We start from the raw sequence: 144,179 nt of genomic DNA, 5'->3' as shown, positions 1-144,179 counted from the left end.
GAAAGAGCCTTGAGAGAAGAGGGGAGAGTCCTGAAAAGAAAGGGGAAAGAAAGGCAGATTTCCTCTGGGTTCTCAGTGTTCATGTGAGTGCTCTGTGTATCTGTGATCTGTGTGTCTGGGCATGTATATGTGCATATATGTCATATATATGTGCTCTATGTGCACATGCCTACTAGGAATACATCTTCAGCCTCACTGCTGGTTGGACCTGGGGACATGGAGCTGCTGCAGCCTCGCTTCTTTTGGCCTGTTAGATCCAGCATGATAGATTGTCTTCTAACAGTGATACTTAGCCTACAGACACTAATACTTTCAAATGATAGAGCTGGTCTGTACTCAGTGAAATATATTGAAGACTGGATATTTTGCAGCACTGCCTTAGCACTCTGAAAGACTTCTAAGCATAAACAACCTCAATTTAGATAGATGTTTAATTTCCTAAGTGAAGGAAAACAGTAGGGTGTTTATGGTTTCCCAAAGAAAGACTAGCCGTTATTAAAGGAGCATTTATAAAAGGTATATTCTGACTGTGAAGGCATATTTCCTAGGAAAAAATATTGAACACTACCAAAACACAACACCTCTACATTTTGTGTAATAGCATTATTTGGTCTTTGATGTAGACAGACACCATCTGATACACCTCCCACATTCCAGAAAGCCTGACTTCTCTGGGGGAGTGGGCAGAGGTGATGCTGACAGGCAAGCAAGCACCAGGGAAAAACAGCTCTTGCTTCTGACTTGGGCTTCAGCTTACTCCCAGGGCCTTGCTACCAGAGATACAGGATTTTAAAAAATTTTTAGAACTGTTTTCTTTACAGATCCGTGAGATTAATGGCAAGTGTCAGCTGATGTAGAAATGAGTCTGTCCAGGATCATCTGAAACTGTGCCATAGCCTAAAAATAAAAGGAGTTTCTCTTTTTTTATTCTTTTTTTTTTTTTTTTTTTTTTTTTTTCCAGAAAGCAGTCATGCTATATTAAATTCAGCCCAGCAGGACTTGTCTGTATGCAAGTGAGGGGACTGAGAAATGCAGATGATGCAGGAACATGAAGTGCGTCTGACCCTGGCAGGTGCCAAGAACACAGAACTGAGTGAGTGTTCTTGGGAAGCAGCATTTCTGCCACAAGGTCAGTGTAAATCTGAGGGAACTGTTTTTCTTTCTGTATACTGGACTAGGGCTTTTCTGCAGGAACCATGGCTTCTGTGGACACTCTTGAGTAAGCATAAAACCACCTTGCTGGTGCACTTCTGGCAGCAAAGCATAGTAGTCTGAAAACACAAGGTTTTGTTAAAGTCAGGTCAGTCATGTTCCCTAGAGTCATACTGCAGCATTGCATGGGCTGATGGGTTATGCTCTCGGGAACTGCACAAGAAAACACAGCCTTTTGGATTGCATTGAAGATGCATTCTTTGGCTGCTCTGAATGAAGCAGAAGAAAGCTGTGCAATGACAGCCACTGGTTCTTGTTTAGCAATGAAGGAAGTATGAGTGTTTAACTGTGTTACCACGACATTTTGTTCTGGCAAGCCAGAATCTCTACAGCAAATTAGATAGAGTTTATAGAAAGAAATCCCGTTGGTTAATTTCATTCATTCCTGCAAAGAAAGGAGCCCCCATGACGACTTCTCTTGCATCTTTCTGGAAACAGCCAGGGTGCATGGCTCGAGTGGAGGTATTTACTAAATCCCTTCCCTTAGCTGCAGAAATGAGTGAAGAAGATTGCCGGTACTTCAGATCTGGCAAAATTAATGTACTGCATCCTTATATGAATCAACATCAAACCAGCAGCATCATAGAACCAAAAGGAAAAACAGTCCTTTTCAGGAACCATTTAATGTTACATAAAAATGTGTGGCATAAGGATTATTTTGTGAATAAAAATTAACAACATGAAACTAAGGATGTAGTTTCATGTGCTGCCAAAATACTGTTCTGCTAGTGCTGTCTGTAGATCAAGGAGCCTTAATAAATTAATGAAAGAAAGAGTCCTGAAAAATTAACAAGAGCATAATGGGGTTGTCACAGTTTTAGGAAAAGCTATCCAAAGGTGAATTAAGAAATTGACTGTTAAAACGAAGAATGTCTGCTTTGTGTCTCAATACATTTTCTTTGAAAATTTTGATGTCTGATAGATTACGCCTGTTAGGCGGATGATAAATAACATAAGATTTTTCTTACAAGTGGTGCAGCAGTCTTGGAGAACAATAGCTTCTGGTGACGTCTGATTTATGAAAATCCTAATCCTTTAAAAGATAGCTAAAAACTGCAGATGGCAGCCTTCAACCTCTGAAAACACTCCTAGAGGTTTAACTGAGCATTCCAATGATTTTGGCTATCTGTCTGTGTCATCGTTGTGATGAGAAGCCCTAACTGAGATCAGCTGCTTTAGATACTGCACGCATTGATAGTGAGAGGCAAAGAATTTGCAGCCACAATAGACAGAGACAAAGGTGGAAAAAAGGAGTCTTATTCCTGTTTCACAGAGAGAGGGATAAAAGCACAGGGAAAGTAAGGAGTTGTGGCACTCTCTTTCTGTGCTAGCAAAAGGGAGCTTGCTTCCTCTCGTGTGCCAGGCTATCCAGAAGCTAAGGCAGCTGCACTAGCATGGAGCCGAGTTTCAGCACAGCTTGTGAATTTGAACGCTGTTGTCGTCAGGCTGAACAAGTCCAGCTCCCTCAGCTCCAGCTGAGAGCAGGTGCTCCAGCTCTGGACCATCTTGGTGACCCTCCTTTTGGCTACCTCATCTGTCTTTCTGGTAGTAGGTGGCCCAAAACTGGATGCAATAAAATCTTTTTCAGATTCTTTGGATTCAGAAGTGCACCACTTTCAGTTAAACTCCTTCTACTGAAGCATTCTTCAAAAAGTGGGTGAGAACTGCAAGACGAAACTGAGTTTTAATGCTTTACAGTGTACAAAATCTAGTTAATAAAATATTGGATTTAACTTGTTTTTAAGAATCATTAAATACCTCAGGAGAGTTTTATGACCAGGGTTTTCGAAAGATTTGAATATGAATATAAATATAAATATAAAATCTCTGTATTGGAGCAAACTCCAACATGTAATTCTTGAGGATTTGATGGAAATACTTCCCAGAGATCAGAAATTTTCTGATCATCAAGAGCACCACTATTTTTCTACCTTCTTAATAAAACTTTGTTAGTGACCAGATACTGGGCTAGTTGGATGCTCTGCTAATTTAATATGGTGTTTTTTCCTCTCGTAAACATGTTACTCCACCTCCCAACTGTGTAGGATTGTTTCCTATTTTTAATTCACGAGCATTTTTTGTGGTGCAACCTTAACACACTATTTCTACCCCACCCCCCCGCAGCTGCATCTGGGTCAGTATGAGAGAGAACAGAGGAATTTTCTTTGCACCTCGCGGGAGGATGATAAATCTTTAACCTGCATGTGAACGAAGCAGGGACCAATGAAATGCTGCTACGACTGAAGAAGGTCCTTCATCACTCAGAAAAATGTGAGGCATGCTGAGTGTGAAGAGGATGCTGCCCCGTGGCTCCCCTCCAACAGTGTGTGTGAACCTGGAACAGCTGGAAGCCCTTCCAGCTTTCCTGCCAGCAATGTGCACAGACGGAGATATCTATCGACGTCTATCTTTTTATATACAGACATAACGCAGGGGCAGAGTTGTAGACATGTGACATCCCTGCTGGGTGTTGGAGACTTTCCAAAGGAATCAGGGCTTCTCCATAGCCTCTCTTCCAGACTGATCCTCTCTGTTCAGGCATGTGTCTGAAATTATAGTACTAAAAACAGGCTGAAGAAAAGGGCAAGTGTATTTACAGCACCATATCAAAAGGTTTATATTCCTAAATATTGCAAATGCCAGCAAGGCACTAAAGCAGCCCTGCAGCAGGAGCCAGCTGTCCCCCCGGGAGACGCGGTGGCAACGACATCTAGTGTCAAGAGCTGAAATAGGAGGTTTCAAACCAGGATCTGCTCCACTGGGTCTTTCTGCATGAAATCTATTTTATTTAGTCCTGTTTTCTTCCCAGTATCACACTTTCTCCCCGCTCCCCTCCCCCCCTGTAATCTTTTAAAAACTCATCCTTCTAACAGATACTGGATTTGAGGTTGCAGCCTCCATAGTACCTAGCAAGGGCCTGTACTTGTGATTCAGTAATATTGTCCTAACAGCCTGCATGGATGTGCTTCGTAGATGGATGGGACACGCAGTGCATCTGCAGCTGACGTTCCAATGACAATAGTTAGCCAGGTTCAGTAGCCTTTTTGTTGATCACTATTTTCTCTTTCACAATCTTGATGGTCTCTGCCCGCTATGTTGTTGTTGGTGGTCCTAAGTGTTTTTATCCATTTAATCTGTCCCAAGATGGGGAAACAAAACTAAAAATATTTCATCTATCAGGATCGTTCCTCATGTTCCCAAACAGTGTCAGGGTTGAGTGCATCCAGGATGAGGAGGGAGAGCTTTGTCTTTAGAAGCCGAGAAAGGGATTTTCCAGTGGCAGAACTACCACACAAGATTAGAGTGTGCGAAGCTATTACCTCTGCAACCTGATGTATCTACCTTATAATGTCTAAACAATAAAGTATTTTTACTGTGTGCTCAGCAGAAACGTAAGGTTTTCTATGGAGTTCTATGATTCTATGAACTATTTCCCCTGCACACCAGGGCAAGTGTCTCTGGCACTAGATTTTCTGCTTGCAGTATCATACCTCTTCCCACTCCTGTCCTGGAGCTGGACAGTCCATACAGATTGACTTGATCTGGTGACATAAAAGTATGTGGATTTCCTGGGAGTTTTACTTTTTAAGGATTATGAGTAAAAAGAGTAAAGCCTAAAGTGAAAACAGCAATTACAAAGCTGGTGTTAGTATACTCCTGCTTATATCTACTTGCCACAAATTTAAAGGAAGTGTAAGCTTGGACATCAGCTTGAGCATTTTCTGGGTCTCTTTGCTGGATGCCCTAATTTCCAGTGCTCAAACCTAGCAGTGGCCTTGAAGGCTTTTTGCAGTGATCAGGATTCCAGGGCTCACTGTCACCTGTGCTTTAGGTCTGGTTAAATAAGTGAGGACGTGGAAGGAATTCTTCAGCCGCTTATAAATGTTCCCAGACAATGAAGATGCTCCAGCTGTGAGAATCTCCCTCTAAAAGAAGTCAAAGGCTGGCTTATCGTCTTGATGAGAATATATTTTAGTCTCATTAGTAGAGTACCACTGCAACACAGAGATCATGAGGTCAGGTGAAAAATGTGAACTGCAAATAGCTTAAAAGTGTAAATATCAATGACAAAGACATACAGTTTTCCAGCATGCATAAATTTTTTCTTTATATACAATCAGAGTGACCACTGCCACCTTATAAAATTTCCTGCTCAAAAATACAACTTTTTTCAAATGTTATGTCAATGCGCAGTGAGGAAACATGAAAAATAGCAGCCAGTTACAGTCTACAGTCTTCTCTTGCAAGTAAATGTGACACAACAAAACAGTGAGTTCAGTGAACTGGGAAGGACACATAAATTCAGTTTAAAACGTTCTTGAAGTCTGAAGGACTCTGTGGCTCAGATTTCTGAGGATGGTATCATTAATCAGTGCCTGTCTGTAGGGAGAGTCCTTGTTCAGAATGACAAGATTCAGAATTTACCCTTCCCCACTGCAATCACTATTAAATGTAGAGCCAATTACATATAAAATATTTATAGTCTCTGTCTGCATCCCTTTTTACTGAGACATGGAGACGTTCAGTGGGTTTGATGTTTTTGAACTGGTGCTCATTCATTTGCCAATCTCATCCCTGCTTATGGTGTCTCCTGGGATCTTAGGCTGAGTTTTAGGAATTTCTGCCCTTCTTACCAGGCAAAGCTGGTGAGTTTGTATGTTCTGTGACACTGTTCCCAGGGGTATTCCTGATACCCCCAGGAGTGTACACCTGGCTTCCTGGAGGCAAGAAGTAGCAGAGATTTCCTCTGTGAAACAATTGCTCAATAACTCCTGTTAACTGTTATTCCTTAGGGACCGTACCAACAATACAGAATTTTTGCCATGTCTGTAAGTAGTTAGCCTTCTCTGCCAAGCTGACTGTATCTTTTCGCTTCTATTATTAGAATGAGATTATGTTCTGTTATTGGTTAGTGGGCTTTCTGCACCCTTTGTGGAAATGGCAGCCTCAAGTTTGCTTGAAGAGCTTTTTGTTGCAGCTGCTAATCTAAATGCAAAGTGTGAGACTGCCTGCTCCATGTTGGGTAGGGGTTACTGCCCAAGAGTTGGCATTCCACTCTTTCTAGTAGGGCAGAAGATATATGGGTATTATTCTGACCCTATTCTCCTTGTCTGGCACTACCCTCACTTTCAACCCATCTCTCTTCCAGGTACGAGAATTTAAATCTGCTCTATTTTGATATAAATTGTAAACATAAACTTGTTGGTTCCTACTACCATCAGAATGTGATGAGAACCCTGGAGTTGGCTGCCATTTGCAGGTAGGTATGAGATTTCTCCCCTAAACTGTGCTACAGCTGTTGCTGCCAGCCATAAACTTCTGGGTGGTTGATATTTGGGTAGTTGAAAGGGAGAAGTGTCTGTTTAGCCTTGGTCCATAGGGAATAAATTATTGACAGCCTTGTTAAATGTAATATTACTTGTTAATTCTAAATGAATTCAGGTTTTCAAGTTATCCTGAAAAGCATGGCACAGTGCTATCTTTTAAGTTGTATTGCAGGGCGAAATGTCAGGATTACATTCACTAATGCCTAGTTATATGCTGCATGTCTTAAAAGCACCCCTCCAGAAGGCAGATTAACATAGAAACATTACTAAACGTATTTCACTGAATGAGGAACAAGTTTGCTTTATTTTCTTTTTGAGTATTTGCTTCTGTTCTTTTATTAATTTTTTACAAATTATTTTTATCTTAAAAAATAAGGCAGCAATATTTATTAGCTAATAAACCCTGCCTTCTAGGAATGGACTAAAATACAGTTTCCTACTATACATACATGCATTCTGATTTCTTTAATATGTCCATGAATTTTCTTGTAACTGACACTCTCTCATTATTTCATATATAAGATGTGGTACTGGTAACTTGTTTTCCTATTTATCTGTTGAGTGCCTGATTCATTTTCAATTATAAGGCAAAATAGAAGACTCATGTTAAGAAAGAAAATCAATCTTGCTTATATTAGCCTAAGTGAAAATAAACCAGAAATAGTTGGAGTTGGATCACAGCAGAATTACTAACATTATTCTCAGTATAGTTTTTGAAGAAAAGTTCTTATATTTTTTAGACTGAAATTCTAGGAATACAAAAACTCAGGTCAGGAAAGTAAAGACTTAAGGAGAAAAGATTCCTGCTAATTTGGCAAAATAAACAAATGTAAGAGAAGAAAATGGCAGATCAAAAATACCAAAGCTCTAAGAAGTGACAAAGCTTTAAAGACTCAAAAAGCTGAGGTGCAGGTGTCTAACATGAAGCAAGCACCTTCTTCCTGGTCATTAGTGAAGACCTTACAGACATGTGCGTGCTTTAAATATGAACTGCAGAAACTGTTTTACCCTGTAGAAAAGGATGCTTGCAAGAGGCAATGGAAAACTGAAGGTACCTGGGAAGGCATCCAGGCAGCCCTCAGAGCTGGTACACAGCTTGGGCCATGGACAGCAAATGTTCTGGAGGAAAGAGAGGAGTTTGTGGTATGGCGCTCAACGCACTGTTGTACGTGTTAAACCTGAACAACTTCTTGGACTATTTCAGTTATTAGTTTTTCACTGGTGAAGCATGAATCCGCACCTATCCTTGCATCATGTGTCCAGTGGTGTGATGCAGACTGTCCCTGCCATGGTAGTGCATGACTCCCCAGCAGCTCAAGCTTAACAATGGTGACACTGAGCTTCTTATTTCTTGTCCTTAATCCTCTCACTGCTGCCTTTCTCCATTGCTGCTGACAACAGCTGCATCCTGTCACTCAGGCTCATAACGTGAAGTAAGGACTCCTCCCTCCTCTACATCCTGACTTGGCTGTGAATGTCTTTCTGCTCCTTCCCTCCATTCAGTTAAATACAGGTCCTTTATTGAAAGGTTAACCATACCTGCTGTCCTTCAGGTATCTTTCCTCCCTTACTATAATTTCTTTCTTTGCAGCCTCACTGGGAACTGTCTCTCTCCACTCCCCATCACTCAAAATACAACCCCCCGCTACACCTGCCACTGTTTCTCCTTTTTGCTCATTTTCACCAGCTGGTTTAAACGTCCCATCTTCATCTTGAAGGCCCTTGTAGCTCCATCTTATTCAGCAGTCTGATCTTCTCTCTTACCTTGCTTCCCTTGCTCCAGTAATGGCTCCAGTCTTTCCTCTGGGTTGTTTCCTTTCTTTATTCCTCTCTGCAGGACTTCTTCCACATTGTATTTTTAGAGCTAGACCTGCCATCAGAGGCTCAAAGCTTCCATAAAGAGTATTATACTTTCATAAAGTATTTCTGGGAAGCTGACAGACCCTGTATGAAACTTCACACACTACCAGTTCTTTAACAAGGTGCAAGTATGACGTCTTGGATCCCTGATTGGCATCTCCCTGTCTTAAACTATGTCCGTCTGTAGGACTGCAAGCTTTTCAGACAAGGGCTGGCTCTGACCGTTGTCTCTTTTATGTGCCTAACTGCCATGCCTTGCAAGTAGCTTTGTGAGAAAACTGGTAACATTGCTATAGATTTTAAGATACAAGTTGTATTTTTTTATTATATCGCATATATGAGCAACCTTTTCCATAATACTGGGTGACATATCTTGTTGTGTTGAAATGGCAACTGGGAATGCAAGTGCAGACAACAGAAACATATTTCAGAATCAGTGTCTTACTGTCCAGTTGTTGCTTTGGCAATATCTCTTAATCCCAGGGCTTTTTTTCTGTAAGTATTCCAGAAAAGGAGCTGAGAGATCTCTCTCTCTCCTGTATTTAAAATATCTTTAAATTTGGGTGAAGTCCTCTGATATTTCTTCCCCATTGATTTTGTTGTACATGCATCTCATAGCTGATGATACCTCCTCATTAAGGAAGATATGTTGGTCTCATGTGCAGCATGAATGCCATAATTATAACTTATTAAAATATTACCTTTCATTGCTTTGTCTACCAACTGAACATGAGATGATATATGCATGGTAGAGCCTGGTGACAACTGAAGTACAATATCCAGTTGTGTTCTGCAGTCTAGGAAAGCATTACAGTTTCCCCATCTGTTCTGACTTCCATTGTAGCATTTGGTCTGCCTCATAATATTAAAATGCTAACTATATCTCAAGCAAAACATGGACTGAATGTTTGTTCCTGTTCTTATCATGCTCAAACATACTTGCATGTGGTTCTTATTTCACCATTGCAGATTGAAGTAATATACACTGATTTAGCTGCATCATTCCCATGTTACTACGCTTGTACCTGTAATGTACGTAGTAAACCAGTATTTAATGAAAATTAAACTGGATTAAAAGTATTTTATTTATATGTTTTGTTTAGAAACAAATAGGTATTTTATCAACAGCGACATTATACACAGCTACGGATGGAGAATATATATATGTAATGTGTATTACATAAAATACATTCATTATATAAATAGAGAGATTTCTAATATTTTATTAGTGTTATGTCTATTCAAGCAGTAAATAATCAATGAAATATTTTCTCTACTAGCTGCTGTAATTTAATTATAAAATCCTGGCTTTCCCATCCTGGTGAGTTGCATTCCCAGAGCAGTATGTGCTGTTCGCTAGAGGCCAGTCAGTAATTGTGAGCAGTAGGTCCATCCTTTACAATGCGTAAAATGTGGAGCTCACTCTCAGTTAAGAATGTGCACTTTCAGTTCAAAACAATTTTGTGGATCTGGATGTATTTCATATCTTCACTTTTCCTTAGTTCTGGAGTTGTTTTTTAAACTTTGTATTCCTCAGTATAAAAATGCAGCAAGCATAAGGTACTTGATATATGCTGTTACTGCTGTGAAAAAGCAAACAATCTGAAAACAAAATTAAATTCTGTGTGTATGAGAGAATATATATGTATTGTGCTTATCATACCAGCCCTGTGTGTCATCATATTGGCCTGATCAGACAGTGTTATGCGTGGGATTATAGTGCTGGCTTGTGAGTGAAAGTGGGACAGAAGGACAGAGTAGTGTAAGGAATGTGAGCTCATTTATTATTCAAACAAGCATATCTACTTGTTCTAGATGGATTTTCCTTATGGACAGGTGGTGGCATAGCCTTTCTTTTGGACAGATAGGGTAAGCAGGCTGATCTGGATTTAGAAAAGATGAGAACTGGGTTTGTAATCTTGCCTTCTCGCTGCACGCAAGCTGTCATTACCTGCAGGGCCAAGCATAGGTGATACACCTTAAACATAACAGTGCTTTAATGGGTCAAACGTGGAGTCACTGGCTTAAAGAAAATGGGTTCAAAAGCCAGGTGTTGTAGGTAGGCTCCACTCTTTCACACACTGTATACTAACTGCTCACTTTAGACCAAACCAGCCGTTTTTACCTGAAGATATTTTGCTGTTAATGGTGATGTACAGCGTCACACAGCAATGGCATCATAGAGCAATGGCACCATGTACTTCAAATCATGGGTTTTTTTCACCTAAGATTAACTCTCCTTGAGGTACACACCATATTTCCCCATTCTTCCGCACTTGTTTGGGGTGAAGTCCCACACCCTCAGAGGTGAAAACCATTCTAGGTACCTGCCCATATTCTCCCACGCACCTTGCTACCCATGACCACGCTGCGTCAGGGTATATCCCTGTGTGATATTCGTAAATCGTCAGTTAACCTTAAGAAAAGCCAGAAACAGATTCTTGAGACACAGTAATATGGGCATTCTGATTACCCAAGGACGCTGAAGGGGCTGAAGAGCCATTGTAACAAGGCAGAAATCATCTCCCCACAGAAGAAGGGGAAGGTACGATGCTTTGTTTCCTCTATAAATTGGCTCTCGGAGAAGAGGAAAAAGGTGTAATTATTAACTGTCTCCACGAGGTGGTTCCCGAGGTTCTGGGATGGCTTCGATGCAGGGCCCAAATATTACATTAGGCTGGAGGCTAGTGACCTTTTAGCATAGTTCTCCCAGGCAAAACACAATCAAGTGCTACACAGCACATCAAACTGCAAAAGCCAAAACCAGCCTTTAACAAACTCTTGAACTTGACGTACAGCAGGAGATGGAGCGTGGCACAGAGCAGGTAGAGGAACAAGCAAAACAGTGTCAAGATCAAAAAGGTAAACATTGCAACCAGCAACTGCTAAACAGGTATAATAACTAGCTCTCCCAGCACGCTCCGATCAAATCTGTCATCTCAAACGCTTCCTGCACCATATTTGGTGCCAAAAAGGACTGTGGGCTCACCCGGTGGCAGCTCAGCCTCACACAGCTGCTTGCTCACTGCCCTTAGTGGGGTGGGGGAGAGAATTGGAAGGGCAGAAGTCAGAAAAGTAATGGGTTAGATAAAATAGAGTTTAGTAAGTAAAGGCATAAAAAAAAATAAAAGGAAAGCCAAACCAAATCAAAAAAACCCCAAGTGATGCAAAAGGCATAACTTCCCACCAACTGACCAATGCCCAGCCAGCCCCTGAGCAACAGCCCCCTCAGAAAACTCCCCCCCCCAGTTATTTTATTGCTGCAGGTGACATATGGTATGGAATATCCCTTGGGTCAGTTGGGGTCAGCTCTCCCAGCTGTGTCCCCTCCCGGCTTCTTGGCCACTCCCAGCCTGCTCGCTGGAGGAAGCAGAGGGGGAAACAAAGAAGGCCTTGATGTTGTACAAGGAGTGACTCAGCAACAGCTAAGTCACTGGTATGTTATCAATGCTGTTCTGGTCACAAATCCAAAACATGGCCCCGTAAAGGCCATTCTGAAGAAAATTAAATCCATCCCATCCAGACCCCGTACAATACCGTAACTCCATGCTTGTGGTGTCTTTTAGATTTAAATTTGGGTTTCCCCTTGGCCGCAGAATGAGGAGAGTCTTTGATGATATCAGGAGAAAAATGTCAGAGACCTTCCTGAAATACGACCTGACTGGATCCTGCAGTGAGGAACAGAGGATCAGCTCAGAGCCCCACAGCCTGGAATCATCCTTGGGTCTGTATCCCATGTTGGGAAGCAGAGAGGCAGGTTTGGGCATGGTCAAAGGGGAAAAGATACTCAAATGCCTGCCTTGTTGCCTGCCAACACTCTTATCTGTACAATGGATCTTCTGGGTTTTTTTTTTACGTTGCATTCAATACTGCTTCCCCTCACAACTGGCAGGTAGCGTGCACTAGCCACGATGACTGTTGATCAAAAGAAATTCTTTCAAGCCTAATCAGTTTTATTCTTTAATTCACTGAAGTATGCTAAAACACAAATAAAACAAAATATAGCTGATCATTTTTGTTTGCCTGCTTTGCTTGTGTTGAGGGGATTCTTCTTGTTAAAAGTCTCCAAATTCAGAGAACTGTCCTCACTTTGAAGCCTGACAAAACATGTGAATTAGGACAATTACAGCAACAAGAATAAGTGCATAAATTCTGAAGCACATGGAGCATGTAAATCTTTTGTACAGATAGATTTTAAAGGAAAGAATAATTAAAGACATGAAGCTGTCTGAAAAGTAGGGTAAAGATTTATGAGGATAGATGGCATCAGGCTGTCTTGATAGGTCTTTCTAGTTTTCTAGAGAAAGGAAATGATAAAGATCTCATTTGACTTTCTGTAAACACTGTGTTATCGACTAATTTCTTTTGTGAAATGCGCTTGACATTTCTGTTCAAGTTGTTAAATTTTACACGGATGGATGCTGTCAGGCCTTATTAATCAAGAACTTTCCTAGTAGCCTTCGTATAGCCCAAAGGCTCTATATGGGAAAGTGCTAACTAAGGTATGGAAGATGGGAATTATTACAAGAATGGATAGAGAACTGGTGAAAAAGGAGGCAACAGTGGGCTGTACTGCAAAGGAATGTATCAGGTCATGGAGCAGTGAGCAAGATAGCTCCTTGAGCATCAGTCCTAGGACTTCTCTTGTTTGAAGTCTTCTCTGATGATGATGTGACTCAGTAAGTGCTTAAAAATGAAAATTTCTGGACTTGGATGCATTGCCAAAACAGAAGAGGGCCAGAATTTCATAATGGAAGAACTAAACAACCTTTGCTACTGTAGAGATAAAATTGGCATGAAATTCAGAGCACAAATGAAAGTGCAAGGTCTTGTACTTGGGGCCTGACAGGTACAAGTCCTCCTAGAAGCTCAGCACTCCATTAGGAAGCACAGAAAAAGAAGCTCAGAAGAAGGAGCTGGATAGATGAGCTGATCACAGGATAGGTGTGGCTCACTCATTTTATGTTGCCATGAAAATGGCGAATGTAATTCCGTAATGTACCAGGAAAAGCATTTCCACCAGTGCTGGTACAAGCGTGAGAGGGCCTGGTGAGACTGCTGGAAAACTGTACAGGCAGGATCACTGACATTTCAAAAGGACTGGGAAAGAGAGAGGCTACTAAGATAGCTAGGGAAGGGAAGGCTTAAAGGAGATCTGGTTTCTGCCTATGTATGTGTGTTGCAGAAACTTCACAGGTGAAGAGAGGAACTATTTAAGGTAAGAATAAAGTTGGCACAAAAGCAGAGATATATACCCTTGTCCTGAAGATACTTAAGAAAGAGTCTCTCTAGCTTCTGTGGTGGGTCCCTCTATGCCCTGCGTGCAATGAGACCCCAAGGAAGCAGGTTCTTAGCTGTTTGACAGGATGCTTGGGCCGGGGAGTCCACCCAGAGCGAACAGTGGCTTTTGAAGGAATGCTTGTATCACCCTAGCCCCTTTAGCTGTCACTAATTGGTTAGGGTGGAAAAGAAGATCCAACCAATAGGCTTTCGAAGTGTCATAAAACAATTCTGATTTTTGAAAATACTACCAATAATAGAGAGTTGGCTGGATAGAAAAGAAAATAAAGATTTTGTACTGAATATAGATTTCCAATCAAAATAATATAATTTATTTCACAGATATGACTGCTAATTTTGATCACTGGACATACAGTTGCAACTATTTCTCTCCTTAAAGTAATATAATAGTATTAAAAGAATATTTTAAATTTTTTTTGGCTAGTTATACAAGCATGAACAAAATTAAATGCCTAAATCTTATGGTAACACACCTTCAGATGTACTCTCATCCTTGCAACAGATTATTATATTTTTCTGACAGTTAAATTATGAGTTCTCTGAACTGTGTAAACAGTCATTGGCTACTTGGAAGAAGAAAAATGATGTTTTGTGAAAAGGACATACAAATGGTCTCCTAGCGCCAAACCTTCCCAGAACTAAGCAAGGAAGAAAGACATAATCCTCTGTTCTTTACCCTTTCTGAGCATTTTTCTTTATTGACATTGAAGATTTGCCAGACTATATAAATTGGTACATTTTGTGAAATGAAAAATAGTCTATCTTTGTGGCTTTGAAATGAGCATTTGAATCTTGCTTATTGGTGGGGACAAATAGTGGAGGGGTGCAAAAACAGTCCACAAAATTGTCAGGTAAGAGAGCTTTCCTCCGATGTAATTGCAATTTCCCTAGTGTGTTAGTCACGGTATTTGCAGATGGGCTTACATTGAAACAACAGCACTTTATGATCACTTGATAGAAATACTTCTGGCAGAGATGTCTTTGCTCTGTAGACAAATTAAACCTGCCTTCTGTTATACAGTAATTAGTTTTTGAAGCCCTGTATTATCTGGAAAAAAAATATACCTTTGAATTCCAGTCACTGGAACTTTTTATATCTTTGTCTGCTGACCTCAGGAATTAATTATAAATGCCTTCTCATCTTGCATGGATTGAGAAAAATGTAAAATTTTCAAACAAAATAAGGAATGGTAGGCCCAGTAACGACCAGAATTTTCATTATGTTCTTTCTTCATTACACATCTTTTTTTCTTAGAAGTAACAAAGGAAGCAGCCTAGTTTGCAAGAAATGCACCTAGAAAAGCGAGAAATAATGTTATTATATCTCACTTCCCCATCCCTCCTTTCCTGTTACAGCTGTCTTCTCATAGTGTTCTCATAGTGTTCTCATAGTGTTCCTAGTGATGCTCCTTCTCTGCAGATACATGCTGCCTTTCCACAGTCCTGTGGAAGTTTGTCAGGGAGCAGCACGAGCGGGGCCACTCCATGAGGAACAAGAGCCAGGAGCCTAGGGAGATGGGCTGTGCTCTCACCAACGGGGCGCAGTCCCCTGGGGGCTGAACGTGAGGAGCAGAGCCAGGGACCGGTAACAAGGTCCACTGACAGTCCCAGAAGCAGCAACCAATGAACCAGGGCCAGCGTCCAGCCTGGGTGTCTGGTGAGCAGCAAAAGGAGATGGAACCAGAGACAGGCACACCTAACAAGGTAGCTTTGTCAAGGATGGGGTGCCCAGGTCTGAGCTGAATTGGAGATCCTGGGTGTGGGGGCTGGGGTCCCTGGCAATGCTGGGCTGGGGTCTGTTAGGCCTGTTAGTGCTCTCAGGGCTCTCTCAGTTTTCTGCTTTGTTTTTTTTAATTCACCATTTCTCTTTTCCTTTATTCTCAACCTTCTCCTTGATGCCTTAAAGTTCTCTTTAATCTCACCCAGCAGTGTCAGCTAGCTTGTGTTCAGGTCTCACAAAATACCAGTTTGCTTGTTACACCTCATCTGGGGATGTTGGAGGGAAATTAGCCATACAGAGACCATTGCTGTAGCAGACTAGTGGCTGATAACAAGAAGGCCTGAAATCTTGCAAGTCAATGGATTACAGTGACAATTTCCATGTATCTTATAGTCAGTCACAGTTCCTGAGGGTCCTTTTACCTTCTGCAAGCAGCAGCACTCTACTGACAAGCAGAATCCTCATATCTCAATCCCTCCCTGCTTCATGGGGGATGAAATCTTGATGCTGAGGCCAGTCTGCTAGAGGAGGAAGGAGGTGGATGAGAATAATTCCTCCCTGATGCTGAAAATAATAAAATAAGTGAGCCTGATGCTTAGCAAAGGTGTGGTTGGCCAGTCACAAACACTGTTCTTCATTTGTGCCCTTCCTTAGCGTGTGCCAAGAAGCCCACTGGTAGGACTGACATTATGATTTATTCACTATAAAATCAGTGATCAACACTCTCCCATTGTTTTAAAACACTTTTGTTTTACATGGGGAAATGGTTATGTGGTAAAGAGCCTGTATCCTGACCCTCTGGGAGAGGGGATTTGCATTGCCATACGAAATGGGAATGACATTAATTAGAGCTTTGGGCATTAGTTATATTAGGGTTGATAATTCTAAGGTTAAAGCTGCACAAGAATTATGTGTATATTTTCACTGGAGAGTATTCAGTAACTCAGATATGTAAGCCACTGCTACTTCTTTCTTACATAGATTTCTGAAACACGTCCAACACATTGAAGGATAATATTATATATTACAAATTATTTGAAAAATAGTTGAAGAAATATCCTTTGGACTCCATTCACAGAATCACAGAATGGTAGGGATTGGCAGGGACCTCCGGAGATCATCTTGTCCAACCCCCCTGCTTGAGCAGGCACACCCAGAGCAGGGGGCACAGGAACGCATCCAGGTGGGTTTTGAATGTCTCCAGGGAAGGAGACTCCACAGCCTCCCTGGGCAGCCTGTGCCCCTGCTCTGGCACCTGCACAGGAAAGAAGATCTTTTTCTCATATTGAGGTGGCACTTCCTGTGTTCCACCTTGGGCCCATTGCCCCTTGGCCTGTCACTGGGCACTACTGAAAAGAGTCCAGTCCCATCATCCTGACACCCACCCTTCAGATATAAGTATTGATGAAATCCCCCTCAGTCTTCTCTTCTCCAGGCTGAACAAACCCAGGTCTCTCAGCCTTTCCTCGTAAGGGAGATGCTCCGCTCCCATGATCATCTTGGTAGCTCTCCGCTGGACTTATTCAAGACATTCCCTGTCCTTCTTAAACTGGGGGGCCCAGAACTGGACACAGTACTCCAGGTGTGGTCTCACTAGGGCAGAGCAGAGGGGGAGGATAACCTCCCCTGACCTGCTGGCCACGCTCCTTTTAATGCACCCCAGGATACCATTGGCCTTCTTGGCCACAAGGGCACGGTGCTGGCTCAGGGTCAGCTTGCTGCCCACCAGCACTCCCAGGTCCTTCTCAGCAGAGCTGCTTTCCAGTAGTTCAGCCCCCAGCCTGTACTGGTGCATGGGGTTGTTCCTCCCCAGGTGCAGGACCCTGTGCTGGCTCTTGTTGAATTTCATCAGGTTCCCCTCGACCCAGCTCTCCAGCCTGTCCTAGCAATTCTTCACCCTTGTTGCCTCTTATAGTATGGAAATGTGTAAATATCCATAGTCATCTGTGGTACATTTAATGGTACCTCACTCAAAATGATAGTAGTCCTATTCCTGTATATAATACATTACGCTGGTACTTTGGTAATAATTTAACTTCTCCTGTTCACTTCTTTTGAAGCACTGCACCTCCACAGGTGTGCCATCTTGATGAATATTCTGAATGCTTTTAGAGAAAGCTATCTATATTGAAATCCATTGTAGCATTGCTTACTAGTATCGTAAAACCAGAGAAACTACTCATAAATGATGTTTAGAGGATAAACCTGTGTTAGTACAGCACTGGATGTTTCTGTACTGGTTGCTGTTTTTTGTAAATGATGCATTATACTTAACATGTATTGTCTTGATAAAACATTAATTAATTAATTTATCCAGTTTTTTGATACCCTAGAGTGCTGGAGAAGTAAAAGAAACTGAGAAGGCAGGAGTAAAGAAGTGCTTGCATATCTGCTGTGGTGAAAATCAGTGATGTACATGTGATGAAGATGTGTAAGATTTCCAGGAGTTCTGTTGTCACGGCTCATGATACCATGACCCATGTTTCATGTTTCAAATGCAACTCTGGAAAGGGAAGACATTAATTCAGTGAAGACTCAGGCGTTCTTCAAAAAGTGCAGAATTTCTGACTATGTCCTTTTTCACTTTGGAGTTTTTCATCTTTGGAGATGCAAAAAATAGAAGGGAACTCGTCCAGCCAGCATGGTGACTTGGGTTGCCCACAATACTTTTCCTTCCTAATATAAGCTAACAAAAAGTCAGCTGATGGTGGCACACAGATAATAGGTGCAAGTTACAAAGTGAAATACTGAAGACCAGTCTAGGCACTCCTTGCTCATGCACAAAGACATCCTGCAAACACTGTAGGGTGGCTGTAGCTTACAGTGTTTGGGTGTGTAAAAACCTTAATTTTGAGAGAGAGAATAAGACATTAGCTTGTAAATCATGAGCAATATCCAGCCTGTGATAATAAGCAATCTTTGAGATAGCTGGTGTCATAACAGATGAGCAGAAAAAGATGCTACAACAGCCCTTTTAGGGAACATGTCTTGCTAAGTAGCCCTAACCGCGAACATGTAAAAATCCAAAGATTTCTAAGCAAACAACAGAGAGTAATACAAGTCCTGGCTTCATTACTTTAAATGTAGCCTATCCTTGTTCTAATGAGTAGTCAGGAATCCTAACTCCAGGAGCAGTGTGGAGAAGGATGCATCAAAGGATGCCTAAATTCAAAGCATGCATATTTGGATTCCTCAAACATCCCTCACATTAACCATTACAGCATGTAAAAAAAAAAAAGCCTCTTTCCTGTCATAATACACCATTAGCTGGAAGAGGAATGTGTTGTCATGATCACTATTCCCATAGTTATAATTGCTAACTGGTTACTGTAGTCACTGGTTGTATCTGGGACAAATACAGATGGTAATCGTGGATAATCTACTGCATGTTTTGGAGATGTGGTACCGTGTAGTGTAATCCAGGACAACTTTAGTACCAAGCTAATGTACGTCTCTGCAGGTGTATAAAGCACTGCAATCCTTCCTTCCTGATTTCACAGAGTCTTTCAAAGATATGTCTTGTGTTGAAATCTCCTTGTAGCATCCATACCATTTTCAATTTGCAAGCCCATAAATATTTTCTTCCAGCACTGGAGAGTTGTTTGAAGTGGATTTAAGGCTGAAAATATATGTATTTTTCTTTACCGTGTTTTACAGACCCCTATTAGATAATCCAGGAACAAAACCTGCTGATGTATAGAGCAATACTACACATCACTGGTCTGATTTCTTGGGTAGCCTGCATTTTGTTAGTCTAGCAAAATAAGAATGGTATTTTAGGGCGCACAAGTGCCAAGAAGCATTGTTCCTCATTAAAAATATAACCCGAGGAGCAAGTTGAATTAGTGACGTGCCACAGTAGCAGGGTTATGTCACGTCCAAGATTAAATATGTTTCTCAGAAGAGGTTTTAATCTTTTATTTTTGTGGTTAGCTGTTACACTAGAGCAAGTACAGAACTACAAGACTAGAGTTGGCTCATACATGCATGTCTTGAAGCCTGGTTTAAGCAGGCTTGATGGTCTAACTGTAGGTTTGCCATTATTGTGACAGTTTCTGGCATTGTGTCATGCTCCATTTTAAATGAATAAACAGCAGAACGTGTTACTCTTCACAATCAAATCCATCTTCTATAGTTGTATGGGTTATATTTGAGATTATAGATGTGATTGTATATGAATTTTATATTTGTTAAAGAGGTTTGATTTGATTCTTTTTCAGGCTGTCACTTTATTTTTCTGAATCTCTGCTTCTAAATAAAAATCCTGTATTAGATCTTCATTGGTCATGATATCTAACATTCTCCAAATGTACAAATCAGAGGCTTATTCTTTTTTCTTATTATGGCTGTCAAGCTGTCTTGCACTGAATTTGGTGCAAGCATTAGGGTAGTATCATTTCTCAAAGAGATATAAAAACCCCACACCCAGGTGTTATTTTTAACTTTTTAACTCATGCTATAAGCTTTCTTGATAAAACTGTTTGGCCCAAGAAACATTTTCTCACTTATCTTCATTTGTCCTATCTCATATGCATAGTTTTGTACCAGAGTTCTCTGAGAACATTGATTTCTTCATAATTTTGTGTATTTTAAACAGTGACCAATTTGGTATGGTGGCTAATTAAATACATGTATATGCGTACCTACATATGTATGTTATATATGTATATGCATACATCTCTCCATATATCAATATATCTGCATATCTATATCAAGGTTTTGATCTCTTTATGCAACTGATTCAGTATTCTCCCCCATTTACTTGTTTACTTATGTTTCTTAGACTATATAGAGTCTTTAGGTAAATTTGTTAAAAATTTTACTCTTGCCTGCTTGAATAGGAACAGTAGGTGACTGCAAGGCTGGTTTCATTGCCAGTCAAAACAACAAGTAGCTATAATTAGTTTCTAAGCATATACTTACTGTTTCTTTCCATCAGTCACATCTTTGATCATGTAAAACTTAGTCATTGAATTTCATGGGTAGATTGGGAAGATCTTAATTCATGTCTTTACTTCCCTATGTGTTAGGGTGTGATCAGAAATTACAATACTCCATGCATGTTTAACTTTTGAAAGATACCCTATAGAAATTTGGAGGAGTTCAGTCTTTTTATCCCCATTTGACATTTGGTGGTACAATGTTTCTGTCATGCAGAGAATAGAAACAGTACAAGAGAATTTTTGCTACAGAGCATTCTCTTTGTTTTAATGGGATTTTGTCCACTGTATTGTTTTTGTTTTTCAGTTCTCTGCCATATGTAGAATAATTATTACCTATGCTAGTTATTTTTGAAATTTTCAACTGGAGATTCAGGGATATGTATTGATGCACAGGATTACCTGGCTCTTTGAGCAGCTGAGGAACTCTAACCAGGTACATTCGTAATTTCTAGAAGGATATATGTTTTCTTATTGAAGTGTCTTCTGTATTAAGATACTTGTAACCTTACACACTGCTCCTTTTTCTGGCAGTATCTGACTTAATATTTCAAGCATTCTTGTGGGTGACATAGGACCAGCAATGAGGTGATTTGCCCAAGTTAACCAACAAGCCCATAAGAAACTGTTTTCCTACAGTCCCTAGAGTCCCTGTGCGTAGAGTCTCAATGGTGAGATTGCACAATCTGCTTTAAATTTCTACGCATTACTACCACAGTGTTTTAAACACTGAATCAAATGAAATTATTTTTTCAAGTATAATTGGCACTGTTTTTAGCACGGACTTTGAGGTAGCTTCTATAAATCCAGTACTATGTGTTTATACTTGAGTTCCTGCAAGTTAAGGGATTGTTCTGTAGAATTAACAACTTGAACAGTCAAGATGCCAACGTAGTTCACCCTGCGTGACTGAAGTGGTTGCCAGTGTAATGGTAATGACTCTTGAATGTTATAATTTTGAAAAGCAAGCTAAAATGCAGGCTCACAGCTGTCTACATCAAATGTTGCCTTATTTCGTCTGTTGCCTTAGCCCTAGGTTTCCTAGGAGAGAATGTAAGTAACAATTCCATACATATTTGAACCCTGTTTCAGGGCTTGCCACTACTGTACCAAGCAGCAACAACCACTGTGCCCAAACCCACTTGGGCTAGGTTGAATTAGGAGAGTCCTACTGTGGGGGAGGAGCTCGGACCATTTTTCAGACACTGCTTGCAGTGTTACCACCGATGTGTGTGAGGTACCTGCACTGCTCTGAGCTGCTTATTGCCAGTGTTGCAGTATATCTGGGGGAAATATTCCTGTGTTCTCCAGGCACATAATCAAAACGGGAATTTTCCCAGCAGTGCTTCTTAAATGGTGAGTCCTGATGCTCTGAGGCCCACAGAGGGACTGACAGAGGCTTGTGAAGTTTCAAAAGGCTGTAAAAAGACAAACACATAATTTTAAGAAATTGCAGTCAGTGTTCAGGGGTCTCACAAGGACAGAGGATCAACACAAATTTTAATTAATCTCTCAAAAAGCTTGAGTGACTTGACAGCGCATTGTTCCTTCTTGTGCTTTTTCATTGCACGTTTTTGGGAAGCTTTGAATTCTGCTCTGAACCACATCCTTCATGCAGTGCTGACACTAATACAATTGCTATTTTGAATGTAGGCACAAGATGCAGAGAGATGCCTTTTCAGCAGTTGCTAAATGCCCTCAGAAGACAGCAACATCCTTTGATCAGTTTACCATCCAAGCCACAGTCCCACACTGTGGGACATGTATTGCAGCTCAGTCTTGATACACAGGCAGTTGTAGCCAAGGAGTGAGAACGCCGAACAGGAGGGCAGGACTGCAGCCCCTGGAGGAGCAGCATTGCACCTGCATGTAATTGGTTTCATCTCAGAAGATGAGATGGGGAGATGAGACCACCTCACCAGGGTGGTCTGCACTCAAGTATTCAAGCATTTCAAGTTCCTCCAGTTTACTGCATCATCTGCACAGTCAAGGTCTGTGAAAGTCACCTTGCCAATTACTCTTCCTGAGCTTGGGCCACCTACCCAAGGTGGGTCAGCTACCTGCCTCTGGCATGGCAAAATAATGAAGAAGCATGTAGGAGAAGGGTTCAGCTGCTGGAGGTTCTCTTTCTTTCTCCCACCTCTCTATTTTTTGCCCTGTGGGACAAGATAATGACATTTAGCAAGAAACCAGCTTTCGGTGCCTCGTAGCAGCATGTGTGAGCTCTCCACAAAGGTTACACATGTGGTTTTTGAAACATGCTCTGCCTGTGTCATATTGAACCACAGCATATGCTCATTCCCTCTCTGCTAAAAAGAAAGTAAGTAAACAACCACACAAATACGAGAACTGTGATGCTGAGAAATTAACCCATGGCACACAAGGATAATTTAAGCAGAGATATTGTCCCAAGAGTTATTATTATTCAGGCCATTTTCAAGAAATCTGCTACAAGCACAGCATGTAAGTTATTTCCATTTATAGGAGTGGCAGGCTGAGCTTTTAGAAAATAGCTCTCAACTAGGCTGCGTTGTCATTCTGTGGAAAAGGCAGCTGGTGGATCTCAGACTTGGTATTTTACTTTCCTACATATTCAGCATTTATGGGTCTTCCTGGTACTAATTCTGTGTTTCGTTGCTGTGCTGGAAATAGAGGCGGAAGTGACATCCAGGAGACATTGGTCATTGCCTTGAGACTTGCAAGGAGATTATTTAAAAAGGAGTCTAACAAGGGATCCAGCTTTCACATTGCTTACATTATCTGAATGAAATTCCCTTTAACTCATTAAATATTTGAATAAAACACATTGTTTACCAGGCTAATAGTAGTTTGAAAATCCTAGCTAACAAATGGGGATCCACAAGAGGAGGAATACTAGGCAGAAAATTTTGGTGTGTCTTCAGAATGAAATTACACTACAACAACGTCATGGAGCAGTTTTCTAGTGAAATCCACCCACAGTCCTATGACAAGAAAGGGACTGTCATTGTTTAGCCCAGTCGGCAACCAAGCACCATGCAGCCCCTTGCTCACTCCCCACCAGCTGAGATGGGGGAGAGAATCTGAAGAGCAAAAGTAAGAAAACTCCTGGGTTGAGATAAGAACAGTTTAATAATTGAAATAAAAGAAAATATTATAATTAAAAATAATAATAGTAAAAATTGTAATGAAAAGAAAAACAAGAGGAGAGAGAGACAGGAACAAAACCCAGGAGAAACAAGTGATGAAATTGCTTGCTGACCGACACCCAGTTTCTGAGCAGCAATTGCGGTCCCCAGCCAACTCCCTGTTTTCCCAGAAGCGGGATCATTTGTCCAGTGTGCAATATGCCAAAATACACACAGAGGGGAGGTATTTTATTCATTTCATGTTTGCGCAAAGATGGCTGCTAGGTGGTAACTCCACAAAGCTAGCACACAGCACAAAGAAGTTACAAGGTATTTATCTTGTTACATGATTAGTAAAATCCCATCTAAGTTCATATTCATTGGTTAATAATTATAATCTCATCTGCTTTTGGTTAGCTATATTTTAGTTAGCCTTCCTAGCTACATAAATTAGCATGCCTGCTCTTTACAGGAGTGGGAGGGCAAGTCTTCTCAGTCCTCCATCGAGTCGGTGGTTGTGATCTCCTCCTGCCACCTTTCCCCTAGTTACAGCAGTTTTGGCTGACTTCACACTTTATCACCCAGCTTTCAGCATCTTCTAGTCCGGATGTTCCCTTTTGCTGCACGCATTATGACAGCCTTTGTTAAGAAGAAAAGGAGGGTAATTGTTGCAGGTGATTCCCTTCTGAGGGGGACAGAGGGCCCAATATGCCAACGAGACCCATCCCACAGGGAAGTCTGCCTCCCTGGGTATCAGGTCAGAGATGTTACTAGGAAACTCCCTGGTCTGGTACAGCCATTACTACCTGCTGTTCGTTATGCAGGTAGGCAGTGATAAGGTTGTGGAGAGAAGCCCAGGAGCGTTCAAAAGGGACTTCAGGGCACTGGGGCAACTGGTCAAAGGATCAGGAGCACAGGTACTGTTTTCCTCAGTCCCATCAGTGGCAGGGAAGAATAATACAGAAAGGAACAGGAAAACTCATCTGATTAACACATGGCTCAGAGGCTGGTGCCATCAGTGGAATTTTGGGTTTTTTTGATCATGGGGAGGTTTACACAGCACCGGGCCTGCTGGCAGCAGATGGCGTTCACCTGTCTCAAAGGCGGAAAAGGATTCTTGCACATGAGTTGGTGGGGCTCATCGAGAGGCCTTTAAACTAGGTTTGAAGCAGGAAGGGCATGTAGCCAGGCCCAACAGAGAGGAGCCTAGGGGTGGCGTGCCAGTGTTGGTGGTGAAACCAATAGCCCAGCTCAAATGCATCTACATCAATGCACACAGGATGGGCAACAAACAGGAGGAGCTGGAAGCCATTGTGCAGCAGGATAGCTATGACTTAGTCGCCATCACAGAGACATGGTGGGATGACTTTTACAACTGGAGTGCTGCAATGGATGGCTATAAGCTCTTCAGAAGGGATAGGCAAGAAAGGAGAGGCAGAGGGGTGGCTCTATATGTTAGGGAGTGGTTCGAATGCATACAGCTTAGCAATTGTGATTATAAGGTTGAGTGCTTATGGGTAAGGATGAGGGAGAAGGCCAACAAGGCAGATATCCTGCTAGGAGTCTGTTATAGACCACCCAACCAGAATGACATGTTCTACAAGCAGCTGGCCCAAGTATCACAACTGGTTGCCCTTGTTCTAGTGGGGTCTTCAATTTACCAGATGTCTGCTGGAAATATAACACAGCAGAGAATAAATAGTCTAGGAGGTTCCTGTGGTGTGCGGAGGATAACATCCTGATGCAGCTGGTAAATGAGCTTACCAGGGGAGGTGCCTTGCTTGACCTCCTGTTTACAAACAGAGAAGGACTGGTGGGAGATGTAGTGGTTGGAGGCTGTCTTGGGCTCAGCAACCATGTTATGACAGATTTTTCAATTCTTTGTGAAGTAAGAAGGGGGGGTCAGCAGAACCACTACCATGGACTTCTGGAGGGCAAACTTTGGCCTATTCAGGGCACTGGTTGGGAGAGTCCCTTGGGAGGAAGTCCTGAAGGACAAAGGAGTCCAGGAAGGCTGGGCTTTCTTCAAGAAGGAAGTCCTGAAGGTGCAGGAGCAGGCTGTCCCCAGGTGCCACAAGACAAACTGGTGGGGAAGATGACTGGCCTGGCTGAACAGAGAGCTTTTGCTGGCACTCAGGAAAAAAAGAGTCTACCGCTTTTGGAAGAAGGGGCAGGCAACTCAAGAAGAGTACAGAGACCTCGTTAGGTCTTGCAGAGAGAAAATTAGACAGGCAAAAGCCCAGCTAGAACTCAGCCTGGCCACTGTTGTAATGGATAACAAAAAGTGTTTTTACAAATACATTAACAACAAAAGAGAACCAAAGAGAATCTCCATCCTCTATTGGACACGGAGGGGAACATTGCCACTGAGGAGGAGGAGAAGGCAGAGTTACTAAATGCCTTCTTTGCCTCAGTCTTTAACCATCAGACCACTTATCCCTGGGGTATTCAGCCCCCTGAGCTGGTAGGCAGGGACAGGGAGTGGAATAAACCCCCCATAATCCAGGAGGAAGCAGTTTATGACTTGCTGAGCCACCTGGGCACTCACAAGTCTATGGGCTGATGGGAACCACCAAGAGTACTAAGGAAGCTGGCAGAGGAGCTTGCCAAGCCACTCTCCATCATTTATCAGCAGTCCTAGTTAACAGGGGAGGTCCCAACAACTAGAGGCTTGCCGATGCGATGCCCATCTACAAGAAGGGCTGGAAGGAGGATCCAGGGAACTACAGTCCTGTCACTCTGACCTCAGTGCCAGGGAAGAGTATGGAGCAGATCGTCTTGACGGCTATCACGTGGCATGTACAGGACAACCAGGTCATCAGGCCCAGCCAGCATGGGTTCATGAAAGGCCAGGTCCTGCCTGACCAACCTAATCTCCTTCTATGACCAGGTGACCTGCCTAGTGGGTGAAGGAAAGACTGTGGATGTTGTCTACCTGGACTTTAGCAAAGGCTTTGACACTCTACTACAACACCCTCCTAGAGAAGCTGGCAGCTCACGGTTGGGATGGGTGTTCTTTTCGCTGGGTAAAAAACTTGATGGGTGGCCGAGCCCAGAGGGTGGTGGTGAATGGAGCTAAATCCAGTTGGTGACCAGTCACAAGTGCTGTTCCCCAGGGCTCAGTGTTGGAGCCAGTTCTGTTTAATATCTTTATCAACAACCTGGATGAGAGGACTGAGTGCACCCTCAGTAAGTTTGCAGATGACACCAAGTTGGGTGGGAGTGTTGATCTGCTTGAGGGTAGGAAGGCTCTGCACAGGGACCTGGACAGGCTGCATCAGTGGGCCGAGGCCAATTGCATGAGGTTTAACAAGGCCATGTGCCGGGTCCTGCACTTGGGTCACAACAACCCCATGCAACGCTACAGGCTTGGGGAGGAGTGGCTGGAGAGCTGCCCAGAGGAGAAGGACCTGGAGGTGTTGGTCGACAGCTGGCTGAACATGAGCCAGCAGTGTGCTCAGGCGGCCAAGAAGGCCAATGGCATCCTGGCTTGTATCAGGAATAGTGTGGCCAGCAGGAGCAGGGAGGTGATTGTACCCCTGTACTCAGCACTGGTGAAGCCACACCTCGAATATTGTGTTCAGTTTTGGGCCCCTCAGTACAAAAGGGACAATATGTTGCTGGAGTGTGTCCAGAGAAGGGCAACGAAGCTGGTGAAGGGTCTGGAGAGCAGGTCTGATGAGGATTGTCTGAGGGAACTGGGGTTATTTAGCCTGGAGAAGAGGAGGCTGAGGGGAGACCTTATTGCTGTCTACAACTACCTGAAAGGAGGTTGTAGCAAGGTGAGGGTCTGTCTTCTTTCCCCAAGCAACAAGTGTTAGGATGAGAGGAAATGGCTTCAAGCTGTGCCAGGGGAGGTTTAGAGTGGATATTAGGAAAATTTCTTCACTGAAAGGGTTGTCAAGCACTGGAACAGGCTGCCCAGAGAGGTAGTGGAATCACCATCCCTGGAGGTGTTCAAAAAACGTGTAGACATGGCACTTCAGGGCATGGTTGAGGAGGCATGGTGGTTTTGGGTTGATGGTTGGTCTTGATGATCCTAGAGGTCTTTTCCAACCTTAATGATTCTATCATTTTATCAGTCTCTCGGTTCTTCTTCAGGGATATAGTCATAAAACAAATGCTTCCTTATCTCTCAGTTCCCTCCTCTGACTGCCAGATTCTGTTTTGCAAAGCTCACATATTATTACTTAGTGGAAAGTTTAATTTTCTGTGGGATATCACCCCCAGCTTACATCTTGAGCATGACATCATATGGTATGGAACACCTCCCCTCCCGGCTTCTTGTGCACCCGACAGAGCACCGGAAGCTGAAAAGTCCTTGACCTAGTGTAAGGACTACTTAGCAACAACTAAAACATCAGTGTGTTATCAACATTATTCTCATGCTAAATCCAAAACACAGCACTATGCCAGCTACTAGGAGGAAAATTAACTCTATGCCAGGCAAAACCAGGACAGGGACTAGATTTCAAAGGCTATGGAGAAACTCTGCATAGTCCGGACTTGAAAACAGGCTGTAAGTCATGTAAAAGGACTCAAATCATAGTAATAACTTCTACTTTTCTGAAATGATTTAGGACAGACAGAGATCTTTCCCTATCAAGAAGCAAGTAAATATCACCATTTGATGTATTGTTAATATCAGATTAAAGGATAGAATTGTGAACTAAAATACTGTCCATGAATAAATTGAAATCCTGGACAGTTTCAGCTGAGTGTTGTAGTGTAACAAACTCTGAGTGTTGTTGATTCCAGAAGAATTGGGGCATTATAGAAAAAAGAAGAAAGCTAACAACCATACCCAAGAAAATAATAAGGACAAATCCATCCTGCATAACTCTGAAAAATCAGTTCATGCAAATGTCTAACCTCATGTGAAAGGGACACGTATTACTGTCTGGTAAATTGTGCTGTTTTAAGAAATAGCTAATCAATAGATGCATTATACATTCCAGAATATGGACCCAGAATGGGTTCCAGATGGGCTGGGGGTAGGACATCTGGGTAACAGACATCTTGAATTCCAGTTTGGAGGAACTAGTCTTGTTTGTAACTTCATTAAATACTGCACATATTTGTTTATTGATAAAGAATGATGTAGAAAGATTTGTTCTGATGGCACTTCTCCAAACAAGCTTTTAAAGAAAGGAAAACCACATATTTTAACTCTTTTGTCAAAGCTCAGAAAAAAATGGCCCCTTTTAACTTTCTGTTTTCCAGTAGGGTTAAAACAGTACCTCTGCTAAGTTATCTACTTCTTTCTATGCAAAATATCCATTTCACCAAAGTTCAAACCTGCCAACAATAGAAGGATTTCAGCATTTATCAAATTAAAAAAATACACTATAATGTAGACACATTCATGGGGGAGTTCAACTGTAAAAATGTTGAAGGCCATGTGGCCATGTGGAAGGCCATGTTACTCTAACTTCTACCTTGACTTCAACCTCTTTTGGTAGCAGAAATTGATATTTGCTTATATACATGAGCCAAAAATGCCCATTTGAGTTTTTTTTCTTGCTGTGTTCATTGAAGCTGGTAAGGATTTGGCAACAGCGGAGATGGTTGATGTTTCCAGCTAGCATTTTAATAGAGCATTATAAAAGTAACCGAAGGTCAGCTATTCCATCTGAAAGTCTTTGCTGTTATTTTAGCATGCTCCAGTACTGCTGGTAACACATCGCATCCTGCTGCTGCCAGGGCAAGCCCACTTCCTGCCAGGAGTCCTGGAGCTCCAGAATTAGTTTAAGCATGTTATAGATCATCTGATGTCTAGAAGAATAATCTAAGATCAGGCTTTATAATTTACATTTTCTAATTACTATAAACATAATTTGGTGTCTCTTAAAAGTTGTATTGGTTTGTCAGGAAGTCTATCAATAAGAAGCCTGTATCTGCAGCTCTCTGGGCAAAGAAACAATCTCCCTTCAGTATTACATCTCTGGCCTCTGCAGATCAACTGACTGCTGCTACAGCTGCCATTTGAGTTAGTCGTTGTAAGGCTAATCTGTATCTTTTTTACCATCTTGCCCAAATAATGCATTCTATGTTTCTGCTTCATTTTGCATTAGTTTTAGATCTGTTTTTCAATTTTTCAGTCATCGGTGATTGACTGCAAATTTTGCTACATCCTTGAGCCATGATTTGTTGTTTGGTGTTGTTGCAGAGTAGACAAAAGACTTCTGATATACTGACTTCTCATTTCAGTCTCCTCTTTGGGGAAGCAATTGAGTTCTCTGTTTTACTTCCTGCACCTCAATCAGTGACTTAAATTGTGACAACTTTGCACAGCTATGTCCTGATATCAAATGTATTCCAATCTTTATTTAATAGCAACCCTAGTTTCCTTTTCAAATGCATTGAAGCTTCAATTTAATAATTTGGACAGAATTATGGATCAGGTTTGGTTTTATTCTGAAGAAAAATAGATTCCCCAACTGCTATTCTTGTACTGGTCTGACTTATTGAATGCAACTGGTTGTTATTTACAGCTGGCTGATAGTTGTAATACATTTGAAGCCTTCACTATTGCAGTCTTATCCCTGGCAGGAAGCTTTTAGCAAATATCTTAGTTGGAGCCATAACAAAGTAATTTGGTCATTCTGTTAATAGTGCACTGCATCTCGCACCATGGGTCTGTCAGGTCCTGCGCCACTGAGGTAGCAGGGCTGAGCAGCATCTGTCAGAGCAGCAGCACAGCAGTAAAACCAGAAAAAAGATGCGAAGGCAGGGAACAAAAAGGATGTGTTCAGACTCCCACTGTCCTCCAGATAGCCTGCAGTGGAAGTAGGGCACAGCGGTGCAGTGGCAGAGATGCAGGTGTGAAGCATCCTTGTGGCCCACTACCACTCTGCACCATTTCTTCTGCCATTTTTCAACAGAGTGTGAGCTGGGACACATTTTTAAAATTGTATTTACTTTATTCAAAATATAAGGTGAAACCCAGAAGGATTTGGGTGTGTATTAACTAGATATGACCTTCATTCTTTCTAATATTTGTTTCCTATTGATTAGCATGCAGTTTGTAATGTATTACTGTATTCTTCCTATGAACTACTGGAGCTTTGGTTCTTTTTTTCTTCAATATGAAGCATATGAAAGGATTTTGTTGTATCTAACTGCCTCTTTTCCAAGAAGTCTTTTCTTTCTCCCAAACAAAAATGGTTAAACATGATGAAAATACCTGAATATTTCTTAGACTCTGTTTCTGTTCTGCGTTAGCTTGTTCATCATTAGAATTATGATACAACTGTCATTTAAATTTAACATGCAAGCTCTTTTCTTTTGTCCACTCTCTTCTTTTATTTACCACTGATTGAGGCGCATGCTCTAGACTTTTGTTTGTATGTTAAAATCAGGTTGTAGTTTCACATGAAATAAGAAGCAATTGGAAGTCTTAGCTTGGTTTTATATTTTCATATGGTTTTAGTCTAACTGGAGCTACAATAACTGTCCCTTAATTTAAATGTAACAAGTTTTTTTGCCTACATTCCCATTACCTATTCTACTTTATGCTGTGACTTAACATTGTGAGCTTAGAGAGCAGTATAATTTCAGTAGATATCTGAATTCCATTTCCAGTGCAGTTACTAAGCAGCTATCTTATTTAATGGTTATATGTACTTCTTTTAAAGAGGTGATGTGGTAAGTATTAAAATCATGACTGCTTACTGCAATTAACTCAGTAATGAATATAATAATGATTGCTATATAGAAGGCAGGAGAAGAATTCTTAATGCTTTCTCTCAGTTAATGAATAAAGTGTGCTAGGATGTATGAAGAACTGACAATTGCTAAATATACCCTAGGGACTGCTGGGTGTCAGGCACACTCCTCAGTGTATTACGCTAACCCAGAGAGCTTCAGCTAATCATCAGAAGAATTGTCACAACCCACGTGATCTTGGATCTCAAACTGGCCTGAGCAGCTTTTGTGAGAAAACATCCTATTACCATTTGAATATCCTGAAACAGCCTGTTGGGACATAATGTCCTCATTGAAAATTCCATTTGCCTACTTTTAAGGAATACAGCCACTGCAGGGCTAAAGTTGTGTATTATCCAAAGTATGACATCCCATTTTACTTGATTTCGGTTAAGATAAGTGGAATAGAAAGTATTTATTTACAACATCTCAAACAGCCAGGACAGCTACACAGTCACAAGTGTTTGTAAAAGGCATCAGTGAAAAAATGAAAGAAAACTGTGCTTTAATCTTGTATATGAAAATTTAAATCTGAAGTCTGACTGCAGTCAGCCAACCTGTTGTAGGCTCTTTGCTGGTGCACACAGTCAGGAACTTCTCTCTTCACTCAGGATTTATGTCAAGGGTTACATTTATCAGAACAAAGCCCCTTTATCAGTCCCTTTCTTGAAGTTCTCTTTACTAATCTCTAACATACTTGAGATTGCTCTGACACTCTTCCTCTAAACTAAGGATTGTCTCATTTCTCTCAACAAACAGAGGTCATTTTGGCAGATATATCCTGCGCTTGGTTGACCTATTGTATTGGTCCTTAATGAAGGAGTAAACATTCCCCAACCAGTACTCCAGAGCAAAGTGTGCATACCTGATGAGCTATAAAGTTTGTATATTTGACAAGCATCCTTAATACAAATGTGCAAATGAGGTTAATCTATGCAGTGCGTCAATGGCTCTTAGCTGAGAGCAGACAGTATGGGAGTCACCCACTTAAGGGTGATATCAGCATTGTGGTGACAGAACTCCAGATCCTATCTTTGGAATGTGCTGTAATAATAGTATAACTTCAAATAAAGCAAGCTTCTAGGTCTACATGAGGCACAGAGTGAGAAACAGCATTAGGAAAATAACTAGGGTAATAACGATGGGTGCTGCAGAGGCGGGTGTGCAGGAAATTTCTAGGAGCTTAGCTACTAAAGCTCTTGAAGAGAGTCATGGTTCAAGGAGTGTCTGAATATCTTGCTCTACTGTCAGAATAGTCATACAGAAGGAAATAGGGGTCACTTTACTTCATCAGGAAGGCTTTTCCATGATATATATGAAGCCTTTCAGGCAGGCAAGAAAACCCACTTTACTACACAATAGGATATCTACCTTGGCATGCGAGAAACGGCATGCTGTCTATGGCATATTCCATCTATGAAGGAATACAGCGAGAGTTTCATAGCTGAGTACAGTCATTCACTGGTAACTATTGTACGTTAGATTGGTAGAATCCACTTATCTACTCTCAAAATGATTTTTTTTTTGTCCAAGTGTCAATTTTTAAAATGCTATGAAAAAAACAGTGAGATGTATTAAGTCATTGGTTCATCTTTGTCTCTCTCCTCTAATAGGTATTTTCACAGTTCATTTTTCTATCTCATCATTTTGATTTCAGTTTTTGGAGAAATGCCTTGTTCACGCAATGTTTTCTATGGAACTGTTAAACGTTTCCAATACATGCACACCATCAGGACTGCTGCACCATTTTACACTGGCTTGGTAATAAATCACTGCAGTAATAAATCACACTGTCCTGTGGGAAAATTGGAGCAGGAAACAGAGACACACAAACTGCTCATCAAAATACTTATTTACTTAACCTGACTATTTGATAAAAGAAAACTCTTTACATATAACTGCTGGATTACGGGAGCAAAATGTGGGGGGGTGGCAAATCAGAAAGTACTCCGTCTCTACTAAAGATGAAGGAGGTGGCAGCTATGGCTGAGCAGTGACATTACTCAGATATTACTCCTCTGTAACTGGAAGAGAGGATGCTGGAGCAATTCCTTTATTTCTGCTGTTCCTTTGTTCCCTAGTAGGGACTGTGACTGTTATTCACATTTCCCTGTTATCCTTGTGTTTTCACAGTCTATGGGATGTTTTACATAAATTAGATACATCTCTGTTCTCTTTGTGAATCCTAAAACCAGTTCTGCCCAGCTCCCAAGGCTGCATTCTTGCACTGATGAGTCATTGACCTTCTGTGGTTTGTGTTTACATCTCAGCGTGAAGCCCGGCCTCGGCTGTTATCCTCTGCCTGCACTCTCGGGGCAGCGGGGGTGTGTGGGGGTGTGTGGGGGTGTGTGGGGGGGTGTGTGTGCGCGCGCGCTTTGAGATGCTGCTGTGAAATCCAGCAGGCTTATGGCACATAGTGCCAGATCTTCAAATGGGAATAGCATCCCAAAGCTCAGTATTAGCATAATATGCCCCACTGCCCAGGCTCCCTGCACAGTCAGTGTAGAGAGATAAGCTCTCCAGAGAGAAATTCAAAGTGGTGAAATTGGAGTTTCACTCCCTTTTGAAGCTCCTTCTGAAGGACTCCAGCTCCAACTGTGGACGCTAGAAGGAGCCCAAGATGTTCAGTCTCAGTAGGTTACATCAGCCTTTGAACGTACTGCCCACCATATATCATCCCCCACCTATTGCCTCCACAGCCTTGCTAAGGACGCGTAGTTGTCCTGAGGAGCGATCAGCGTGGGGTTGCTGTGCCGCACTAACAGGCGATAGTAACAATAAATCCTCCCACAAACTAGTTCAGCTGAGGAACTGAATTCAGTTATTGCAAATACAGAGACAGACAATAAGCTAGCACACTGCACCAAGAAACTATAAGGTATTTATACAGTTAAATGTGTCGGTAACAGCCAATATTCACGCCCTCTCAGCTAATCATTGGTTAGTTTCTTTCTCATTTCGACTTAAAGGTACAGCTCCCTTTAAATTTGCCACGCATGCTCAGAGAGTAAGGGGCTCATTTGAGTAGGGGGCTTCCTGACCTATGAGCATGATTTTTAGTATTATAATGAGGATAGTTCACCTAAAGGTCACTTAGTTTTAGTTCTTATGAACATGCATAAAACATCCCGATTAGTTGTCCTCCTTGACTTCATACTTTATCACCCAGCTTTTCATGTCTTCTGAGCCGGTGTGTTCCCTTCTATCAGTCTCTCAGTTCTTCAAGGATATACTTGTAAAACAAATGCTTTCCTATCTCTCCCCTCCCTGCTCTGACCGCCAGGTTCTGTTTTGCAAGGCTCACATGGTTCATTGTTATTTCTTAGTGGAAAATTTCATTTTCTGCATGATATAATTTCCCCCCCCCCTTTTAAGACTATGAGACCTTTTTCATGAGTCACATAAGCCTCACTCCTTTTCATAAACAGTATATAATTTCCCATAACTTGCGTTACTATCATACTCTTAATACATCCAACTAACATAGAAGCAATCACAATCGTAACTACAACATTTTAACAAGCTTTCCAACCATCCAGTAAGGGAGAATCCACATTTAGGTAATATTTTGTTTAACCACTGATTTTTATTGAATCCCTCAAGTCCTGTTTTGATGTTGCAACTTGTTTTATTTAGTCTAATTAATCATCTAGATTTTCAGTAACGTTTGGGATGTGAGCACAATAATCCTTATTATTTACATTTATATATATCCACAAACCCCATGACCACGTAATAACATCCAAATGAGATTACTTTACCTCCTGTTATTGGGAAATCAAACATTGCAGAATTACTATCAAGTTTTCAAAGGTTCGATTTAAATCTAGAAGTAAGATTCCCCAATCTAAGGGGTTTGCAGTGGATTTTGGTAGTGAAAGACATAGTCAAACTGCTGCTATATATGACTATTGTCTTGGCATAGTTAGATTATCAATACTTTCCAAGGGAAACTACGCACTTAACCTCTACATAGACAAGTCCTGTTTCCTAAACACAGTTCATCGAGGGTCTCTGGTCCATTGAAGTCTAACCTCTCCAGTTGGGGTGGAGGTCCATTTATCTCAGTTGGGCCTTGGTGCCCTTGTTACCCATGTATAATGAATCCAGGAATCAATTCCTTCTACTTTAACTGCAGTGTAAGTCTTCAATAGTACAGTATAGGGTCCTTTCTGCTTTTCTTTCAATGGTTCATCTTTCCAGGTTCGTACAGTGTCTCCTGGCTGGAATGGGTGGGCTTGTGTGTCTAAGGGAAGAGAAGTCCTTTGATTTAGGTGCCTGTGTAGTGAAGACAAAGTTTGCAAGAGAGAAATCAAATACTGTTTGATTGTAGCCTGTCCTCTTATATGCATTTGGTCTCCCTTGATGTTTAGAAGGTTTTGGGGATATGCTTTCCCATATACAATCTCAAAGAGGCTTGCCCCCTCCTTAACCCTAGGGTTTATTAGAATTTGCCAAAGAGCTAAAGGTAAGGCTTCTATCCATTTAAGGTGTGCTTCCTGGCAAAGTTTAGAAGCTTGCCTCTTGAGGGTCTGATTCATCCTTTCTACTCTTCTGCTAGATTGAGGCCTCCAGGAGGTATGTAATTCCCACTTAATCTGTAAAAACTTGGAAATTCCCTGTATTACTTCTGCAATAAAATGAGGCCCATTGTCAGAGGAGATACCTTCTAGAATACCAAATCTAAGTATAATTTCTTTCAATAAAATCCTAATGACTTCTCTAGCTTTATTGGTATGACAAGGGAAAGCCTCTGGCCAACTACAGAAGGTATCTACTAATGCCAATAGATACTTCAAAATTTTTATGACATTCTGTTGTCCATTCTAGAATTCCTTCAGTTCCTTTTGTGGCACCATATAATGGCTTGGCAATTAGTCCGAAATTAGGGAACCATAGCTGACACCACCCAGCCATACCTAAAAATCCCCTTAATTGTTTCTTTGAGGTTGGTACAGCAATTCTGCAGATGGCCTCTTTTCTTTCAGCACTTAATTCTCTCTGTCCTTTTGTAACTACAAATCCCATATATTGGACCCTTTCTTTTCCTATCTGGGCTTTCCTTTTAGAAACTCAGTAACCTGCTGAACCCAGAAAACTGAACAAGCTGACTGTGGCTTCCAAACACTCTTCATCGGTATCCGAACCGATCAATAACTAATCTACAAACTGCAACAGTGTTACGGCATTATACTCATCGTGCCATTGCTCCAATTCCTTTGCCAATGCATTACCAAACAATGTGAAGATATTTTTGAGCCCCTGGGAAGGACAGTCCAACAGAGCTGCATCTTCTGTCCTGTAGTTGAGTTTTCCCATTCAAAGGCAAAAATGGTCTGACTGTTCATCCACAGGTATGCAAAAGAAAGCATCTTTCAAGTTCATAACTGTAAAATAAGTGTTACTATCAGGAACTGAGGTGAGGAGGGTATATGGATTTGGGACCACAGGGTGTACATCTATATTTCTCACATTAATTTCTTGTAAATCTTGTACTAATCTATATTCCTAAGAGTGAGGCTTCTTTACAGGCAAAATAGGAGCATTATATTCCAACTGACATTCCCTTAATTGTCCATGTTCTAAAAAGCAATTTATCACTGGTTCTAATCCCTTCCGGGCTTCCGTTTTAATAGGGTACTGTTTCTTTCTTATCGGCTGGGCTCCCGGTTTTAGTTCGGTCTTTATCGGTGTCATGTTCTTCCCTCGTCCTGGCATTCCCAATGACCATACCATGGGTGTTACTGCATCTAATACTTTGTCTGGAATTCCTTCTTCTGCAGGATCCTTCTTGGTTAGCAGGCATCTCTGGGATCTCCGTGCATTCTCTAAGGGAATATGTAACTGGACAGAATCTTCAGAGAAGGTTAATTGTGCATTTAATTTACAGAGTAAATCCCATCCAAGTAATGATAAAGGACATTCTGGCATATAGAAGAATTCATGTGTCAATTTAGTATCCCCAGCCGTGAGCTCCATAGGCTGTAAAAATGGCCTAAAAGTTTTTTCCCCTGCAGCACCAACACTTACCTTAGCCTTGCTTAAAGGTCCCTTGCAACTAGTTATCACAGAATAGGTGGCCCCACTATCAATCAAAAAATCAATCATTTCATTCCCCAGCTTAACTGGAACCAGACGATCAGCTGGGGAAGCTTTGATAGATTCCTCTGGTCCTCTTCAGTTTAATCCAATCTCTGCCATTACCCCAACAGCTTCCTCTGCTTCTCTCTCCTGATCATTCAAAAGACATGGGCATTTTTCCTTCCAGTGGCCTTCCAGTTTGCAACAGGCACACTGATTCGTTCTTAAAGGAATTTCAGAGTGGTCTCTGCATCCCCATCTCTGTTCCTAAATCCTCGTACATTCCCTCTGCCTCTTTTCCTTCCCTGTCCTTCTACCAGGGCAAAGAGGCCTGCAATCTGGCTTGGCCTTGCCTCTCTTTTTGCTCTATCTCTTCTCTATTGTTATATACTTTATATGCAATCAACATTAATTGTGAAATTGTCATCCCATCCACGCCAACACTTTTTGCAATTTCTTCCTAATGTCTGATGCTGATTGACCAATAAACAACATATTAAACCTTTTCATATTGCTGGCATCTTCCAGATCTATATTTGTCATTTTCGAGCTACTTCACACAACCTTTCATAAAAAGGAGACAGGGTTTTTTTATGTCATCTTCCTCCTCACTTAAGGAGTCCGATCCCAATTGTTTTGGCTTGTTTTGTTTGAGAATAACACGCCTGTCTCTTGGACTGTAAAAACCAATTGTCCTATATTTATTCTCTGTGTTGCTAATGGCTCCAAAGGCCTCTATTGTATTCCCTCCTCAGCAGCTTCTTTCTCATGCTAGCACTTGTTCCTCACAGAGCTGGTCCAGACCCTGATCATTTCCATTGCCTTTCTCTGAACCCATTCTAGTCCCTGGGATGGGAGAATCACCACATCCCAGAATACCCAAGATGCAGGCACGTGGGTGTCATATAGAGAAAAAAATAATGTTCCCTATTCTGTTCTCTATTCCTGTCTTTATCATTTCTAGCATTGGATTTGTCTGACCCAAGCACTTGAGCTCTTAGTTGACATTTTCTTAAAATTCTTAATTCTAATGAAACATCTTTTCCCTAAATGGTAGTAGCAGTCAGATAGGCCATTATTTTATATATCAAGTTTTCCTGCGCAAATCATCTGATCTTTAATACTTTTCTCACTCTTGGTTTTGTTCCCGGTACTCCTGGCCTTTGTTATCAATAATTCAGTGATGGTTTTGAAAATCATGTTTTGCTTCAGGCAGTTTTCAGCTGCTACCTGCTTTGCATGTTGGAAGTACATATCCAATTATTTGATGTAAATCAAAGCTTCCAGGCTACTACTCAATTTAAATTATGCTTCAAAGTCATGCCTAATTTTAATAGAAAAGGTTAATATCCCCTCTTTTTATTCAGAAACATATTTCAGTTTAACAAGGTTTTCATCACCCAAGACAGTCCTAAGATTTCTACCCTAGACCATATGCAGTTCTTTTTGTAAAAATAAAAATTTCTTCATACTTTTCTCACAAAGAAATTTTAATCAGGTTTTTGTTTTTGCCATTAAGTTAGTCTATCATCCTTTATTCTGATCCCACTTTGCTTTTCTCATTCCTTGGAAGTCCTTCACAACTATCCACTTTTCCTTCAGTAGCACCTATATTCCATGTGGAATGTACTTGGTATGAAATTTCTTGAATTTCTGGGTTCTTGGTTTTTACAAAACTTATGTTGTCATATGACAATCTGCACTTGGTCATGCTGCATTATTTTCTGAGATTCAGGCATCTTCCTGTGATGCCAGTCAGAGTTCACAACATTCTATGCTGTCACTAATTCTCCTGCCATTAACTATCTTGTGCATTTCAACCCCTTAAGGATAGAGATGATGTTCTCTTGTGCAATAGACTCTATTGTGTCAGTGCCACAGATCTGGAAACTGCAGTAAATGGGTTTTCCCTGTTTGCCCTGTCTTCTTGCACCACAAACACATTGTGTTCTAACCAAAATTTTTCATTAACTACTTGCTGATCGTACTAAACGTTCATTAAAGAAACCTCTTTTGGGTAAAGGCTATAAGCGATTTTGAAGACACAACACATGATATTTATAGAGGGAGAAGAGAGGAAAAAAAGGACATATTTCTTGTCCTGGTGGCAGTGGATAAGTCAGTGCACTGAAACAACATTATACTTTATTCAGATTGTATGTACAATTATATGCTAAAGAAGCAGCAAAAAGGTTTTTTAACTGATGTAAATTTCTTTATGAACATATATAATTTCTCCACTTGCAGAAACATATTTAGTAATTGATACTGAAATAATTAGTATCTCCTTTTGTGTTGACAGATGCGGTATTTGCAGTAGAAGAATTTTTGTGTTTGTGAGCTGTGAGGAAAAACTGCAGTCCCTCATAATTTTTGTTTTTTCCTCATGACAGATAGTGTAAATTGAAGATCATGCTGGTATTATGAATAGACCACCAAACATACTTACTAGTTGCAAATGTTGATGATAACCTTCCTAGAGCTGAACATCAATCAGAACCACATGAGGCTTCCGTATTGACTCTCAGAGGAATTTACCACCTTGAGTTTTGGGTAACCTTTCTGGACTAAGAGCTGATGTAAATGGCCACTGCTCTGGAGACAACAAAGCTGTGATGGTTTAGCATAGCGGGGCTCTCATCTGAAGTCTCATCCAGGTTTATGAACATGAGAGAATTATGGTTTCTTTTTGAAATGGTGTACAAATGTAATAATTTGACTTTTCATCCTTTGTTACTTTGTGTTTCAGAACTGTTGTGCACACCATGCAATGCCTACTTCATATTCAGCTTTGTTTTGCTGACATGGTAGCTGTTCACTGTACTTATCCTGCAGGTCTGTGTCTCTTCCTCTGCCTATGGAGGCTTACACTTACCCTGTGAACAGATTTGTTAGAACTGATGTGGCCACTTGCATAGCGAACACTGGTGGTATCTTTTAAAAAACACTTTGTTTTACGTAACATATGTAATAATTCAACTGACTAATCATTTTTAAAGATGCGTATGCTGGTGTAGTAAGAAAAAACCTGAAATGGTTCAATTCCTGCCGACTTGGACCTAGAAGCATGTGTGTGGGAGGAAAGTGCAACGCAAAGACATTGGGCTGTTGGGCAGAGAAAAGCAGCTGGAGGCAAGGATTTCCCTAGGTAGTCCCTGAGAAGACCACATTATCTTACTGATGGGGTAAAACTCCCTTCAAGCTTACAGGTCTTTGCGCTGCACTCTACAACATTGTGTGCATGATTCCATTTTGCCAATGCCAGAAATAACGGAAAGGAAAGACAGGGAAGAGAAATAGCATTCTTCAGTTAATTCTGAAATGTTCAGTTTGTAGCAGATTGTATCAAGAGAAATTAAGATCGGAGAACGAAGGTAGTTAAATAACACTTGTACAGCAGGTTGGTTTAGGTCTATCACTTTAAAATCTGTCATTACTAGCATGCTGCTTCATCAGTGGTCTATCCACTAGGTTGAGATTATATGAGGATTTTGACCTGCTTCATCGCTTCAGTAAACAAGCAGATTCAATACGTTTCAGCTTGTTCATTGACATAATTATCTAGGTCATCTGGAGTTTGACCAAAGCCCAGTGAAAATCAATGTAATGACTTTAATCATGTTTAGTGGATTTTGAATCCTGCCTTTGGATCTTGGAATAAAAACGACAGAGAGGAAGGAATCCACTTCTGAGCATAAAAGGAACAGATAATACTTCTGTATTTTGTTCTGATCAGTTAATGACTGACTTTTAAATACAGAATTGAATACAGACATCATGATGTTTCTAATTGTGTTATGAAGTGTCTCGATAGCCATTTGTTATAACAAAAATAGGAATATAAATGAAATAAATTTAATATTGTAAAACTGGGTGACACAGAATGTAAAAAGGGGAGCCATTCACACTTCTTTAGTTCTGAAGAAATATAGTTAAAGGTACTAGTAAACAATATAGCATTTTGTGTTATTAAATAAGTCAGTGATGTGTTCTGGGTATGGGCTTAAAAGTTCTGTTGGTAGCTAAAGAGGTAGATGGGGTCTTAGGGCTATTCAGGTACGTAAGCACTGAAAGACCTTAAATAAACCATTTTTGAAGCTCTTAATAGCCAAAATTAGTAATAGTTTAAATAAATCAGTGGTTGTTGAATATTGCTGTACAGTTCAGGGGTTTTTTTAGGCAGAACTCTCAGAAACCCCCAGTAATAATATGAAATGAGAGTAGTGCTTTGCTTCTAGAGTAAAGCCACTCTTTAAAGTTACATGTCTGAAGTCAAGATCTTATGCAGAGGAACACTTCGCTTTTAGGACTTAATGAAATCAATAAATTTAAACTCAGGGCCATGTTTTAGCAATGTCAGTACAGAATAAAATGCACTATATTAAAGTAATAGCATAAAGAGTGTCTGCATTGGAATCTTATTGTTGTTGGTTCCCTTTATGTTGAACCATTTCCAGGGATGGAGATGGGAGATTATATTTTTCTTGAAAAAAACCACCAATTTGCGGCTGCTAGGAAATGTATTCTAGTCTTGAAATTCTAATTTGACTAAAGATTTCCCTGTTGCAAACCTCATTATTTTATGAAATTATTTACTGCAACTAAAAATATCACTAAAAATACCTGTTGAGACATCAAATTGACTTCAAAAAGCCAAATAATCTCATTAGGTGTATTCAAAAGATTAGCTGCATCCATTATCTGTTCAAAATCAATTAACTGACTTTTATTTAAAACCAGAAATCCCTTCTACAACTGTTCACATTTTTTTCAGTGATCATTACGAGACTAAATATATGTAAAAAAGTAATTATACTTCAGAATACATTTATATCCAGGTCTCTCCCCATCAAAAGCTGCTCAAATCTATTTCCTTCCGATGTAGCTTGTAAAAGCTGCAAAAGAAATGAGGTATATAAGTCCTCAAACAGGACTCTCCAGGTATCTGCCAGCATGGTTCTCTCCCAAATTGAGTTGCCCTCTGAAGTGTCCAGACTCATGTGATCAAACAAGAATTAGGCAGCTAAATGTTGAAGCCTAAGATACTCCCCCAATTACTCATCCAAGCTCTTGCACAGCACCAGTTATGTGTGGCCTTTTGAGCTTGTCTATAGAACTAAGGACGTTTAAAGGTCCAAAGGGGAGGAAAGAATAAATTTAAATATGTGGGGCTGAAAGTGGTTATACTAAAAAAGCTTGCTTTTTAGCCTTATCTAAAGTAATTTATTGTTTACCACCCTTCTCTTCTGGGCACATTTAAAATAAAAATATCTGTAGTTGTAGTGTATAGGGAACAAGTGTGACAGTATTTATCAGATCTAATTTCTGATAAACAGTAGAGATAATAACCCAGAATTTATAGCATTCGGTATGTTGTATTTGATGCTTAACAAATTGTTTTTCAGATTTGTGAATATCCAAGAGTTTTGAGGCTCTATTTTGGAGATGTTTGGTAGCGTGATGCAATGTTTCCTCTCACCACACTTGGGACTATGTCTGAAGATCAAGGAATTTGCTACGATTTATTTTGTGACTGTACAAATCTGAAACATTATTTTTTTGTTCTTTAATATTAGATTGGAGAGAGTGAATGATTATTATAAAAAAGCAATGAGATTCTTTGAATGGAAATGGTAGTTCACCACAAAGAGTGTTTAACAGACAATTGTGACTCATTAAAGGGGTATTTAAATTGCTGAAGTTGCCATAGCAGCAGGGTCTTTGTCACAGAAGAAGATTTTTTACATGGTTTTGGTCTAGCAGCAATTTAGGATTTATTAATGGTTTTGAGATAGATCACAAAATTAGGCTGTATAATTCTTAAGCATCAGCCAATTTAATAGAATGATTCAATGAAATTTGTTACAATCAAAATAGCGACTTAGTTCAAGATTCAAGAATGGCAAGGGTCACTTGAACTGTGCAGCCGGTTGTACACACAGATGGGGTTTAAATCAAATCACACACAGACAGACTGACAAACAGCTCTAAATCAGACTGCACACATGCACACAGACTGGCAGACACACAGTTGTGTGCGCGCGCACGCACTCACACACAGAGAGGTTAACCTGTGATTAAAACTTCCCCTTTTGTGAGTTTCATGAATTTCTCAGTTTTATGTGCCAGCATTCATCAATGGATGGTCGGTGAACCTTGCGAAGTCAGGCCTTTGAGTCCTCACAAAATCACTGATGCACGATCCAATCCTTCGATCCTCATGACATCTACCCCGAGAGGCGTCCCAGCCCAGGGGGAGACACAAGGTCACAGCCCACTGCGGTCCCGGAGAGCTCAAAAGGTCTCACTTTTGGATTGTTATTTATAGGATCTCGAGATGACTGGCTTTGGTCAGTATTTCCCATTCTGGCCACAATTTGTGCTGAGTTGTTCTGGTACGCAGTTCAGGCAGCAGATGGCCCAGGTGTGGCCAGGGGGTGCCTGACGCCCAAGTCACTGCACTTGTGACCAAGAAAACAGCACAACAGGGCTTATCCTGAGATCTCAGAGTGGCCTGCAGGGCTGCAACACTACAGTCTCAGGTACAGAAAATCTGTGATTCTGCAGCATTTGCTAAAATTCAGGCTCTTTTGCATCAAATGATAAACAGGGAATCAGCTCTGTAGTAGACTCTTGCTGGGAGACTGACCTAAAAAGTACACTCTTCTCTCTTAAATTGTACGGGTGCAGCACTGGCCCCCTTAGCTATGAGGTGTCTGAGATACTTTCCAGCAATCTACAGGTTCAGGAAAAATTTAAGACAGAGACTGTATAAACTTTTAATCCCTTTCTAATATAAGAAATTAAAAAATGCCCCTTAAACATGATTTGGAGAGGATATCCAGAATTAGGCAGTATGCAGTTCTCAGGCTTGACTGAAACAAATACGGACTAACTCTAGGAGCTTGACAACCAAAACCACTTCCTTCTATTAATTCATCACCTTTACCTTTTCAGGAATTAAAACAAATAGATACAAAAGTGAAACACAAACAATAATGATGATCTCTGAGGTCCCTTCCAACCTGCGATTCTGTGATTCTGTGATTCTGTGATCTGAATTTCTGATCACAGAAATTTTTATGGGAGAAAAAAAAACAACCAAAACTGACTCCAAACTCTTTTGTCCTTCTTCATTTACTCTAATGACAAAGGCACACACTGAGCAGTCTTCTTCTGGATTTACATGTATTCTCAAGTATCTTCTTTAATATGAAACTAGGATCCTTCTATACAAAGGCATAAGGAAAAAGTATTTCCAATAAAGGAATGTCATTTAAGGCCTCTGTAGCTTTAAACAGGGTTTGAATATATATAGATTTAGCAGCTATGATCTTCCAACTGTCTTTAATTTCTTCATAGGTGACATGGCAATAATGAGAAAATGGAAGCTTCACAGAATGGCTAATCATCTGAAAAAAACTCTTGTAATAGTTACAATACTTACAAGAGAGGCCTAAGGCTCCTTTGAAATTTTGGTAAGTCAGGGGAATAACGCTCCTGCTGCAGCGGGGCAAAGCTGCTTTCACAAAAGTATGAAACCAGCTAATTTCTAAAGAAACATATATGTAGTTTTGTTATCACACAGCAGCTAGCACTAATACAGGTAAGAGAACGCCCACACCGGTTTTACCACCTGTTTGCTCCTTACTGTGCAGTAAGCCTCTCCTGTTTCTCCCAGACAGGTATATTTTCCCTTGTATGAACACTTTAGAGAATCTGAAACAGCTAACTTAAGCCTGAGGAGCCAGCGTTGATGGCAGTGGCTCCTAGGAAAGCACTGGGTGTTCATGAGATGTTGGAACTGCATTACTCCAAGGTTTGTTTGTACCAGATTATACCACCATACAGCAGGAATGCGTTGCGTCACTGCATGCGTATGCATTTGGAAGTGAGTCAAATATCTAGCAGAGTATTTATCTCACTTAAAATATACTACTCTGTTGGTGTTTAGTGAACCTACAGACTGTATATGAAAAGCCTGAAAAGAGTATTAAGACACGTCATCATGGTTTAACCCCAGCTGGCAACCAAGCACCACTCGCTCACCCTCCCCTCCCCAGTAGGATGGGGAGAGAATCTGAAGAGCAAAAGTAAGAAAACTCATGGGTTGAGATAAGAACAGTTTAATAATTGAAATAAAACATAATAATAAATTATAATGAAAAGGAAAATAATGAGAAAGAGAGAGAGAGAGAGGGGAATAAACCCCAGGAAAAACAAGTGATGTAATTGCTTGCTGAATGATGCCCAGCCAGTCCCTGAGCAGCAATAGCTGCCCCCCAGCCAACTCCCCCAGTTAATATACTGAGCATGATATCACATGGTATGGAATATCCCTTTGGCCAGTTTGGGTCAGCTGTCCTGGCTGTGCCCTCTCGCCTCCCAGCTTCTTGTGCACCCAGCAAAGCACGGGAGGCTGAAAAAGTCCTTGACTACTGTAAGCACCACTTGGCAACAACTAAACCATCAGTGTGTTATCAACGTTATTCTTATGCTAAATCCAAAACTCAGCACTGTACCAGCTACTAGGAAGAAAATTAACTCTATCCCAACTGAAACCAGGACACATGTTAATGATATCTGGCTAAGCACTATTTTTCTGTTTTGACTGTTGCAAGGAAGTTATTCTATCTTTAGGTAATTTCAAATGTTTTTAGGGAATCGCTACAAGCCACAAAAATGAGTGGCGAGAGAACTGCTCACTTGTAACTGTGTGTGTTTTTAATCTAGTTGATCTACTTTTAATTTTTGCTTTCATTCAATATTTCCTCCCCATTCTCATTTAGGAAGCTTTTGGGTGCACTGGGATCCCCACCAGTGCCTGTTGCTTCTTTCCTGGGGGCTGCCACTGGAGATGCAGTGGCTGGCAGTGGCCATCCCTGCGCCCTTACTCCAGAGGCTTCTTTCAGCTCAGCCACGACCAAGGAACACAGTGCTAGAAGGGGCTCTGGCTCAGCTTTTGACTCTTTCTTGCAGGTAATCATTGTGTGCTGCCCTTCACAAAAGTCACCCCCAAATTAATGATTGCTCACAGTCTGTCTGTTGAACAGCCACTGCTGAAACTCCTGTCTCCAGTAGTTCAGACCCTCATTCCAGTTTTTGTCCTGACCATATTGACTTCTCTCTTATTTGCCTTAACTTTAATTTGTTAACCTGATTTCCCAAGGGAATAAGGCTTATATGATCACCCAGCCCACAACCTTCACATTCATGCTTAATCTGTTTCCCAAATTAAACAATTTTAAATGAGTAGAGGTCTACATAAGAATCAGTTCCCTGTAAGAGTGTAAAATCTGGTCATTTGCTGGAGGAGCGACAACTAAATTAATGCAACTAGTAGCTGCCTTGCTTGCTACTAGCCCATCAAAGCATGTTTTTCTTGGTGAGAGGCGGAATGAGCCACTGCCATGTATCTCAGGAACGGGGGAGCGAGGCTTTGTGTACATTTTGAGGTGGAGGAAAGAGATGCCATCCGTGAGCTGGTGAGGTCATGGACAAATAGGGATGTGGGTGGAAATACTAGAAGTGTTGGGGCAAGAGAAGACAGAAAAATGCAAGAGACACGTATTTTTTTCCTCCCCAAGGCTCAAAGTGTAAATTCCTTAAACTGAAGGTGAATGTCTGCAGACAGGCTTGTAATGTTACAGTAATACACTCTGATAACAAAACATGAAGGCAGTCTTTATAGAGTATAGCAGCAGGGTTACACGTTGGCCACTAGAGAGCAATAGATAACCAGTACTTGTGTGCTTGGTACAGCAAAATCTGAGCATCCTACAGCCATGTAATGCTTTTAAAAATACAGATGCAGAGTTTAACATAGTAATGTAAAATTACCCTCTTGACACGTCTTAATAGTCCTAACGCCCTCCAAACAAACAAAATAGCAGGAGGGAGCACTCTGGTAATTAGCAGAAACCTGTATCTAAAGAAACCTCTAAAATGCATCATATAATATATGCACTTTGCTTGGCCACTTGAAGTGGGAATGTACTGTACATCAGTAAGATCAGCCGCAGAAATGCAAAGCAACAACTATGCCGGTTCCTTCAGTCTCAGAGTCCAAGCCTGCATTAGGAGGGGCTGAGAAACTTCCAGAATTGAAACTTCTTTTGCTGCTATTTTAAATCCTGAGTATTGTCATTGTATGCAGTTTGTGCCTGCACATTTCAGAAAACAGACTGCATTTTTCTAAGTGCTCTGAATGCTTCCAAAGTAGTATGTTTTCACCTTGAAGCCAAAATGTTCCACTCAACATAAATCAGATCTACAAAGTATATTCACAGAATACATACCCAAAAGAAGCTCTTTCCTCTCTGTTTCCAGAGTTCAATAGACTGTGCTATTGCATTATTGCAGCCTATAAAGTGAAAAACCATATCCACCTGACTATAGTTATGATACTGTCCTGAAAGGGTATAGGAGAACCCTCATGTGAGTGTATGGCAACAGCTCAGTGAGAAATTCTGTATATCTCCAGCAAGTGCCGTTTTTAATTTTCAACTTGGGTTATCACTGTTGGTTTTCCAGTACATTGCTTTCTTACCTTTTTGGGGGGTGTGCTGGTTTTGGCTGAGAAGGGGTTAATTCTCTTCACTGTGGTGCCCGTGGTGGTCGGGGACATTTCCAGCTTCCCTCGCTCTGCCGCGTGGCGGGGGGGTGGGGTGGGGCTGGGAGGGGCGGGGCCATGGCGGGGGCGGCTGACCCCGACTGGCCAATGGCAGGTTCATTCCATACCACGTGACACCATGACCAGTATATTAAGGGGGGGCAGTTCTGGCTCGGGAGCGGTGTGGCGTCGGGTCGGCGGGCAGTGAGTGGCTGTGTCGCAGGTGGTTTGTTTCAGTGGTTCACCCCCCTCCCCCCCCCCCCTTCCCCGGGTTTCATGCCTCTTGTTTTTCCTTTCCATTGCATCTTTGTTGTTTGTTCTATTTTTTTAAATTTTTTAAAAATTTTAATTATTAAACTGTTTTTATCCCAACCCACAAGCGTTACCCTTCTGATTCTCTCCCCCATCTACCGGTGGGGGAGTGAGCGAGCAACTGTGTGGGGCTGAGCTGCCGCTAAACCACGACAGTTTTTTTTGGCACCCAACGTGGGGCTTGAGGGTTGGAGGTAACAACAGCTGCTGGTCACAGCACCATGTTGTCCTTTTTGCAGTTTCTGTTAAAGATTGGTGTTGGTTTGTCTAGTCTGCTGTGTTCTGCTGTGATTAGTAACGTTTTGCCTATGAGATTTGTTACGCAAACACTGGTTTTCAGCTTTATCTGGTATTTGGGGTTTTTGTTGAAACTGTTACTGTACTTTGGATACCACCTTGTTGAGGCAATTAGCAATTATACCTCCTCCTCTGAGAGATTTTATATGGAGGAAATACAGTATGGTATCTTCGCAACTTTTTTCTATGATGTCTCCACCTTTATTACAACAACATTTTTGTATCTTGAACATCCTGGGGTGGTTAAGGTGCACTTATTGTTAGTTTTTGGGCATGTTGTTTTGGTTTTGACTAAGCAACTTAAGAATATTACCCAGAAATCTGCCCCGAGGCTTGATAGTTACGAGTGGCAGGGCATGTGGGATAGCATGGGCAAATACCTAGGGCAGTGGGCACCCCCCAGTGTTTCGGAGTTTCACCCCTGAACAAGTGCAAAATCCTGAAAAACTAGTAGAATATTTGGAGAAAGTATATTGTTATGCTGGGAACTCCAGAGAGACACAGATAACTGCAACATGCTGGGGCCTGGCCCATGCGTACCGAGCCCTGCTCAACAGTATTCAGTGCTCCCAAGGGGAAGAGAAGGTCTCTGGATCGAAAAGCAACGTGACAGGTACTGAGGTCACTCAAACCCCCAGGACAAGCACTGTGGCTACTCAAACCCCCATGACAAGTAGTGGAGCTGACTCAGAGAATCAACCCGTGCCAGTATCAGTCGCCCCATACACAAAAAGAAATATTGGAAGCGGACATCAACTCGTTTAGAATGGGATGATGAAGAAGCAGGGCCATCATGAGGAGAGGAGGAAGAAGTCATAAATGAAATAGAGACCACCCGATCCCTGTCCTTGAGTGAGTTGTGAGATATGTGAAAAGATTTCAGCTGTTGTTCAGGTGAGCACATTGTCACCTGGCTGCTCCGATGCTGGGGTAATGGGGCCAGTAGCCTGGAATTAGAGGGAAAAGAAGCCAAACAACTGGGATCCCTTTCTGGGGAAGGGGGTGTTGACAAAGCAATTGGAAAAAGAACACAAACCTTCAGCCTTTGGAGGCGACTTCTGTCCGGAGTGAAGGAAAGGTATCCCTTTAAAGAAGATGTTACATATCACCTAGGGAAATGGACAACTATGGAGAAAGGCATCCAGCATCTAAGGGAATTAGCTGTGCTTGACGTGATTTATGGTGACCTGGATGATCAACAGTCATCCAAAGATCCCGATGAAGCCGAGTGCACACGACCCATGTGGCAGAAGTCTGTATGGAGCGCACCATCCTCATATGCAAACTCATTGGCAGTGATGTCCTGGAAAGATGATGAGACACCAACGGTGGCAGAGGTGATTGATAGACTCCAGGATTATGAAACAAATATCTCTTCCTTGCTCATCTCTGCTGTGGAAAAACTATCCCAAGAGGTCCAGCAACTCAAAGAAGATATGTCCTGCTCCCCACCTCTACAGAGTAGTGTCTCAGCTGTTAGGAATAAGCATCCTCTGGCTCAAAGGAGAGGATACACAGTACGGGCCACCCTATGGTTCTACCTGCGTGACCACGGAGAGGACATGATGAGGTGGGATGGCAAGCTTACCTTGACCCTAGAGGCACGGGTACATGAACTGCAAGGAAGAACAGTCACTCAGGGAGGCTCTTCCAGGAAAGCTGCTGCTCCAGTTTCCAGTGAGCAGGTCCCAGACAGAGGAGCAGAAGTGCTGATTTTATTTCTGAGCTTAACAGAGAGACTCTTGATTCACATTTACAGGAAGTGAGTTGTGAATGCCATGATCAAGACTAGAGGGGCCCTGCCTCCAGCCAGGGGGAGGAAAGGGATAATCGGGGTTACTGGACTGTGTGGATCCGATGGCCTGGCACATCTGACCCACAGGAGTAGAAAGCTTTAGTGGACACTAGTGCACAGTGCACCTTAATACCATCAAACTATATAGGGGCAGAACCCATCAGCATTGCTGGAGTGACAGGGGGATCCCAAGAGCTAACTGTATTGGAGGCCAAAGTGAGCCTAACTGGCAATGAGTGGCAGAAGCACCCCATTGTGACTGGCCCAGAGGCTCCGTGCATCCTTGGCATAGACTACCTCAGGAGAGGGTATTTCAAGGACCCAAAAGGGTACAGGTAGGCTTTTGGTGTAGCTGCCTTGGAGATGGAGGAAATTAAAAAGCTGTCTACCTTGCCTGGCTTCTCGAAGGACCCTTCTGTTGTGGGGTTGCTGAGGGTCAAAGAACAACAGGTGCTGATCACCACCACAATAGTGCACTGGCAGCAATATCGCACCAACAGAGACTCTCTGATTCCCATCCATAAACTCATTCACCAACTGAGGAGCCAAGGAGTCATCAGTAAGACCCACTCACCCTTTAACAGTCCCATATGGCCAGTGCAGAGGTCTAATGGAGAGTGGAGACTAACAGTAGACTATCGTGGCCTGAATGAAGTCACTCAACTGTTGAGTGCTGCTGTGCCAGACATGCTAGAACTTCAATACGAACTGGAGTCAAAGGCAGCCAAGTGGCATGCCACAACTGATATCACTAATGCATTCTTCTCAATCCCTCTGGCAGAAGAGTGCAGGCCACAGTTTGCTTTCACTTGGAGGGGCGTCCAGTACACCTGGAATCGACTGCCCCAGGGGTGGAAACATAGTCCTACCATTTGCCATGGACTGATTCAGACTCCACTGGAACAGGGAGAAGCTCCAGAACACCTTCAATACATTGATGACATCATCGTGTGGGGCAACACAGCAGAAGAAGTTTTTAAGAAAGGAGAGAAAATAGTCCAAATCCTTCTGAAAGCTGGTTTTGCCATAAAACAAAGTAAGGTGAAGGGACCCGCACAAGAGATCCAGTTCTTAGGAATCAAATGGCAAGACGGACGTCGTCAGATCCCCATGGATGTGGTCAACAAAATAGCAGCAATGTCTCCACCAACTAGCAAAAAAAAACCACAAGCTTTCTTGGGTGTTGTGGGTTTTTGGAGGATGCATATTCCAAATTACAGTCTGATCGTAAGCCCCCTCTATCAAGTGACCTGGAAGAAGAATGATTTCAAATGGGGCCCTGAGCAACAACAAGCCTTTGAACAAATTAAGCAGGGGATAGTTCATGCAGTAGCCCTTGGGCCAGACTGGGCAGGAAAAGATGTAAAAAATGTGCTCTACACTGCAGCCGGGGAGAATGGCCCTACCTGGAGCCTCTGGCAGAAAGCACCAGGGGAGACCCACGGACGACCCCTAGGGTTTTGGAGTCAGGGATACAGAGGGTCCAAAGCCCGCTATACTCCAACTGAAAAAGAGATATTGGCAGCATATGAAGGGGTTCGAGCTGCTTCAGAAGTGGTTGGTACTGAAGAACAGCTGCTCCTGGCACCCCGACTGCCAGTGCTGGGCTGGATGTTCAGAGGGAACGTCCCCTCTACACACCATGCAACTGATGCTACATGGAGTAAATGGGTTGCACTGATCACCCAGCAGGCTCGAGTAGGAAACCCCAGTCGCCCAGGAATCTTGGAAGACTGGCCAGAAGGCAGATTTTGGATTATCACCAGAGGAGGAGGTGACACGTGCTGAAGAAGCTCCACTCTATAACAAACTGCTAGAAGATGAAAAGCAGTATGCCCTGTTCACTGATGGGTCCTGTCGCCTTGTGGGAAAGCACCGGAGATGGAAGGCTGCTGTATGAAGTCCTACACAACAAGTAGCAGAAACTGCTGAAGGAGAAGGAGAATTGAGCCAGTTTGCAGAGGCAAAGGCCATCCAGCTGGCCTTAGACATTGCTGAACGGGAAAAGCGGCCAGTGCTCTATCTTTATACTGACTCTTGGATGGCGGCAAATGCCCTGTGGGGCTGGCTACAGCAGTGGAAGCAAAGCAACGGGCAGCATAGAGGTAAACCCATCTGGGCTGCCACATTGTGGCAAGATATTGCTGCCCGGGTAGAGAACCTGGTTGTAAAGGTACGGCATGTGGATGCTCACGTCCCCAAGAGTCGGGCCACTGAAGAACATCGGAACAACCAGCAGGTAGATCAGGCTGCCAAGACTGAAGTGGCTGAGGTGGATCTGGACTGGCAACATAAGGGTGAACTCTTTCTTGCTCGGTGGGCCCATGACACCTCAGGCCATCAAGGGAGAGATGTAACATACAGGTGGGCTTGTGATTGTGGGGTGGACTTAAGCATGGATGTTATTGTACAGGCTATCCACAAACGTGAAACGTGCGCTGCAATCAAGCAAGCGAAGCGGGTAAAGCCTCTGTGGTATGGGGGATGATGGCTGAAGTATAAATATGGGGAGGCCTGGCAAATTGACTATATCACACTCCCACAAACCCGTCAAGGCAAGCGCCATGTGCTTACAATGGTAGAAACAACGACTGTCTGGCTGGAAACATAGCCCATGCTCCACGCCACTGCCCGCAACACTATCCTGGGTCTCAGAAAACAAGTCCTGTGGCAACATGGCACCCCAGAGAGAATTGAGTCAGGCAATGGGACTCATTTCTGAAATAACCTCATAGACACCTGGGCCAAAGAGCACGGCATTGAGTGGGTGTATCACATCCCCTATCACGCACCAGCCTCTGGGAAAATTGAACGGTACAATGGACTGTTAAAAACTATGCTAAGAGCAATGACGGGTGGAATATTCAGGCACTGGGATACACATTTAGCAAAAGCCACCTGATTAGTCAACACAAGGGGATCTGCCAGGCGAGCTGGCCCTGCCCAGTCAGAATTCTTGCATACTGCGGAAGGGGATAGAGTCCCTGTAGTGCACTTAAAAACTATGCTGGGCAAAGCAGTCTGGGTTATTCCTGCCTCAGGCAAAGGCAAACCCATTCATGGGATTGCTTTTGCTCGAGGACCTGGGTGCACTTGGTGGGTGATGCGGGAGGATGGAGAAATCAGATGAGTGCCTCAAGGGGATTTGATTTTGGGTGAAAACAGCCAATGAACTGAATGGCACAATGCGAACTGCTATATAATATTGTGTGTCACCTCTGTGTTGTATCAATGATATCAGAGTACGAGCCTCCCAATCCATGGAAGATAAACTGTGAAACAAGCAAAGTGCAGCAGTGATGGAACGATGACTGACTCTGTATGCAGCAACCCAACGCCACACACACCATCACTCCCACCCTGAAAGACTGATACGACAGATGGAGCCCAGAGTCATGGACTGGGTGAACATAATGTCCATTTTAATGGACATTTTACAGGGAAGGTCCATAGACTAAGGGAATGATGTCTGTGTATTATGGGAAAGGATGGGAAGGGGAGGGGTGGTGGTTGGTACGGTTGTATTGGATTGTATGGGACTGCGCGTGGTGTAAATGGTATGGAATAAGGGGTGGAGAATGTGCTAGTTCTGGCTGAGAAGGGGTTAATTCTCTTCACTGTGGTGGTCGGGGACATTTCCAGCTTCCCACGCTCTGCCGTCAGTGGGAGGCTGGGAGGGGCGGGGCCACAGCCAGGGCAACTGACCCCGACTGGCCAATGGCATGTTCATCCCATACCACATGACACCATGACCAGTATATTAAGGGGGGGCTGTTGGTGGCTCGGGGGAGGCGCGGTGTCGGGTTGGTGGGCGGTGAGCGGCTGTGTCACATGTGGTTTGTTTTGGTGGTTCATCCCCCTTCCCTCCCCCCCCCGGGTTTCATGCCTCTCCTTGTTTTCCTTTCCATTGCATTTTTGTTGTTGTTTTTAAATTTTATTTTAACTATTAAACTGTTCTTATCTCAACCCACAAGCGTTACCCTTCTGATTCTCTCCCCTATCCCACCAGTGGGGGAGTAAGCGAGCGATTGTGTGGGGCTGAGTTGCTGGCTAAACCATGACAGAGGCCTTGTAAATTGAGTAACATGTAAAGCAAAACTACTCCAAGAAAAGCTCCTAGAGCTGAAGCTCTGCAGCAGCAATGGTCTACCTGTGGCTCTCATGGGTCTACAAGTCAGGAACAGCATTTCATTTCAGGTAATCGTTTTAGAGGGTGGAAAGAAATGCAGGCTGACAGCAGCAGAGGAGTCATGGTGCATTCCTGGTATGTGAGTGTCCCACAGCATGACAGGACCAGTCTCAAAGGGGATAGCAATGGTGCAAGGACACAGGAAGGGCATCATCTCTTTGCTCTAGAAACTAAGACTCACTATGAAGTACAACAGGCTACTTGCTTGGATGCTGCTTCTATTTGCCAGTTGGTAGCGTTACCACCAGCATCTCCTACCTAGGTAACAACCCTTACCGTTACTAAGTGATGACGCTCCCTTTAGGGACCTCAGCATGAATGCTTACGAGTGCCTAACAACCCTGCCAGGGTTGGTGAGTCACAGGACAAACTGAGAAGGAACAAAAGATCTCACAGGAGCTGGGAATTCAGAGGTCACCAAAGACAACTGGTAAATGGGGAGTGGTAACTGCAGCAGAACTACTCCCTCTCTGGTAGTCTAAATAGGTTCAGGGCTAGAGACTAAGCAAGAAAGAGGAGCTATGATTTAACCTGATCAGCTCTGACTCATCTCTGCAAAGACAGAATTCATATGACAGGGAAAGGAAATGGAGTAGCTTTGAACACAAGGTTAGAAAACGCAAGGAAGAGACTGAATTTATGTAGCTGGAAAACACTAAGGAAGATGCAAATTGACTCTCAAGCTTTCCATAACAAAGGCTCTTCTGGGTGACATTGTTTAGTCCGGCCTTATTTAAATACTGAATACTCTATTTGCATTTGCTACAGGCATTGCCTGTAGAGCAGGTAGCTACACATAGCTAAGGAAGAGTGGTAAAACTGCTTAATAAGTGTTGTGTATCAGCTAACAGATTCCTTTTTATCGATATGAAGTATATTTATCGCACTCTGGACTGTTTCAGATACAGATGGATGAGCTGAAAAAACCATTTTGACTAGCAAACTATTCCTTGAATTATTACTTGTGTTACAGAATATAATCTATTTATGAATATTTCTAATTTTTCTGGGTTTGAAGAAAATGATCTGCTAAGCATAGCTCACTGTTCTGGAAAATTTGCAGCTGGCCGGTGCTGACCAAGGAGAGAGGCTAGGGCACAAAGTAGAGAATTACAAGGGTAAATATTTATTCATGCGCATGAGGTGTGCCAGCCAAACTGGGTCACCCTGAATGTGGTTTCACACAGGGTTCTTATAGCCTTCAACCATTCAGGTACAATATGATTTGACTAAGTACTAAGACCCACACTACCACTTTTGTTTTTACTAATCATAGTAAAACTTTGCAAAGAAACTGCATTTCTGCAGCATTCCTGCTGCTTGTCTATCGATCCAGGTGTCCCTGGGCTCAGTCTCCCTAAAGCTACTTATCTATGATGCCAGATAACATTGGGAGGGTTTCAAAGATGTGTTAGAGGGGCTAGGATGCTGGCTTTATCTTGGTTGTCCATGGGTGTCCTTTATCCTTTGTGGACAGCTCTAAGCTTCCAAGAAGCAAAGTCTGTATTTCCAGGGCCAGGCTGTCCTTCAGTTTGCTTTACCTGAGCATGAATAATACCAAAGCCTGCAGTAAAATTCCACTACCTCGTTACATTGCAGTGTATAATGTGACCTCCTATGTATGAACAAAGCTAACACACTTTCATATTATAAAGACTAATCAATATAACAGAGAAGTGAATTCACATAACACCACATAATCGCCTTTGCAGAGTAGCTGACACAAGTCAGTAAGTACAAATTGTCCATGGTGGCTTTCATGGGATCCACATACACAATTCCCACCTATAACTCCGTTACAATGTACACTCATGATTTTTAGCCCTTTGTTATAGCAATACTCATCTTTTTTTCACACTGTAGCTTACTTAGTTGTTCCTTACATAAAAGTTGGCAGCAAAGTACCTTTGATCATGCTTTTTACCTTTCACTGAACCTTTTCCACTACTATTCTGCCTTTCCTGAGCTGGGGGAACTCGGAACCACACACAGCTTTCAAGATGTGGTCAAATAATGAATTTACACAGCAGCATAAGGATGCTTTGTTCTCTGTTCCTTTTCAAATCTCAGCATACAGGCTGTTTTTCTGAACTCTATGAAGCACTGAAGTGAGGTCTTCTCAGAAACGCATGGTTAATGCCAAGATTTTCCAAATTTTTATATTTGAAATTAGCGTGTTTTTCCCCACTGTGCATCACTTTTCTCTATCCAGAATGTAATCTGCCATTTTACTGCCTAGTTTTTCAGGCTCATAAGTCATTCTGCAGATCTTTGGTGGGCTTTTGTACTTGTGCTTAAGTCGCTGAATAGCTTGGTATCATCAGAAGGCAGTCACTTGAGTGCCCAGTTCCTTTTCCAAGTCACCTGTGAGTATGTTGAGGAGGTCCAAGCACAGACCACTACAGCAGTACACCTATGACCTCTATACTACAAGTAGTGCACACTCACTCCCACCACTGTGCTCCATCTTCACAGAATCACAGAACCACAGGTTGGAAGGGACCTCAGGGATCATCTAGTCCAACCTTTCTAGGAAGAGCACAGTCTAGACAAGATGGCCCAGCACCCTGTCCAGACAACTCTTGAAGGTGTCCAACATGGCCAAGTCAACCACTTCCCTGGGGAGATCATTCCAATGGTTAACTGTTCTCACTGTGAAAAATTTCCCTCTCATGTCCAATCGGAATCTCCCCAAGAACAACTTGTGTCCATTCCCCCTTGTCCTCTCCATGGGACTCCGTGTAAAAAGGGAGTCTTCATCTTCTTTGTAGCTACCCCTTAAGTACTGGTACGTGGTGATGAGATCCCCTCTGAGCCTCCTTTTCTCAAGGCTGAACAAACCCAGCTCTCCCAGCCTATCCTCATATGGCAGCTTCCCAATCCTTTGATCATCTTGGTGGCCCTTCTCTGGACCCCTTCCAGCCTGTCCGCATCTTTTTTGTGTAGAGGGGACCAGAACTGTACACAGTACTCCAGGTGTGGCCTGACAAGCTCTGAGTAGAGTGGGATAATGACTTCTTTCTCTCTGCTGGCGATGCCCTTTTTGATGCAACCCAGCACCCTGTTGGCCTTCTTGGCCACAGCAGCACACTGTTCACTCGTGTTGAGCTTCCTGTCCACCAGGACCCCCAGGTCCCTTTCCAAGGAGCTGCTCTCCAGCCAGGTGGATCCCAGTCTGTGCTGCACTCCCAGATTATGTTTTCCCAGGTGCAAGACCTTATAGTTGTCCTTGTTGAACTTCATAAGGTTCTTGCTGGCCCACTCTTCCAGCCTATCCAGATCTCCCTGCAGAGGAGCTCTCCCTTCTGGAGTGACTTCCCCACTCAACTTGGTGTCATTTGCAAACTTCATCAGGCTACACTTGATGCCGTTATCCAGATCATTTATAAAGATGTTGAATAACATTGGGCCCAATATCGATCCCTGGGGGACCCCACTTATGACAGGTTGTCACTTGGAAAAGGAGCTATTTACCACCACCCTTTGGGTGCGGCCTGTCAGCCAGTTCCCCACTCACTGCACAGACCACTTGTCTAGGCCATAACGCATTAATTTCTCCAGGAGGAGGCTTTGGGGAACCGTATCAGAAGCCTTGGAGAAGTCCAGGTAGACAATGATGTCCACTGTCCGCCCCATGTCAATCAGTCAAGTCACTTTGTCATAGAAGGCCACCAGGTTTGTCAAGCACGATCTACCCTTAGTGAAGCCACGTTCGCTTTTCCCATTCACGTGCTTTATTTGACTTGTGATGGCCCCCAGGAGGATTAATTCCATAACTTTCCTGGGGATTGAAGTAAGGCTGATGGGCCTATAGTTACCCGGATCCTCCCTCGAGCCCTTCTTGTGGATAGGGGTAACATTTGCCTCCCTCCAATCCTCTGGGACATCCCCCGTTCTCCATGACTTCTTGAAGATTATGGAGAGCGGCCTCGCGATGATGTTAGCCAGCTCTCTCAACACCTTCGGGTGGATGTCGTCAGGGCCCATTGATTTGTAGGGGTCAAGCTCCTGTAGTAATTCATATACTAACTCTTCCTTCACTGATGGTGGGTTGGCATTTGGATCAATCGGGAATTTTGTTCCCAAAGCCTGGGACCCAACAGTGTTGGTGAAGTGGCTGAGGACCTCTGCCTTTTCTGCATCATTGGTGATTGACTCTCCTTTTCCGTTTAACAGTGGGCCTATGTTTTCCTTCTTTTTCTGCTTATGGCTGACATGTCTGAAGAAACCTTTCTTGTTATTTTTCACGTCTATGGCCAGTTTCAATTCAATTTGGGCTTTTGCTTTTCTGACTGCATCTCTGCACACTCTGGCTATGCCCTTGTTGTTCTCAGCGGATAATCCTCCACTCCTCCATCTCTGGTATGCTTCCCTTTTGGATTTGAGTAGACCCAGGAGGTCATGGTTGAGCTATGGGGGCCCCTTGCTCTGATTACTTCCCTTTCTTTTGTAGGGGATAAATTGGCTTTGTGCTTCCAATAGAGAGTTCTTGAAGAATGCCCAGCACTCACTAGCTCCTTTGTCTTCCATGGAAGCTTCCCATCGAATCCCTCCCAGTTGAGCCCTGAGTGAAGTTTGCTCTTCTAAAATCCAGAACACTTGTCTTAGAGCTGACCTTCAGCACACTCAGCAGGATCCCAAACCAGTTACTCATTCCAAGAGATATGGTCTTATGCCATTAGTGTGTAGTTTCTTTGACAGCCTTTGTCACAAGCCTTCTAGAAATCCCAACACCCTCTATCAGCTCAAAGACCTTCACAAGTTTTAAGAATGTTCAGAAAACTGCAATCTTCCAAACTCCACTGTTAACAGTGTTTTTGTACACTGCTGATCAAAAGATGTAACAGATCCCAAGGGCAACATCTCATTTTGGAACTAAAAAATTCATAGTTGAGAGGATTATTTTTGCCCAGAGTTCCCTGTCTGATAGCTTTAGCTTTCCCTTCCCTTTTCTCTGACCCAAAGAGCCTATCCCAAAATCTGAGATCCCTGAAGATGTATGCTCATGTCTAGAAAATGGTAAGGATAGGTCAAGCCCTGTTTCCAATCATTACAGTACAGAAGATGTAACTTACTTGCGGTTCCTATTATCACACAGAATCCGTGCTAATGTAACCACCAGCAAAATATAGTCTAACTTTGAAGTCATGTACCAAAAAGCTCCATTTTTAAGATGCCATCTGTGAAAACTTTGGGTCTTATGTTAAAAAAGGTTTGCTTTTCAAGCAGAGTGGTTAGATACTGCAGTGATGTTAATGGTACTTTCAGAGGGCAAGACGCTGGCAGTTAAAATCCTTTTCTCTCCCTTCAGATTTGACTAAGAACAGTTTATTTAAGGAGAAACTTGTATTTTACAGGAAGCATCTGAAAATATGCAACTACTACGTCATCATGCTACCTAACTGAGCAACCCCTGTGAAATGTGTGCCTACGCCACACACTATAGAACATGGTGGTATCAGAGGCAATGTGGAGAGGTTGCTAGGAATAAGAGCTCTTCCTTCAGCCTGTTGTCCTGTCAGAATCCCTGAGGGATGGCCAGCTGGCAGCAACCAGTTGGCGCACCTCCTTGCCTGCCATCTTGCAGGTGTTTCAGCACCAGCCCGGCCTCTTCCCCCACGGCTGGCACTGCGTCCCCGCGCGGTACTGGCTCCCGCATGGGTGGCAGGACCCCAGGCGGGTGCGGCCTGCGCTCCCCGCGGCTCCCCGAGGCGCCCCCGCAGCGCCGGGGCCCTCCCGGCGGGGTCCCACGCCGGGCCGGGGCGCGCAGCGCGCCTGCGCAGCCGCCGCGCCCGGGGCGCCTCAGTAGAGCTCTACACGGCGCCGCCGGCGGGAGCGGCCGCGCGGCACTGGCCAATGGGACGGCGCGCCGCCGCAGCGGCCGCTGAGGTCAGTTCCGTCGCCGCGGCGGGCCGTGCTGAGGCGGTGGCGACGGGGGGCTCGCCCTCGCCCTCGCCGGGGTAAGTACCTCGGGGCGGAGCGGGAGGGCGGGAGCTGCGGGTTCGGCCTGGAGGAGGATCGGCGCTGTGTTTCCTGTGCTTCTGGAGACAAGGGGAGCGGTGGCGGCCACCGGCGGGGTCTGTCCCGGAGGGAGGCAGTCCCTTTTTTGTCTCCTCGGAGCCAGGTAAGGTACCCCGGCCTGCGCCAGCCGGCCCGGCGTCGCGGCTCTCGCCTGCTCGCCGCCCTGCCCTGCCGCCCCCGCGGGGGGGCCGGGGGGTCCCAGCGGCGAGCGCGGGCTGCGGCCCGGCGGACCGCGCGGTGCTGCCCCCTGGCGGCCGGCGGCGGCGCGGGCGGAGCCGCCTCCCTGGCGGCGGCGGTGGCGGCGGGAGGAGGTCAGCCCGGCCTGCGGAGCGTCCGCCGCCCGCCCGGCAGCGGCGGGGCTCGACCTCGGAGACGGGCCCCGAGCGGGGGGCGGCTCCCTTCCCTGGAGAGGTGGCAGCACTTGTGCGTGGGTGGGCTGGATGCCCCAAAAGATGGGATTTTTTTGGTGTTGGCTGACGAGTGCTGCTGTCTCGTGGACGCCATCAGGCTGCTTTAGACTCGACTGGACTATGAAGCTGTTGTCCAGCTTTGTCATCTTGGTCTTGTTCCTGAAGAAAGGAAGCTTTCGGGTTAGTAACTGTATTATTGAGCAAAATAGAGCACCCTGTATTTGTAAGTTGTGTTCTTTAGAGAACTATTATTTAGAGAGTTCTGTTTGGGCATAGGATTAGCTTAAATAAATATCTCATTAAATTTTGTTGCAAGAGAGTCTATCATTAGAGGATTACATTGGACACTTAAGATAATTTAGTCTTATAAAATGACTTGGATGTCTTCTAAGTAAATTATACCATGTTACCATAGATGTAGGCGAAATGCCCTGAAATATATGTCTAATAAAGATGTTGGGTTTTGTTATTAAGAAGACTAATGGTATTTTACATGAGATTGCTAGCATTCTGTTCTGCATTGTTACTACAGTAAGTGGTTATAGTCCAGGCCCTTTTCTTGCACATACAGATAGTATGTAGCTAATTTTAGCAAAAATTAGATGTGTAGAAATTAATATTCGTATCTACATGAGTGTTTTGAGAACTGGCCACAGAGACATATGTACTTTTAACAGGACTCTCCTCCCGCCTCTCCTATTTTCTTCAGTGCCATACTCCCTTGCTTTATTGCTTATAGGCCTTAAAGCTTAGAGTAAGGTAATGCTAAATACTAGTCAGTGTGCTTTGGACATACAGAGAGATTTTGAAAACAGTTGTAAATTGTGTGAAATGTTGAAATGTGCAGCGTAAATTTATCAGTTGATCATACATGTAATGATAAACAACTGTATAAACATCTCTTGAGCACTCTCTAAAGTACTACTTTTGATACAGTAGTTATTTGAGAATGCCTCGCTTAGATTCTTGTAAGAAGGCCACAGAGCAATTGAATGATATGTCAGAAATGTGTATCTTTCAGAGACAAATAAAGCTGGGCCTCAGTCCTAGAGCCACAGAGAAGCAGAAATCCATTTCAGTAGAATGCTGTGTAGTCCATGTATGTACCTGACCTCTTATAGTGCCAATAAATGTCAATAAATTGGGCAATTTTTCACCTCTGCAGTCAAAAAATAGTGATTTAATTGGTATTTTGCATAAGTAGTAAAAACTTTGAATGTAATTAATTTTTTTTCCTGTAGAGTGAAATAACTATGTTTTGTAATAAAAGTAAGTTCTGAAAACCTGTGTGTGGTCTTTGCTCTTCTTAATTCTTTGCACTGATGTTCCTTATTCATGTTGATGGAAAAACTGTATGTGAATTTCAGTGGAAAAAAAACTTGCACTGGATGAATTCGGCATAGTCAGGCTGCAGAGAATTTTTCTTCCTATTTTTCCTGTTTTTAATTGGTCTTTGATTTTTAACCGTTATGTACATGTGATATCCACTGTTTGGAATGCTTTTTGACTCCTGCAGATCTGTTGATCTCTGTGTCTTGAGCAGCGAGGTTCAAGATCTACTGTTGTGTAAAAGGCAGGAATATTTCCTCATATTAAATGTCACACTTTTATTGTCACTGAATTGCAGGTGTTTGGTAGAGGGAATGAATCAGAAAGTTTGGTTTGCTTCCTTCTGTTGTCCTTTTTCCATGTGCCTCTAAGTTTTTTGCTTCCAGTTTTTTTTAGAACTACTAGGGCCTCAAATTTCTTAATTTCTCCTGATTCAGGTACCTTATTTTCACAATCTTTCTCTGAAGCCATTCCTGTAAAGACAGTGACTGGAATTGATTTTAACACTCCCAGTGCCTCTTACTCCATTCTTCTTCTATCCTGTTCTTGTGTTTGTCGTTCAGACTCCATGTAGACTTTCAGGTCTTCCTTTAATGATATCTTTAGATGGGTCTGTGTGATCTGCATTTGATGGTAGCTTGAAAAATCGAGTATGTATCTTTTAATTAAATCTTCTGAAGCATGTCTCTGCTAACCCTGTAAATATCAAAACCAATCTTCAGGGGCATTCCTCCCTGCTCACAGCCCCCCGCCCCCCCCCCCCCCAGTATGGAGTGAATGGATGCTGGATTGTACCGCCTCTCTGTGTACATTGATGATCTAATTTTTTCTGAAGTAACCAGAAAAAGCAAATAACTTTTTAATACAAGAATGAAAAAGCATATTTTTTTAAATACAGGAACGAAATTACAATGTCCTTTTGGGCTTGTTTTATCGAAAATAATGATGAAGTGGAACTGTTTGCATCAAAACTTTTCTTGTTAACTATTCAGTGTTCAGGAAAGACTGGTGAAAAAATAGCTAGGGAGACAGTGGTGTCACTTCAGCATTACCACCTGGTTATTTGTTCTTTTTTAGCTTGTACTGAGTCTGTCTGGGATGGAGTTAAATTTCTTCATAGCAGCCTGTACAGTGCTGTGTTTTGGATCTGTGGCTGGTAATACACCAGTGTTTTGCCTGTTACTGACTGGTGTTTGCACCATGTCAAGGTTTTCTATTTCCCCCCTCTCTGCCTCCACTGCAGCGAGTAGGCATGGGGTGGGCAAAAGACTGGGAAGACATACTGCTGAGACAGCTGACCAGAACTGGTCTATACCATATAACTTCATGCTCAGCAATGAAAACTGGAAGTAGAGGAAGAAGAAGGGGTGAGGGGGGTTGGTCTCCAAGACGGCTGTTGCTTGGACACTGGCCAGACTTTGGTCTGCTTGTGGAAGGTGGGAAGTGATTTCCTTTGCATCACCTCCCTGTCTCCATAAGCTTTACTCTTTTTCTCCAGTTCACTCCCCTTCCTGCTCAGGGAAGGCTGGGAGCCAGCGAGCAGTTGTGTGGTTGCTTGGCTGCTGGCTGGAATCAACCCTACCACACATCTGAAATGCAGTCACAGTAACTCTAACAACATTCAAAACCTGGATTCTAGCAACATGGTATTTGTCACAGGTCTGAATGAAAGCTTGGTTTGGGGGCTATGTACCTATTTGTTTTTACTTTTACATATAAAGCTATTTGAATTAGGAAAGTTTAGCAGGATTACTAGGCTGTTCTTTGAATTAACTCTATTAAATTTTTCTAGTGTCCTCTTGGACTGAGCAGCCCGGATCTAACTGGTAAATTGAAGTGTTCTTAAAGTGTTTGACAGTGTTTTTTGTACTTCCTTGTTCTTTAGAAGTGGTGGATCCTTTTTCATGTTGTCCCATAAGGTGAAGTTTACAGTGCTACAAAATATAAGAAAACCCTCTGTCTTTACTGTTTTTTGTGGTCAAGGATGTCGATGGCCTAGAATGCTCTATGTTTATATTTTGGTCAGTTCATATGGAGTTCAGTTGCAGTATCAATGGATAGCTGTTAACAGCAAAAAAAGGGAAATATTGATCTAGCTTCATCATTTTCTTTCAAATGCAATTTTACTTCTTTCTTAAAGCTGCACAGAAATCTTCAAAACATCTTTAGTCTGGATCTTGATCTTATCAAGACTTCTTATTATCTCTCCTGAAATAAAACGGTGGATCTCTTGAACATAGGCCTACCATCACACTTGTGTGCCAAAAAGATTTATCTTCAGTCCAAGAATTGATACTGGCAGGGGAAGAATGGTCCGTCTGAGACTGCCAGAAACATCTGTTTTCCTTTCCTCTTTAGAATCTGGATAATAAAGGGCATAATGTTACCAACATTAGAATTGCTTAAAAAAAAAATAATCTTCAGATCATGATACAGTAATCGTGTATATTTTCCTCCTTCCTGGGGGCTGCCATTGATTTGTTTTTCACATCAGGATGTAGAGGTTTTTCACATGGAATGTACAGCTGTCTGCATTGCAATGAGATGAGATTACTACAGTCTGAAGAAGTACCCTACTGAGGAGTTTTACAGGTGTGCAGCCATTCATCTGCTATAGAGTGAAAAGGCCATTATGTTGTCCCTAACCAGTTTTCTAACTGATTTTTACTGTTGTTGCTCTTCGCAAAGCCCCATCTTCAGGGCAGCATTCCTATAGCAGTTAGGGATATTGGCAGATGGAGCATAGGGAGATGCAAAAAACCCATTCTGGATCAGATGCCTCTGTCAAGCCATTGTGGAGATGTACCATAGTGCAAAGTTTTCCTCATTCGTGTAGGATTGTTCTTATAGGATGCTTATTATTATAGGTGATTGTAGTGCTGTGCTTTTGGAGCCTGAATCAGGCACTGCTCCTTGGAGATAGATTTGGAGGGGAACTGTATTTCAGAAGCAGAAGCCTTCTGTAGAATGTATTGAAATCTAAAGGAATCTAGAAATAGCCTCATGATATAGGGTCCGTACATGAATGCAGATCTGTGCAACGGTATGTCTGTAAGTTAGAACGTCTGAATAAGAAAGATGTTGAGTAGATTTTACTTGTTGCTGTTAGCTTTGGACTTTATTTTGTTTTATGTATGTCTCAAAAGGCTAATTTAGTTGTTTTGGTTTTTTGCCAAATAATGGGTCTCGTAGTCTTGGCAAAAGCTTAAATGCTGAAGTCTTGTTCATGTTAAGTATGGAAAAGAGTGAGTGCTGGAACCTGTGGGGCCAAATATGCTGTGGAAGTTAATGTGGTGGTTTTACACTGATATTACTCTTTCTCTGCCTTCTGTTGCATTGTTTATTTTGCTTCGTTGACACATTGTGTATTATCAGGATGGAGTGAATTATTTATATGCTTGTCCACATATGTAGATGTGATTACGCTGTGATACTAATGGAAGCGAAAGTAATTTTTTTTGCAGCCACAGATTGTTTTCACTTCATTACATTGAGAACATGTGAAGTATAATCCATAGCAAGGTGTGATTTAGTGTTCCAGACTGTTAGGATCTGAAACATTGGCACTGGTTAGAAAAGAACTTCCTTCTGTACTTCAGGAATTTCCATGCTAACTTAAAAATCCTTATATTTAAATACAACTCATAGTTGCATGTTTCTAGTAACCATTGTAGCTGTTTTTCTTTTTCCTCCTGGGATTTACAAATGAGTGGTACCTGCAGTGTTTCATAATATCTTTTCCTGAGTTAAGAGCTGTATATGAACTGAAATAATATTCTGCTGCTCAGTTCTGGTACCAAGTGTCTGTCTTGTTAGATTTATAAATCCATTTCTTAAATGTAAAATTTTTCATGACATGGAATAAAACAGCATGAACTCTTTAGGTTTTGATGCATAGCAGATACTTTTATGAATTCATGAACATTTTGAGTAAGAGCAAATGTTAAAGGATTATTTGATCTAGTATGTTTTGCTTAGAGTTAATGATTGTATGTGCAGAATCCTGTCAGTGGTATTTTAACAATAGACTTGCACTCTGTAATTCAGCTGTAGTCCACTAATAGTTCAATTATCAGTTCATTATATTTCAATGATCAGTGAATTGTAACTGACTTAATCTTCTGCTTTTTATTCTTTAGTGCTGCAAGTTGATGGAATAAAATTAAGAGCATGGAATATAATATGGATGCAGTTCCTTGAGCACCATTTCTTCCAAAGTATATATTCTGCAGATTGTTGGCCTGAATGATTGATTGATAAGCAGCATACACAAGACTAATACCAAGAAAACATTCTGTCTCATGCTGCTGTATTTGACAAAACTGGTGCAGAGTCACGTCTCCTGAAATGCAGTTGAAAAAAATGAGGGAAATTTTACCAAGATTGTACCCTGGCCAAGTTAATGATAAAAATAATTCCTTAACTACATCCCCAAAGCAATCTTCTGAGGATAAAACAAATCCATCAAAAGGGGATGGTGACCAAAAGTGCTGTTACCAAGGGACTGAGGCTGAGAATAATAAGTTGTCACTGATAAGCTGTATAAAATGCAGAAGAGTTCAGAAAATTGCAATGCAAGATATAGAAAAGCATAAGAAGCTTGGGTGGACTGAAGAGAAGAATTTCATCTGCAAGAAGTGCAGTCATATTACACCACCAGCTTCCCATTTTGTTCCTGAGGGTGCCAATACTATAGACTTTGAAACACCTGAAAAAAAATCCCCAGGTAAAACCCAGAAAACATTTAAAGTTAAAAATTTTCTGCCAGGTAAATACTACTGTGATAAATGTAGATTTTCAACAAAGGATCCTTTGCAGTACAAAAAGCATGTAGGTCAACATGAAGAAATTAAATTTATTTGTTCCTACTGTAGTTACATATCATACACCAAAGGAGAATTCCAGAGACATTTGGTGAAACACACTGGAACTTTTCCATATCAGTGTGAATACTGTGAATATGGTGCTGTTAGACATGACTATATAGTAAAACATACGAGAAGAGTACATGAAACACCCACAAAACGCCTGTCAAATCCTATCATAAACCACAAACAAAAGAAGTCGAGTCAAAACACTTTATTTGAAAAGCAGAAACATGATAGAATTCCTTTTCAGAATGAACTTTCAAATTTGTCTTCAAATATGGTTTGTGAGATTCCAGATAAAGGAACTAAAACAGTCTGTTCATCTCATGATGCAGATTGTAGTGTAAGCACAGCATCAGTCCAGAACAAAACAATATTGGAGCCATCTGAAGTAATCATATGTGAGAATCAGAGTGTTGAAGTTGAGGTTTACTCTCCAAAAATGGAGCCTTTACAACCTGGGATGCCTTTAACAGTAATTGCACCGTCTGAACTTGTAGTTCCTTCTAATTGTTTAGCTCAGATAGTAGAGATTAAAATAGTGAATGGAGCACAACAGCTGGTTCTCAAACTAATTCCTATGAAAGAAGCAACTTACAAACCTGTGAACGGTGCTGAAGAGGAACTAGAGAATCAAGGTATAGAACGATCTGCAGAAGGAAGAAAAACATCATCGGTATCTCAAAATGAGTTACTAACCATGGAAGTGAATGTAGACAAATTATCCAGTGTTAGTAACCAGCTTAATTTGGATAGTACATATGACAAGAATCCTGAATGTCTTTGTTTCTCTGATTCTCAACTCTCAGACTGTAACTCTGTATCTATACAGAGGGAAGACACATCAAAGTTATGCATTCATTGGGTGAAAGGTATTGATGTCCATTCGGGTGTTATAGAACTTTGTTCTCCATCTCTAGTTGTGAATAGTACTGAAATAAAAAGTGATCTTAAATCCTCAAGGTGGGAAGTAGATGGAAAAAATAACTTACATTATGGCTTGTATTGTTATGAAGAAGCTGTAGATATACCCACTCCAAAATATGCTGCTGTTTCTGAAGAGAAAAGTTCCAAGAACATTTCAGTAGAGGCTGCTCAGGAGGGCAAAAATTCCTCTTCTTCTGCAGTCCTTAAACAAAAGGATACATTGCCTCTGAAGAGGGATGACAAAGAATGTAGGAGTCTGCCAGTCAACTCTACAGAAACACATTTAGCTGGTAAGGGTTTTGATAAAAAATCTGTTACATCTTCTGAAGCAGGAAAAAACTTTCATGTCACTAAAACTCCACTTTGCAAGGACATGACTTTTGGCTTCAGCAAAGTAAAGAGAGCTGAAACCATGAGTCAACAGAACAATCTTCTTCTGGAATCATTAGAACTACAGAAGATGGAAAATAAAGGCAACCCTTTTGAGGGACCTGTTATTTCATCTGTATTTTCTCTTAGCTCTGGGGCTGAAAATGTTCCAGAGGGTGTCAGATGGGATGACACAACATGCAATAAGAAGTCAGCAACATTGCTGTGTAGAAAGATTGCTCAGCTTATGTCTGCTGCTGAATCTAACATGAAATCCATGCCTTTGAGATGTCAAGCTTCTAGTAAAAAGGTGCTTTTCCCTCAAGAAAATTCAGCAACGTGTGAGAGAGTTGTTCCTGACACTGACGTGGAACAGTCTGCGTCTTTGCCTCAAGTGCATGGTGGAAGCAGCATGAGTAGTAATGAAGAACACAGAGACGACCAGTTTCTTACATTTGGAAGAACATCTAAAAGCAGGGTAACTAAAAATTCCCATGTTGCTACTCCTGTGTTTATCCCCAAAGGGACAATGCTGAGAGTGCTGAATGCTACTAGTAGTCAAAAATCAAATGGAATAGAAAACAGGAGTGAAACATCAGCTCCTTCTGTGTATTGCAATGAAATGTTTCTCCCTCGCCCAGTTCCTGTCAGTGTTCCTGAGACGCTTGGCAGTAATTCGCCATGTTTGCCTGATCAGAGTGAACTGAATGCTGAGTCCCAAAGTATATCACTCAGGCAGAGACTAAAGCGAGAGGCAAGTGTTAAAAATAATAGCAAACAAACTGGTGTACCGTTTCAGAAAAGCAGTGATGTAAGTAAGCAAAGCAAACCCTATTCAAAAAGTCAGCTAAGTCCCAAAAATAAGGTGAAACAAGCAAGCTTTAGGGACCTTCCTAAGAGGAAAAAGAGAACTGAGTCAGAATCCAGTTCAAGTTCTGACATGTCGTATCTGTTGACAGCAAGACGTCTTCGTCTTGTCCCTCTGAGAATGAATCAGTTGATAAAATGCCCTCGTCGTAACCAGCCAGTTGTGGTACTAAACCATCCCGATGTTGACTCGCCAGAGATAATTAATGTTATGAAGACTATCAACAAGTATAAAGGTCAAGTCCTGAAAGTAGTTCTATCAGAAAGGACAAGTAGTTGTCTTGGTGTCAAACGTTATCGAAAGCGTCTTACTCTTCAAAATGTTGAGACAGGAAATGAAGCAAAAAAGCAGAATATGCTAAAAATGAAACTAAAAAAGACCCATAAAAGCAACTACCAGGTGGTGGAAACTTCACCAGCTGAAACCCTTCAGTGTATGTTTAAGTGTTGGTTTTGTGGAAGAGTATATATGGACCAAGAAGAATGGATAAGTCATGGACAGAGGCACTTGATAGAGGCAACCAAGGGTTGGGATGTTCTTTCTCTTCCAGCAAAAAAGCATTAATTGAAAAACTAGGTGGGGTTTCCCTTGTGGTTTCAATGAATGCCACTAACTTGTTTGGAAAGTAATAATGACCTACCTGCTTTATTTTGCCAAAAGGTCTCTGCTGTTAGCAAAGCATACAAGGCAAGCAGAGTTATAGAGATACAGGGAAGCTCATAGTGAGGATTAAGCACTACTTTGCACTCTCATGTCTGAAATTTGTGTTGGAGGTCATCTTAATCTTTTCTGTAGGAGAAATTTGAAAAAGATTTGCTATGCAAGCATCTTTCTAGTTACCATTCTCTGTGCTAGGATTCTGTGCTGTAACTGGTTTGTGCTAGGTCTGTATGGATTAAAATCTTAGATGGTGGGATCTTTGTAAATTTAACAGGTTTAGTTGGCTTTATTACAGCATGGTGTTTCAGATATCGAGCACACATGTAGTGAAAACCACCTTTGTTCCTCTGTGGGCAGCAAGTGTGTACCATAGGTTTTAGTGGCAAATTAAGCATGATACATAAAAAGTAAAACTTGAATGCAAGTACTCTGTTTCAGTGAAACAAAAACACTTCTGCTGACTTCACAGGAGATACAAGGGTGTAAATGAATCCGTGGGAGCAGAGTTACTCTTACTAGGGCAGATAGCACTAAAAATTAATTTTGTTTAGTATTTAGTCTCTGCCTAGCCTGTATTGCATAGATGTGAGAAAGAGCAGAACACAGTCAGCTTTCTGTGCCATCTTTGTTCTGAGCAGACAGAGCTGGACATATCATCAGGCTTGGACGGATAGGAGAGAGAAGCTTTTATCTGTGGTCTCAAGGCTGTTCCAAAATCTAAGGAAGTAATAGCCAAACAGAAACCCTCTACCACCAACTCTGTAGCCTGATAGAAACACATTTGCAGAATTGGGCTTTTGCTTAGAACTCTAGTTAGTGCATTAATGTTTATTTACAGGGAGAACTTCATGAAGACTTTTCAAAATGAAAAACCATGTTGCACAGCTTTTATATTGTCAGTGTTGAACCAGATTTTCAGTGTAATCTTTCATCCTTCTTAATAATTTAGACGCTGTTAGAATATATTTTTTGTAGGTCTCAATTCATACAAGCATGTGCCTAGTTACATATGTATGTCTAACATGTATCTACTGTCTTCAGTGCAGTGTAGACATTGCTCAGTTGCTTAAACACTTTTCTAAATCAGGGCCAAAATTCAAGTTTTTAGTGAAGAGGAGGGATGGATGATACTGAAGTCTAATGTTTCTGTGTATGAACAATAGATGTTTTCCTTCATCTTGTCAATTTTAAATAATTTTAAAATCATACAGAATGAACTATATTGAAGCACATATTTACAATGAAAATAACGTCTTACATTTTTACAGATAAGAAAATCAATACTGACTCTAATGCTGGATGTGTGTTCTGTGTTTGAACTGGGACTACTCTTGAAAAAACTGGTAGTTCCTGACTCTTCACTGTTGATGCATTTTTGTAAACAGTTTAAGCTGGAAATATTTTTTTATGTACTCCAGCAGATTATACATTGTTTTGATAAAGTATGTCTCGTATCTGTAGTGAAATGTAAATATTTTAAAACTACATCTGACTGAGGCTTATTTTCAAAACCAGTTAAAACATAGATTTCCAGTCATTTCGCAATACAGTGTTAAAATCCTTCAGATAGTTGGTGCTTTAAGTCAGATCCTTTTCGTCATGTACACATGGAACATTTTTGTATCATTTGTATCAGACTAATCTGTTCCATAGAACAAGCTTCCTTTTGTCTGTTTTGTCAATAACAATGAAATGGCAGTTCTCATTTTGTATTGAAATGGAATTATATTTTTTTAGATGGGTACACTAGAGGGTTTTTTCACTTCATATACTTTGATGCCAGACCTAACAGTACTATTTTCATTTTCAATTGTGAAAATAGCTTCCATTTTAAAATTCTGGCATATCACATATAATAAATATTGAAATTATTAACATAAGAAAAAACATGGTTAAAATTCTTCCTCTGTTTTAACTCCTTCAGTCCAGGTAACTGTTTGAATTAATTTTGTTTCTGTAGAAGCTACTAAATAAACAGTTTTGAATTTGCTTTGTAAGAGTTGTCACTGGCAAAATAAGAACATTCTGCATGAAAGCTGTACTGGGGGGGCAAGGAAGTGTTGCTGCTCAGCATTATAAACTCTAGGTTGTTTAAGTATACTACTAATGCTTGTCTTTTGTAAGCAAGTTCACTGTTGTAGTAAGCATCTGTAAAGCTGTTTTTATTCTTGTTCCTATTCTGCAAGGATAAAGTAACCGAGGTTGCTTTCTTGGTATATTCGAATTACCTAGTGAAACTTCTGAGTGTGCTTAGAAATGAGGATTATGGATGCTTTGCAGAAAAAGACTGAAGTTTGCCTTTCATATTTATAATCAATATAGTTAAGCCTTCCAGAAGTGAAAGTATATGAATAAATATTACCATATTTTTTTGCTGGAAAAATATCACCTTCTCGTTGCCTTTGATACATGCTAGAACATGTCTTCTTGCTGAGTTTGAAGCACATCCACTGCTCCTGCTGATGATTTTTATCTATTTGCACGCGTTATGAATTCAAAGGGACAGTTTGCATAGTGGTCCTGCTATGTAAGTGGTTGAAGGCTCAGATATGGAATACAAGTATCTGCTACTTAAGCTAAAGGATAAGTGTTCGTTAAGTAATAGAATTTACATAACTAAAGCTAGCTTTATAACCTGCTCGAATACCTGTGAGCACCAGCTGACACCCGCTGACTTCAGTGGCTGCTGAGCACAGCTTGTTATTGTGCAAACACATATGCAGACCAAATGAAAAATCTCAAACAGTGAATGCCCAGATAAATAGCATTTTGTGTGTATTTTTAAAAGCAAGAATACTTTTTTATATGACTGTGGTATGCTTTATTAGGTTTTGCTACTAACTGAGCTTCAGTGATGTTTAGGTAAGCAAGATGGAGTTTGGTTTTCATCATTTGTTAGAAGGAACAGTGCAAGACAAGAAAATTGCTCATTGTCAAGATATAAGGAGTCAGTATCTTTTAACACTTTTCTGTGAATCAATACAATGGCATGTACTTTACCTGTATCCTCAAAGTTAAAAACAAATTACAAGAATAAAAAAATGGAGTAGATCTGTGTTCTCAGTTGGAGAGAAGTTTTTTAGTGGAGTGTTTAGAATGCTTCTTAATATTATGGGGAACTCCTCAATCAAAGGCTTATCTGATTTTTGAGACATTTAAATAATTGTTCTCCATACAAACAAATCTGTGACATTAAGGCAGAAAACATGTTTTGTGTGACTTGAATGGATGTGTAAGGTAGCATTGTTCTCTCTGGATTCCTGATTTATCCTTTCCGTCAATGAGTATGATGGGAACATACTTGTAGAAGTCAATGATTTCTTTCACAGAATTAAATTTCTGGGGGGAAAAAGAAAAATTGTAATCAGTGATTGAAAATTGAACTACCAGATGTTTTTGTCTATAACAAAAGGGTTGCAAATGACCGTATTAGAAATAGGCAATATTTTGCATAGAATTAAGATTAGATTAGATGGAAGCTAAAAGGAGAAGGAACAGAATTTAGTCCTTTAAATTCCTTTGTGTGTCTCTGTCTTGTGTAGGAAAAGACAGCTGGCTGCATAGGGCAAACGGGGAGCATGTCTAAGCCTGAGAATGCAGTATATCACCTGTAAAAGCTTGTGATGGTAGAAGTGATGATAGATCTTTGAAGGAACTATAAGTCAGTAATGACTTTCCCCTGTCAAAAGTTACACTTAATTATCAGTAACTTTCTTCCTTTTTAAATGTACCTTTTATTTCCTCATTCAATTTGTGGAGAAAATTGCTACAAAATCCCTTTAAAGTATGGAAGAAGGTTCTCAGAAGGCTTTTATTCTCATTCTCTCATGTATCAAAACAGTGATATCCTCCAAGCCAGTTCCTAAAATAATAAAGGTGTGGTTCGATATTTCTGAACTGATCAAGCAGCAATGGAAAGCTATCCAAGGTATTTATCCTCATCTGTCCTGGTGGGAGTCTCTTAATCCTACCATTCCAATGGTTAGCAGTCCTTCAGTTTAACTAGTTCTCTTCCCTGTGTGTAACTTGTAAGATGTCATCATGCCACTAAGCTGTCATCACACCAGTGTTTCTCCTCTTCAGCTATTCTTTGGACTCATTGGTATTAAATCACTAGAACTGTACAGAATAATGCAACCTTACTGTGATATTAATACTTATCCTGTATCTATGTTATATCACATTCATTGTAAGCATGGCCATTCAGTGTATATGTGATGATACCTCATGGTAGTCTCTGTCATCTCCACCTGATCCATACCTAATTTATAACAAGGGAATCTGATTAAATCTGTGATTTGGTGTAATGGTTCCTGTATTATTTTAAGATGAAAATTATTTGATCTCAAAACCAGTGTGCTATTTTTTAAGTTTTGTTTTTATAATTTTTACTTTTATACATTTGTCCCACTTTGCTGTTTTGCCTTATGTTCAAGTTCACTATTGCTACTAGAAATCTAGGCAAAACTGTGCTTTCTATTTCATGCCATACCAAAGCAAAGTAATCCTAACTGTTTCGGATTATCAACTTTTTATCAGCACCAGTTCTTTTTCTGTTTTCTAATGTTTTTTTGTTGGGTGGAAGGTTAAAAAGTCTTATTGTCATAGTTCATCTGCTTTGGAAATTTAACTTGGCTTAACTTGGCTAATGTCACTTTATTCATCACTGTACCTTTAAGCTGTAGCTCTTTGGTAATGAGGGAAGAATGTCTCAGCTGTTACTTAGATCTTTTTTCCTATTTTATTTCATCCTGTACTCTTATTTGAGTTAGTGAGATTTAAAATATTAACCTCTGAGTCTCTTCATGGCTGCTAGAACATGAAGTTGACTTAGACATCATACTGATGAGTGCTGATGGTCCAGAACTTTACATCCTTGGCCCTTTTAATGGGAACCCACACTTTGTTAGGTGTAAAGACATCTAAAGACGTAAAGATGAAGAAAATTCAATACTTCAGAATTGTTCATTTCCCTTCACTGTATGAAGAGACTCAAATAGATCTCTGCTATCTTAAGAATGTCCTGTCTGCTGGTCTCCAGACCGTTCTGGGGAGAAAGGAATAGGGTCTCAAGGATTGCTCGTGAAAGGCATAGTTTTGAATTGTGCTGGGGTGGTGGTAGGACCCTGGACTACATGTCACACATTCTGAATGAGACCAGTTTTTCCTTGAACTGTCATTTAAGCTGTGGACAAGATGTTTTACCTTGTAAACATATCTCTTAGTTGAAGGGGTTAACATCCCCTGACAGGTGCTTGCTGTGCCCATTTTCCTGGTGGTAACTTTTGACGTAACACTGTCAGTGGACGACATTGTGGAAGTGCTCTCTCATCTACCCTAGGGAGTCAGGCCAGTTTAATGGCTGATGAAGGTAGGTGGAGCTAATCCATTTGACTCTCTTTGAAATGAACTGAGTTGAATTGATGTGGCTTGTATGATCAATGGTTTGAAAATGAAAGGTAGCTGCAAATAGTGATAGGGAGTGGTGAGGATGGAGAAAACATTTTGTGGCCAGGACAGCAAGATCCAGAGATACACGTCAGGCTGTGCTCTAAGCTTCTGTGTAAAACAGGCTCTAAGCTGAAGGGTAGCCTACTTGTGCCTTTGATTCTTAGTTATTGCATTGTGAGTTGAGCCTGATGCTGCAGACATGTTACAAACATATGTTTTGTCATTGGCAGATCTAGTTTTGGAAAGGTGATAAGAAAAATACGTAAATTTTGTGTCATGATCAGCTTTAAATGTGAGCAATGTTTTTATTTTCTTCAAAAGAACTGTTTAAATGAAGCAGCTTTACAGGTATCTCTGGATCTTTAATATTGAAAGCTGACTGGATTGGTGGAAGGCAACAGCCAAATAAAGGGTGCTCAGCACAGCAGTTTTGAATGCAAATACCTGAATTCCACATATGTCCCATTTGGAGATCTGGTCCTTAGAGCTTTATGTGATTTGGCTTTTAGTGGGCTCAATATAATATATGACCTATTTATGTAGCTGTGAACATCTGTGGCTAAATTGCTAGTAAGAGGTATACCTCTACTAATAGTGTTTGGATTTTTTTCTTCCTCTGCTTGTATTCTTTATATTACAGCTTGATACTAATTTAGCTGCACGGGACTTCAGTCGCTTGCCATTGATCACCATCACATTGACATAGAAGTAACAATTTTTAAAAACAGAAATATGATGATCAATGCTTTTTCCCCCCCCTTATGGTCTTAGAAGACTATATGAGAGCTAATGATGCACCCATGAAAGCTGAATTAAATACATTAAAAATTTGTTACTAAAAAATCTTTTTTGATGTTACAAAGTATTAACACCTTACAAACTCTATATGAAAAATCAAGAGTTGCAATTCGATAGGGAACACCTTGAATAATCCCAGAATCACAGAATGGTAGGGGTTGGAAGGGACCTCTGGAGATCATCTTATCCAACCCCCCTGCTTGAGCAGGGACACCCAGAGCAGGGGGACACAGGACCGCGTCCAGGTGGGTTTTGAATGTCTCCAGGGAAGGGACTCCACAGCCTCCCTGGGCAGCCTGTGCCACTGCTCTGGCACCCGCACAGGAAAGAAGCTTATTTTCATATTGAGGTGGAACTTCCTGTGTTCCAACTTGTGCCCGTTGCCCCTTGTCCTGTCATTGGGCACCACTGAAAAGAGCCTGGCCCATCCTCTTCACACCCACTCTAGATTTTTATAAGTATGGATAAGATCCCCCCTCAGTCTTCTCCAGGCTCAACAAACCCAAGTCTCTCAGCCTTTCCTCATAAGGGAGATGCTCCAGTCCTATGATTGTCTTTATAGCTCTCCACTGGACTTATTCAAGCAGTTCCCTGTCCTTCCTAAACTGGGGGGCCCAGAACTGGACACAATACTCCAGATGTGGTCTCACTAGGGCAGAGTAGAGGGGGACGATAACCTCCCCTGACCTGCTGGCCACACTCCTTTTAATGCACCCCAGGATACTGTTGGCCTTCTTGGCCACAAGGGCACGGTGCTGGCTCAGGGTCAGCTTGCTGCCCACCAGCACTCCCAGGTCCTTTTCAGCAGAGCTGCTTTACAGTAGTTCAGCCCCCAGCCTGTACTGGTGCATGGGGTTGTTCCTCCCCAGGTGCAGGACCTTGCACTTGCTGAATTTCATGAGGTTCCCCTGGGCCCAGCTCTCCAGCCTGTCCAGGTCTCGCTGGATGGCAGCACAGCCTTCTGGTGCATCAGCCACTCCTCCCAGCTTGGTATCATCAGCGAACTTGCTGAGGGTACACTCTGTCCCTTTGTCCAGGTCATTGATGAATACGTTGAACAGGACTGGACCCAGCACAGACCCCTGGGGAACACCACTAGTTACAGGCCTCCGACCAGAGTCTGCCCTGTTGATCACAACCCTCTGAGTTCTGTTGTTGAGCCAGTTCTCTATCCACCTCACTGTCCACTCATCTAATTTACACTTCCTAAGCTTACCTATGAGGATGTTACGGGAGACAGTGTTGAAAGCCTTGCTGAAGTGGAGGTAAACAGTATCCATTATGCGTAAGAAAAAGCATTTTTTTTTTTAATGGACAGAAATAGACTAACCCAAAAGTGAAAACATGCTGCAGAAAACCAGGAAGACTGAACCTTTGAATATAATGAAGAACTGGGGAGAAACGTAATAAGTCTGCACCTGTTTGTTGTTGTTTAGGTTGCTTTCTTTTTAGCAGGTGAAGAAGGAATATTCAGTTAATCTTGATAAAGCAGGTGGTCTGTCTGCACTGCATACGAAAAAATGTGGTGTAACAAAGGGCTTCCCTATGGAGGGACAATGCAGAGTGCTCTGGAAAGCATTTTAACGGGCATTGGAAAATTATTGGCAGTAATTTTGCTGTAATTTACAGTCTTACAAATTGTTTTCACCCTCCTGAGATAAGAAGCTTAAGTGAGCTACAGAAGTTAAGATGACAGTTTTGAAGAAAGTGCATTTTTGGGGAATCCTTTCAGAGGGCCTGAGATGAGAGTAGCTCTTCTGAGCAAGGTTGATGCCATTGATTGTTCATTTTTGCATGTGTGCTTAATGCCCAGTCCAGTGTTAATTTTGGTTTCATGCTTGCTGCTGAGAATAATTCATAGAAGTGGGAGGCTGTCACTTCTGTGGCTCCCTGGTACTACACATAGCTGACTAGCAAAACAGTTCTGAAGCTTTTCTGTTGTAGTTGATCTGTGGGAGGGTTTCTGAATTCAGAAGAAACAAGGCTTAAGGTAATGTGTCTTGATTACAGATTTGGGCCTGGTAGAGCCAAGTCTTAGATATACTGTTGGTTATTAACCTAGATGTTTGAAATCCTTATTCTGGAATTGTAACTTTCCAATTTGACTGTTGTCAGTCCAGACCCACTGTTTAAGATACATGCTTTCTGCGCACAAGTTGGAACATACAATGAAGTCATGTATTTTGGTAGATGGGAGGGATTATGTTATTCTTCCTTTTCGTTCAGTAAAAATTGTTCATGTACTGTTCAGGTAATTTTCTAGTTACCTTGTTAAATCTGTTACATGATGAAAATTCAGTTTCATGTCTTTATTCTGTAGTGTACTCTGCACTTATCACATTATCCTGTAGTGTAGTAGTGTACCATATTTCAGTTCCATTCAATTTTTTTTAGTCAGTCATTGTTCTAATCTGAGTCTCTTTTTTATCAGTGCCATTACAGGAAGACTAAACAATGCAGGAACCATGGAAAACCAAACTTGCTTTCTCCTAAATCATACTAAAACTCATTTTCAGTACTAAATTTCAGTTCAGAAATGCAGACAGTGTTTTATAGAAGACTGATGGTTCCCTACAGCAATGCCAGGGTGATGGTACCTGCAGTACAGTTCTCCATTCTCCAGTTCTCCATACTTTTCTGCTTCCTAAACTGTTTCAGTGTGCTTGAACTATGAGAGATTTTTTTTCCTTGATATTAAACGTGTTCCTGAAGAACAACTTGCCAGTAAACCTTCCCCCGCATCTCTGAAAAGTCATGAATCCTATCCTGCATTTTCTAATAAGAATCCAAATATAATTCTTGGACCTGCCAAATTTATCAAGTTAGCTTGGGTCAGTTTTGACTTCAGTTTATTTTAAGTCTATCTGTATAAAAGGTAAGTTTTGAAAGTAGATATGCATGAAAATGACATAATTGAAGATTCAGCTACAGAGGCTGTGCCACTTCACCTGAGTTGGATTTTTGTCTGTCGTTTACTTAGCTAATAACCCTCAGAGTATTTTGTTGCTTTGCTTTTTTGCTGTGCAGAGGGTCCTCCCTTATGCTGAATTTCATGCTTAGCTTGAGCATTTTTTAAGTTTCTTTTCAGTGGTTTTTTTTTTTTTGCGAGTATCACATCTTTGTAGAGAAGACTGTTTCAGTTTTAACTTTGTTTTTTCCCTTCTGTGAAAGACATGCAGATACAGTGTTTGTTATTTAACCATATAGGTAGAATAAGAATTAGACTTTTATAATTAATATAATTGAATTTAATTATGTAAAAAAGCATTGCAAATCTAAAGGGATTTTTCTAATTGAAGTTTACCATATCTGAAAGACTGGTGGCGACCCACATGATTTAGTTGCTTCTGAATATCCGTGACACCCTTGTCCTATTTTTTTTTTTTTAAAAAATATATTGATTCCCCTTTTTGATATATGAGAGACAGACAACAAGAGACACTATGCAGCAATAATAGCAACAGGTCATGCTGTCAGATATGTTGAGTTGTATATCTTTTAAAATATCATCTTACATTATAACAAGACAAAAAATATGCTAAATTAATATGTATACCTAGAAGGGAAGGACTTTTCTTTCCCTTTACTTTGCAGGTGTTACCTAGAGTAGGTAAAAGTATTATAAGTGCTTAGGAAATTTTCACATAATTTGAATCTGAATTTGAGCATAGTATGTAAAATAAAGTTTTAAATTATTATCTTGAAGTTGCTTGAAACTTTGAGACATACTTGAAATAAGAGTATTGTGAAAGAAACTTTAATGAAACAGGAAGTTTGTTATGTGGGAGAGTTTATAACTAATCTTTAGTATCAACTTGTGAAGTATGACATAAAAGCAATAGACTATAACATCAGATGGGATTTTACTTACATCATCTCCTCTGAGTCCTGTTCCCAGTGCATACTGTTGGCTCTCTTCCAGAAAACGTATTTTAATGTTGTATACTCTTCTTCCATAATAGACAACCAAAACATATGGTTCAGCATTTGATTTCTTTGAACAATCTCTAACCAAGAATGTCTCATCCTGTATGACACAGATTTAAATTATGGATTGTATCGTTAGCTCACAAAAAAACTTGTAAGCCATCATAGACAGCCTACAGACATCTTCTCCAAGAGCTTACACCCCAGGTTTTGAGGTAAATTGTACTTACAGTGTTTTCCTGCAACAGTGCCTTCTCTGCTTCATGGCGATCATATTCTCCAATGTACCATCCATATTTATCTAAATCCTTAATGTTAAGATAGCATAATCAGTGTATAGAAAGTAACTACAGCTGGCAGAAGCAAAAGCCAGTGAAAATAGGTATCTAACCTGCATTTTAAGCAAGTTTATTACAGTTTATAAAAATAACTGTAATGCATCTATATTGAGAAGTCTAATTTGATTCAAATTTCCAAACAGGACATGTACATTTTAATCTGTGGTTTCAAGAGCTCACATGGGGCTGTTTTTATGGCTGCTGAATACCCACAGCTTTCAGAATATTTAACTTCTCCGGGTAATGTTTTCAGTAAGTAGCAGTTCTTATGGGGTGTGTGTGCCCTATAGTGATAGTCCTTTTTTCTAAAAACCTGTCTCCTTAGGAGGTGAAGCGTTCTTTACCTTATCAGTGGGTTGAGTAAGAGATTGCATTTCCTGTTTTACAAGTGAATGCTTTGATTTACTTTTGCATGCTGTGTATGACGTAGGAGATGGTGACCTCTTCACTGACAAATTCTCCACATTTAATGTGGACCCTGTAAAAGTAAATTCAGAAGGAAAAAAGTTGGATTTTTTTAAACTTAAGTTATAGAATCATAGAATAGAATCATTAAGGTTGGAAAAGACCTCTAAGATCATCAAGGCCAACTGTCAACCCAACACCACCATGCCTCCTAAACCATGCCCTGAAGTGCCATGTCTACACGTTTTTTGAATGCCTCCAGGGATGGTGACTCCACCACCTCCTTGGGCAGCCTGTTCCAATGCCCGACCACTCTCTCAGTAAAGAAGTTTTTCCTAATATCCAGTCTAAACCTCCCCTGGCACAGCTTGAAGCCATTTCCTCTGGTCCTATCTCTAGTAACCTGGGAGAAGAGACCGACCCCGACCTCGCTACAGCCCCCTTTCAGGTAGTTGTAGAGAGCAATAAGGTCTCCCCTCAAACTCTTTCTCCAGACTAAACAACCCCAGTTCCCTCAACCTCTCCTCATCAGACCTGCTCTCCAGACCCTTCACCAGCTTCATTGCCCTTCTCTGGACATGCTCCAGGAACTCAATGTCCTTCTTGTGCTGAGGGGCCCAAAACCAAACACAATATTTGAGGTGTGGTCTCACCAGTGCCGAGTACAGGGGCATGATCAGCTTCATTTAGTTTCATTAAAACCAAGGTTTTTATTTATATGATTTATAATAATAAATACATGTAATATAATTTATACTAAATATTAAAAATAGTTTCATTTTACCCTATCAGTTTTACTTACTAAGTCTGAGAATAGCATTTACAGTCTAGAAATACAGTGTTACAATAATAACCTTCAAAATTTAGAGCTGTCAGTTACAAGTGGTCTTGTGCTAATGCAGCACCAGTGATTTCAGATTCATGCCCCAAGAGAATTAAGACATTAGTTTCCTGGTGTTTTTTAATTGGCATCACTCTGCCAGGTCCTTGCACACATAAACATGGAAAAATATTAAAGATAAACTATTAATAAAATAGATAATGCTAAATAATACAAATGGGACAAGTGTAACAGTTCATTCTGTTCTACTTTCACATTTTTAGCCCTTGTATTTGTGCTGGATCAGAGCTGCTGTTACGTTGGATTGCATTAAAGCTCCTTATTATCTCATTGCCAGCTAGCATTGTTTCCACCAATCTGTTGAAACCTTAAATGATTCAGAAGTTCTGCCATGCTGATGAATTTCGGTCTGCTCTGCCATGTTGAGTCACTGAGGTGAGCAGCTCTGGTGCTGGCACAATCCAGACATGGACTTGAAATTGTAGGAATGCAGGGGGAAAGGCCACTTGTTTGTTCTGTTCTTGTTATTTCATGAGGGCAAGAAATTTACAGAGAAAAGGAGACACTGCCATCCCAGAGAGCCAGAATGACCAAGAGTACTAGTAGGGATGATAGGAGGCATCTGAAGTGGAGGTGGGTGTGGGGCACCTAGGAAGAAGACAGGGAGACTGCTGAGAACAGCAAGAAACTGAGACCTAGATGAGCTTTGTGGATTCTGTAAAGACAGATTTTTTTTGTAGGTATCCAGAGGAGAGTATGTGGAATTGCACCCCCAGCACAAGAAGGAAGTTAATAACCAGAAGTGGCTCAGTGGAAGGCCACTACCAGAGTCAGGAAGTTGGAGCCTATGAAACAAAGCTGAGGGAGGTGGACTTGATTAGCCTGGCAGTGACCAAAGTTAGGCTGAATCCTACTTTATCTGAACAAATAGTACAGTCCATTTGTTCTTCCTGGTGCTGTTCGCTTGTTACCATATATTCACAACATGCAACTTGGCACAGCTTAGGGGTTTTGATACAGAAGGGCATTTGCAGAGGCAGTTAAGGGAAAATGTAAAAGTATAGTAAGTGTATTCAAGGACAGCAGGAAGTTACCAGCACGGATGATTCCTATAGCTCCTTGGTCCCCAAAGCCCCTGGGTCTCCCAAGGTACGAACTCTTTTTAAGGAACGGAGATACAGCATGAGCTAACTTGGCTGGTACATTTAACTCGGCTGGACATTCAGAAAACTGAAAAGACCAGGGTCATGTAGTTCATATGTACTCCATGTAAGGTATAGATACACCTCATTATTAATGAATCTGTTTATGAAAGACAGATATATCAGAGAGTTTCCTTTATAGCATCTTTTATCTTTAGTATGCATTTCTGCAAAAAGAAATAATATTTACACAACAGAATGATAAGTGTTTTCTTTTGCTTACACAGTTGTTATGTAGTTTGGCTAATAAAGGTATTTGGCTTTTCAGAAGACTAAGTAGATGCTGGGTTTTTTTTCTGTCTCTTGGGTTTATGGAAATACTTTTAAAAGCAGGTGTAACTACATTGAAAGGTAGGGATGAACCACAGAAATTTTGGGTTGACTACTAATGAGGCCATATTTTTCTAAATGAAATTAGGTAGAGAGGTTGGTAGACAGCTTTTTGCTGTCGTATCATATTTCGTCTGTTAACACAACTTTTAATAGTGTTTGTAGAAGTACTGTCTTCAAGATTAGGGAGACAGCATGCATATTAATTGATATTACTCCTGTGTGTTGCATTCAGTTCTGGGAATCTTGAAGAAATGCAGGGAAAATGGGGCAGAGCAACATTGCCATGGTTCCTGGGTAAGCTGTACTACAGGCCGTTTCTTGGCAGGGCACCCCACCAGTTTTAATGTTGGCTTCCGGCACATTCCCTTAGGTAAAACCACACAGTCCAGAGGAGGTGTGTCCAGGGATTTCCAACCATAATAATTTGACAGACCTGCTTGATAATGGCACCTACAAGTTGTTCCCTCTAGGAATCTGGGATAAATCTAAAGCAATTTCTTCAAAGATCAGTGTATTTGTTTACGCAAAGGCGTTAAACCCACAGTAGCTGCTCTAATGTCCTGAACATCTGTAGCTTCCATTTAGCCCAGCTCATTGCATCTCTGCCTGGAAAAGCAGAGACTGTTGTGCTCACAGCATGCTCTTTCTCTGTGGGTGTCTCTTTGTATGCCCAATTTGTCTTGTCTTCCTCTCCCCATTGTCCTTCAGTGGCTCATCCAAATCCCCTTCCTTTTCTGAGTGTGGGGGTCTGCAACAGTTTAATGCTTGCATTCTAGGTTGGACGTTTCTTAGCTTGAACCAGGCATGGAGTAGAGCCAAGCAAGTAACTCTGCTTGTTTCTTCACTGCTATTGACTGTGCCATTGTTTTACTTGTTTTCTACTTGCTTTCTTTAACAATCCCTTTGTGCTAGCTCTGTGCATTGAAAATCCCCAGTGCAGACATACCCAGCTAGAAATACAAATCTGTTTCTTATTCATTTATCCCCGCCTGGTTTAGTTTTCAGAGCAATCTCTGGTTCTTACCTGAGCTGCAAACACTTTTAGTGCTCCACGTACATTGAAGGCTAGGAGAAAGCAATGAATGGAAGTAGTGTCAGAAAAATATTTCTGTTAGTCACAAGTGTTTAAATAAGAGTCACTTTAGAGAGCAATGTATATCTCTGTTCCCCAGAACACCCCTTCCTCCCTGTGCAGATTGCAGCTTTGGGTCTTCCTGGATTTCAGGTAGTAATTTTGTATTTAGCATCTTTTTGGCATATTTCTCTTCCATTAGTTTCATCAGCCGCTTTTTGAAGTTCCATAAATTTTTACCCTCTACAAGAATCTTTGGCAAGAGTTTCATGTTTTAACTGTGTGTGTAGTGAAGCACAATTTGCTTTTGTTTGTTTTGAGCCCGTTGCCTGCTAATTTCACCTGATGTTCCCAGTCCTTCTGTAGGGAGACCCGGGGAGCAGTCATTCCCTGTCCTTTCTGATTTTCTAGACTGCTGCTGAGTACCCAGCTGGTATTTTGTTGTGTTGTGAATTAGAACAGTTACACTGGGAAGAGCACCAGACAAATAACTTCATATAACGGAGCCACTGTTACCACAGATGAAAAAACAAAATACTAGGGGTCACAAATACTGTCACATTTACTCCAGACAATAATTTTATCTTGGAGAGATGCCACTGTCATAAACAAGGCTAGATGATTGATTCACTATTTGTATAGGAAATATGTGAAATCATTCATATACTTCCTATACTTTATCCTACACTTATGGGTTTTGTTGAGTATTTTAGGAGGATACAGATCTTAAAACACTTTTAAAAAAGAAAGATTTGTGTAGCTTAGAAAAGAAAAATAGGAGCAACTGATTTCTGTGGAAGAATAATTGGCCTTTGGAAGGCCAAGTATGTATTCTTTGTATATAAGAATAGAAAATAAGGGGGAGAGGAAATGCTGAGATGAGATGGCAGAGCTTCTTTAACAATATATTTAACACCCTGTCAAAGAAAGTGAGGCAAAAATGTAATACAGTAGGATGCTATTAAAGATAAAAATTGAATGTGCAATTAGAATATCTTGAAAGCAATTCCCAAAGATGGTTATTGTCATGCGTCAGGGCAAAACATAATATATCACTATATGGCATCAAAAAGTGATATCATCTTGCTTGTATTGCATAGTGAAGTGTAATTTTCTAGGACAGAATGTTTAGTCCTTGAAGCATCCAGTACAAAGTCATGAAATTCTTACATTCCTACCTGGCTTCAGGATGATGCTTTGGTTTATACTGTTGTGCTTGAAAGGATGTGTCAGGTTTCTTCCCCAAATCTGTAGCTATTAATAAAAAGAATAAGAATATAATTATTTTCTTTTATGTGTAACTTTGACACTAAGTAGCAACTACTGTGAAATAAATTAATTAAATTCATGTATGAGGGGAGGCAGTTCAATAGAAAAAGCTAGTAAGCTACAATCAGTCTGGCTTGAATGAGTCAGCTAATGACTGCAGTGGGAAACATACTAGTACTGAATGTTACACGGTAACGTTACAGGTTTTGCTGATGCCAAATATGGCTTAACATAATGGTAAATAATGCAGAATTCTGTATTAGAGGTATACAGAGGGTTCATAAGTCCCTTTTATAGGACAGGATAGATAGGCATTGAATGTATTAATGCAGTCAACACGATTTCTAGCTGAAAATTAGGAAACTGTGCCTTAATCTGCAAAAGGAACTGTCAGAGGAAGTTATGAACTCATTAACACAGAGGGGTAAACAGCATAAAAATCATCTAGCCTGTATGTATCCACAGAGTATTTCAGAGTACCATTTTTTTTCATGGACCTTCATGCACACATACACAGTGAGAGGCTGAAGCTGGTTTTTCCAAGCTGTATGCTCATCTCGAATTGACATGTTTCTAAAACATGTTTAAAACCCCCTCCACCCCAACTGCTTTTTGCAGCTTTGAAAACCTAAAGCTTTTAAAAATCTTTCTTTTAAAATCTTACCCTCAAATTATGGGGGAGGAGCAAGATGGAGAGAAGGGAGATATTCTCTATGCAGATCCAGTCTTTTCAGGATATCCTTCTCTCAGGTTTTTAGGTTCCAACACTCTTATTTACTCCAGGACTTTAAGACTTTGATTTGCTCAGAACAAATGTGATACTCTGGTTCCCCAAATATCTCTAATTAATGCCAATTTAAATTCCTTTTTTCTGCTACATCTTCCACAACTGTTCAAGTCACTCTAAATCTCTCTGTTCTCAGCAGACATATACCTGGGGGATGTCTCTTACTCATTTAAATATAGAGCCAGGTGGCCTGATGCTACATAGCAGGGTAGATGTCAGGTTCCTATACGGATTCCTTAAGCTGGAGTTTTAATGGTTGAATACTTTGTTCTTGCAATATGAAGGGAAGACAACAAATTAATATCATATTATGAAGTACTAACCTTGTTCTTTTCCAGGTGCCTATATGAAATGATAACATAGTAAATATTTGTCTTTTGATTACCAACTTGAACTTACCCCAACAGACCCAACTATCTTTCAATTTTTACACAATTTATAGACATTCAATCATTAATACCTGATCACTTTGTCAAAAACTCAGGGTGAATGATAATCTCAGTCCACTGACAACAACGAGAACAACATTTTTAGGGGTAATAAGTGAACATCCGGTTTATTGCAATGGTCACCATTTCATAATGACTGTTGTGCATCAGTTTAACTTACAATATGGTTTTCCATCAATGATCTTGTATTAAATCAGGAGATTGATTTTGATTGAGTGGAGATACACTGTCCAAATATTAAAATCAGTCATTTCTTTTCAGGCTCCTCAACTGACAGTACAATTATTTTTACTGGCACAGCAGATACTTTATTCAAAATCACTGTATGGAGAATCTTAATTCAGCATATTATTTTACAAAGAAGTGAATGATAGACAGGTGTCTAGAGACCAGATTTTGACTCATAAGCTTTCACTGTATTTCTGTATTGTTTGATTCACACAGAAATAGTAATTATTTTGATTAATTTGATACACACGAGACTATAATATATAAATATTAAAGATAAGAATTTTTTACTCCTTGTAGAGTCTTCCTTAAAAGTTAGTTCCCCAGTAATGTTTTCCCATTACTTAGAAATTCAGGTTTGAAAGGACCTAGGCAGGTCTATAGTCCAAGCTCCCGCTTAAAGCATGGTGAACTGCAAAATGAGACTTGGGCTCGGAGCTTTGTCCAGCTGGGCCTTGCAAGCCTCCAGAACTTAGATTTCACGGCTTCTCCGGGCAACCTGTTCCAACGCTTCATAATAATTTTTTTTCTTCCTGATTTCTGGTTGAAAACTCCCTCATTTCAAGATTGTTGCACGCTCTGCCTTCTTGATAATCATCTTTTAGGCACTGGCAGGCTGCTATTAGGTTCCCCCAGAGCCGCCCCCCTCCAGGCTAAGGGAGCCCAGCCCCATCAGCCTCATTTAACAGGGCAGGTGTTGCACACTCTGACTGCACTGGTGACTCCCTGCTGACCCACTCCTCTCTGCAAACAGCAGCCTTGGGCAGTACTCCAAGTGTTGTCTAATGAGTGATGAGTAAAAGGGAATAGTCCCTTCCCTTGATCTCTTGGCAATGCTTCTTGTGATACAGCTCAATATGCTGTTAGCCTTTATGGCTACCAAAGACACACCAGTGGCTTGTGTTCAGCTTACGGTCCCCAGGTCCTTTGAGCAGAGCTGCTGCCAAGGGGGTTAGTCCATCCTGGGGCAGGATTCTGCATTTCTCCTTTCCAAGTTCAGGAGGCTACTCTTGACCCTTTCCTACAGCCTGTCTGGGTCCTGCTGAAGGGCAGTCCTGCTCTCAAACCTGTTGACCCTCTGTTTGGTGTCTGAAACCCTGACAAGGGCACGTTCTGTCTCCTCCTCCAGGCCACACTGAAACTATTTATGTCTTCAGAGTTATGTGAATGGGAAGCGATCCAAATTAAATTTTATCTTTTCCGTGTTACAAGATATACAATATTTCTCCTTAACATGTATTCAAACTAAGAGCCCATTAGGAGCTGCAGTATTTGTGCAGCTGTACAATGCCCAACCAGAAATATTAATTACAGATGTAAGATATTTATTGCTGTTGGGGTTGTTTTCATATTTGGTCCGTGATGAGTCAGTAGCATAAGAGAAAGCTTTCTGTGTTAAAATATCATCTCACCAATATCTCATCTTTTAGCATTAAATGTGAATTAGAGTGTTCAATCAAACCATGTTTTGTAATGATCTTTCAAACTAAAAGAGTTTCTAACCATGGGAGGACTGAGGTTCTGGGACAGCCTTCCAGTCAGAACTGTAGAGAAGAAAAACTCGGAGGGTTTGAAAGTTAGAGCTAGACCAGTCTATAGATTTCTGCTACAGCCCTCTGTGATGGAAATGGCTGGATTTAACCAGTATAGAGATGCCTGCCTTTCCTCTGTTGCCTTACAATGAGATAAAACCAATACAATAGAATATTAGTGCGGTAAGTAGAACATGCAGTGAGAAATACAAAGTGCCATAAATTAGAACCTATCTCTGAATTTTACAAACATCCTTTAACACTCTGCACTCAGTTTATTGTAGGGACTATATCTCTTAACACATCTTATAGGAAACCACTTGTCATAACTAAACCCCTCTATTGCTAAACCCATTTCCTCTGCTTTACTTCATTACTTCATTGGCCTGAGTAGAAAGTAACAGAATGTGTTAAAAACTTTTTTCAGAAATTGGGATCTGAAAAAAACCCCAAACAACCAACAACTTTCCTGTACCAGTCTTTGTGTAAAAGTTAGTGCTTTCTGCTTTATATATGCCTATAGGTGAACTCACAGCATTGCCTCTCAGCTTCTGCCCTCTGGCCACAGCCTGCTGGTGCGGGGGCCATCGGTCGAGGGGCTGCAGGCAGCTGTGCTGGGAGAAGTGGTCAGCCTGGAGGTGTGGGGTGGGAGGGAAGAGCCCTTTTAGCCTCTGTCAGGCAAGGGAACTCAGAGCTGCTGCTTCAGCATCGCTGACACTGAGAGCACACACGTCTCAGCAGTGCCTGGAGCCTAGAGCTGCCCTTGGTGGAGCTTTGCTGTGAGGAAAGTCGGTTGTGAGCTGGAGGATGGGGCCACTGGGAGATGAACTGGGGGATGAAATAGGGCTTTCTGGGCGGCACATGGCTCAGGAGGTTTGAGGATGTAGTGGAGTGTGAGCTTTGGCAGGAGGGCAGGTGGGCTGCTCTGTACGGGGCTGTGCTGGTCTCAGGGCGGCGAGGACCATGCATCACTGTGGCTCTGGTCTCCACCTTTCTGGGAAGGGTGGTGAGGGATTTGGCTGGGGGAAGCTGTATAACACGCAGGCGCCTGAGCAGCAGTGTGGTGGCCCCCTCGGTTGCTGCTGGAGCTACAGGCAAAACTGCCATTTGTTTGACGTAACAGATTTTGCAGGACTTGTGAGAGGCCCTAAGGAAGGGTGCGGGGGAGGAGAGGGAGAAGGAAACTGGGAGATAATAGGTGAGGTTCATTCGGGATATAAAACTTGTCATTTTTTAATTTCTCTTCTTAAAAAGGGTCATGTTATTTTTGAGGTAGCCTTGTATTTATATCAGAGTAATACTATTATACTGCTCTATTAACTTTATCATTTCAGTTTTCTGCTTTTAAAAATCTATGTGGAATCTCTGTTTCTCTGAAAGAGAGGCTCTACTGCTGCTTACTGTTCATAGGTACCTGCAGCATCTGGCAGTTATGAGAGATGCTTTTGTTTGGATACTTGGAAAGGTAGCTTTATGATGTATGTATGTTTTTATTTCTGCAAGCAACTTCAAGAACTTACCTTACCATTCACATAGTAGCGATGCTGAAAATACCACATGCATCAAAGATAAATACTTTTATGACACAAAGCTAATATGATTCTTATAGTATTTTCACCTAATAGGCTGAAATACTGTCACAAGAGAGGCTGTGAAGCCATGGAATGTGTATGTTTTTTATGGTCATGATATATGCAAAGGTGATTACTTACCTCATTTAATTCCTTAACGGATAGATGTCTGGAAAAGAAAGAATTATATGCAAAACATTTCATTATCGTAAAACAAAAATCCCTTTGAGTACTTAAGTACTTTGATTACATCATCACTGAAAATTAACAGACTTCTGCAAAGGAAGGATTTTATTACTGCTATAGAAATTCAGAGGCTGGTTATTTTTTTACATAAATTATTTGCAGGAGAAAGTTACGGACTTCCATAAAAAAGAATAGCATCCACTGAATTCAATATGGTAAATGAGAAAAGTCTTTGTTAAGGATTTATTCTGGGAGGAGGGGAGAAGGGAGAAGAGATATGAATTATTATCAGCTTTCTCAAGTGTAGCCTGATGAAGTTTGCAAATGACACCAAGTTGAGTGGGGAAGTAGACACTCCAGAAGGGAGAGCTGCTCTGCAGGGAGATCTGGATAGGCTGGAAGAGTGGGCCAACAAGAACCTTATGAAGTTCATCAAGGACACATGTAAGGTCACGTACCTGGGAAAACATAATCCGGGAGTGCAGCACAGACTGGGATCCACCTGGCTGGAGAGCAGCTCCTTGGAAAGGGACCTGGGGGTCCTGGTGGACAGAAAGCTCAACATGAGCGAACAGTGGCTGCTGCGGCCAGTGGGATGCTGGGTTGCATCAAAAAATGCATCACCAGCAGAGAGAAAGAAGTCATTATCCCACTCTACTCAGCACTTCTCAGGCCACACCTGGAGTACTGTGTACAGTTCTGGTCCCCTCTACACAAAAAGGAAGTGGACAGGCTGGAAGGGGTCCAGAGAAGGGCCACCAAGATGATCAAAGGATTGGGAAGCTGCCATATGAGGATAGGCTGGGAGAGCTGGGTTTGTTCAGCCTTGAGAAAAGGAGGCTCAGAGGGGATCTCATCACCATGTACCAGTACTTAAGGGGTAGCTACAAAGAAGATGGAGACTCCCTTTTTACAAGGAGTCCCATGGAGAGGACAAGGGGGAATGGACACAAGTTGCTCTTGGGGAGATTCTGATTGGACATGAGAGGGAAATTTTTCACAGTGAGGACAGTCAACCATTGGAATGATCTCCCCAGGGAAGTGGTTGACTTGGCCACGTTGGACACCTTCAAGAGTTGTCTGGACAGGGTGCTGGGCCATCTTGTCTAGACTGTGCTCTTCCTAGAAAGGTTGGACTAGATGATCCCTGAGGTCCCTTCCAACCTGTGGTTCTGTGATTCTTCACTACTTTTCATCTAATGCCAAAATGTCTTATTACAGACTTTAAAGTCAGTTATAAATGGAGGTAAATTCCTTGAAGAGCTTCAGAAATGAAACATTCACAGAGGCAGAATGGAAAGTGTAGAGGAAAGGAGGTGCAAACCAGGAAAAGAAAAATGGAGAATGCTTCTCATGGTCCTGATTCAGGAAGGTGTTTTAAGTATTTTTCTGCCTTCTCCTGATCTACCTGATCAACATGAATATCTTCCTTTCCTGCAAAGGATCATCAGAAGATATTCTTCCCCAAAAGGGGTAATGTATTGAGTCTGACATCTTTTGTTGGATGTCCTGGGTTTGATGAACACTCATGCTTTTTAGCAACTTGTATCTTATAATAAAAGACCTGATTTTAGAAGTTATTCAGCATCATAAGGTGTGGATAGGCATCTAGTAGTTTTTTGAAGACACTAGGATATAGCCCCTGCTTAGCTTACCTCCTGGACTGAGAAAATATGTCAGTTATTTTGCTAAATCAGTCAGAGAGAATGCAAAAGGAAGACACGGTATAGAAAACCCTGGAAGCTACGAACTGTTTTGGGTTTGGATAGGTGCTTTTGTGTTAGCTTCTGCAATTTGTTAGCTTGGTCTTCAAAGTCATTATTTGACATGTGAAGCCTATATTCAAGACATTGGGTGCATCGTAAAGTTAAACAATAATAAAGGTGTGCTTGTAGGGCTGGCCTCCACCACGAGGGGACATGCGACTTCGTATGGCCTGCTTACCACAGGCACTTAAAAGTTTAAATCTCACCAAAGCTTCTAAGATACATTCCAGGATTCTTCACATGCCTATATTATTATGAGGCTATTTATAGAGTATATAAATAATGATGTGCTTTATTTTCTAAGTCTTCCAAATCTTGTCAGAAAACAGGACTTGCACTGCTAAATCACATCTGCAGTTTGACAGCTTTGCTTACAGTCTAGCAGATAACGGCTCTAGCACCATACTCCTCCACACTGTAGCTCATATGTGTGCTTTCTCCTTACAAAGCTGTGACTGGACTGAAGATGAGTGAGAAATATTTTGAGTGAAGTGTTTGTGTGGGAAATCTGTGAAGTGTCTTTCCCAGATCATGTGTGGTCTTAGTCTCTTACTCATGTGATTAAAAATAAAGTGCAATTAAAAAAACCCAAACCTATTAGAAATATTTTGGTATCTATAACTGCAGTGTGGAGTTTGGTGGTTATGATTTTTGCTGCTGCCTTTTAATTCTAGCATAAGAAATGACGTGTTTACACTGTAGATTTTGGCTTTATAATAGGACCTTTCAAATCCAAGTGCTTTGCATACAGATGTCTGCTGGAAAACATGGTTTATAACGGTTCTCACAGAGCTTTCAATGTATGTGCTGCCCTACCAAGGGAGGGGATCTGTCATGGGATTTGGAACTTTGCAGCTATAGGTCAGGTCGCGGATCTGAATATGAAGCTACTTCATATTAATAAAATGTCTTAACAACCAACAGCTTTTGGAACCTAATCCGTGAAGAAGTTTAAGCACCATTTAGGAAAAAAAAACCCAACAACAAAACCGTACTTAGAGCTTGTTCCTTAAGTATGTACTTAACTTTAAGCAGAAGATTACTTAATTGATTAGTTACCTTTTTTTTTTCCTCATGGGATTTGTAGTGACCTTTGTAAAATGAAATAAAATTCCATCCTGATGAACTGAAATTGAAATGATTTATGGCAGGGTGGACAGGATTAACACAGCTCAGTTGTGCCGAAACTTCTGGCTGCAATAGGTTTTTGTAAAGAAACATTTGAGCATTATACCCTGTGGCCCCCAGATGTGCATCATTCCTGTTCCCGGCATGTGTCCACCACCGTCCCCATTTATGAACGTGCATTTTGGTCACACAGCAAGAGCACGTACACATCTGGTTACAAGTCAGCGAGCAGCATACGTACATGCTCATCTGACTAGGTACACGTGTTATGTGAAAAAACAACCTGACTCATAACCTGACATACGCATATGCTTGGTCGTACAGCTGGACACAAGCGGTTTGTGCTTCAGGACTCAGCGCTCATCCACACTGCCATGTCAGGATACTGAATGAACACGGGTGTTGTATGAAGGAGGAGGGCGACATAGAAAGGGCAAGAAGTGACTCATAGTCTGGATTCCTTGGCCTCATGGGCTGGAGCAGGATTTCTGGCTACAGATTAGTAATTTCTTTTGCTGAACGTAGCGTCCTTGGGATGTGGAGTGTATTTCTGTATCTCTGGTGTAGTCAGTGTATTTCCCCATCACTTGATTCACCGACTGTGCTAAGCCAGTACAATTGTTTCTATTTAGAATTGGTTGCAAAACCTCTAAATGTTAGTAAGAAAAAGTAGGACAAACCTTAAACAAAGTGTTCATGAGAGTTCCACCTACTTTTCCTCTCCTTTACCATTATTTTGGCAGTATTTTCTTTAAAAAATGCTAGTGTCACATTACGCTAAATATTTCTCTCAATTATTCACAGCTGTCTAAAGAGTAACTTTTTTTTCTTAAGTAAAAGCAGAGATGCAATGGAGGTAAAGTCTTGTGGTTTGACCGGGGAGAGTGTTTTGATACTTAGGGAATGAGGATGAGGAATGCACCCATACCTTGTGACTTTTGCTGATATTGGAAGGGTATGGACCTGGCTGAGAGTTTTCCTTGTGTGAAATGACTGGCTGCTGATCTTCGGCTCTGGAGGAAGTGGCTGATACTGCTTTGGCAGTGTCTTCAGAGGCCTAGAAAAGTCAAAGGAGAATTTGAAGAACTATTACAGAATAAAGGAGGCAGAGGGATTGTGTTGTAAGTTCGAGCTGAATAAGTAAAACACTGGAATTTTCCAAGACCATTTCAATGTATTTCTGCTGAGCTTAGCTCAAGTCCAGGAGCTTCTTGGGGCCCTTCAATAGCAATAGTAATTTTGGATAATATTCTACATTTGTAAGACATTACTGTGTTACGTGCCACTTAACACTGCTTTCGTGTGCTTCACCAGTATGTGCCAAGTACAGCTCTCCAGTGTTGATATTTCTGGGTGGATATGGCTGCGTATAAGGCCAAGCCAGGGAACATACTGCAGTTCAGACACGCAGGAAAAAATGCGCTTCATCCCAGAAATCTCACAGCTAACACGTGTCCAGTGTTTTCTGGGAGATGTGGGCACACTCTGCCTGTGCTCTGAGACCAGCCCACCACAGCCCAGCTCCAACTGGGAGCTGTAGCACAGAGAGCTTGGGTGAGTAAAAGCAGAGGTGCGTCCGTCCTGCACTGCAGACCTGCCCTTCAGCGATGGGCTCCTGAGGAGGGAGCCTTGTCTATTTGCGTGGTACAGACCAAAATTAAGTCAGGTGAGAGAATTAACCATTCTGGTCGCCGTAATGCAAAAAGAAACAAGTATGAAATATTGTGGAATAATGAAACGAGAATGTTCTTATTTCTGTGCTTTTACAGTTTTGAATTTGTGAAGCTACATGGTCCTTTTATGGTCTTATTTAATATTTTAACTTAAAAGTAATCTGAATATATCTGTAATGCAAATCATATTTTAAATTTGTTTGCAGCTTTTATGGCAGTCAGTACAGCCACTGAGGAATAAGCTTGTCAGTCCTGGATGACCTTTTGGAAGGTTGTCTTAATTGTAGCAGTTATTATTGTTTGGGGCTGAAAGATCAAGAAGCGATTAATTATTTCTTTGTGGGCACGTAATAGAAAAATATATTTGTGATTTAGAGCTTGGCCTGTATTCTATGGGAGTAAGTGGCAATATTCCAGTTGATTTCTGTGGACACAATTTACACTTGTAGCAAAAAATTGGCAGAAATATTTAAGAGGCGATGAAGTCAATATCACGGTGAACAGAGCTTAAGGCACCAATACAATTTGACGGAAGATTTTTTTTCCCAACAAGTAATATCTTGGTTGAACCAGATTCAAGATTTCTTGGCTTTTGACTTGGCTGTAGGCTCAGTGAAGTTGATTTTAAAGATGCAGGCCTGAGCTCCAGCTACCAACGCTTATGGCTTATGTTTTGTTCTCCCTAATTTCACTTCAGAAACTAAAAAAGCCCAGAGCCAGGTAGTAAAAGGATGCCAGCTCACTTCTAGTCATCTGGTTACCATGAGTGGTACATATGGACATGAGTGTTCATTAGCACTGAGTTCCCCAAGGAACCGCAGATAAGCAGTCTCTTAAGTGGCCTTACCGTGGGGGAGGCACAGGGTTCTGGAAAAGAGAGGAAACAAAAAAAATCTGTGTAAGCTTTTTTCCCTTGTTTTACTAAGAGAAATGTAAAGAGCTTAGATTAAGCAGACCTGCCTATGTCAATAGTCAAAGCGCTTTATGTACTCTACAGCACATAACATCATACTTTAATTTGCTGTTTTAAAATCACTGAGGTAAAAAAGGTCTACATAAACCATGAATGCAAATAAGTGAGATAAGGTAGGAATGCAGATCTGAGTTCTCTGAGGTTAGTGCTAGCAAGATTGCAGCCTGCTTTTAAAAATATATTCAATAGCAAAATGAAAGATTCTGCTTACCGGGGGTCCATGTATTTTCACTCTTTCTCCTAAAGACAATTGTTAATAATTGTTAATGAAGTGCTGTCCATATGATTCACAAATAAAGGTATAGCTTTATTCTGGTATTGTTGCTACTGTCATTGGCAGCCCAGCCCCATCCTTCCCCTTCCCTGGTTCTACCTCCAGAACTCAGCTCCAAGGTCATGTTGCTGTCCCCACAGCATTCATCCTACCTGTCACATCTGTATCTCCATAACTTTTCCGGCTATCGAATGGGAAGCGTTAATTTCTGTGAAGCTAGGGCTGGAAGCTTCAGAGGTTCAGCAGGATGCTGTTATGCGTGGGAATGAAGGCAAGTCACAGCCTAGACCAGAGACCGAGGTCACTGAAGCTGGGACTGAGCGCACGTTTTCTCCTTTAGCTGTTCTGCACATGAGGCCAGTGGGCTCTAAATGAGCCTTATCGCACGGGGCGTGGGTTTTGGTTGATGTGTACTGTATTTAGCCATTTTTAAGGATGGATTCACAGATAGATTCAGATGCAATTTGTAACTCATTCTCAACTATTTGTGCTTCTCTCCATACAAAACACAAGACTAAGTGTACTTAGGTAATTATGGTGATCATAGAAGGGTTGAGAATCTGGCTCTGTAGCCAAGTAAATCTTTTTAATATCACTCTCAAACATTCATTTAATAAGATACATAGCTAGGAATTAGTTAAATTTCAAACAGGAAAAAACAAGTATTTTTGTTTTTTTCAGCTTAAAATATAAAATAAAGGAAATGCAAAAATAGTCATGATACTTGATAAAACAGAGCAAACTTTGGTTTTACCTCTGGCTTTCAGAATGAAACATCTGAGGGTGATATTTATTCAGGTATTGTAAATTTAAATATTGTTCAGAGACTTTTTATATATATGTTTATGAAGTTGTTTGGCATGCATTTTTTGTCCGTTCTGATTTTTGTGTAGAAATTTATAAAAATCTTGAAAAGCAATGAAAATAAATTTTTTTTTTCAAATTTACCAAAATATGACTGATTATCTAAATGAACATAGGACATCTTCCTAATAAAAAACCCCTATTTTACTCTATTTGCATTAGATTTTGATTTTGAAAATATTTTCATAATTTCTATGTACTGAAATCCTAACTAATGCAATAAGACACGCAATATGTCTTAAGTTCTCCTTCAAGTAAACCGTAACAAATTGCTCTGAATAAAATAATGGTGCCTTAAATGTTTAAGAATTCTAGAAAATAACTATTGATAAAAATTCTTCTGTGCTGTTCATGCCATCTTGTGGCAAAGCCACTTAATAGCACTGGGCATGAGAATAAATGTTAAAATATATTTAATAACAGTGTCGTTATTATCTAAAAATAATAGAGTCCTCTATAAGCACTGTTAGCTCAGGATGCGCTTAAAAATATGTGTAAGTTGCATTCTCAAACTGCAGAGCTTACCTGCCTGCACTGTTTTTGGTTCATCTTTCTTAATGTCAGCACACATCTCACGGAGGCAGACAAAGATGTAAATCCAACCTCCTAAATCCTGGTAGAATTCAAATTCCTGGTGGGATTTGAAGCTTTATCTAAACTGGCAAACTGCCAGTGGGACCTTTCCAGACAATTTCTGCAGATTTTGAAGCTGGCTTACTGGAATTTCTCTCAATTCAGCTCTTTTACAAGCTACACGAGATTATGCTCACAAGTCAGTCTAACTTTTCATTTTGCAAACTTTATAGTGCTTACTTTCTCATAAGCTGTAGGAATTATTTGGCTCTGTGTTTTGTATTATAGTAAGAACTAAAAGGAAAAAATCAATTTTGCATGGAATTCTTTGCATTATTTTTCTGGTTGATCAAATATAATACAAAGTCTCTGAAATTCAGCTGTTACAGCAAACTTAGAAAGGATCATATTTTCTGGCTTGGCAATTGCATTCTTTTTGACCATATTTAGCATATAGCTCAAAGAGTTGAAAATGATAAGAGGAAAAATATCATTCCCTTTCAAGGTTAACCAGATATTTAACCCTTCAGTAGGTGACTTAATGAGATATTGGTACATCTAAAGTATATCAAATATAGAAAATATATAGAAACCTACTTTAAAAATAACCTTATGATTAAGTAAAATCATAAAGGATTTAATAGTTGGACATCTCATTAGGTTCTTGAAGAATAAGATAGCAGTCTGTCTCCAATTTCACCACAAGAAACAAAACAGAACAAACAAAAATTATAGGTACCTTGGTGACTCAAAATTATAGGATTTTGAAGCAAATTTATGGTTAAAGGCAAAGCAGTGGAGAAAAAAAAATATATGCTAGATGATATACTATATAATTAGCTTATTCTTAGTAGGAGAACATTGTCAGATAGCTTTTGTAAATAGGTACCTTAGGATGCAAATCCTTAGTAAAAATTGGTACAGTTTATATTACTGTTTAAAAATAGTTATTAGATTATGCTTTAAAATATATTCATATAAAATGCCTGAGAAGGATAGGGAGCCTAAAAGCAAGAGAGCATGAAAAGGAGAAGTGTAGCAGGGATCACGCAGTCTTTTGTTGAAACAATACAGGAGATACAGGCTTCCCGCTGCACTTATGTCCTTATAATTGTAGGGAAAAGGAAAACCTGATTTTTAAATTGAACGGCTTTTTTTTCCCCCTCCCCTTGAAGAACAGAGAACTCGTGAGATAAAATACATCTCCTTTTGCAAAATAATTACTTTGATGTTAAATAGTTGAAATGGTATTGCAAATTTTGTAGTATGATTATTTTGGAAAGTGGCTGCTTTTCTGAAACCATGTCTTTTCTGCCATCTGCAGTCTCTACTTATGTACAAAAGCTAAATATAGAAGCAACAATTTCTATTTTTGATTGCAGAAATGGGTAGATTTTTTAATTATACCTCTAACACTTGGCACGCTCCTCTCCTCCAGAACAGGCGTGTGTTTCTGTTAATAAAACAAAATGAAGATGTGGCTTTTGTCATCATCCTTGAAACTATGGCTAGTAGAAATGGCGCTGCTCCTGCCTGGGCTGCCTCTCATGCTTGGTAGATCCCCAGCAGTGAACAAGTGAAAGCAAGCGGCAGGGTCACTGGTACAAAGTGAAACAGGAACGGCTCACAGGAACTTGCACGACCTTGTACAATTGAATGTTATGTGGCTAAGACTTTAAACAGGCTGCACTTAACTTTAAATGATATTACAGAAAAGGGGAAATCTGTTTGTGAATAGGGTTTAAGATCTTTACTCACAGCTGAATACTGAGGGGGCAGAGATATGTGCTGGTTGTTTGTTGGGGAAGTGGTACCTGAAGGCCTTAAACAACGTTTATCTGTAAAAGAGGAAGAAAAAGCAAGCTTGAGTAATTCAGTAATACTGTTTTAAGAAGAAGAGGTTTTAATGTACAAAATATGTTTTTCAGGTCAGATCTGGCCATTTTTATAGCATTTCAATTTCTTCCATTTCAGAACTTAACTGTTATTTTAGTAGCTGTGTTGAGGACATAAGCATGACCCTAGTAATAGCTTTATGGTTAACCTCCTCACTGTAGTTAAAAAAATAAAAGCCTTGAAGAAACACTTGAAGAAATGCACAAGTTGTGCACTAGCATGTGTTTTTGAGACATTAATTTTATATCTTGAGGCACTGTTATTTGTCTAGGAAAGATGGCAAAATGGGATGTTAGCATTGAGTTTTGCCTTTCTCAAATACATTTTCAGATTGTTCCTCACTCTTGTATCCTCCCACATTATAGTTACTGGGCATAACACACTATGGTGGGTTGATCCTGGCTGGATGCCAGGTGCCCACCAAAGCCTCTCCATCACTCCCTCCTCAGCTGGACAGGGGAAAGAAAATGTAATGAAAGGCTTGTGGGCTGAGATAAGGACAGGGAGAGATCACTTACTGATTACTGTCATGAGCAAACTAGACATGGCTTGGGGAGATCAATTTATTACCAGTCAAATCAGAGTAGGATAACGAGAAATAAAACCACATCTTAAAAAAACACCTTCCCCCCCACCCCTCCCTTCTTCCTGGGCTCAACTTCACTCCCAAATTCTCTACCTCCTCCCCCAGAGTGGCACAGGGGGAAGGGGAATGTGGGTTGCAGTCAGTTCATCACATGTGTTGTTTCTGCTGCTTCTCCCTCCTCAGGGGGAGGACTCCTCACACTCTTCCCCTGCTCCAGCTTGGGGCCCCTCCCACGGGAGAGAGTCCTCCATGAACTGCTCCAATGTGGGGCTGTCCTGCGGGCTACAATTCTTCACAAACTGCTCCAGCGTGGGTCCCCCACAGGGTCACAAGTCCTGCCAGCAAACCTGCTCCTGCATTAGCTCCAACCTCCATAGGGCCACACATCCTACCAGGAGCCTGCTCCAGCGTGGGCTGCCCTCAGGATCACAGCTTCCTTTGGGCACATCCACCTGCTCTGGTGTGGGGTCCTCCATGGGCTGCAGGTGGATATCTGCTCCACCATTAACCTCCATGGGCTGCAGGGGGACAGCCTGCCTCACCATGGTCTTCACCATGGGCTGCAGGGGAATCTCTGTTCCAGTGCCTGGAGCACCTCCTCCCCCTCCTTCTTCACCAACCTTGCTGTCTGCAGAGTTGTTTCTCTCACATATTATCACTCCTCTCTCTGGCTGCAATTGCTGTTGCACAGGGTTTTTTTTTTACCCTTCTTAAATATATTATCCCAGGGGTGCTACCACCGTCAGTGATGGGCTTGGCCGTGGCCAGTGGCACGTCCCTCTTGGAGCTGGCTGGCATTGGCTCTATCGGACACAGAGACAGCTTCTAGCAGCTTCTAACAGAAGCCACCCCTCTAGTTCCCCTGCTACCAAAATCTTGCCACGCAAACCCAATACACACACAGGCAAAAAGCAGCTTTTTTGGTTAATGTGTTTTCTCTGAAATCACGAAATAAAACTTGTGTCTTTTTTGCATTTCAGGACAGTCTTACATAAACAACAAAAGATGCTGAGTGAAAGTCTTTCCTACTAACCAAGATAAAAACAGTATTTGAAAATAAATATGCACAAAACAAGTCTTTGGAACATAACGTAGAATATCTGGATGTTCAGACTGGTTGTGATCTGCTCACACACTGATAAATTTACTCACATTAAAAATCATCTGTTTGTTTAGACATCAAACTAACACCCAGAAAAATCAGCAGAAAAATCTTTGCTGACTTTGATGTGAACTGGAGCAAGTTTTCATACATATATGGATCCTGTATTGTCAGATATTTTTTAGTTTCTGGTTTCCATTCTTCCTCATCTAGGATTTCCCCCCAGTTTTTTAATGATTTAAAACCTCCACAGAGTGTTTATAATGGCTTCAAGCAAGGGATAGCTAGGATGATATTTCACTTCTGTAAATGGGATATTAATTGGCTATGTATGTTTGGGTATTAGATGTGACTTAGAATGGCTTTAGTAAACCAAAACTTGATTAATGCAGCTATTTTGCAAGGTTCAGAATGCCTGAAAAATGCACTCAGTTGTTTATTAAAACCATTGAAAGCGACAAAGAACACCTTTAAAAAGAATATTACATTTCTTCGTCTGCAAATTATAATCTGGAGGAAAGCTTCCTGTCTTCTTTAATATGTTTTCCATCTTATAGAATCATAGAATGGTTTGGGTTGGAAGGGACCTTTGGAGGTTGTCTAGTCCAACCCCCCCTGCAGTGAGCAGGGGCATCTTCAACTAGATCAGGTTGCTCAGAGCCCTGTCCTGCCTGACCTTGAATGTTTCTAGGGATGGGGCATCTACCACCTCTCTGGGCAGCCTGTGCCTGTGCTTCAACACCCTCATTGTAAAAAATTTTTTCCTTATATCCAGTCTGAATCGATCCTCCTTTAGTTTAAAACCATTACCTCTTATCCTGTCACAACAGGCCTTGCTAAAAAGATTGCCCCATCTTTCCTATAGTCCCCCTTTAAGTACTGAAAGGCCACATTTCGCTACTGAAAGGCTGCATCTTAAAGGTTTCTAGGGTTAAATAGCAGAGGGCTTTTCTGAAATGATTGTGGGTTTGACCAGTCAGTTTTTTGCACATTCCAGGTGGAATGGGATCATAGTATTTCTCCCATGAGGGTAATATTATAATTACAAAAGCAGCATGTAATTATTAATTTAGCATAATATAATGAAAATAAGGGTAACTGTTGAACATGAAAAAGCAGACAAAGCTCCTCTCTTCTACCTGCCCACCAGTGGTTTATTTTCCAGTTGAACCATTTCATTTAAAAAAATATCCAGACTGAAAACCCCAAGTCTGTACTGTTTCTATTTACCTCTAGGTTTGGCTCACTTTCCACAGACAGCAAAAGTTACCTGCATATTCAGATTCTTGTATAGGTTTGGCAGGAAGGATTCTCAATGCATGGATGGCCTCCAGAGTGGAAGAACTTACAGTCTCATAATCACCTTCTTCCTCCTCAGATACCCAGAAGGGAGATTGTAAGTCACTCTTGCCCTTCACTGTCAAATCTTTGTTCTGGGTAGAAGAAGAGATACACAGATAATACAAATAAATCTAAGTTCAAGATTAATTTCAGATTTGGAAATATTTGATTAGCAGAACCAGATATTTTGGAGCACAGGAAATTTTCTGATGGAAATTGAAGGGTTAGAAAGTAGTTGAGCAAGGGTTTTGAGGATCTAAATGTTTTATTTAGATTCATAAAATAGCCATTTGGGAGACAGTTTAGGTCTCTCTCTGAATTTGGCCTGTCACCACTCTTGAAAATATAATGAGAGTGTTTAGTTTTATGATCATTGCAGAAATTTGAAACTGTGCCTTTCATTATAATATTATCCATGTGGTATTTGTACTGTACTGATTGTTTACATATGTTTCTTGCAAGAATATGTTAACTAGCTCATCACAAATGTCATGCTTTAAAATAAAACATGCACTGTTTTTGAGAATTTGTGCTAGCAAATGAGCAGTCCAAGTGAATGTGATAGCAAGTATGTATTGAACAGTGGAGTCCACAGAAATGTGGTGCTGAGGGTGACTCTGGATGTGTCTGTACACTTGTACTAGGTATGTTCAAGATTATTTTCTGGAGTCCTGCTCCACCCTTCATACTCACTGTTTACATGCTGGATCATAACTGCTGGCTTCTTTCAGGAGACATGCACAAACAGCGCAGAGCTAAGATTACTGCCAAGTGAACTCAGCTGAGGGCAGCCAGTGTCTTAGTAAGTCATATTTTGCTACCAGAGACAGTATAGGTGCATCCACACTCTTGGATTTTTCCTGATGTTTGTTTTAATCTCTTCTTGAACTCACTAGTAATGGGGAATCAACAGTTTCGTGAGGTCTCTTCTTCCACTAGTTAACTCTCCCTTCAGTTCATGCTTTTTCTCGAGTGCTACAAATTAAACCAATTTGTGTTCTCCCTCCAAGGACACTGAAGAAATTTATTCCTATCCACTTTATATCAACCTTTATTATGCTTAATGCCTATAATCTTAGTTTTCTCACTAAGCAAGTACAATTCTTTAAAGCTTTCCCAAGCTGACAACCAACTTAAAAGATTTTGAACCTAGTATCCCCAGTGTTACTTTCCTGTGAACTCTCTCCAGGTTGTACACATCTTTATTACAACATCAGGTAAACCTCCAAGAGTTGTTCTTGAGAGTACATTTCAGGGTGAGGTTTGCCTTTTCTTAACAGTACATAAAAAAATACCACCACACCCTAGACAGACCCCTACAGGATACCTGGGTTTGCAGGCTCTTCTGCTGCATAACTCTTTCCAGTTAAGTAGCACACTACTGTCAACTAGGCTGAGAGTGGATATTTTTTCAGTCAATTGTGCAAACACTTCACACATTTTCATCTAGGCCAGGTTTCCATGTTTCTACTTGAGGGACTGTCTTCTGCGAAATTTCAAAGACCTAACGAAAATCAAGGTATATCACATCTACTGTTTTTGTTCTCCTCATTATAGTCATATTTCTGCTGAGAGGGAAATTACTTTGGTTTGAGGAGTCAATGACATGTTTTTCATGTTCACATTAGCAATTTTTTACATAATCATCAGACTTGTTATTTCCAAAAGATGCTTTCAGACTGACTTTGTTTAATAGTTTCTCCAGGTATCCAATAAACCCTCAGGATTTGTTTTCTTTCTTTCTTGTAAGAAATCGAGGTTACTACTGTTCTTTTCCATTGCTTTAGGAACTCAAGGCTTCGTGGAGAGTTCCCAAAGATAATCAATTAATGTCTCAGAAATTGCTTCAAATACGTCCTTGAGTGCTTTAGCATAAGTAAATATTCTCCTGGCTGTTCTTTCCCTGTTCCACTCTGCACCGTTTCTGCTTTCTAGTTGATATTAATCCCATACACCATCTGCTTGTAATTAAACTTTATATGAAACCTGAAGCAGCCGAAGTATTGATTGCATCAACCTTCTTTAGTCATCCTTTACTTGTTCAGCTTGCTTATTCAGCAATAGACCTGTGCTTTCTTTTCATCTTTCTCTGACTTGTAAGGTATTTGCAGTCTTTTCTTATATGCTGAACTGAAACTCAAAACCAGCTTTCAGATACCAATGGGAAGACATTGACATGTGTACTGGTAGCTTTTCAGCTTTCATTTGCACTGGTTACATATTAAACCTTGAGGTTTATGACTGACTTAGTTGTTCAACTTGACTCCTGTTATTTTCACATGATCTTATGATGAAGGATTATTTTAGATTCAGACTATAAATAGGGATTGACTAGTGACTGAGTCACTTCTGCAATATAGCTCCCACTAAAACAAAGTAAAAGTTCTCTTATGTACTTCAAAATTATCATGCTGTTTTGCATTAGCAAACAGTGAAGATTACATTTTCTGTTACCAATGTTGTAGCCAAGACATTAACAAACATCAGGAAGTAAAAGAAAAGTAAAATTTTAGGAAGAACAGTGTGATACTTACAAAATTATAGGTATCAGCCAGCATAGTTCTTCTGTTTTCTGTATGAAATGGAGAAAAGATGCCAGCAGGTGTCATTCTGTAGTATATTATATAATAACTAATAACTTATATAAAGGAATAAAAATCTGCTAAATGCACAGTATTTTACAGATACTGAAACAAAGGAGACGAAGTAAATCGGCCCGTGAGTTTGTTGACCAATGCAATGGATGAGGAAGTATCTGTGTGGAAATGGGATTCACAACCACTAGCATGTCTAAGCCCGCCCACAGAAAATACCTAGAGGAGGATGTGCTTGAACTCTGCTCTCTCTCTCTTCTGAGTTTGGTTGCTTGGTGCAGAACTGTGAGGGCTCACCCCAGTGAGCTTGGGGATCCTGGTCTGGAAATTCCTTTTCTGAATAGAAACATATCTTGTTTCTTTAGTGGCAGAAGAGAATCTGACCTCCAGCTTTCACGGTTGAAATGGAAAATGAGTTGTGCTGATGTCTTTTCTGTAGTAACACAGCACTTGCCCAGGAAGTTGGAGTCCTGCTTTCAGCTTGAGAAGCTCTAAATTCACATTTCCCAAAACCAAGAACACTCCAGCTGCCAGGACTATTCTAGGTAGTGGTTGTTTGCCCATGGAAGTTGTCTCATGGTATAGCCAGGCGTTCATGAGTTACAGGGCCAAAGAGCTGGTGAACAGGAGAGTGAGTTCACACTTGATAAGAGACTCCCAAGTTCTGCCTTTAATCTGATTTACACATTTAATCCAGTGACTATTTAATGCAAAACAGCCACGGTATGTCCTTGACCAGTATGTGCTTTTGTTCTGGACTGTTGAAGCAGTCCTTGCTTAGGCTGCCTGTAGCCTCACAAATCTTGCATCTGTGGCTACATAATAGCCTGATTTCAAAAGCAGAGCATGAAAGACCTTCTGTTAAGCCTAATGTATAATATATAACTACAGCATGCTCTAATGCTTAGGAGGAAGGGAGAATTGTGGACTAAAATCCTTTTATGACAAGGAGAGAGTTAAAACCAGACCCACTTCTTGCCCAGGTGTTGTACCCTGTGCAAGTGTGTGAAGGATGGGCAGCATCCCACAACCCTCCCTTCCAGCTGTGTTTTGAACAAAGCCAGTCTTTACCTAAACGGCCTCTTTAAATTTGTCACTATTGTTCCTTGAAGGTCTGAATGCTGCATGAGCATGGTGTTGCAGAGTTGTGTATACCCCAGCAGATGGCATTGAATGTTCATGTATTCAATATACATAGTACTTTTATCTCTGCTCAGAGGGTTAGTCATGGGGTGGAGGAAGAGTTAGTCATGCAAACTAGTTGTCTGTTTTTCTGGTTAGTTATGCTGGTGCAAATCAGAAGTAAGCCCAGTTCCTCCCATTGCTGAGGAAAACTGATGCAGATGGGGATAATTAGGTGGTACTGATATAATAATAAAAAAAGGCAGTCAATGTCTTTAATTGTAGCCTTTTTACTTCTGTTAATAAAAAATGGTTATTCTTTCCTCAACAATAAAAATGAATAATGGTGGTGAACATCGAAGCTATTAGCTATGCATTTTATGGCTTAATGCTAAAAGGGGACTCTTTAACACAAGCCTTTGGGGTGATTTATTGCTATCCAACATGAGTTTACAATTTGATATCCAGGTTAGTTTATAATCTATTCTGTTTTGCAGGGACCACCAGAGTTTGGAGGAACTCCAGCCCTCCCTCTCCTTGTCTTCTCACATCTTTGCACAGCGTGAGTGAAGGGAGAGGCAGCGTTGCTGCTCTCCTGCGGGCCTTCCCTTTACATAAGGTGAATGCCCAAATATTTGCTCTGTGCTAGCTGAGGAGTGCAAACCAGCTAGAAACTGGTCCTCCTGTTGTTTAAGGATGACATTGTGGTAGAGAAGATGAATATTGCATTCTGTCAGCTATGCTGAGCATATCGGGCCTGTGGAGTGAGAAGTGCTGCGTGCCATCCAGGTGGTGGAAGACTGTCAAAGAGGCTCACTGCTTGGGGGGAGACTATTTCTGCTATTTACTATATATATCACCCTTTAACACCCAATTTCCTGGCTTCTGGTGCACTGGCTGTTGTACAGGGATGAAAGAGGACAGAATCTTTGTGCCAGGTGCTTGCAATCGGCTGGACCTTCTGACACCAGTACTTTTCACTGCAAGCTAAAGACCTACAGCTGACAGGAGTCAGAGTCTTCTCAAGCTATAGGGACTGGTCATATTTCATTCAGTCTGAAAAATTTTTGTTGCTTTGCTACATCCTCTGTGAAATTAATAAATGGAGTATATCAGTTATACTATCAGCCTGTATATATATATCAGTATCAGTGAAGGGATTTATTTCTATGGCATATGTGTGGGTGTGTTTTAGCCAGTTGACAGAGAATGCCTGATGCCAAAGGACAAAAGAGAAGAAGTTAATTTCTCTTTAATTTGCAAGGGAGTAAAATTATGTGCATTTTGTGACAACCTTGCCTGCTTTTCGTAGTGACCTAAAAAAAGTCTGTTCAAAAGGGTGACAGGTTAGCAATTTGTAAATGAAAACCCAACATCAGAAATGTAGCCCTTATTTAGATGAGAAAGCAGAAGGTAAATCTGTTCCCATTGACTTCTGTAAGTCTACGAATGCGCAGTGCTTTTTCAGTCACTGTTTGTGGTGTTTTAGCCAGTGGCAGAAAGTGATAAAGCGTTGTGGGTTATATTTTAATAAACCTTGTGATCCTGACAGGATATCTCCTAACCACTTCAACAGAAAAAGTGAGGCTGGAAATGCTGCAAGGAAGAAATCGCATAGCAGTTTTCAGAGTCACTTTTTTTTCTGTCTGGTTCAAAAGTACAGTGTAAAAACTTGTCCTGTTAAGTATATTGGCTTCTTTCTCTAGCCTCTAGAGGGGTTAGGCAAGACATGTAGAAGCTGCCTGAACTGCATAGGTTTGATTCCAAGACCAAGCAAGAGACTAGGCAACAGCTCAAGTTGTGAAATACAGTATCGTTTTCCACTGACTTAAGTAGGAGCAGTGTTTTACTTATGAAACCAATGTGATTTAAACACATGCTTACTACTGACTGTAATCTGTCATGGAATCATATTTAGAGATCCTGTGTCATTGTCCCATTATTTTGGAACAGAAAACAGCAAAAAGAGGGGAGTAATTCATGAGTAGCAGCAGAGGAAAGAGGAAAGTTCCCTTAGTTGCTTTCTAGAAGTCATCAGCCATAATGTTTTCAATCTCCACAAGAGGATGATTTATTGATGGATTTTTGCAGTGTGTAACATCACAAAGCCATCATTTTTGGGGGGCACTCTGGAAGTAAACACCTTTTTCCTTTCTTCATTAGTGGATCTCCATTTCTTTTCCTTTTTTTCTAACAATTAATTTTAATTTATATGATCTTACAGTGTTCTGATCCTTTATGCCATACATGTTACAAAATACCACTGACTCTGAGTAATAACTAAGGTAAACAGACTTGCTATAGTACTTTCTTTTTCAGTACTGAAAGAATTTTACCTTTTGTATGTGTATCCAGATCCATTGCTGCACATATGTTTGGGCAAGATCTAAAGACAAAAAAAGACCAAACCAATCCATTTTAATATTAGAAATTGCCATTGTTCTATGAAACTTCTCAAAGAGTCTGGCTTAACAGAATGAGTGAAATCTGGAAGGATAATAATTAAATTTGAAAAATTATTTGGCAGATTTGGAAATTCAACAGTCTTCGGCCAAACCTGATGTTTTTGTTCACTTACAGCTCAAAGTTTGGTACAGTTAGAGAGCTCTACTCATTTTGCAAGCATTCATTCTAGCAAAAATATTGTAAAAGTCTTATTGATGCTTTAGCATATTCAGTATATTGTTTGAGGGATGAATTTGCTTAAGCAGATAGGGGCTGAACCTCTCTTTTAGCATGCATCTGTGGCACTGCACATGGCTCCCTTCCCACTCTGCCAGGCAGCAGAACAGGTATAACAATTTCCCCTAGTCCTGATGGGGTATTTTTCCATCCTACTATTACTCTGCCATAGGGAATATATGAGATATATTGAGTGTGGAAGAAACATATAAACAGATCTTGACGTTACTCTGGTGTCCTGGATGATGGTTCTCTCACCATCACTCTCTCTACCCACTGAACCTTAGCCTGTCCAGCAACATTTATGGATCATTACAGTTGTAGCACTTAGTATTCAGAAACAACAAGAAATATTTTGTGATGAAGATGAGGCCAGGGATGACATTAGGACTGCATTAATGCACACTTATTTTATCTAGTATCTAAGCACCCACCCTTGGAACTGCCCAAAGTTTGTGAAATACCAACACAAATGGTTGAGTTTCAACTGTTCCACTCTTAGAATTACAAGATAATTTAGGTTAGCAGCAACTTTTGAACAAAGAATGAGGCTGAGTGTTTTCCTGTTCAGTGAGCAGCTGTAAACCACACTAATGCCATCTGGTCTTTCACTGTCTGCTGCTTAGGGCATGGACACATCAATAATAAAAGTTTTATTGATATTACTTATCAAATGTTTAAAAAGTAATATATTTACTTACTTATTTTTTGGCAAAGTTGTCTTCCTGCTGTTTGAATATGCTGGATGATGTACTATTGTTTTCCTGTTAGCTCTGACAAAATTGAACCAAGTTTACTGTTAGTAAGCGGCAGTAAGTGGGGAAGAAATGTGTGTGCAAGCAGAATTGAAAAACAAATTTTCAAGTCTGGGAAATACATATATGTAAATGATTCCCTTCTCTACCTCAAGCATTTCCATTCTCTGAATATTTTGCTGATTTTCTTGTTGTTTTCAACTATTTGGAAAAAAGAACAAGTTTCCTGCTCAGAAAAGCTGGAAACTGAATTCCTGCATCCAGTCTTTCGTTTTCTTTAGAGTAGGGTACATACTAAACTCTTGTACAACTGAATAGGAATTAAAACCCAGGGGCACCTATCCAAGATCGTTATTGGTAGTAAAATACTTGCTAAACACCAGCAATGTAGCTATCAAAGCAACAGAGATAAGTTCTCTTGGCCTCCCTACTTCTGTTGCTCTTGAGCCCCACTTCGAAAGAGAGGTCCTTTTATTACTCTTGTAAAATAATATTGATCTGTAAATCCTTGAAACAAACTCTGAGATCATTTCAACTTTTACCCTTTGACTACCAGAGACTTCACTGTTTGCATCAAGAGAGTTAGGATTATCTCACCAAACCATTCCTACAGCTTGTAAAGATGGTCATGTTCTCTTGTACAATGTCACTTGGGCCTAGTCCTGCCCAAATTCCTTTAAATTCATAAATCTTATAATCAGTGTTGTCAAATCAAGTTTCAATTTTACTTTAGAAACATGCATCCAAATCCTATTAAAAAGAAAACTAAAACAAAACCACCCCATCTCCCCTTTAATCAATACTTGAAAGTGCACATCGATAATTAATTTTTCTGTCAGTATGGAAATGCTAAAGGGCATGCATGCAAAGATGCAAATTTAGAAGAACGAGAAAATATTATTTTCTTTTCAGCCGTGGAGTTAGTGCAAGAACTTGAACAGTTGCTATAACTACGGAGAATTTTGGTTAAATGGTTAAATCTATACTGCTGAGTTCTCTCTCTGGAACATCAGGAATACAAACAGGTAACTGATTTCTGTCATCTTTATGCTTTTTAACATTCATGTATGATTATTTTGTCCTTTGAAAGACCAATTTCATTCTTTGCAAAACTCTTCCCTCAACTCCCCCTAAGGCAGTGTGTATTATAAATACAAAAATTTATTGCATATGAACATTATACATGCAGTAAACATAATTTTTGTGTGTTTGAATTTACTGCATTCCTCCCTGACCCTTCTGGTGGCAAATTTCCCAACACGCACCTGAATAGTGACCTCTTGCAAGTTCTCCCTTGCCTACAGCAGGGAACTATTTTAGTCCTTTTTGTCTGGTTTTTGTCTGCATGTGAGGTGCAGGATTGAGGTTGAATACCTCTTTTGCTGGTTACCTCCCCGAGTCCTTCAGAACTACATACATATTTCTGGTAACTAGTAGCATAAATGACTCAGAAGTACAGGATTTGTCAGAAATTTATAATGGGTTCAGGCCGTGAGAACATTCACAGAATCACAGAATGGTAGGAAATGGAAGAGACCTCTGGAGAGCATCTTGTTGACACCTTTTGGGTGATCTATGCTAATAACATCCTCACCCTGCCTAAAAAGATTACAAAAAGCCGTTTTCACCATTTTTGCTTTAAAATACAGCTATGCCATTTTTAAAACCCCCATGTCTAATTGTAGGGCCAAAACATTTTTCCTTCACAGGGTTTTCTTCATTTTTGTGGTCAATGCTACAGCAACATTGCTCCCTCCTTCTGCAGAAAGGTGGGATTTTATCTATGCAACTTAGCCACTTTCATGTCTTTTAACTTAAGGGGAATGTGGAATTTCATTTAACTGGCTATGTTCTATAACTTTTTCCATTTATGATATTCATTCCAGACTGACCAGATACAGACCACTAAATTCTGAGTCTGTGATAATGCAGTTTAGTGGCACAGACAGAGCAGCAGTACCCATTCAGCTCAAGATTCAAGTTACATTATGTCTGGCCAGAAGATACACTGGGGAGAAGAATCATGGGTAAGCTTCTTTTTAAGTGATGATTAACTAGTATTTAACTGCAGAAAAATTGTAATGGAGCACTTACTCTAATATGGATGACATTTACATTAATGTCAACTGAATTTATCTTTATGGGTTCTGTTGCAATAAATTATTATTAATTTATGATTAATTGGTTGTATAAAAGTTTCTGTTTCAAAAATCTTAAAATTTCCAAGAGTCAGGAAATTATTAGGTAAATTGTAAGACACTCCATTTGAAAGTTTATTTACTTCACAGCATTTAAGGGGATTATTACTAGGACAAATTTTACTTGCCAGGAGTAAAAGATGGCTAAGTCAATAGCTGAAGTACAGATGGTTAAAAGAGAGAAAAGTCCATTTTGTCTTATCTTTATTCTCTCTTCTTCTGTCTCAATACTGAAACAACAACAATAGAATCATATTAAATAGCTCTCCTGACTGCAATACTTTACATGAAACAGTTCAATATTGTCTGACGTTTTGTTCAATCAATTACTACTTGCCAAAGGCCCTGCTATACTCATGTGTCAAATCCTTCTTCATGAGAGACTCTAAATGGCATAATTTGGCCCAAAATATTCAGGAGCAATTCCCTATTGATTAAACATTATTGCAGCTCTCCGGTTTTGTAGTTACTTATTTTTGCAGTTATTTGCATATTTATTTGGTTTCATGGAAATGTTTAAGAGCTCTTGTCATAGAAGAGATCCTCATTGAGCCAGGTGATTCATGATCATAGAGTCAGTCCCAGTCCAAAGGATGCATAAACGAAGACAAAACAGGTGGATTACACTAACAAGTGGGGGGTGAAACAACGAGCTGAAGGTAAAAAAATTTTGCTAGAAGGAAGGGAATAAAACATGGAGCATGCAACTCTGTGCTGACTGTAGACACCTGAAGGGGGTCAGTCTCTAGTTTGAAAATCCAGGCACCCATCAGGCCCATGGAGAGAGAAAAACACCTCTTCTGTATCATCACTACTATTGAATGAGGTCAGTGTTATACTTTATGGACTATTTAACACAGCAAAAGGATCCTACTATTTATGACCCTGATTATGCCAATCCATGGCTTAAACCTGTAAGGATGTAAGAGACATCATGAACCTGGTTTGATAGGGCTATCTCACTATTGAAGATAAGCTCAGATTTTGAAGTTGCCTGAACACAGGTGTGTGTTGCCATTTTGGGTGCCTTGGTATATCCTGGCCTCCAGATGCTGCCTGGGAGGGAACTAGGTGTTTTGCAGATTTTGGACTGAACTTCTTTGGCTGGTGCCTGTAGAGCTAGGTATCTCGTAGCAGGGTCCACGATCCCAAGCTTGCTGAACAGAACTGCCGTGAGCTAGTGAAGAGCAGCTGCCTGAAATCACAGCCTCACTGGTTGCTCAGTCTGCAGAGGAGGTGCATCCCTGTACTTGCAGTATGCAGCTGGGAGTCCAAGGTAGACACTTTCTTCCAACGAAAAAAGAAGGATAGCTATCCACCATCTTTTGTATGAAATAGTCTACTGATTAGAGGAGATATGTTGCTTAGTACCTCGATCATTACTATGTTGTGCTTATATTTGCTCTCCACTGAAAAGAAAACACAGGTACAGGAAACTGGCATGGGCTCCCACACCCCAGTGAAGCACATGCACCTCAGTTCTTTACTCGTAGCCTGCTCTGCTGCATATGACAAAGGAGGAGTGGTTTTTCTGCATGGTGGCTGGGCAGCGGTCTCACCAAAATACACCGCAGTCCTCGTTCTGTGGGTACTTCCCAGAAGGGGGGCTTGGATCCCCCAGGGATGTGAGCCCAGATCTTCCTTTTCCCAAATACCATAACAATGTGTAGAAGAGCAGTGGGAGAGTTTCACTACTCCCACCATCCCTCCTATGGGGCAGCAATAAGGTGACTTTGGGACTGATCCTGCTGGTGGATGGGAGGTGCAGATGGGGAGTACATGTCCAAGCAAGGCTGTTCAGGGCCTTTAGCAGGCTGAGATGGAGCCTCCATACCCTGACTTGCCTGTGGTAGGTACATGCTCAGCTTTTAAGCTCTATTGAGGTAGTTCTGGACAGGCACAGAGTCGCCTTTCCATGTACTTGAGATAATTTGCAGTGTGCTGTAGTGGCTTTGGCTGGGATGGAGTTAATTTTCTTCAGCGCAGCCCATATGGTGCTGTGCTTTGGATCTGTGACCAGAGCAGTGTTGGTAACACACCTATGTTTTGGCTGTTGCTGAGCAGTGCTTGCACAGTGTCAAGGCTTTCTCTTTTTCCCATTCTGCTCTCCCAGTGAGCAGGCTGGGGGTGGGAAAGAGGTTGGGAGGGGACACAGCTGGGCCAGCTGAATCCAACTGCCCAAAGGGATAATCTATACCATATGACATCATGCTCAGCAATAAACAGCAAGGGAGGGGTTTTTTTGGAGGTAGTCATTGTGCAATGATTGCCTTCACACCACTTGTTTTGGTTTTTTTCTTTCTCTTTGCTTTGCTTTGCTTACTAAACTGTCTTTATCTCAACCCACAAATTTTCTCGCTTTTGCTCTTCCATCTCTTCCCCGGCCCGTGATGTGGAGGAAGCGAGCAGCTCCACAGGGTTTCGCTGCCAGCTGGGATCAGCCCGCCACATGCACAAGGCTGGTAGAGCAGAAGGGAAGGGAGAGAAGAGTCATTTGACCTTTCAGCTGTCACAAGGGTTTCAGGATCACAGTTTTGACGCAGGCATATAAGCATCGCCCGGGTCTGAGGCAAAGGCCTAACCACTTTTCTGAAATAAGTCTCAGATACTGCCCTAAAATGGAGCTTGCTTTTTTTTTTTTTAATTTTTAAAGGTCAGTTTTATGAATCAGTAAAAAGATCATCCATGGAAGCATTGTACTCTGTGTTGTGTCATTATCTGTGTTGTGACATTAGAAAAAACCGCCATAAAACAGATGCTCATATGATTAACATATTTAAACTATTACAGCTGTGGTCCTCCAAGTATGTCATATAGGAGATGACTTGTCCTGGTTTTTCTACCTGAAGTAAATGTTAGGAACATAATAATAAGTTTTAGAGGCTATGTTCTTTTATCATAATTATGTAACTGATCACTTGCAAAACTATTTAAAAATTATGACTGGCACAGTTCATTTGAGTTATTTTCTTCAAAAAAGAGTGCCCTGGGTTTCCCTGGAAACCTTGAAAATTATATGTATAAACACACCAACTAATCAGCATATTATCAGCTCAAATAACCCCACAGAAACACAAATACAATGAACATTAATTATTGTACTGATTAAATGCAGATTTTAGAAATGTTGAATAGAAATGCTTCCTTAGTACCAAAGTGCGCTACCAAGCTGCAGAATGCCATCTCTTTGCAAGTCCACTTACAAGATATTAAAAGATATTAAAACTAGCTTTACCAGGGAAAGAGGTTCCCTGGTGAATGTGTTATGAATCCCACTTCTCTAGTACTGGTTAACACAGGTATTCAGGCTGACAATTAGGATACACAGAACACTTTTTTGTTTGTATTACAGCCTCATCTTGTTTGGAATTGCTGTAATGAATCCTAGCCAGGTGACTTTACACCAGATGGAAGAGATTAAAAAGAGAAAAAATGATAACCCATAGTGACTGAAGAAAGGGATGGCACTATACGAAGGCATGTTTCAAGCCAAACATTCACGATCGTGTAGGAAAAGCAAATATTTTACTCAACCTTAATTGCAAACACTCACAGAGATTGGCCCTTTTAAGCCATTACTCTTGCGAAACTGAGATTTGATTTTTGTTGTTGTGCATGGTATCACACTGTGCAGAGAAACGCCTGGAAAAGATTTGGTGTTTGGCACAGTTTTCTTCCCACAACTCTTCTATCAGATCAGACAAAACGTATTCACATAACAACACAGTGTTTTGGGACACTTCAAGCCAAAAGCTGCAAAATAATCTGAACCACATTGCAAAGCTTCCTTGGGGAGGTGTGGAATGAAAATTTTGCCCCTGACTAAAAGAGTATAAACCATGAGCCTGCCTCCTCCCTGCCTTACCCTTCCTGTATGTCTCCTTAATGTCATGCATTGCACGAGGCAGTGCCACGCAGCTTCATTAATAATATGTAATTGTTTAAGCATAGCATCTGCCACCTCAGTCCACACACTTGAGACTAGCAAGCATTTAGTCAGGTTCATATAGTTTGAACCACTAATAAATTGTCAGTCAGTGACTTGCTGGCTGAAAAGATGCTGTCAGGAGAGACAGGGGCCGTGGTTACCTAGAAGGTAACCATAGACACTTGGAAAAATCATAGTGGGAGGCTTTGGTACCCACGGTTACTGTTCATATTACTGTGCATGTTTATGCCAAGCACTTTCTTATCTGCAATAGCAGCCCCACCATGGCACAGTATAGTGCAGGGAGTTTAGACAAACAGTGGATTGAAACAGAAATGCTTATTAAGTGCAAATATAAATAGTCTCTTGGTGACTTTTGCTAAACTCACCTGAAATCATGTGTTCTATAAGAAGTTGAAGAGCATAAATGAACCAAATCTATTGTGGATAGGATTTTCACATTTTTTAGTCCAAGCAGTTGGATATTAAAGTGAGTGGGCATGACTGAGGGGAGACTTTAATGCATGTAAAATGGTTTATAGTAACATAATAATAATAAAAAGATACTCTTGAAGCACTGTGGTTTGTGACTGTAGAAATGGGAGTCAATCAATTACAGTGACTCATCTGAATTTGGTCCTGGGATGATATTAACACTTTATAGAGGTTTAGGGTTACATCATTGCAACTATTTTTATTTCTACATTTCTTAGCTTCTGTACAACCCCTTGGGATTTTTCACATGTAAATGGTAGAGGGTTTCTTCTAGAGTAAAGAGCAAAAATGTGAATGGAAATGAATGTGTTTTACTTTTTTGTGAGGGTCCTGGTAACACAGACACTCTTGGAGGACACACAAAATTTGAAAACATTCCATCTAAAGATAGTTCTGTCTGCAATATGTCTTTCAGAATGTTTATGTATGTTTTTAAAAAATTATTTTCTCTTTTGCCTCTCTCTCATAAGTGGTATAGATTTCAGATTTGTTCTGTGTTGTTACCTACCAGGTTATTTTTACTGGCTTTTAAAGTCCATACATCAGGATACATTGCTTATCTTTGCCCTTGCATCTTGTAATGAAGATTGCAAATCCCTATTCATCCAAGGAAGTCAGAAAGAAAATATTTAACTTCTTAATTCTATCACTAGTGCTTAAAATCTTGGGGTTACCATCTACCAGGCCTTTTGGGTATTGCTTGATCTGAAAGGGGAAGCTAAAGCCTTCTAGCTTTCCGCTTGCCTACAGAATACCTAGATATCACTCTCAGTAGTCAGAGAAGCTCCTCCTCCTCCATAGATGAGCAACATTCTGGGAGCAGACAAGAAGCCAGGTGGATGATATCTTATCTCAGAGGATGCAGTGCTGGCTAGAGCTACTTGCCAGAGAATTTGGGGAGGTGTTGTGCGACCCAGCACTGCCCAGGGTGTTGTCATTATGCGTATAGCCCTTTCTACCATACACCAGAGTCTGGCAATCTTCCCCATAGCCCTAGGTGAACCTGCTGTTTCAGCAGGCATCTGACTCAGAGTTCAGTGCCTGAATCAAAATTCCCTCCTTATTCCTGTTATGTTGATGGTTTGCTGCTTCTCTACAACAGCAAATCCTAAAACAACCTGAGCAGACCTCTTGCACATGACAGACAAGTAACAAGATAGAACTCAAAGAAAATGATGTTTCTGTCCTTCATTGTTATCTGCTGTCAGGAAAGACCTAGAAAGTAAGCAGCTTTTAATTTCATTTCACTCTGAGTCAAGGTGGAGTAATCTGTATATGAAAATAATAATGCAAGTGCTTGATCCCTCCCTCACATAGCGTCTAACCTAAAACCTGGATTTTGGTATCCAGGGAGAATAAAATTACCATGTCCAAGGTAGGTGAGAAATATGTATCTAGAGAAAAGAACAGCATATACTGAAGCACTCCAGTTACAGCTACTGCACTGTAAACCTATATCTACACCCTTAGTATCTGTGAACCTGACAGCATTACACTGCAGTTACAGGTTGCTGTCCAAAATTCCCCAAACCCAAAAACCAGGTTGCTATCAAAAAATCCAGTTTATAGGTGGATAAAAATGATTACTCTGAGTGTTGTCACAGGAGTGGTTTCCATGCTGTATTAGAGGTAAGTATAGTAACCATCCCTCAAAGTAAAAATGAAAGCAAGTACCTTTATAGCTGGTTCTTTCATTTATATCCATATTGTTGGAGTTTTTGAATAATCAGAAAATAAAAACCAGAAATAATTAATTTGATTACTTTAAAACAAAAAAAATTAAATTATCTCTTTGGATTTCGTTAGAAAAACAGCCATCAATATTTTCTAAACACAAAATTCTCCATGGAGGACAGCAAATAGTAAAACAGTGGTTTTTGTAGAGGTCTGACTGGAAAGTAGTATCTATTAATTACCTGTAAATGTCACAGGATATTTTGGTGTCTTGATTTAGCAACCTGTACTACTCACACTGAAAAATCAAATATAAGAAATGCTACAGTCTGGGAGAAAGAGGAGGGGCTTTTCTGAATAGGATATATTTGCTTACTTAAACATTTGGATCTCTCAGATTAGAGTCATGAAATATAAATTACATGTTTGAATTAACTTGCTGTTGACTCAGTATAGGCATTCATGTTTGAAAAGGCTGGCTTTTCTCTAGCTCTAGCTAAGTGCTCCTGAAAACTAAAAATCCCCCTCCACTCAAAAGGTTTTTAAAATCTCTCTTTCTCTCTCTCTTTCAATTATCCAACTTGATGTAAAACCCATGTTCTTGACCAGTCATAGATCACCGTCTGTGTCTGTTCCTGCCTAATCCCAGATCAACCCTCTTCTTGCTTTTGACCACTCTCCTACAGTTGTACCCCTCTCTGGAGGGTATAATCTCTGCAGAAGTCATGGCTGGATATCTGCTCAGCACTGCCTACTACCTGATCTTGTGGCTTCCTAGGATTGACAGCTACAGACGTGTATGTAGGTGAAATGTTGGATGTCTACATGAAAAGCTTACTAAAGGAGAGGGACTGGGGTGGAATACAGCATGCTATTTCTGAAGCCTTTGTGAATAAGTGCCTGATTCTTGTAGCTTCTCTCCTTCAAGGAGAGAACAGAAGCAGAAACATCCAGGAACCACAAACAAACTATTCTGTGAATAACTGGGCATTCTGGGTTTTCATAATGGATTGGGAAAAAAGTTAGCTGAAATTTGTGATGCATGGGGATTTGAAGATGATAAACAGTGCTCAAGTTGTCCATCCTTTCTGCAGTGAAGTGGTTTTGGAATCAGACCAGGTATGGTCATGGCTCCACACTGGGCTAGTTAATTTCTTCCAGTTATGCTCAATGGCTTATTTTTTATTTCTCTATTTATTTCTTGCATGCAGCAACTCTAGTTGCTGTCAGACATTGCTTAGAGAAGGATAGACTAAATGTAGTGTTTTCATACCTTTGCAACAGATGTCTGTAGAGATTCACCATACGGCTGTAACATGACACTTAAAAAAATGGCATCCCAAGTGTCTAACATTCAGATACCGTGCTTAGTGAAATCAGACTCTGACCTCCATGCCTAAATTAAACAACGCACAGTTAAATGTCAAGGAAGTGTGTCCAAAATGTCTGTGAATAAAAGCGTACGCCGGGAAAGGCAGTCAAATGAGAACTGGTAGGCTCCACCGCAGGGAAAAAGATACTTCAGCAGTATCTTTGGTGAAAGCTGAAGAGCATTCTGCTAGTTTAAAGTAAAGCTTGTTCCATTTACAGCAATTGAAAATTTCATTCAATAACATCTGTAAATCCAAAATGACCATTTTTGGTATTCTTTCCCCATTTAGAATACGGAAGAGAACCTATAGAAAGAGGTTCAGAAGAATCAAAAAGAAAGCCACATTTATCCTCATGTGTCTTGACCATCACTACAAAACTATCCCACAAACTCCGTACCTTGCTCAGTATGTGTGTACACTTTTCCAAATTAATTACTTTCTGTTAATAAAAACATCTACTCTGAGGTTGTTTGATTTTGCATCTGTATTCATGTACATCAATAATTTTTTTCCTTCTTGCTGTCAAGGTGTCAATGATAACCACAGAGGTATTCTCTTTTGACAGCAATAGAAATTTTGTGTTGGAGAGAGAGGGCTGCAAAAGTCTTGTACTTTTTTTCTGAGGATGTCACCAGTAGCATCATCGGGATGCTACTGAAAGGAGAAGGAATGCTTTGGCAGCTTAAAGGCTGCCAAATGTAAGCATGTGCTGGAAGAAAGGGAGATTATTTTATATTAAAAACTGGTTTATAATAATGGAGTTTTGTGTTATTAATACTATAACATAGTCCTATAATACAGTTGTCTTTAATGCTTCTATATGTGACCTTTTGCTATACCGCTTACTATTTCCTGAATGTAACTTAGCCCTAATTATACTTGAGCGGTACCTGCCATAGACCCAACCATACCACTGCTGTTAACCCACATCCTAATTCTGTGAGGTTTACCTGACACAGTTTAAAGCTATCTCCTCAATCTAGGTCTTGAGCCTTGATCCCAATTCTGAACCTTAAAGGTAGCTCAGAGACTCCTGTAACTACTCATCATCATCAGCTACTGTCAGGGTCTGAGGGCACAAATAGGCTTTAATGGCCCTGACCAGCCTCACCTGGGGCCTTTCCCCACCCCTGCCCATGGCCCAGGAGCCCCATTTCAGCTCAGCTGGGGGCCACCACACCCTACCCAATGAACAGTGTCATAGACATTTCAGTATCCAGCTCAGCCGCGTCCATGTCCTTGTCTGGCCATGGACCCTGTTTATTCAGTCTCCAACCCATGAAAGGACTTCCCAGCCTGACTTTGAACCTGCCTAGCAACCACTGGGCTGTGTCTGACCCTGATTACCCTCATCAGACATGATAACCCTGACCAGCAAACCAACTTCCCAGCTTGGACTTGGCCCTGTCTCTGGGTCCTAAGATGCTAATAAGAGAATAAGATCATAAAATGAATCTTCTCTGAACCCTTGTCTGAACCTGGCTACCATCCCTGAGTGTGCTCTGTTTGTCCCACTGGGGTGGTATGATGGGCCATGGCTGGCAAGGCCCCTGCCCTGATGGTCCTATCATGCCCCTGCACCCCTTGGGATGGTTCTCATCCTAACTCTACCAGCCTGATCAAATCACTGGCATATTAGGTTCAGTTCACACTTGTCTAATTCCCTTATCTTTGCCCCAGATGTCACTGTGTCTCAACAAACCATATCCGCCTTTAAAGTCATCTTCAATAATACACATTTTCTGACCCTGTGGGTCTCACTGGCATTCAACAACACAACTACCTTTTCAGTTCTTACTCTCTGAGAATCTTACACTAACTCCATTCCTAGTACTAGTTTTAATATAGCCTCAAACAAACATAAGCTCTTTGTCCATAGCAGCTGCAGCCTTCATCTAACCCCTAATGCCTTGAAGACTCCTGTAATAAAGAAGCTCTGGTTACTTCACTGTCAAGCTCCAGTCTTAGATCTGACTGTGTCCCAAATTTAAAAAATGCTCTACAATCCCATCTCTACACCCAACCCATCAGCAACTGGATTCACACTTCTGCTGACTGTTTTCACCTCAGCTGTAGTTCTTTCCATGTAACTACAGTGCCTTGACAGAGACTAGTGGATACTTGGCTGTACTTGAGACATTTGGCCATACTGTTATTATAAAAGAAAATGGTGAGGTCCACCTAGCCCAGTTTATTGCTTTGTTTTCTTCAAGTTATAAGCTCCCTGTTGTGTCCAATTTTATGTTTTTAATAATATGTCCTGAAATATTTTCAGTTTCTAAAAATAGATCTAGAGTGATGTTGCATTTAATAAGGGAAGCAGCAAAAGATCAGGAAGTTCCAATTCTGCACTAAAAGCTTAAGGACTGATGCCTGCTAAAGCCTTGCTCTCCCAGCCAGGGTTCCTGTCTTGCTTTCCCAGGGGTCAGAGGTGGCATAAGCACCTTAAATATAAAAACTTTTGTTTAAGTGCTTCCATGTAAATTGAATGGTTAAATTTTAAGCATACAGTTTTTGAAATATAAATGTTTAGTATGTGAGGGAAAGCAGAGCAGAAGGAAATCATGAGTGTGTTCAGATCAAAACCACAGGAGCATCAGATGTTCCACCAGTTGCTGGAACGTTGACCTTAATAAAGCTACGACAACTCACAGAAGCTGAGCTCTGTGCCACAGAGCAGGAAGAGCCATAATGGCTTTGAACTGTGTGTTTTACACTCTTCCTTAATGCAGCCTATAGTTAAGTTGGGTGTACATAAACTGCTTAGAATGAAGAATTAGAATGAAAAAGACTATTGCATTGGGAAAAAAAATAGGTAATCAGCATTATAAGCATGCCTTTGCTGTGACATGGTAAAATAAAACTAATGTTTAGTATCAATGTATTATAATTTTTCCTGCTCCCTCAATCATGTACCATCTAGAAAAGCATTTTCCAACATCTCATAGCAATGCCTTACTTTAAAACTTTCAGCATTAACTGGAAAATCCAACATACTTTAATAATAACAGATGGTTATGAAGTGAATACAGAGCTGTATTTCACTCCTGGGGCTTTGTGGCTATTCAGAAGCCACTTGAGTTACACGCTCATGGTTAATAACATCAGCAGAGCCACTCCAGTTAATTACAGCATTATACTTACTCCATAGCTCCCTATTATACTTTAAGTCACAGTAAGAAAAGGGCAAGTGTATAATCCCTCCAAAGACCTTATACTGCCCGTGCTAAAAAGGCTGAAAAAGCTTCATAGTTGTAGACAAAATGTATACCCCAGTATGGAACAATAGAAACTCTTTAATGTCTCTTGCACAGAGCAGCTTAATTGACAGTCATTCCAGACTGGCCAGATAACAAACATTGGATTGCTTCTCGTCATGGGCTAGTAAAATGGAGTACTGCCTTTTGCCCAGAGGAGGAAGGGAAGAAATGGGAGGTGTAATGAGTATGTGAAAAGGACTCTCAGGAAGCATCGAGCTGTCTCTAGTTTAATTTAGTTTTTCCTCCTGATTTCATCCTATTTTCTACTTTCTTGCCCTTTTTTTTCATTTTATTTCTGCAGGAGAGGAAACATAAATAAAGCCAAATAAACTAGAATGCAAATAATTAAGACAAGGTAAAATAAAGCTACTTCATCAAGGAAATCTTAAGTTTTTTCAGAGACCTTTTTGTCAGCAAGACTGTAAATAATTGACTTAGCTTTTTCATTAAAAATAAAAGGACAATCTCTTAAAAGTAGAGCTTCATTTCAGAAGAAATAAAACCCATAACTAAAAAATGGAATTGACAGCCCCCCCAAAAGCCTGTTCTTAAGATACTTTTCCACTCCTTCTGTTGACTTAGTACTCCCTGTAGACAATGGATCAGGAGGGAGTTTACCTTTTGTGTCCCTTGCCCAGCTCTAGATCCTCTCTTTATATTCCAAACTCAGAAGGAGAAGGAGAATGGCAGAAATACATATATGTGGGTCAGGGATAAGATAGAGGGGGTCTGTGGATTAATCAAGGAAACACTATTTTAAAATGTATGACAGGGATTTTTTTTTAACAATATTATAAAATCTGTGCTTTCCCCCAGCTTCCCCTGAATGCAGTCCCTCTGTGGTGAGGAGCTTGTTCTTGCCTGCCTTGCCACAGTTACAGAGTCACAAAAGCCTCAGTCTTGCTCTTAGCTCTCCCTTCATGTGCCAAACTGTGTGCTTGAAGTGTTTTGGTTATTTCTGAACAAAGTCTGTGGAATAATGCTATCTCTGTATAGCAGCACTGGCCTTTTCTCAGTGAACACTGTACTTAGCTAGGTTGTGAAGTCCTCACTTCAGGGAGGACATCCACACAGGATGATGATATTCATCAGTCATCCAACATTCACACAGGAAGAGATATCCTCAGTACATTGTATAAATATTTCAGAGACCTTGACTGATCATAGGAACGGTTCTACCTGACATGATAATAAAGGCAAATCTTACTTTCAGCACCTTACAAAACTACAAGAGGTATATTTGTGATCCTTTGGAAAGGAAGGCCTCTGACAAATGTAAATAATTCAGAAATGCTAAAACATCTACTTCATCCAAATAATTTTTTAGAGTGTAGCTATATTTAAAATTGCAAATTAGTGTTATAGCTGGCTTCTAATTCATAAAACTGATGCTGAAAACCTTTGGATCATAAAACCTAGTGTGTGTTGAAGCTGGCATCTTAATTCTAGCTCTAGTTCCAGCTGTGGCATCTATGCCTTTGAAGTACTCACAGCTGGGGTTGAAGCTCCTCTTTGCAGACAAAGAAACCTGCTGTCTTAAAACACTGGCTTTAAATTTGCTGTAGCTTAGTTGGAACTTGACTTGAAGATTTGCTTCTCATTGGAGAGAGACATCTCTGTATCTGCTTCAAAGGCAGGTGATACCGCAACATCTTCAGTCTCAGGTGTGGTTAAAAATTCACTCCCATAGCAAAGGTAAGCCATAAGCCTGAAAACACTGGTTAAAATTCAATTTATAGCTCTGTTACAGTTATGTGCAAAGACCTCAGCTTAAATTTGAGCCTCTTTCCCTTGCAAAATGTCATTTAATCAATTGCAATATTTCTAATGTACCTATCACCCTCTTATTTGAATACCTCTGCTGGCTGCTCTGCAGGAGTTTTTCCAGAACGAGCAGAAAGTAAGCTCTCCTGGTTCAGGCTCCTTGGTTTAAAACAGCAGGGCTTTCTCTGCTGAGCTGCCCCTACCTGAGAGCACTTCAAAAGAGCAGTCGCAGCAGGGGCCATAGCTGAAACTGAAAGTGGTGTTTTTATCTAACATGGGAGGTTTCATGAGTCTTCATCCTTGAGGGCAACTTGTTCATTTAAAAAATATTTTTTTAAAGTGATATATTACATGGCTGTTATAAGACCTTGAAGAGGATAATAGTAACCAAACGTTCTTTCCCTCTGGTCAGCTTTGTGAGAAAATGAAATAAAAAACAGAAAAGAGGGTGAGTGCACTGTTCCAGAAACTCTGTGTTAACCCTTTCTATACTGCACCCACAGAGTGACAGTGTGTGGAAGGGTGAACGACAAAGGTTGTTTGTTCCCTTTGTTGTTGTTTTATGATGTACAAAGACAATACCATCTTAGACATTATTTTCCTTCACAGTCTTGGTTAAAAATATCAGGAATACAGGGTTATGCTTTTCCTTTTTGTGGTAGAGGACTGACTGTGGCAAGGTTTTGCGAGATTTTGGGAATGTCTTTGCTTGAGGATGAAAGAGAATGTTGGCTTAAACTACGTTAAAGCTCATGGATTTAAAGGTATTTAGGTATTTATTTCCCATTGATTTCCAAGTTCAAGGGAATAAATGGCTTTTTCTTATGATAGGATAGAAAAGCATGTGTATCTCGTGTTTTATATTATTTTAATGACTATAACTCTGATGTGACAAATACTGACTTTATACACATGGGGTTTTTTCACAAAAATTATATTGGCATGCATCTAGCTGCCAGCTGATCTTGGGACTACAGTATCTTCAGTCATTACTGAATTTCTGTATTTACAGAATGCGGTGTGCCATGGTCCAAATTCATACATTATTATAATCTTAGGCTTTTTTTTTAAACACCTCCAAAATTATAGACTCACATTGGATGAGTCCTGCCACTGATCAGTCAGTCTTACAAAGGTAAGCTAGCATGGAGAGCTGGCTGGCTACATATTTGACATCTATAAAAGCTGTAGAAAAATATATATATGATAAACATGGCAAAAAACCTCAGGAATTGTCCTTAATTTTCTAAATCAGATTTGTCACTACTTGTTCCTAAGTCCAGTGCCCTGTAAAAGTCTAACTTCCTAAAACAGGCATTGTATTTTTCTGTGATAGCTGAGAAAATGGGTATTTATGAAGTCTTCTCATAAAGCTCTTCTTTAGCTAAGCCTGAGCACTGAGAATTGAAAAAGTCTCCCTTTCCCCAGCTAAAGAAGAAAAAAAAACCTGCAAGTGCAGCATAGGTATAATTTTTCAGAGTGACCTGATACATGCAACTTTTCTTTTACTGTGAAGAGTTGACCAGAGTTACCTGCCAGAACATGAGTTTGTTCTAGGCTATTATGATAGTGTTCCTATACACCCACAAATTCAACCCTCCACCCCATGCATAAAACCTAACTGCATATCTTTTATTTAGTTATTAGGGGGAATTCAGCCCAGTTGAATCCCCTAAAGCTAGTTTTAAATTAAAAGCCACAAGCCTTGCCTGCTCATGGAGGGTAAATACTCCAGTGGATAGTCTTATTGAGCTAACTAGTTTAAGCTAAGTTAGCTATTTAAGCTAAGTAAGCTAAGTTAGCTATTTCTTAACCAGATCTGGTAGCTACAGAACGTTTCTGCAGTAAGATTTTCTTGGTGTTTGGAGTGCCTAAAAATAACCGCAACAGAAAATGAAGTACAGAATGAGCTTTTCTACGGAAAAAGACTTTCACAGATCCTTATCATTTCTATTGGGGTGGAGCAGAAGCTGCAGGTGCCCTGCTCTTTGTGGAAATGTCATGAGGTGATCCTGACTGATGTATCTGAGCCTGAACAAAGGAGTGCCTTAGCTTAAAAAAAACACGACAATCCCCTGCTCCCCAAACCACAAACTCTTGCTGCTGCTGAAAATAACATCTTCTGAAATATGGCTTCAGTCATAGCCTCTGTGACATGCAAAGCTTGACGGTTTTGCAAGCTTGTAACTAAGAAATTATATGGTCTCCCATATGTTCCCTGTGAATTTCAGCTCTATCCTGAAGCCAACAGATGAAAAAAGTGAAATGTGGTTGTGTCCCTGGGAGAAAATTACCGATTAGCAAAATTCAAAACTTGAAGCAAAATTAGACCCTCAACTATTACTGCCCTCTGGACTGCACAGATCTTACACCAGTCACATGGTGGATTCCTCCATCCAAACACACACACCTGCCCCCACTCTGGGAATGGCAGCACCATTAAAGTATGTATGGGAATGTGATAACATCCCTTCTAACATGCTGTTAGAAGAATGGGAAAAGAATAGGAAAAAAGAGCTGCAGCGTAATAGATTTGCATATATGTATATGATTCATCTTCCTAGACAAGCTGCATGTGGGTTAGATAAGCGGGCAGTGAAGAGGATTGAAAGCCTGGCTGAATAGCCAGGCCTAGATGATTGTGATTAGTGGCACAAAGTCCAGCTGGAGGCCAGTCACTAGTGCTGTACCCCAGGGGTTGATTCTGGGGCCAATGCTATTTAATATCTTCATTAATGATCCCCACAATGTGGCAGAGTGCAGCCTCAGCAAGTTTTCAGAAGGTACAAAACTGGGTTGATACAGCAGTTGAGTGTGCTGCTGTTTGGTGGGACCTTGACAGGTTGGAGAAATGGGCAGAGGGGAACCTCATGAAGCTCACAAAAGGGAAGTGTGGAGTCCTGCACCTGGGGAGGAACAAATCCATGCATCAGTCCATGCTGGGGCTGGAAAGCAGCTTGGCAGGGAAGGACCTAGGGGTCCTGGTGGATACCAAGTTGAACATGAGCCAGCAATGTGCCGTTGCAACAAGGAAGGCCAACTGCATTAGGAGGAGTGTTGCCAGGAAGGTGACTCCTCAGCACTGGTGAGGCCACACCTTGAGTATGGAACTTCAGGCTAAGCAGTAAAAAAAAGACATGAACTTACTGGAGTGAGTTCAGTGACAGGCCACAAAACTGATTAAGGGACTGTGGAGCATCTTTCAGCCAGAGAGAGCTGGGACTGTTCAGTCTGGAAAGAGAAGGCTTGGAGGGATCTTATCAATGTTTATAAATACCTGAAAGGAAGGAGTACAGAGGAAGCCAGGCTCTTCTCTGTGGTGTTTAGTATCAGGACAAGAGGCAATGGGCACACACCAGAATACAGGAAATTCAATTTAAATACAAGAAAAAAACCTCCTTACTCTGAGGGTCGTCAAACACTGTCGCCATCCTTGGAGATATTCAGAACTCAGTGGGACACAGCCCTGAACAACCTGTTCGAGCTGATCTTCCTTGAGCAGGGGGGCTGGACTAGATGACCTCCAGAGGTCCCTTCTACCCTCAACCATTCTATCATTTGTCCACTTATACATTACAGCAAATGAAAGCTTTCCAACTGTTGAAAATACATGTTCATGTTAGTAGTCAGAGGAGCTCTTAAAGGAATGGAAGTGTCTTTAAAGGAAGGCCCTACATGGTGGCTCCCATCATTCGGGACCACTAGAAGAAACATGGAAAAACTCATGGAAGAGAGGCAATGCGGGAAGAGAGGCAAAGGGCAGAGCAGGAGAAATATAAAAGAAAAAGAAGGTAAAGCTGTGAAAAGTCTGAGACACAAAGATCTAAAACCAAAGACTAATCTGGGGAGTTGTTTTCCATTGCCAATGTTAGTCATTACTCTCAATACCTAAGGCATGTTTTGAAATAAAAAACATATTCCTGGCAGCATTTGAGTTGCTCTGTACCTTATAACTGAATTGGTCTGCAACAAAGGCAATAAATTTCAGTGCTGAATATTTCCTTTCTGTGTGTGCTGTTGCACCCTGATGCAGCACACAGCACTTCCAGGCAGTCAACATGCTGTTAGATGTTCACAAGAGAAGAGAAGAGGGTGGGGATTGCTAAGAGTAGTAAATGGATAGTGATTTTGTGATGCTACCCAGAAGAAAAGCCACTCTAAAATGAAGATAAGAGAGATTGCAGTGGTACAATGTTGCAACACCAGTATAAGTGGTGTAAGTGAGATAGCCTGAGCGGAAGTTCAAATACTTACTCACAGTAAGATGCAGGATGACTTCTACTAGAAGAAAGATGGTTCACCTTATTAGAGAATTAGATTTCCTTTGGGGAAAATATCTCAACAGCAAACACAAAAGTCCCTTTCAGCCTTTGTCTCTCAGTTCTCTGTTATATTTTTCACAAGAGGCAGATATAAATTTGGAGAAGCATGCAAGGAAAAAACACCCACATAAAGAAAGTGAAAAGTTATTGACTCCATCTCCCAGACGAGTTGTTCACTTTGGATGCTTACACAAAAGAAATAATTTTAGGGATAATTTGTGACACAATAATAATTTTAAAGTCTATTTATTACCCATGGAAAAATGTATTGGCTCCAGCTTATTTAAAACATATTCCTCAAGCTATCCACTAATCTATTACTCTGGAACCCCTTTGAAAAACCTTATCTTCAAATGTCCTTGTTGAAAGGAAACACAGGAGGCAGTGTTTCTCAGTGAAGGACATCAGAGTGGGGTTTTGAAAGCTTGCATTTTTTTGCTAGAGTGTGCTACTGAATCCCTATAGGACCTTGGGTAAGTGACTCTAGCCATGCATTCAGTGTATTTTAGATTGCTTTGAAATCAAGCCTAGACTTAGTTGCCCATCCACACTGTTACTACTAGAGGTTCCTACAAGCTAACTCTAGAGTGCTGCAGCTGTTTTTCCCAGGCATCGGAAGATCCTTAGGCTCCCTTTCCTCTCGAGGTCTCAAGGTTGCATATATGTAGTTTGTTCCCAGCTTCACTGCCTCCCTGCACCCCATCAGCACCGGCAGTATCATTGTAGGACTGGTATCAGGCTGATGGCTCTTTGGCCTTCTTTAAAATCCCTGAAATGCTCTGCTAGAAAAATAGATGAGGTTTATATACTGAATACTAGAGGTAAGTGGAATTAAGGACACCCTTCAGAAATCATCCTGGAGGGGTGATTTGAGAGCTAGGAGATAAAGCAGCAGAGGGTGGTTTCAGAAAGGACAGAAGTAGAAGGCAATAACAGATCACAGAAGATACGGAAAGACTGTGAGAGTGCCACGTAAACTTTAGCATGAGCAAAGCATAAACTTAACATCAATAATCAAATGCAATAACAGCTAAGTACAAAGTGCCAAAGAGAGGTTAGCAAACATTCAGGTAAGTATTTACTCCTTGTTCATGATTCCTGGCTCATGGAAATGCAAATCTTCAAAAAGGTCTGTGAAGAAAAAGTAAATATATTGTTTATTTAGAGTCTTGTATATCTAGACATAAACATTTGTAGTTTTTTTTTTCTGAATACTTTCTGCTACATTAGAAAATAACTTAATCTGAGGTATCATCTATTCTGAGGAGAAAAAGCTTCAATTTTGACAGGAGTTTATTTGAAGATGTGATGATGACTATGACCAGCATCAGAAAGTGTATAGCATGGTCATGTTTTTAAAGGTGGCCTTTATGATATCTCCATTTCTACATGAACAAGTTTTCATTTATGCGTACATTGTTCTACTATTACCATCTGTGCAGTCAGTAATGGAATTTGTACATACATAGCTGTACTTATGTGAGAATCTGTGAAGTGAGATTTAAGTTTTACAAACCAAGCACAAATTTTGAAAAGGATCTCTGAAAACCAAATCTAAACATTATGGGTCTGTGAAACTCCTTGTTGACAAATGAGAGAATTAAAATATATATGTATACGTATGCACACACACTTTTTAAAAGTTTGACTTTGCAGTTTTTTTGGAGAAATCTAAAATTCTAAAAGCTGTTTCAGAGTTGTCACCTATTGTATTGCCAAGTCTTTTAAGCTGATGACTCAATCAATTTTCCTATTGTCTGTTTGTCTCTGCCTGATATTTCCTAATAGAAACCTTAGTAGTTGCATAATTTGGATGTAAAAATGGAATTTATAACTTTTCCATTTATTCCTTCTCTATCACTGTCCACTGCCATTACTTTCTCTGAGCTTAATAACTGTAGTGAGAGTAAAAAATAGCCTTACTGTCTTCTGTACTAATGTGCAGCTACTTGTCAAATGGCAGGGCCTTGCAACCTTATGTATACCAGCTGTTTCTGATCTTTCTGTCCTCACCCTATTTCACATTTTCATTTTAAATTGGCCTTGAATTCACAGACAAAAATTCTTAAGCTTTCTATTGACAGGGGAGTGTGCACATTCAGTTTAGTTTAAAATGCCTTAACCTATTTTAGCTATTGCTAAATGATATCGGTAGTGAACCAAAATGTTTTATTTTTCTACAGTTAATCTTCTCCTGCTGTTTTTCTGTAGTCATTATATTTATTCAGTGTTTGTGGTATTCTTGGTAGATTTCTATGGCAGGTTGCTTTTTATATGAAATCACAATAATGTGTTTGACAGCAGAAATAGCCAATGGTGGCTTACGATTTACAGTAAGCAGTTACAGTAGAAGCAGATGGACATCTGACTGAGAAAAGGGGTCCTTAATTACTTTTAAAATTAAGACAGGATTAAAATTTGGGAAGATGTGCAAGAAACAGTGCTTTTGTCTAAATGACTGCTTCTTAAAAAGTTCACCAGAGAGTGTTGACTTCTCTTACCGCATCACAAGAGAAGAAAAGCCATTTTTCCTGCCTCAAATATTGGACATTATACTTCAGATATCTGAAAAGAGCTTAATATTCTGAAGAAAGCTACCTGAAAATTTGCTATTCAATGTAAGGTACAGGATCAAAAGTTCTTTTATGAAAAAGTTTGGCCCACGTATTCTCTGTTAGGATTTTTGCACTTGTTAAACTTGTTTCAAAATATTCGAAGTTAGCATGAGTCAAATTTAAACTTATAATAATTCCAACAATTACCAATAACTCCCAGTATAGAAAATGAGGGGGTTATTAGGAATTTAATAATTACATACAGTTATGTAATAATCTCTTTACTGGAATATTTCTAAGCATTTTGGTGTAGGAGCTTAGAAATGCGAGGTCTAAATTAGAGGAAGGACCGAAAGAGAACTCCCATGAAAAAAATCAAACCTTACAATTTTTCTAAGGCTTGCTTTGAGAGTATTGAAAAATTGAGGTTGTCAGTAGTGGGGATGTAAGATGAAGTAGGCAGAGAACTTCAAAAACATTAACGGATTCAACTGAGAAAGATGCCAGGGAGCTCTAAGTAGAACTTAGCTGATGGATCATCCAAATCCTATTCAACTAATTCACAGAAATACCTCCTTATTTCTTGTGACTAAACCTAGCTGGAAATCACTCACAGCACAGAAGTAACACTAGGCAAAGTTCCCCTATATGACTGTTGTGATAAGCCACTTTTTTGGCAGTCTACACCTACTAAATTTGAGTGGCTGCTTTTACTGTGGGTGTGGGGACCTTTAGAAATAAAATTCTTGGAATAAATACAGTCAGTCAGATTACCAGACGTGTCTGTTATCGATTAAGAAAAAGTTTTGCAATTGTTTAGACTAGCAAACTGGGTCCAAATGGTAAATGTAGATGTTCCATGGATTAAAATAGAGGCGTGACAATCAACAAACTGTAGCTGTGTGTCTGCTTTTCAGCAGGACCACAAAAATCTTTTGCAGGCAATCAAACTGCTGGGGTCTCAGAATGTGCTTTACGCTGCCGTTCTCCCTCTGTTCATCAAATGCAGGGACAGAGACATGCAGCACAATGTGCAGGAGTCAAGGAGAGTGGTTTTTTTTTTTGCTAAAGCCTTGCAGTGCAGAAGACCCTTACCAAGCAAACTGATGCAGGAGCATATGCCAGTCATGCCCCTGTCCTAAGAGTACCATCTTAGTAAAAATAACCAGCAAAATCCACTCTCCCATAAGGTAGGCTCAGGTTGGGTGCTTCCATTCAACTTAAAAAGAAGCAAAGAAAATAAAAGACCCCAAGCCACCAACAGTTTGTAAAAAGCATAAGTAAGTGTGATGTGAAAATAAGAATTAGCTTTCATGTGCTGCCTGAAAAAATAACTACAGTCAACATAGGAAACACAATTGAAAAGCCAGCCAAGTACTATTTGCCGGTAACAATGAAAACTGACCAAAAACTTTCCAATATTGCTACTTGAATGAACTTTCAAAATGAAAGTCAGGGAAAAAACATGAAAACATGTACCCTTGCTTTTGTTTTAGCTCTGTTGCACAAAACACAGCAGATTTCCCGGGGCTTTTACATTCAGAAGAATGCGCAATGCGAACAGATTGATTCCAGGCCTGCAGGAAACTTCAGGAGTTGTTTGTCCAAACACTAGAATGGAGCAAATCACAGGAACCTGCAGTATCCTTGGGGTCACCCAGTATCTTAAAATGCTGAGTAGAGATGTTTCATTTTGGGACTGAGAAGGTCACTGTCTCTTCATGTGGATAGTTACTGCTATTTGTTCTATGAATAACTTGCTAGATAGTACGTCCTAGTTAGTACTTTAAGTTTTTATGCCATTATTGTTTGAATAAATCTACAACTCTTGCAGGATGTATAAATTTTTCTTAAAAGAATCCCAAACCCAATAGAAAATAACCAAAACAAACCCTACATTTTGTTGGTGCAGAAGGAAATTACTTTTTTTCCCTAATCAAAGGTGAGTTATCAGGCACAAAATTTCCTTCTGCAAATGGGACATAAGCTTCTAAATCATTGAGACACCTTTGAAAACAGGATTTGAAAATCCAGCTGACAGTATAGCCAGATTCCTTTTCAGGCACCTCTGGAGGAAGAACTGAAAAATGTGGTTTTCAGTTCTGTGAACAATTAACTCAATCTGTGTCTTATATCAATTCCTATAAATAGCTAAAAATGTCTACCAGGAGCCAGATTTTCATGCAGAGACCGCAACACTACAGGGGCATTGTATAAACTTTACGCTGGTTATACTTGCTCATTTGGCTGTCTGTATTTTCACAATAAAGTTTAATGGAAACAGGTGAAAATTGCTCTAGACACTACTGCATGCCTGGTTCAGAAAATCAGTTGTAAGATTACAGTTAAGGTTGCAGGAAATGTTGGGAAGCTTAATTTTTATGCTGCCACTGGAAATGTTCTTTTGGAAGTGCTTTGCATTACCAGGCCAGTTGTATTTAGTACAAGAGGGAACAGTGGTAAAAACTGAAATGGTTGTTTTACCACCAAGTGTAAAGCAGTTGTCAAATGGCGTTTTCAAGATTATTTTCAAAGTCTGTCTTCACAACAGCAAACAGTCACGTGTAGGAAGAAGTACTTATTTATCTGATTTAAATGAATACAATCTGGTTTCACTAATTTGTTTCTGGCAATAATTATCATGCTGCTCAATTTATTTTAATAGCACATTAATTTGATTCCTTCTTCTGCCAGAAATGCAACCAGAAGCTTCGCAGTAACAAAATGTGTCTTTAACAGGAACTGCCAAAGTTCTCTGTAAAGACAGTTATTTAGGAAACTATTTGTGTCGGTTTATTAAGTGTAACTTTATAACGCAGTTCTATACACTACTTCTATCTGGAAACATAAATTAGCAATGCAGAAAACACGTACAGTGGAATTAGGCAAAAAAGGCCCAGTTGCTCGGTAGAGGTTCTACTGATTTGCTTACGGGAGAAGGGAAGAAAACGGTTTAAAGAGGCAGGCATGAGCTTTTGCTCTATGCTATGAGGCTGCCCAAGGTGGCAGGCTATTTCTAGGACCTGCATCCCATGCAATCCACATTTCGAGTCATAGTAGGCATCTGCTGGAACAAAAGCAGACTGTGAAACACAAGCGAATCCCTTGGTTAAAACTCTTTTCTTCAGCAGAAACCTTTTAAAAGCAGAAGAGCATAGGAAGAAACAAGGGCAACTCACAGATGCTTTCCTTCTGGGCGCGTGGGTTCGGAGCTAGCACACACCAAGATGGTTTCCCTTGTAAAGCAATCTTTGTGCACCCTTGCTAAATGCTTCACAAAGCTATCTGAAGGTCAGTGATACTGACAGGCTGAAACAATGCAGGTGGAAGAATATTCTGCAGGTTTTTGGTGAGTTTCCTGTGGACAGCTACCACACACCCAGGCACCAATCAGCATCATGAGACCTGACCAGTGGATACCCATTGTTTCCTCTCTATGAATCTGCTTCAAAGTGAGATAAGACATAAAACATACTCTCTCACTATTTTCTACCTTAACCCATATTCAATAACTGTCTCTGTGGCAACAGCCATTTCAAATGTTAACATGGAGAAAATAAATTTCTTTTGATAGGCTGCTGCTTCACTTTAATGGGGAGCAAAATTATTCCTCCTGATTTTAAATTTTCTCATCTTAAACTTTTCAAAGAGCTTATAAATTATTTTAAGATATGTTTAACTATTTTCATGATCTGTTTCTCAAGAGAAATTAATATTTTGGGAACAATGTGCTTATTCCTACATTATGGTTTCAAGGGATTTCAGTAGATTTTTGTACCTATGTATAGGACTACCGTGTAGAATATGAAGAATGTTTTTCCTTATATATTAAAATAAAAGACCTATACGTAAATAGAAAAGATGTATGTGATTTCATAAAACGTATACTTTAGTAAATCTATTTTTTCTATTAAAGATAATGTTTGGTAAAAAAATAAGTTGCTGTGGGAGAAAGTTGTACATCCTGAAAACATCTGTCCATAGTATACAATGAGTAATGGTGTCCAGCATAAGAGCATGGCAGCATTTGAGAGAGCCCAGAAATTAGCATTCATGGGGCACTCACAGTATAGCCCCAATAAATCTTTGTAATGGAATTTCCAAAACAAATACTTGTGTTGTACGCTGACTCCCCTTACAAGAGCTTTGCTCCAGGCTCATTGTATTTCTCAGGATAAAAGAGGTTTTTATCTGCTAATCTGCTCTTCATGCAAGAAATCAGTTAAAAATGGAATAGGCAATTCCAATTCTCAATTATTTCAGCATATGGCCCACAAACCAACAGATATTTTGGCTGTATTGGAAAGCATATTATGTTTTTATTTGGGATTTTTAAAACAAACATTTGAAGCCACACTATTTATGGCACTGTGTTTATAAATAAAATATTATAATTAAAATGTTGCATGGAGCCATCATTATGGCAGATGGACAAATTTATAAGTGTATGCTGCAAAACTATAGTCCTGATTTAGCATAAACTGGAGTCAAGAGGAGTCCTGCTGTTCTCTTTAATTGTTATTCTACAGAATGAAGAGGAACCCTATGACTTCCTTTATAAAACAACCTGCAAATTCAGTTTTCTTCTTTCTTTTCTTGCTGTGCTGTAGGCAGTCCTAGCTATCCTGCTGAGGGGAAGTGACTACAGGAATTCTTAGGAAGATATTCAATGGAGGAACTACAATGGCATGATGGCATTAATACTGCCATTGCAGGATGGACCTTTCTGGCTGCATCTTGCAGGAGTGCCTCCACAGCTGCTCATCCTCCATTCTTGCGTTCTGTTCAGATCAGGGTGTCATCCAACAGAGGCAATGCTAATGTGACTTTGTTCCAGAAGATTTATTTGTTTTAGTTGCTGATAAAAATAGTTTCAGCTGACCCACATCTACTTGCAGGCTCAGTTAGCACTGGGTCCCACTAATAGTTCAGCTGAAGAAAAAGTGAAAAAAAAAAATCAGTCATTTTGAAACAGCTTATTTGAAACTGTTTAGCTTGAAACAGTTTATGTTGACAAAACCTTAAATCTGTAAGTACTGAGGTCCTATTTCAGTCAGGGGAAGTTGAAAAATCTCACTTCCTCAGAAAATTTCTCAGCATCTTGAGGTGGTTAGCTGCTAAATTCCCTCAGCCTCCTTTCTTCAGAAAAAGTTCTTTTAACATTATAATTGACAGTGCTATTACTTTGCCTTTAGTAAATGGTACATTTCTACTTTAATATCCAAGCTGTTCACTGTAAGAAAATGTCTCATTTACAGTGGAGAGACTCAATGGCCATGTCTTTATGCCTCTGAAAGAGCAGCACTGGAGGACAGATGTAAACACAGCATGATTTGCCTCCTGCAAGCTTTCTAACTGCATGGTTGCTTTGGTGCACAGCCTGTAGACTGCCTGCGGGACAGGATTAATGTGCACGAACATGCTGGGCATCCTTGGACCAGCAAGTTGTCATGTACTGTGGAGGATACTCTCCTGTCCCATGTAAAGCTGCTCTTGCAGGCCTACCATATTGAAGAGCTGAGGTTTAATAGGGCCAGTAGAAGTGCCCTTTAATGAACTATAAAGACATAGAGCATTTTTTTCTATGAGGCAGAGAGAAGAATGGATTGTACATTGCCTTTTCTGTTTTGGAGGACATTGCCTTTTCTGCTTATTCCCTTTAGTTCTTGGATGAAGAACCCTACATTCAGATGTCCATTTCACTTCCCTTTCATTTCTGCACCTTTTATTTTTCTTTTTAGTCAATTATTTCATTAGTCATGACAATGTGGGGTCATCCTTCACATTTTGAAATCCTAAAGGTAGCCATTAACACAGGATAAAATGCCAGAATCACCAAATGCAGCTTCTAACAACATAATTATTTTTGTGTGTGAGTGCTGATGAATTATGATGGGAAAGTAAATACAAAAAGACAGCTTTTACAACTCAACTTAAAGACATCTAGAGAAAATGGAATGAACAATAAACTCAGCTTTGAGACATACTGAATAAAAACTTTTTGCCTTTCCCATATCAGTGAAAGGGCTAAAAAAAGGGTTAAGAGTATGGATGCTTAGGAGGAATCTTGTCTTACCTGGGTACATCTGAGCTCTGTGCTGAGGAAAGCTGGAATAAGTAAATGGTGGGGCAAGACCTACTATTTATATGGTTTTTTATGTTTGTGTCCTACAAGTGACATCCTGTAGGATAGACGTTGTCTTTGTTTTAGTCAATGAAAAAAATGCCACAATATTTACCCATCCCTTTCTTTTTTCCAGTTAACGTATTGATGATGGATAGTTTTATGGATAAATCCTATTCATAATAATGGAATTACTAGTATATACGGAATGTGTATATTGTGGATTGTTTTCCTGAAGCAATAATCATCTGCCTGTAGCATTACAGAATTATATTTAAAACTTTCCAGGAAGGTCATTTTTCAATTGCTTACAGATTTTTTTTTTTGCCATTCTTTTGCTTGTAATACTGCTTTGAAAAGCAAAGTATTTCCCTCTATTTACAATGCATTTTGCTGACTTCTTGGTTTTCTTTCTTAAGTATTCCTCAGTGTCACTTAAAAGGCCAAACTACAGACCAGTAAATGCTCCTGTATGTTATGGTAATTTAAATAAGGCTGGCATATCTGGTTGGGAAGTTCTGTGTACAGTGTGCCTCTGCTATTTTTTGAATGGAGACCATCTCCATATTAAAATGTTTCTGTGTTATCAAGGTCACAAAGGCTGCAAATTATATCAGCTCTGCCAATATAAATGAGGTCAGAACATTTCTTTTTAATATAAATGTGGTGTTCTTCCAAACTAAATTAAAAGATCATAATGTCAGGGAAGCCTTATGGAAGTCTGTGCTTAATTGCTCGTCAGGTGAGGATGCAGTACACTACTGCTACTGTAGTTTTGTGTAGTTTCCTAGGGAAATTATGCCAACAGAGATGGAAAAATGATAAAAATAAACAGGTAAAAACTTGAATCAATTCAGTTCAAAATGAAAGAAAAGTAACTTACTTCTGGAGAAGTGAAAAAGCAGAAATTTTGGTGCACAATGACGTGTTTAGCTTTGTTTCAGTTGATAACTCTAACCTTTTTCATTTGTACAGTCTAAGCTTTAGGTGCCAAGATTAATGGCTGAAGTAGGAGACTGCTCACTCCATGGTCAATGGAGGGAGACTGAGTTTTTTTTTTAACGTTTCAGAGCAGCATCTTTTTATGCCCTCTGAAGTGCTCTGACTATTTCCATTCTCTGTACAGGGAACCTGGAGAAAATGTAAATTTCCAGTGTAGGTCAGTATGAATCCCTTCTACTCATCCCCCTCACTGTTGGAAAATTTCACTTTTTAAAATTGTCTAAATGATTTGTTTCTTGACAAAATCTTTCCACTTTTGGATCAGGACATCACACTTTGATCAAATTTGTGAATATTTTTGGTCTCCTTTTCATTACAGTCATCCACTTTCCTCCAAGTTGCCTAGAAATGTAGTATTTGCATAAGCAAAAATGTCTGTGAGGTACAAATATTTACTCAAGGAAATGATACAGGTTTTGACTGGTAGCAAATTAAGTTTTCACTGATATTAAGCTGATTAACTGATTTGTGTGGGTTTGGTTTGTTTTGTTTCCTTTGTGGAAAGCAGGGTGTTTGGGTTAGCCTATGTAAATTGCAATGAACCTCTCTGATCAAGCTTGAGTTCAGGGAAAAGTTCAGTGACAAGTTTCAAGTAAACCCAGAGTACCTTTGTGAAACACTTTGAAATTGCTGATCAATGTAAGCATGCTTTTGGGAGCAGGATGCACCCTGTCACATGGCTGCCTGGTGTTAATGTGGGATTGCCAGAGGGATCGGCAAAGCGTTACTGATTCCTCTGCCTTTAAAAACATGAAAAAACCTACTTGATTTCTGTCTCTTCCAGTTCAGCTGATATGACAAGATAACTTATTCAGTGTCTCATGTCTAATTGCAGCATGAAGGAACAACTGAGCAATTTGGGGTAGTTGCTTTTCTGTATCTTTTCACTCATCTATGTTTCAGTGTCACTATCACACTCCCCAGGCATTAAAGTAACATGTCATATTCTGTCTTTTAATTTTTTTCCAAAACAAATTCAACCTGGACTCCAAATTCCAGAGATGAGAAGCACGGTTTCTTTTTTTTTTCTTCTACCTTTTCTTTTTTTTATTTATTTTTATTTTTACTTCCTATGCGAGCTCTGAAATGGTTTCATATGAAAGGTTTTCAATTAGCCCAATTTCAATTACCATTGTATACCTCAGTATCGAGTATTGAAGACATAAAGACAATGTTTCATCAATATAGCACTGATTTAACGTTGTCCAGCATAGATGCACTGCTCTCATTAGGCATTACACCTGTGCATTCAGAGGATGACTGTGATGATAGCGGGCTAATGACTTTTTGCCGCCCTAAGGATCATGGGCTTCTGGCCTGGCACGCAGCTGAAAAAAAAGAGTTAGGTAGAACTTGCTGCCTGTCTAAAAGTCAGTGTCCACCCTCAGCATAACAGCCTTTCAGCTGATGCTAAGCTCAAAGCTCAGCAGGAAGCACAAGTCAGGAAACAAGACAAACAAGACATTGTTGACCAGGTGATTGCTTATCTTTTCCTTTGTAAAATGTAATGCTTGATGAGCTGAGCTGGCCTGTCTGTATGAGAATTCGGTACCTCTCGTCCGGTTCCTGCACACATTCCCAATTCAGGTGTTTTCAGTTAGAAGTGGCACTTAGCTGATGTTCTGCTCAGAAAGAATAAGTCAATGGCTGAGGATGAACTCTGAGCACTGCTTTTTTGATGTCTGATTACACCATAATTTTAGAGTTTTTTTCTTAACAAAATTAACATATCCTGTGCTTGAGTCTGACCCAAGATTGAGTACTTTGAAATTTACTGGTAATATATTTGACCAATTCAAATGGTGGTTGACCAATTTTAGAAAGAGAGAAGTCAGGAAAGACTCACACTGTAGTTAAAAAACTTGAAAACCTCTGCATATGCTCATGCTTTTTGTAGGTACTTCTCTTTCAATTTAAACTTTCTGTGGTTGGTTATATTTCCTGGAACAGATTACTAGAGCAGGTTACTAGAATTAAGCTTTCAGTTAATGCAACTACGTGCTGAACAAACATTCACTGCAGAGCTTAGCAGCTAGGTTCTCATTTAGGTAAAGTCAGAGATTAGAATACATCACTGGATGCGTGATACATTAAATACTTATATATAGTAAAACACATCTAGCTGTGTTTTAATCTCTGAGAGATTATACAGAGATTTAGCATTAGAAGAGCTTTGTGGAGATTGCACAGTCAGCACTCACACGTTAAGAAATGCCACAATTTCCATGTGGGTAAACTTACTGAGATTCCCTTTTGCCCAGTTTAGTTTCCTATATAGATGAAAAAAAAATTCATTAGGATGCCTTGCTAAATACATTCGGTGAACGGGATTTGCTCAGAAACAGTTTATTTTTTCTTCACTGTTCAGTTCGTGCCTCATCCTTCTACTGCATGTTGTTCGAAACCTACTTTGAAGACAGAGTAATTACTTTTTTGACAGTCTTGACAGATTTTCCTATGGCATCATCACTGTGGTATCTGAGTGCTTCATAAACATTAGCTAATAAATCTTCACAGCACCCTTGGGAGGTGATGGCATGATATTATCCAAATTTGACTGATGAGGAACTGAGGGATTCAGGTAAAAAGCTTCCATTAATTTTGGGACTCCAGTCTAAGGTGACAAAAATCTATTTTTTCAGAGTGCTTATCCTACTATAGCACTCTGTTTATCCAAAGCACAGCTCTCTGACTTCAGTTAACAAACATAGCCACATTTTAATTTTTTTTTTTTTAAATCAACCCTGTTACCCTAAATGTTTCCAATTAAACCTCTCATCTTTGAGAAAATATCAGTGAATGCAATGGAAGGTGGACAAAATCTTTCATGCAATTATGGTGTGTTACGTGGTGGTTCTGCAGCTGTGGGAGAGACCCACACTGGATGCCCTGATAAAAGATACCCAGCAGCTCTGAATCTGAAATCCTTGCGTACCTTATTTCCCAAGGGAAACACTGAGTTCTGGAAACACTAGTCTGTTCTGCCTGAGGTCTTCCCAGAGACAGGCAGCCTGGGAGTTCTGGTGACCCAGGCAACCTGCCTGATGTGACTCCAGAGGTACAACCTCTAGACAGCACCATTTAAACAGAGCCTCTCTGACTGAGGAACCCAGGCTTTAGCCACGCAGCTTGACTCTCATCTTCACAAAAGGGAGCCTGGGACCACTGAGAAACTTGGTGTATGTCACATCTCCCTGTTTCTACATTCTTTGCTGTGAAGTTGGGACTTAGGACATTGGAGGACTCTAGTCTGCAAGGAGGGAACTTCTTAGAGCCACAGCTGGCAAGATTCCCCTAGAAGCCACTCAGAAATCTTGCATCTCAGTTTATCTAAGCAACTATTGATTTGTGGGACTATTTAATTTACATGACATTTTTAAATATAGGTATTTTTTCACAGTAAAAAAAAAATCTGTAACACAAATGTCATTTCTGTGTCCCAGACTTTCTTTAAAGTCTGGGTGCTGGAATACTAGATTTGTACATAGAATGGTGAAAATTATTTTTCCACTGTTAAAAGATATTTAAAGGTGTTTTCACACAGGGAAAATACTATAATTATTCTTAGTAGCCATCTTAGAAATAACTGCGTCGTTTGGGCCAAGGCAGGACATGACAAAGATGTTTTTCCTGGTTTGGATTCAAAGTTTCTAATTGCAATAGGAAAGTAAAAATGATAAAAAACAGTAGCACATACAGAACCTGATAATATTTTAGTATTATTTAGTAATATTTAGTAATATTTAGTATTAATATTATATTAGGAAAAGGAAGGCTATCTTGGTAAAATCACTGTATTTAGGCATATTAATCATATTTACATACATATATATATATGCAGAGAGAGATATATATATAAATTGCACATTTTGCTTACACTGGCCAGATAGTAAATGCATTTTTTAAAAGTTTTTAAATTACTTTTAATAAATTTAATTTAAATTACTTATTTAGGTCAAAGACCAGTAGTTCATAAGAAGATCTTCTTTGATCTTGTTTATATTACAGATCCTCAGACAAGACCAAGTATTTCAGTACTCAGAAAATAAATGTTTACCACATGTAACAATGAAGTGAGTTTTCTACAGTGACAAGGACGTGGAGATTACAGAAGTACTCTTTTTGTGAAAAATGAAGGTTTCCTCTGGAGAGGAAATTTATTTCCCTAGACCAAATTAAATTATTTTTATTTATTTATAAAGTATACTAATTGGGAGGCTTGGAGGTTTATAATTCCCCGTGTCTTACCCTTCTCCACAGCTAAACTCTGTTGCCTCTGAGGGAGGTAAGAACCTCCTTGCCCCCTTGGCATCAAATAAGGTGTTGAGGAAAACCTGTTATTTTCAATTCTTTACAGGCATTTTGAGAAATCCCAAAGCATAAAATTTATAATCCTTTTCTTAACGCAGAACTACAGAGCATATGGGGGATGTGCATGCAAGTCTTGGTCTCCCTGGGGCTCAGATATACAAGACTTTACTGATATTAATCCAATGCAAAGACTTCAAACCCAGAAAGATTCTCCAGCCTTACTCTTCCTTTCATACCATGATCACAAGCTAAGGAATTTCTTCCAAAAGAGAAACTAATTCTGTTTGGGAGAAATATATCTAATCTCACTTTACAGGCTCAAGGTGTTAGTAAAGCTAAGTTGTTGAAGTATTTAATCGCTGCCATTTCTCTGAAATTTCATCTTTTGTGAAATTTCAGCTACTTTGAAGTCAAGCTGTGTAATTTCCATTTCTAGTCATTGGATCTTGTTATGTCATTGTCAGCAAGGTTCAAAGGCCTCCCACTATCAAGAAGCTATTTCATGTATTCATGATCAAGCACTTATAAAATAAGTTGAGCTCTTTAAGTCTAATATCATGGAGCTTATTTTTCCTATCCCCAAGTCCATTATTTTGGCCCTCCTTTGAACTGCCTTTGCATTTTCATATCCTTCATCTGTGGACAAGAGAGAAGGTAAAGCATTGCTAGCAGTGGTCTTACTAACACCCAGTGTTTGTCCATAGCTGTTTGTTGACAGAGCTTCTAATTAGTTTGTCACTGTTGGCAGTGTGTCTTATGTACTGTTGGTGTTGGTACATACAACCATTTCCAAGTTAATTTTTCTATAATATTCCTCTTCTAAAATAGAGAGGAAATATCAGTCTAGGGGTCTAGCTGTATACAACATATTCACTGTTTTGCAAGCAAACCTACAGGTCAGCTTTTATATTTGTTATTGCTTTGTATTTGCTTTACTTATATTTGCTTTATAATTTTAAGTCTGTATTTTGTATCTCTACATATACTCTATATATGTAAGTCTGTATATTGAGTCTGTACATTATTTTAATCTCCTGTATATGATTACCTCTTGCATACTACAGGAAAGGTCAAAGGTAGTACAAAAGCTAAAAATGCGTACCATCATATTAAAAGAGGTCAAAAGCATTTAGCAAAGCAAAGCAGAACAAGTTCTTCAGTATAAACCAGAATAATCAGTGTCTTCTTATGCTGATACCACATCTGTGGTTTTAGCTTTTTATTTTGTTCTTAGGATTTTTTTTATGAGTGTAGTCCTTCAAATACCAAAGGAATACTTATCACTGCTGATCAAGTAAGACTCTACTCTGCAGTTACGACAGCAGTTTTCATCTTGGCCCATGCTTCTCCGCGTATACATGGTCCGTCCTACTGACAGGGTGTAATTCAACAGTATCCTCCACCAGAAGCCAACCCTTCTCAAATAAGAAGCAATTTCTGAACCTCACAAGGCTGCTGAGGAGACAAATTTATTGCAAATGTTTTCTAGGACTTTGATGTCTGATACTTTGGGCTGAATGATTGTGTCAGCTAATTGGGCAGT

General features: G+C 40.6%; 2 protein-coding genes across 6 annotated transcripts; one reads left to right on the top strand and one right to left on the bottom strand.

Annotated features, from left to right (window-relative positions):
* Positions 1-60,261: 60,261 nt before the first annotated feature.
* On the top strand, positions 60,262-71,902 carry ZNF518B (zinc finger protein 518B). Of its 3 annotated transcripts, none has more exons than XM_075091867.1 (2): positions 60,262-60,420; positions 66,360-71,902. In XM_075091867.1, the coding sequence occupies exon 2, from the start codon at positions 66,568-66,570 to the stop codon at positions 69,814-69,816; it is 3,249 nt and encodes a 1,082-aa protein (XP_074947968.1). In that variant the 5' UTR covers positions 60,262-60,420; positions 66,360-66,567; the 3' UTR covers positions 69,817-71,902. The 3 variants fall into 3 exon arrangements, with proteins under 3 accessions (XP_074947968.1, XP_074947971.1, XP_074947970.1); XM_075091870.1 differs by lacking the exon at positions 60,262-60,420 and adding an exon at positions 60,459-60,584; XM_075091869.1 differs by lacking the exon at positions 60,262-60,420 and adding an exon at positions 60,765-61,071.
* On the bottom strand, positions 70,717-109,588 carry CLNK (cytokine dependent hematopoietic cell linker). 3 transcript variants are annotated; one of them, XM_075091881.1, is made up of 17 exons: positions 109,577-109,588; positions 108,530-108,579; positions 105,012-105,049; positions 102,407-102,569; positions 99,311-99,390; positions 98,960-99,005; positions 96,053-96,081; positions 95,716-95,735; positions 94,124-94,252; positions 90,257-90,284; positions 86,659-86,677; positions 85,458-85,533; positions 84,232-84,272; positions 80,771-80,904; positions 80,319-80,396; positions 80,033-80,188; positions 70,717-73,251 (listed from the first exon to the last, which is right to left on the bottom strand). In XM_075091881.1, the coding sequence occupies exons 2-17, from the start codon at positions 108,552-108,554 to the stop codon at positions 73,105-73,107; spliced, it is 1,209 nt and encodes a 402-aa protein (XP_074947982.1). In that variant the 5' UTR covers positions 108,555-108,579; positions 109,577-109,588; the 3' UTR covers positions 70,717-73,104. The 3 variants fall into 3 exon arrangements, with proteins under 3 accessions (XP_074947982.1, XP_074947980.1, XP_074947981.1); XM_075091879.1 differs by lacking the exons at positions 108,530-108,579; positions 109,577-109,588 and adding an exon at positions 90,760-90,843 and having other exon boundaries at positions 105,012-105,222; XM_075091880.1 differs by lacking the exons at positions 108,530-108,579; positions 109,577-109,588 and having other exon boundaries at positions 105,012-105,215.
* Between the last annotated feature and the right edge of the window lie 34,591 nt (positions 109,589-144,179).

Source organism: Phalacrocorax aristotelis, chromosome 4, assembly GCF_949628215.1.
Source record: "Phalacrocorax aristotelis chromosome 4, bGulAri2.1, whole genome shotgun sequence".
Classification (NCBI taxonomy): Eukaryota; Metazoa; Chordata; class Aves; order Suliformes; family Phalacrocoracidae; genus Phalacrocorax; species Phalacrocorax aristotelis.
This window is presented reverse-complemented; position numbering and strand designations above follow the sequence as displayed.

Bases quoted from the DNA above. Each gene is read 5' to 3' on its own strand.
- ZNF518B (XM_075091867.1), top strand. From the start codon at position 66,568: ATGCAGTTGAAAAAAATGAGGGAAATTTTACCAAGATTGTACCCTGGC.
- CLNK (XM_075091879.1), bottom strand. From the start codon at position 105,086: ATGACACCTGCTGGCATCTTTTCTCCATTTCATACAGAAAACAGAAGA. The intron at 90,844-94,123 runs GTATGGGTGCAT...TCTGTCCACCAG, and splicing joins ATATCAGCAAAAGTCACAAG to GACCCCCAGGTCCCTTTCCA. The intron at 73,252-80,032 runs GTAAGTAAAATC...TTTTCCCCCCAG, and splicing joins CAGGACTCAGAGGAGATGAT to AAATTTAATTCTGTGAAAGA.